Source organism: Patagioenas fasciata, chromosome Z (genome assembly GCF_037038585.1).
Source record: "Patagioenas fasciata isolate bPatFas1 chromosome Z, bPatFas1.hap1, whole genome shotgun sequence".
NCBI classification, from domain to species: domain Eukaryota; kingdom Metazoa; phylum Chordata; class Aves; order Columbiformes; family Columbidae; genus Patagioenas; species Patagioenas fasciata.
The window spans coordinates 28,559,021-28,703,199 of NC_092560.1; positions in this window are offsets into that span (position 1 = coordinate 28,559,021).

Consider the following 144,179-nt stretch of genomic DNA (forward strand, 5'->3'; position numbering starts at 1 on the left):
TAACTCAAAAACTCCAGTTCTCCACCTTGGATTGTGTAATTAGTGAAGTCACCTATTCACACTCAGAACATTATTTAGGCACCAAATCTCACAATAGGGAGAAAATAAATCAGTCAATATGAGATGAATTTGAATTGACTGATACTCTGTGAATGCTTTGGGAAGCAAGGACCTGGACCTGAATGGTTTCTCCAGCTCCTGCCTTTCTTGCTGCTGCTGTTTGCAATGGCCTTGCTTGGTCACCCAGCAGCTGCAGCATGACTGATCTGAAATGACACTCTGGAAAGGTGATAGAGGAATGGTTGCATTGCATTACTGTCATTATGGATTTTTTAAAAATTATATAACATTTCCCACTGTAGCCCCAGAGGGTCTGTAAATCTTCTTTGTACAACTATAGTACCTGTAAAAACAGAGTCGGATATCCAAACTCTGTTAATTTGCACTTTTTTTCCACCTTCTGAACTGCCTGACCTTCTTTGTCACATGCTCCCACCACTTTTCATACCTGAGAACTGGACCATACACAGCACGTTTTAGCATACCTCAGTTGTCTCTGACAGGAATAAAAACCTTTGCTCAAAGACAGACTCAGTTTACCCAACTTATTTCTCTCCTCACAGGCCACACTGCTTCTTTTTCTCTACTGAAAACCATGCACCAGAAGCAGCGGACTTCACCTGGTGAAGTTAAGCAGGTTACTGGAGTGGGGTAGCAGTCAGACCTGTATAGTGACTGTGTGCTCTGAACGTATCACCTAACTGTGTGCTCGCTTGTTATCAGATCATTCAGCAAAGCCTTGGATGCCCAGGAAATCACATATGAAGGGCAGGTAAAGATTTTAATTTGCTTAGCAAAGCTGGCATAATACTAATAATAGCAATAGCAGTAGTGCTAGTAATAATAATAATAACGATAATAGCTTCCTAAGAACTAACAACAGCACTATGTCTGGCTTGTGAACAGCTGACGAGGTGTTCTTCATGGTGCATGTTGTTCTCCTCAGAAGTTGCATTTGTTGTAAGGTTCTGTTACTTATATATATATATTTTTACTGTGTTATAATGATGGCCCAGAGGATAATCTCTTTTTGGGGAGTCAGTATAAGAGGTTTTTCATTTTGTGCTCAATCACTTGAAACTGGTCCCCATCCATATTTTAGGGAAGATGAAGGCTGACATGCATTGCTGCCCTGCAAAAATATTTCCTTTGAAGGATTACAGCAGCAGGAGGAACTAACAAGCACGGAAAGCTGTTTTCGAGTACGTCACACCTAGTGGGCTCGGGCAGTCAGCTGAGAAATTTCAGGGTGGCTGGGAGTTTGGGAGGTAGGACACATATCAGGGAAAGAAATGCCATGAGCAATTGGAGAAGCTGAAAGAGCAGAGGCACAGGGACAAATAAAAACCTGCTCTAATCTCCCTCACCTTTGAGGTGTTGCTGCTGTTTCTCTCCTGGCTGAAAGAGGCTTCTTCCCTGCCTTCCCCACAATGTTATGAAGGCAATGACTTATGTTTTGGATTCATGAACGCACTTTACTCATACCAAATCGTACTGCTGCTCTCTTCAGAAGCAAAAAGGCTGACAGCCTCCTTTATGCAGGTCCAGGTTAAATTTCTTATTATCATTTTTCCTTTTTAGCTAGAGAGAATGAGATGGGGAGAGGGACAGGGGGAGAAAGATTTTTTTTCCAGGGTAATTGGACCACCTGCCTGCAATCATCTCTGACCTTTGGATAAATAGAGGACACCACTTTGCTGTGCTCGCACGGTCCTTCAGTGCTCACGAGCACAAATAAGATTCATTTTAAAAAAGATAAATCCCTCTGTAAGGATAATTAAATGGTGATGAGGAGCCCTACCATAACAAAACTCCTTGAAGGAAAATGAACTTTACCTCCTTTATGCATGCGTGTGTGTGTGTGTGTGTGTGTGACTGTGGATAAGAATTCATCATACAAACACATTGACAAATGTAATCTTTCTTCACCTTTGTTCACTGTGATCCTTCACAGTAAGGCAGTACGATTGTCTTCCTGAAGCCCCAATATCCCTCTAGTCCACCCTTTTTCCCCCAGAAGGTCATTTTAAAATCTCTTTTGACAGTCCTAACTGATCTTATCATAAATCATCCAACACACACACACACAGGCACAGCACCTAATCAGGATGTTCCTGGCTAATTTAGCCCTGCTGATTTGATATAACTGAATAGAGTTTTATGATACCCTGTGACTGTAAACATGTCTGCTCTCATTCACAGCCTGGGAAGGTTGGAGGGCCATTACTTCTTAATTGGGTAATTTCTTTTTAAATCTCTGCAGTCTGGGTTGCTGCTTCCGCAGTGGCCAGGCCAGGGCATTGATCTCAGCCCTTGCCTGGCTCCAGAAAATTCTGGTAGTATGTCTTCCACCTTTTCCTGGCATTTTGATTTTTAAGGGTCCTAAAAGGCCACAACTGACTTCTTGACAATATACAGCGTGGCACTGGGGAAAACAGCCTGAAAGCACATGACACATTCATGTTTGGTTAGATGGGGCATGCAATTGTGCCTTGGGGGCCAAGGGATTGGGGTGGACCAAGCAGTCTAGGTGGAGAAATTCATGGAGAATACACACGCACCAGGGAAGATGATTTGAATTATCTTCATGTTTTCTCATTTCCAGACATTAGGAGAAGACTCAATTAATCTTTCTGTAGTGGAAGGATGATAATTAAGGACTTGTGTTCTTCTAAAGTAATAATATTGCCTTTAGAAAGATACATCAAAACAAAAAATCCAGTTATATATTAGTGTACATGCATACATGCACATGTATGCATACATTTTCATATGCATACTTTTACTTATTTTTTTGATGGATTTAAGAAATATTGGTCCAGAAAAAAAAAAATCAAACAAAAAAAAAAAACCACAGACACACACAAAAAAACCCAACTCAACCAACCAAAAAACAAAAACAATGACAACACAAAAACTAAAACAACAAAAACGCAAGGATTTATTGCAGTTGTCTTAGGTCACTGTAACAGAAAATGTTTTGCTGATAATTCTATGCTGAACACTGGCTCTGTAAGATTATTTTTTGCTCCATGTATGGCTTGGCAATGGTAAAAAGGCTTTGTACTACGTAGCATAGTTCTTTTAATCCATACATTTCCAGATTAAACCTGTGCCAAGCCAAAAGCAGCCACTCTCACTTGTTCAAGCAGGTTTTTTTGGTGATCTCAGTCCAGTTTCATTGAGCAGGGAAATGCTTTCCTCCAAAGCACAGCCATCACAGTTTGCACTTCAGACAAGAGGCAGCAGTAGTCTGACAAGCATCACTCTGTGATGTGGTGATGCCTCAGAGGGGAAGAGGTACACCAGTGGGTCAGGACTGGGCAAAATGCCATGAATCAACGTTATGGACAACAAGAAATCAGGCATCTCTCACTGACACCTGTCACTACAGTTAAACTCCTTTACATTGTTTTAATGTTGATTTGAACAAACAAAACCAACCAAACAAACCCCAAATCAAACCAAAATACAACCCCCTGCCCCCAAACTAAGCAAAACACACACACAAAAAAAATCCCAAATGTGTCATTATTAACTATTTTACACCACATGACAAAATCTAGCCTTCTGAATGCTTCGGGCTTCGTGGTGACAGTGCTGAAAGATGAGCTGGAGAATGCATGCAATGTTTTTGTAAGGAGAAAAAAGACCAGGGAGTGGGAAATCATGGGGTGTGATTCCCACAACCACTGAATCTACTCGGTAAATTATTTTTTTCTTTAAAAAGAGGCAGCAATCAGTGCTGATTGAAATACCTTTGAATGCAGCTATAATGAAATTCCATTTCTTGCCCATACCAGAGTTGCAGCCATTGTTGGTAATGGTCTCCTTCAGCGCAATACAGTCACTGCTGCCTTGTAAAGTACATCGAAAGCAAAGGCAGGTGATCCCTGAATGTAATTTAACCATAAGAGTTTGCTGTAGAGTTATGCCCAGGGCTTGTCTGCCTGCTTTCTGGATCTATTCTGAGCAAAGGAGAATTAGCTACCCATATTCTGTGGGAACAATGAAGAAACACCTGATAAAATGTATTTTTATTTCCAAAATGGCAATTGCAGTAATTGTACTTTGCCATCCAGATCTCTAGTATGATATTATGTACATGTAATGAACCATTGTTTCAGATATAGATTATGCTGGCTTGTAACTTATTTTGTGGCAGGTCAGATCAAACCTGGTTTTGTATGACATGGTATAACACAATGCTGTGGATGAATCAGAAATACTGCTCTTTTAGAGAAAAACTGAGTGAGAAGCAGATGTGCTGCTCTAATCACCCTAAATAATTTCTTTGCATTCAGTGCTGTGCTTGACCTGCAGTATGCAACAGGTGATTTTTGTTGATATTGGGTAGGATAAAAAAAATAAGGTCCTATCCTCATTTAGCTTCAGTTTAAAGGTTATTGCCTGTGAATAGGGTTTCTTAGTTTCCTATATGATTAGGAACACAAAAGAGCTTTGGATGACATAGTGAAAGGGTATATCTGGCTGTCATGTTTTCAGCCCTGATAATACGAAATGCTTCCTGCAGCAACTCTGAGGCTCACTCCTCTGTTATTTTCATAAAGAGGTTTATGTGAACCAGTGATCTTCTGTCTCCCTCCAAATACAGTTCCTAAAGAATGAAAATGTCCTGCAATACAGATCTCTTTTCCTAGTAGTTTTTTCTCAATGAGCAGTGCATGCATTTTGGCCTTGTAAAACGTTCTTCAAAATCTTCCTCTTTGCTTGAAAATGGGGCTCCTTGATGGACTCTGAAAGTACTGGAGCATCCCTCTCAGTCATAGGGACTTGGACCCCACAGTGGGCTGCTCTCGATCCTCGTGAGCTGTAGGGGAAGGGCTGGCGATCATGAAACTTGGAATATGATAAAAATCAACATCTATGTAACAGCCATAGGACACCTCATGAAACAAAGAGCCTTCTACCAGTCATGGATGCCTGACTGCTTTGTCTGCTACAGCGACCTAAACAGGCCAAATACTAGTAAGACTAGGGCAACTCTTAGCCAGCTATAGAGTAGATGCCCACAACCCAGAGAGTCATCCTTATGTAGTCAGTGGGAAGGAAAAAGTGTTTACTTGAGAAATCTCATTTTAGTGAAGGCTAAAATAGGTCAGAACAGTTGCTCCTTATATGTTCCACCTTCTCTACAGGAACTTCAGAGTCCAGAGTACTAGGCCTGGTGTATACACACACTTTGCAAACTTCTAGAGTTACTGAAATGAATTGACCAAGGTTTTTGCTGAGTGGTTTCAGCTAAAACCAACAGGAGTGACATGGCAGAAACTTACCTTGACAATCTAAGAGCTGTCAGAGCAAACTAGCAGTAGGAGAAAATATTTTGATAGCACGTTTCCTGTCTAAAATATTGTATGCCTTAAAAAACCACCACACCAAACAATCAAGGCCAAACAAAAACTCTTATACTGGTATTTGCCTATTTTAAACTAGTGCTGCTAGCAGATGATTTGACTGTACAAGTGTAAGTAATTCCAACAAAAAAGCCAAGCAAATGAAGAGTTTCCTGACCAACTCTGGAAAATCTCATGGCAGCACTCAAATATTGTAGTGGCATTTTGGTTTTCCATTTCAGTAGAAGGGGTGAAATCTGTTTAAATGACATGCATTAATGATTATGTCTTCATCCAGGACATTGATTGTCCCTTGTGCATTTCAGTAACCACACTTACAGAGACCTCCAAGGTCCTTTGTTTTTGTTTGTGAGATAATGTCATGCTTGGTCTTGGAGAAATGCAAAACAATAACTGATGGCTAGACTATGAAGCAATTTCAAACCAGAAAGAAATCACACATGTCTAATAGTGAAAGTGATTAATGCTTTTGCCAAAACACAAGTTATGCTTCAGTTAGAAGTAAATTAAAGGGCTCTATACATAGATAAATAGATGACATTTTAAAGTATGTGATATACAAGAGCTGAGATGAGATGATCTAGGAGTCCCTTCTGGCTGTATTTCCTCAGAGATGTAAAACTAACCATTGGGGCACAACCTCAGATAAAATTTTGTACTTCTTTCCTTGACCTCCTTTCCTTTCTGTCCACAGTATTGTACAAAGCAATGTCTCCCACATTTTATGGTAATGAATTCATCATCTGATTCTGCTCCCGAAGCAGCACAGCAGTTGGAAGCGGGTGACATTTACTTCCCATGTTCTTCCTTCAAGGATCCTGACACACGCCAGCCAGCCAGCCCTATTTCATGATCTTGCCAAATTGCCTGTTACCACTTGTTAGCTTTCATAATACTGAATCAGAGCTTCTAGAAGAAGCGCATTGTCTCTCAGCATGCATCACTTCCTGAAACACTTAGTCAACAAAGTTCAGGACATAAGTGGGTAGAAACCTATCGGCTGCTCCACTTTACTCTGTGATGTTTCATTAACCATGCAAAGATGACTGAGATCTTTGTGCCTTGCAATGTTCAACTCCTGAATTGTTTTCAAATCTAAGTGATCCAGAATTCAGGTGCCAGGGGTCAATTTCCTACAAAAAAAAGAAGAAATAATGGAGCTGCATAGCAGTGCATGGCATTTGATTTCTTTGTGCTGGGTGAGGAAAATAGCAGCTAGAATTGATCTCCTTCCTTCAAAAAAAAATTTCTGTGGCTCATTTATTGATGAAAAGTCTCCAAAGGCATAGTGGCCATCAGAATATGAGACTCTACCTCTTGCTCTCAGACTCAAACTGGGGAGATCATAAGAACAGCACTGAGAGACAGACTTGAGTAAAGGCACTTGAAAGTAAGAGGTTCTTGAGATATCCTGTTGATGGATTTTCTGTATGGGCTGTTTCAAGTCTTTGAAGAAGTCACCTTCTTTGCTTTGGAATTTTGAAAGAGATGTGAAGAGCTATTTGATTTGTAGTTGGCCTTAATGAAGGCCAGATCATATTTTCCCACAACAACCAAGAAAAGAAAGAAAGTCTGTGAGGTGTACTTTCTGGCATGAAGTCTTCCATCAAGACAGTAGGATCTGTGTGTGTGCTACTGACCATATTCAGGTGTCATGTATTGTCAAAAGATGAGGGCCATCTTCATGAAGAACTTTTTCTTCTCTAATGGCTTTGTGCTTTTTTTCCTCAGTTCTCCATATATAGGAAAGAAATTCCATGTCTACCTTGTCCTGTATTCCAGCCTGGAACTAGTCAAGACTGAAAAGGGAACCACAGTTCCCAATTTCTCATGGAGTCTGTCCTTCCTTACATATGGCTCCAGCCCAATGAAAACACTGCAGGAACGTGTGTGCTAGATGTCACAGAGCTGCCTATTTTGTTTGCCAGGAGCTAATTCTGTGTTTCCATAGGATCTTTCTCTGTGCAGATCTGAAGATGCAGTCTGGTCCTGAATCTCTAGCTAGTCAGAATACAATTCTTCAAATTAATTGATCTCATTTCCTGCCAGGCTTCTGTGATGCCAGCTGTAGTTCCTTAAGTACATCAGAAACAAAGGGCTATTATTTCTGGCTGAATTCCAATAGACTCATTACCTTCTGCTTCTTTTAAAATTCCCTCTGCAACTATACTGAATAAGATTTTTTATTTTTTCTTCCTTGTACTGTTTTTTGTATAAGTCTGCTCACGTGTCGTCTTCCATGCCAGAAGATGCTGCATTTCGGCAACAAAGCAAAGTAATCTCTCAGAATACAGTAATCTCTGTATTGTGTGTGGGACCTATAGTGTTTTTTAAAGAATTGTGAGATTTTCTGTTGATGTTAGGCAGAATTATTATCATTTATATATAATCAGTTTATAAGGTCTGCCCCGCATTTTGGACCACTGAGATGAAACGTGCTGTATAAATGTCAATAGATCGAAAAAGTGCTTCTGGAGGTGGATGTGTAAGATATGTAAAATAGTGAGCCTTTTAGATGAGAGTAGCAGGGAGTCTCTTACCTGACAAATTAATGTCTCTGACAAGAACTGGTGGTCAGTACAGTGTGTCTCAAGAGAATATGCTTCTCCCTTGCAATAGATGGATTTGTTTCCCCTATTAAAAGGTACTTTTAAGTAAAATATGATATAATGTCTGAATTAGATTTTACAAGAGTGAGACACACCGTAAGTAATCATATTGCTTCAGCCATGATGGATGCTTCTTTGTGCAACATTGTTTTCTTGAGCTTCATGGGCTGTGTACAGTCACACAATGTAATCTATAATTGAACTAAACCATGTGAAGGTGTTTGTTACAAGGCTAATATGGTAATGAGTATAATCTAGGAGTTTGCTGAAAAACAAACAAACAAAACCAAAGAAAAAGCACAAGCCAAACCAACACAACTAAACAAACAAACGAAAGCAAACAAAAAGCTCTCCCCCAAAACCCCACATGAATATATTTCTTGCAGTTTTGGTGGCTGGAGGGTAAAAAAGGGAGGGGAGAAATCCTTGTTAAATGTGGTTCTAAGCTGGATAGTTACCTCACCCTTTTCTCCAGGCAATTTCCATGCCTCCAGACTGCAGACTACAGTTGTGGTGCTGGAGATTGGACTGGCCGAAGCGAGTGTTCAGGTGACAGCAGAGGGCAGTGCAGAGCCGAGGCTGGCACGGAACCCTCAGCCCTGGCCGAAGATCTTCCTTGTTATTAAATAAAATCATAGGGCTAATTTAGCCTCAGAGGAAATTAAACTGCTAATTACATGTATATAAAACACTGAAAATGGGCCTGGTTTTGCACCAGGAAAAAAAAAAAAAAAAGGAAATCAAAATCACTCAACTTTGTTTGTCATATTTAAAATATGTAATTATGGTAACGGGCAGGACTTTGAGGAGATTTTGTAATGGTTTTATGCATATGCGTGCCTATATGTGTGTGTTGTGACTCTGTCTGTGTGTGTGTGTGTGTGTGTGCATGTGTGTGTTTATAAGATCGTGTGTCTGTATGAGAGGATAATCTAACCATTTCCACAGCCCATCTCCTGCTGAGTAAACAATAGTACTTTTTTCTCTTTCATTTTTCCAAGCCAATGTCTTTATAAATGCTGGATAATACGCCCTTGGGTAACATAAGAGCAAAGCTCTAATTGAATCAGGTCAAGACTCCACACATTATCTCTGATAGCACTTTTAAAAATGTAGCTTCCTCTGTCAGATCATCTGCCTCTGAATCACTATATTGGAGGTAATTCTGACATTAAGAAATTAGCATTGGGGATCTTATAAATACACAGTTGCAAGAATTATTGGTTGGTGATGTCAAGCTTGCACTGATCTGTTAATAATCCTGATAGGTGTTAGAAACCATCTCAGCAAGACCAGTGGATGTCTTATGACTTACAAATGCATCTAAGCTATAAAGAAGGATAAGTACCTAGCGTTTGAGATCACTTGGAAGTCTTTAGTACTATGAAATGCCTATTTCCTTGGTATACCTACTCTTTTAAGACAGTTAAAATCTGAACCCGAACCACAGTCCAAAGGACCAAACAGATAACATTTTCGTTGCATGCCACAGATTTAGCAGGCTGCATGGCTAAAAGGTTAGACATTAAAACATAATTGGGTACTCAAACTTGCATCTGCATTGTGAAGTTTTACTGATTGGAACCCGCTTCCTGAAAAAAAAAAAAAAAAAAAAAAATATATATATATATATATATATTGCAGGTATCCTGTCTTTACAGAAGTAGAAGGCTTCTGGCACCAAAGTTCCTGCATGTTCTCATTAATGTCTCTGATAGTTTCATGCCTGGAAAGATCTACAGTTTGTATCTACAGGCAGAACTGATAATCTTTAAAAGCATGAAAATATATTGCGTTTTGGTAGACCAACCAAGGCATTCCTTGGACAAGACACCTTGTGCGGTGCAGTCATACTAGAAACAAGAGATGAATCCCATCAGCACCATAAGATTGTCAGGGTTATTTCTTAGGTTAAAAGATTAACATTTAACACTCTTTTGCACCCAGGATGAGAAATTTTGTCATCTGAGAAAGCAAAAATTTGATGTATGCCCAGGCTAAATTATGAAGGTATATCTCTCACTTATATATATTTTTTCAGTTTATTCTTCTAAGTCTTCTAAAGGTTTCTTGAAAAGATAATAATGATCCATTTTACTTATCCATCAAGAGCTTTGAACTGAAGGCTTTTTTCCTGAGTATATAGTTAGAGCATTAAGGGCAGTATGGCTAGAACAGCCAATCAGAGTAATGAGTCTACACTGCTTGAGAAAGCGAGATTAATCTAAATCAAATACTTTCCACTATGGCAATTTTAACTAATTCCCTCATGAAAGTACAAGAGATATGTGAAACCCCTACAGTCAGCATAAACCTCCTGGTAGTGCTAGACAGGTAATACCTTTTAAGCTTGTTAATGTCTTATCATGCTGGTTTCTACAACTGACTCAAAGAATAGCTGAGTACTTCTCAACCTGTCATTACAGAGAAAAGCAACTTTCAGCATGGAGATGGAAAAGGTGATGCTGTGTTTTATATATCATGGTTTGATAATGCTGGTATGACTACTGCTGTTTTGACTGATGTAATTAATGCCCTTACTAGTTTTTTATTTGTAATACGTAGACAGAAATATTCAAGAAGGAAATTCTCTCAAAAAGAGAGGTTTATTTATTTATTCATCTGTCAGTCAAAGGTTTCTATTGCAGCTGCCTGGACTACATGTGGGAGATCTCTACACAACGGGGTCTATAAACATGCCTGGTCTATGGAGTAACAGGTGTTGCATGTGAAGAAAATGGAAGTGCTACCTTGCAAGATGGGCTAGTTCAGCTGTAGCTCCTTCTGTTTTTTCAAAGGGGCAATTTGTTTCTGGCTATTGAAATCCTTTGCAGTATCAAAGTGCATGTTTTGGCATTGTTTTCACAACCATAGTATTTTACAATCTCTGTACACCACAGTCTCAGTAGTTGTACAACAGCAACAGTGGAGTTAAACTGATCTACATCGTCTTAGAATCTGTCATTTTGCCCTCTAAAGTTCCTCCCAACAGCATTAAATAAGATTAGTGTAGAAAACCAGTATTATTAACACACTGAAAAACTTTTGCAAATCTGAACATTACAAGTGAAGGAACGGGGAGAAGAAAGGTTAAGAAAGACATTCAGAACCATGCAGCCAGAAAAATGAGAGCATATCTTTGATTTCATGATTTTCCCTATTCAAGACAAAATCAGTCAGGATGCCTGTCCAGAAGAAAAGCAACATAGGGCATCTGACAATCACAGAAGATGCTGCTTTCACTTAGGTAGAAATTTCACCCATTTCCCTTCTCATGTGTGATTGCTTCCTCAGTTTATCTCCATTGCTGCCACAACAGAACAACTGCCTTGTGGCCATGGCCCTTCTGATGGTGCTGCTGGGTCCCTCTACTGATAAAAACTGCTGGGGTAACATATACGACCATGAAGAAAGTGTGCAAATGCTTGCTTACATTTCATTTCTTTTTATTCTAGTTTAAGAGGGGGAAAAGTGTTTACCAAGAACTGAAATATTTGCTCTTATTAGCAATGAATGATGTTATCCCCAGGTTCTCTCTCTCTCTTTTTTTTTTTTTTTTAATACGGAAGTAATTAGAGTAGAGTATTATGGAATTGTTGTTGTTTTTCTTACTGCTTTTGTCAGAGACAATGTCTCATGTTCCAAAAGAAAGTGTTACAGACACTTTTATAATAATAGTACAGAACTTCAGTCCTAAAAGAAAACGTGTTATTAAGCACCTAGCAATTTAGCACAGTAAACTCTCAACTACTGGATATTGTATCAATGTTCTTGCAGAAAAGAGTATTTAGCCATCAAATTGTGAGAGATGTTTTTGTCTCTACCAAGTATCCTGATTCTGGCAAAGATGTAAAATAAATAGATCTTTGACTCTTGGGTGACTAGACAGCATATACAGTGCAAATAATTTTAAGACTTTAACCTATTGATATATATCTATTTCAGCCATATTACCAATTCATACCTTATCTCCCTCCTTACTGAGTGAAACTATACATAAATAGACTGTGAACATATAAGTGCTATTTAAATACGTGTGTACCACCAGTTTCTCCCTTTACCTTACAATGCTTCCAGGTATAGTCTGCTTAAAATGCAGCCACATTATAGTTTTGAAAAAAATTAAAAGCAGGAGTTAAAATCTATAGACAAGCTGCTTTACTTAGATCACAAAAGTCTGAGGTTTAAAGGAAAAGAAGGTTATAAATGACCGGGTTTTAAAAATCTTCATAATAGTAATCTGTTGTTTCCTTGAGTAACCTGTATTTTTGATGAACAAACTCCCTGGACCATCATATTAGTTTCTGTAAGTACCTTGTGTTCTAGTCTCAGAGGTCATCCAAGATCGAATTCTTCCACCTAACCTTTTGGTCACAGTCTACTATGAAATGCCTTGAATAACAATCAGTAACAAATCTTTCCTCCCAGCATCCTGGTATGCTGGCACATGAGTTTATTGCCATGGTTTTGCCTAGGGAGAGACAAGTCAGATGGAGCTACCATCTTCACTTCATACACCTCACCTATGTCGTGGTATCAGCTTCCTTCATCCCTCTCTGCCTAAATGAAGTGAACTATTATTTAGGAGCCCATAACATCTCATAAATGGCCCATTCAATAAAAGGCTGAAATATGTTCTTCCAAACAGCTATGGGCAAATCACTACACTGGAGAAAGAGACCAGGACAAATTTGTGTCTTTCATTTCAGTAGAAACACAGGAAAAAAATTAGGTGAATCCAAGTAGAAAAAGATAATTTAGTATAAGAGGATATCTCCTTCTACATGTCAGATGATATTGCAGGGTAAGAGAAACAAAGACCATAAAACCATACTCTGTTTTGTCTTTTTGCATAGGCACTGCTTATTTATGCTGTTAAACTTCAAGTAACTTTGCTAATGGAGAAAACTAGCTGAAGGAACTGCTTCATTGCAGAAGCTACAGAAACTAGTGCATATAAGGTCTATTGCTGAGAAAACAATTTCCATTTTTAATCACAGGATTCAGGACAAGTCAGAGAAAATGTAGGCAATATAGAAGGCTATTGGAAAAATTAGTTTAATAGAAATATTTCAAATATCTTATGAAAAGCCTACACTTAAGGAGAAAAAAGATATAACAGAAATATCGCAGACATCTTTTCTGCCAAAAGGAGTTTACAGGTTTACTAAAGTTGTGTTACTAACACAACTTAGAATATTCAAAAAATTATGGTATCAGTCACAATGATCAGCCAGTCCTACCTGTAACAAAGCATATAAAGGGGACATGAGTTTACTACTGGGTCCTCCAGATTATTCATTCTTCAGACAGTGTGGAAAGCTTTCTTTTAGGACATATGTCCACAGATTACCCAAACTGTATTAAAACTCTGTAGATTTTAACACCAATGCATGAGAAACAGTTTGCTAGAGTAAATATAAGTCTTCAACAAAATACGTTGTTTGTTGTGTTTTTTTTTTCTGTCTCTTACATCTGCCTATAAGATATTTCCAAGACATGATTACATCTTTGCCAGTTGGAAAACCCAAGAAGACAGATTTCTTTCTTTTTACATCTGTGCAAGCTCCTAAACTTTTTTGTGTCTATGATTTTTCTGAAGGTTTTACTATATCCAAGATGACAGAACAGTCGTAACCCAAAATGTTGTTGCTCACTGGACTCCCAATGTGAAATTTCCATCTTACTGTCTGTGCTTGAACTGCTAAGTTAAATCATTCCTAAGACTGTTCTTGACTCGTGAACCCTGGGCACACATGAAGATATTGGCCCTGGACTGTATATTCCCAAGCATACATTCTCTTGAAACTTCCTGAGGCTAGGTGACTCTTGGATCCTGCATTGTCTCTTCTGGACACTTTCATCCCTGCTAAAACAGGATAAAAGCTCATGGTTGCACCTTTGATTGCCTCAGCTCATAAAATTCACCCAAAGACCAAAAATGACACTTGAATATCTTGTTAACTACAGTTGGCCCATATGAGAACTAGAAAGCTGGTGTCCTCTTCTGAATCCTACCAAATGCACACAGATAAAGCCTTGTATATTCCAACAGTCATGTAGTAGTCATGGCTTTTGTCCCAAGGGACAACAAAACCAGCTGCCTTGGCTGGCACTCAACATAGAACAATGAGGACAGCTGTCTTCTGTGCCTGCCTCTGCATGAGGCTCACCTGGAGGCCACTGCTTGCCTGCTTCCTGAATGTCTGACTCCAGTTCCTATTCTCCAGTCACTCCCAAGGCACTAAGCCCCGATAACAGACATGTATGTCTCTGGCAGTCAAGCATAAAAATACCTTCCTGTTATCAAGCACAAGCAAAACATATCCGATTCAACGATGAATGGTTAGTGACAACGGGTAAGCCACCATGTGCCCAAAAGTACTAGACAGACTATTAAAACAACAGAAGAGAGGAGGAAACATATACATTTAGTCCAATGTTCATGATCTGTAACCTAGTCAAGTTAGGTTTAAACTAATGAAGATGAAAGGTAATTTTCTGATGTCTTGTTTACTGACAAACAGGGTAAAAAATCCACCCCCCCAAATATAATGGATCTTAATTACTATTCACAACATTGACATTGCCACCATATTTTACATTCTGTTAGGTCCTTTCTCTGCCCATCTTGATCTACTTCATGCCAACTGAACTATCTCATGTTGTCCACTGCTGAAATGGAGGGATTTTATAATTAATATCTCTCCAGACTTAGAAGCTGTAGACTACCTTGGTGGTGTCCATGCTATAACTAGGAGAGCTGCAGATGCTGTTTGTTTTGAAGTTCTTTAGGAGGCACATGTGGCACAAGTAATTCAATAAGCTTAGGGGATCCGTTCACTATATGTTGTGTAATTGTGGTACTCTAAGGCTGCTGCAGATGGACCTCTAAAGTTAATGAAGTCAAGAAAATCAAGGGTGGATATTGTAATTTTGAGGCAGTAACACACAGGATAAGCACAGAAGCAGTTCAATATCAGCCAAAACTGTTCAATGTGTACATAAATTCACTTCTAGTTGAAGTTAATGAAAAGTGGAAAATGCTAATGAAGTGGAAAAGCTAACTTTGGTAACAGCTTATCTTCTGAAACTATGGCAGTAGAGTAGTTTTTATTTCTGTCATATGCTTCGGATTAAACTTCCTGAATCACAGACTCTTGAAATTTAATATGAAGATAGATTATGACCTACATGGCACCAGGTTTGCTGGCATCATATGGGGTTCACTTTTCTCAAAGGAGGAAGAGGGTCTTTGCACATGAGCTAGTGGGCCTCATCGAGAGACCTTTGAACTACACAAGATGGGAGAGAGGGACAATATCAGGCTTGCCCGTGACAAGCTGTGGGATGAGATGCAAAGGATAGAGGGACGGGGTGCTAGCAAGGGACATCTGCTGGCAGTCCTGAGAAATGTTGGCCTCACTGGAGCACACCTGAAGTCTTATGGAGATGAACTAGGGTCTCCTGAGGTAATAGACACTAACAGGGAAACACCAGTGAAATACTTCAAAGAAATTAAGGGGTGTTCTTCTGAGGTGATGCAACCAACAGCCCAGCTGAAGTGTCTCTACACCAATGTCCACAGCATGGGCAAGAAACAGGAGGAGCTGGAAGCCACCATGCAGAAGATCATGACCTAGTGGCCATTACTGAAACTTGGTGGGATGGATCTCATGACTGTAGTGTAGCAATCAATGGCTACAGGCTGTTCAGAAGAGACAGTCAAAGAAGGAAGGGTGGAAGAGTTACCCTCTACATCAACAGGTAGAGAGAGTGTGAAGAGCTCTCTCTGAAGAATAGCCATGAGCAGGCTGAAAGCTTTTGAGTAAGAATCAGAGAGTGGGGCAACAAAGAAAACCTCGTGGTTGGTGACTACTAGAGTCTGCCCAATCAGAAAGAGACTGTTGATGAAGCCTTCTTACTCCAGCTACAAGAAGCATTGTGCTTGCAGGCTCTTGTCCTGCTGGGGAACTTCAACCACCCAACATCTCCTGGAAAAGTAGCGTGGTGAGCTGTAGGCAATCCGAGAGACTCCTGGAATACATTGAGGATAACTTCCTCAGTCAGCTAACAGACAGCCTCACTATGGGAGATGCAATACAGGTCCTGACGGTCACCAGTGGAAGTGAACAGTGACATCAAGAATGGAGGCAGGCTGGGTGCAGTGATCATGTGCTCATGGAGTTTGCAGTCCTGAGGGATGTGGCTCAGGCTATGAGTAAAGTCAGGACCCTGCATTTTAGGAAAGAAAAATTCTGGCTGTTCAAGGTGTTAGTCAATAGGACACACTGGGAAACTGCCTTTAGGGACAAGGGAGCAGAAGAGAGCTGGCTGATCTTTAAGGGCACATTCCATCGAACACAAGAGCTCTCAATCAGCAGGTGTAAGAAATTGGGTAAGAAGGGCAAGAGGCCAGCATGGCTGAGTTAAGACCTGCTGGTCAAACTGAAGGGCAAGAAGGAAATGCACAGGCAGTGGCAACAGGGAGAGGCATGCTGGGGAAAGTAAAGTAACACTGCCCAATTGTGCAGAGATGGAGTCAGGAAGGCCAAGGCACAACTGGAGCTGAACTTGGCAAGGGACGCAAAGAATAACAAGAAGGGCTTCTACAGGTATGTCAACCAGAAAAGGAAGGTCAAAGGAAGTGTAACCCACCTGATGAGAAAGACTGCTCAATTGGTAACAGTGGACAAGGAGAAGGCTGAGGTACTCAACAACTTTGCCTCAATCTTCACTGGCAATCTCTCTTCCCATACTTCTTTAGTGGATGAACTGGAAAGCAGGACTTGGGGGGGCAAGTCCCTCCTACTGAAAGTGAGGATATGGTTTGTGATAACTTACAGAACCTGAACATACGGAAGTCTATGGGACCTGAGGAGATGCATCCCAGAGTCCTGAGAGAACTGGCTGATGTAGTTCCCAAGCCACTCTCCACGATATTTGAGAAGTCATGGCAGTCAGGTGAAGTGCCTGGTGACTGGAAAAAGGGAAACATTGCATCCATATTTGAAAACAGTAAAAAGGAGAACTCTGGGAGCTACTAACCTGTCAGCCTCAGGTCTATGCCTGGGAAGATCATGGTACAGATCCTCCTAAAAGGTCCACTAAGGTACATGGAGACCAGGGAGGTGATTTGAGACAGCCAGCATGGCTTCAATAAGGGAAAGTGCTGCCTGACTAAAATAGTGGCCTTCTGCAACAGAGGAACTACGTCAGTGGACAAAGGAACAGCTGCAGAGATCATCTATCTGGACTTCTGTAAAGCCTTTAACATGGTCTTCAACAACATCCTTCTCTCTAAATTGGAGAGGTATGGATTTGATTGGTGGACTGTTCAGTGGATGAGGAACTGGCTGGATGGTCACACCCAGAGAGTAGTCGTTAATAACAATATGTCTGGATAGACACCAGTAACAAGTGGTGTCCTTCAGGGGTCCATACTGGGGCCAGTACTATTTAATATTTTCGTCAGTAACATAGACGGTTGGATTGAGTGTATCCTCAACAACTTCATGTTTGAAACCATGCTGAGCGGTACAGTTAGCATGCCCAAGGGACAGGATGTTATTCAGAGGGACCTGGACAAGCTCAAGAAGTGGGCCCATGTGAACCTCATGAGGTTTGACAAAGACAGGTGCAAGGTCCTGCACCTAGGTCAGGGTAACCCATGGTATCAGTACAGGCTGGGGCATGAAGGGATTGAGAGCAGCCCTGCAGAGAAGGACTTAAAGATACTGGTGGATGAAAGACTGAACGTGAGCCAGCAATGTGTGCTTGCAGCCCAGGAGGTCAATTGTATTTCAGGTTGCATCAAAAGCAGTGTGGCCAGCAGGTTGAGGGAGGTGATTCTGCTCCTCTACTCTGCTCTGGTGAGACCCAACGTGTGTCCAGCTCTGGAGCCCTCAGCATAGGAAAGACATGAACCTGTTGAAAAGGGGCCATAGGAGGCCATAAAAATGATCAGAGGGCTGGAACACCTAGCCTGTGAGAACAGACTGAGAGTTGGGGTCGTAGAGCCTGGAGAAGGCCCCAGGGAGACCTTATTCTGGCCTTTCAATACTTAAAAGCGGCCTATAAGAAAGTTGAGGACAGACTTTTTAGCTGGGCCTGTTGTGATAGGACAAGGGGTGGTGATTTTAAACCAAAAATGGAGGAGATTTGGGCTCAACATGAGGAAGATACTTTTTACAATGAGGGTAGTAAAACACTGGCACAGGTTTCCCAGAGAGGTGGTAGATGCCCCATCCCTGGAGACATGCAAGCCCAAGCTGGACAGGGCTCTGAGCAACCTGATCTAGTTGAGGATGCTCATACTCATTGCAGAAGGGTTGGACTAGATGACCTTTGAAGGTCCCTTCCAACTCCAACTATTCTGTAATCCTATGATGTTATGATTCTGTGAAAACTTACTGCAATGACTGGATACACCTGGTCAGCTGAAAAGAAATAAATTACATAAATTATAAAGGAGGGCAAGATTTTTTTTTCTTTTTCAAAAAAACAAATAAACATATATACTTCAGAGATTGCCTAACTGAGACATGAACTGACTAAATTAGAAGAAGATGAAAGTGGATGTTTCTTTATAGATTTTAGTCCGAAGCTCAAATTATTGGAGTAATCCACAATTTTGGGGGATTTGACATAGTTGGAAGAACTCCTGTTTTTTCATATTCTCAACAGGAGAAGAGAAAAAAATACCTGGCAACTGGACAAGTGGTACTATCTGGAGAAGGCGGAATGAATGTGAGATCAAGAAGATGAACATTTCATTCTGTATACTACATTGTCTTTTGTTCACAGATTTTTTTTTTTTTTCCCCTCAGCAAAAATGCCCTGTTTTGTCATGAAAAACCAAAGCATGGAATCAGTGTTCACAGGAGAAAATGTGTGAATTGTAGTTTGTGTTCTTTTACCATAACCTAGAAAAAGCCTGTTTTGAGGAATATTTTTGTTTTTATTTTCTATGACAAAGCATTACTCTTTAACTGTGGCTTTTCCAACTTTACCGTTTCTTATCTGTCTACAGAGATACCTACCTGAGAAAAATGGTGTTTTGTCTTTGGTTTTTAAATTACAGAAAACTTCTAGCTAACTTTTTTATTGTCAGAACTGTGGTTCAGAGAAATTAGTAACTTCTAAGTTACATGAGAAGCTTTTGTCAAAACTAGAAACTTAAATGACAGCTCCTGAGCATCTCAACCACAATACAATCGTTCCTGCCTCATATAGTACCTATTAAAGAGCTGTAATTAATTCCTGCAGTAGTTCCAATCTTACCAAAACCAATGAATAAATAAATAAATAAAATGCTTGTTTCCTGAAGGATTGAAATCCCACCTTTCAGTGACAGTGGGTAAATATGATGCACATCACCTTACTCCAAGTAGTTTTATCAGGCATGATTGATTTGATAATAGGTGGGTTTCATTTTAATATCAGTGACAATGGAGGGAGAGGGGAATGAGAAAGTGGTACTGTATCTCAGGTATTTAACAAAGACAGCCTGAAAATCAATAATAATCCTTCACTGGTAGCTGAAATTTTCAGACAACTTAAGCAGATGAATGGCCCATAATATCACTCAGTAGTATTAGTCTATTCATAGGCTCACTCTTCCAGTAAATGAGAACTGTTGTTGATTAAAAATCCATTCTAGGAATGCCCACCAACATATTAAGTAGTTCTCGTCTTCCCAGTGGAGTGAAAGTATTCCTCTTTTAATTTTTTTTTTTTTTAAGCCTTTATTCAACACTATTGATCTCTCAATACACCCTGCTTTATCTTTCTTATCTCCAGGGGTTACTCAGTGTGAAATTCTCCATGCTGTGTCCCATCGGTCCCATGGGGCGATCAGTCTTCACAGGAGGCCTATCATGGTGCCAACTCCTCCACCTGTCACAGGTGAGACAGCACCCTGAGACACTGTTTAGGGTATGTAGGTGGCCTCCATGATAGCATCTCATGTTCCTGAATGAAAGTTGTTACGTACGAGATCCAGTGAGGTAAAACCCAAACATTTTTGTCCCTTTATGTATGACAAATCAAGGCACAGAGCTGCAGTCGAACTAGTTCAAACACACCTGTGAAAACTGAGATGGAGCAGAAACTGAAACTGTAATCCCCTCTCTTAAACCAGTGCCGTGATCATTACATGGGTTATTACTCCTAAGAATCCGCTAAACCCTGAACACCAGAATTTCCAATGCCCTTTATTGGAAAAGAAAGAAAAGAAAAAAAAAAAATCACAAAAGAAAAAAAAATAAAGAGAAAGAAAAAAAATTTAGATGTCTTGCCAGCACACAGTACAAAGCTTCCAGAGCAATTGGAGCAAGATAGTATACTGGGGTAAAAAGTAGCTTCAACAACAGCACTTTCAAAGTGAACTGTATTCTTCACTTGACTACCATAGTCAGTTTTGAACTAGTAAATAAAGTGGCATATGGCAATGGGAAAGTTAGTCAGTATAGTTTGTGAGAAATCTTCTGTTTTCATGAGAAGTTTCAAAACCATATTAATTTATTTTAAAAATATTTGTTTTTCAAGGTATACTAAAGAAAAAAAAAGAAAATGAAACTCAAATAATTTTCTTTCAAATGAAATGTATGTACCTTTTTGCTAGGAGAAGCATTAATCTTAAATTTAAATTGGAGATATCAACCAGCTAATCTGTTTTCTTCTAATAATAATTCAAGGTTCTTGCTTTTTTTAAGCATAGTTTTTGTGTTTTTTGTTATTTTGTTTTTTAAATTGGAGTGTGATCATGCATTTCACAGAAGGAATTGCCAAATTTTGGTCAGCTTTACCGATTATGAACAAGCTCCTCACTTAGGTTCATGACATCTTGGAATTATGACAGCCATCAGCATTTTACAAGACAACATCCACTCCTGGAGAGATCATTAAGTCCTTTGTCTCTCAAGGGTATATAAACCCTGTGTATTTTCATTAGCTGTGTATAGTCCCTTTGATTTCAGTTAGATTGCTTGCATAAATGAAATTATACAGAGCTATGAGTTTTTGAAGATCAGGACCACTGGGGAAAAGACACAGCGTACAGAATGCAATGGGAAACTTAAAATTAGGTGGCACGTAATGACAATAGATGGTTATGTGCTCCAGTTATGGAAAAGTAGGCTGCAAGTTTCATTTTTCCTCCAATAAATAAGTAACCATTGATGATTTCATTCATGGTAGTCTGAGTATTATCATTCAGGAACTCAGTGAACACAGCAGATAGCCTCCAGAGCAGATTCTTGAGAGCTGCTGTACAAGTGAATCATAAAACTCCACAAAGGTAGATAAAGATACAGAAGAACCAAGTACTATGATGACGTCTGTAAATTGGAGTGAAAGCAGGGATTGGTTAATGTAATTTGGATTGCTTCATATTTAATTAACTAACAGTTGATTGAAAAATTCTGCCTGAGGTAAAATAGTACCAAGCATTCAACATCTCCAGTAGCCTGACTGCTTGTAGAATGTCCTTATCTGGCTGAAATTGGAAAAGAAAAAACCAATGCTTCTGTATTTTTTCTCCTGACAATGCTAGTTATTGATCACACTTCATTATGATTTTTTTCTATTGTTCACATTTGCTTGTCCACCTCCACTGCCGATTTGCCAGTTTCTCTTGTGATTTATCAATAGCAGCTGCCAGCCAGGAGGTTATTATAGTTCAAGTGAAATTAATGTGGCAAAGGAAGTCTATGGACTCAATGAACAGAAAGATAGGATTGACTTATTACCCAGGAGATGGTGGGCTCACCCCCAAGCAATGAATTCAGAATCCAGTTGCTCTGACAGCAAAAAGCCAGATTAGTGCTACCTCTATTTTTGCTATCAGCTCTAAACCCTTCACAAACAATACATTCAGTATTACTTACTCAGGGGGAAAATAAAAAAGAGGCTTCAGCTGTTCATTGACCTGATCTCATCACGTGTAGAACCGGGCAGGAAAAAGACACTTATAACAGCAGTATATTAAAAATGAAGTGTCCTGAAAGAAGTGTTGAAACAAGTCAGGTGTTTAGTGAAACATCATCTTCCCGTTTTCTAACTATGTTGGGAGGCAGGAGCAAAATCCAGATCGGTCATTACAAGAATTTTTAAATAAACACCACAGGTCAGGCTCTAGTAAATCAGCTTAAAAATTGCAAGAGGAATCGTGCATGGCCTAACTCAGTTTAATGTGGTTTGTAGCGATTTCCAAGTTCGAAGTGCAATAAAAAAGCAGGGGTGTTTTTCTGATAAGTGCTGGAGACCATGCACCAAAGAAAGACAAGAGACAGCAGAAAAAATGATCTGCAGTTTTTAGCATCTGCAAATGGAAGGAGGTACATGGCTCGTAATAATTTTAAACAGGGAGTTGCTCATAGGGGACCAAGTGGTATTCTCACCTCTTTACTAGGTGAGGTGAGAGGGGTACCGGTAATTTGTATACTGGAAAACCTGCATGACTGCATTTTCTGATTTGCACACAGGAGAGAGTCTTTTTGTCAGCTCATTGTCAATACCTTGCCTCTGAGCCTCAGCAAATCAGCTCCATGGTACTCAGTGAAATTAAGAGGTAGGAGGTGATTACTGATACTGATACTGAGTTAAATTCCTACCAAGTTTTTGTCCAAAACCAGTACATGGCAAAGGCAGCACCTACTGTAGCTACTTAGGATGTGTGTGTGCTGGCTACATGGCAAAATGGAAAGAGAAAAATCTTGCCTATGTTTCATCCTTTTGCTTAGGTGATTATAGGATCTTTCTCTCCATCCAGATGCCAATTTTTGTGACATCTGTAGGAACTTAAATGCCTTGAGACTCAGTCTTGTTGACCAGTTTCAATTATATTTGACAGAGGGTATAAAAGTTATTAGAAGAGGGCAACTAGACATGAGGACAGAGACTACAACAGAAAAATGTGGAAACTGAAAAATGTGGGATCCTAAAGCATGACATGATGCCTGCTGTAAGTACAAATGAATTTTCAGGGTAAAACAAAGCTATAAACTGATCGACAATAAATACTAAGATGGGATTTTTCTTTGGGAAATGATGAATTGATGAGGCAGTGTAAGGAATTCTATAACAACCAACCCTCCTCTTGTTTTGATCCTAAGAAAGAGATTATACTCCATTATGCAATTTCCAAAACATCACAAGCACAACAGTTTCCAAAACCCTCAAAAAGCAAGTTATAGACACATTTATTAGAAAGCAAAGGAAAATGGATGCAGATAAAAGTGGACTGACCATGATGGTGACATATGTCACAAGGCATACCACGATGACAAATAAAGGATGTGCTTATTTGCAAAATGTCTTCAAGAATTGTTGTACCAGACTAAAATAGAGATTATTGGATTAAGACTAGCAAAATTGTGGTATAACTTCAAACAAATTGAGGCGTATCTGCATAGAAGCTTCTCTGATGTCTTGATTTGGACAAGTGGTACTTGCAAGTGGCAGTAAGGTAATTGTTAAAAGAAAAAAATAGATAACAGACTTTTCGAACTGCACATCTCAAAAACAGCAGGACACTATCCTTTTCCTCAAGATGAGCAGAAAAGTAGTCCAAGATAGCGGAGGACTTCTATCTGACTGTTTTCACAAGGTTTAATTCATCACAATTGCATTTCTCACACCATACTTTCTCCAGCTGGCATGCTGCGGGGTCTGTTTACTAGATTCAGAAATCTCTTGTCTCATAATCCTCCAATCCTCATGTATAATCCTCTGCTCAACTAAAATGTTTCTTGATTGTTTCGAATGCTATCACGTCCTATTGACCACCTGTGTATGCAGGTATCTGCATACTTCTGTAATTAACAGCTTATTTGCTTCAATGGTTAATGGAGGTCAGGATGAGTGAGGGTTTTCTCATTTTGGTTTGAATGTATTTTTTTCTTCTTTAATATCAGTCTTTTAATTATTTCCAGATATTAGTAGGTATTAACAATTTTGTCATATTCATCTATATTTCAGGGTGCTTGATTTACATTACTTAGGGTTGTAACAGTTTCAATATGTATTTTCTTTTCATTTGGGAAGGTGCATAGAAGTTTTCAGCTCCTTTGGACATTTGTGATTTGCTAAGGAATGTTTTTTCTCTTTAGGATTTAATGGAAGATCTCAACTAAGTTTCTAATACTTCGAGAAGCTGTTATTTCTTCTTGTAGTTATCTTGAAGCAACCGATTTGTTATGCAAACTATACAATTTATGTTATCATGGTCTTCAGCTTTTGTTTGGGTAAACTTCTGCTGCCACTTTCAGAGTTTGCTGTCTCTTATAGAAAGATCTATTCAGCTCAGAATAGCACAGGTCTATTTTAGGGTAGTCTGGTTTTGCTACAGACAATTACACATTAATTGATGAGGCAATAATGGAACAGATCCTGAAGCACCTTCTGCTTTACCTGAAAAAAAAGAGATTATTTATATTTGAGTTCTGACTCTTTGGGAAATGATATGCCATATAATTCAAAATAGCTATGTGCTGTGAGAACTAGTATCAAAATTTTTCTTTCCTTTTATATATATAATTTTTTAAGAGAATAAAATTGTATTGGAACTTCTCAGAAATTATTCATTCATGATTCCAGACTTGAAATCTTATGAAAATCACCAAGTATTACAAGACAGACACTAAATCCACAAAGACTGGAAACACTGTGGAAACACAAAATGAGATTTCCATGCTCTATCATATTTTCTATGTTAATTCATTTCTGCACACCTATCAATATCATAGGCAGACAAAATGTTTTTCTTATTCACACAGGCCAGTCCTAACTAGTGTCTGTAGAAATGATAGAGTTAATACCAGCTCTATTATGTATTTGCAAACAAACCCTTCTGACCATTATCGGCATTTACTTAATTTTCTCAGTGTTTACAATAAAATCTTTGTAAAAACATGATCAAAAGTAGTTCCACTCTTATCTCCTGCAATAGGAATTTTAAGAGTGTCACAAGAGAATAAATCACATCAGAATAGATTGATTTTCTTTGCAAATATCCCTACAGAACATCAGGATGGGCCATAACGCTACTAGAATTAAACTCATTGACATCAGTGCCAAAAGGATCTTGTTCAAGAGGTTTTAAATATAATGATCATATTGTCAACCTTTATAATGTAAATTTCATGACAATTTGAGCTTTGCAGCAAATGCTGTCTTGTCAAATCCATTTCTTGAAATATATATTAAGGAAAGGCGTTTTTGTGTAGAAAGAGCATTCAATGAATTAGTGAAACTCTTCTTTCTCTGTTGCTTTTGATTTAAGAAACTAGAATTCATTGCTCTTGAATTGGTAACTGAAGAGCATACCGCAAGTAATGGCTAAACAGCACAAGCTGATATCATCCTGAAAACAACTCTGAACAATATGAAATTTAACTCAGGAAGGTAAGGCACTGACCTCATGACCTCATCCATCTTCAATGGGACAGATTCACAAATACCTTCTTCTGAATAAGCAAACACTAATCTATCTCTGGATCTCAAACCAGCTGCTGAAATGTAAACACATGACTTGTCATACGCTCATGAACTCCTCATATGTTCCATTCACTCCCAACTTCCAACTTTTTTTTTTTTTTTTCCCTGAGGCTGGAGGTGAATGCTTCCTTTTCCTAGGTCACTTGTGAAATATTGTCTCCTAGTCATGTTTGTGGGTTGACCTTTCTAGTTTGGCATGCTCCTTTCATCTTCTGTTTTTCTTCTTACAATTTTTTACTGATTTTGGCTACTTTGCTGCTAGACAATGATTGGTCACATGTGGAGATGTTGCGTTTTTTTGAGTGTAGAGTGTGTTTCAGTGACTCTCATTTTTATCTACGTGTCTTTCTCAGCCCATCTCTCTGGCTCTGCATGTACTCAGGAAATATTGGCTGCTATTACACCACTGCTTTCACATAGATGATTTTCTTTTCCTTGATATGTGCGAAAAGGAGACAGTAACCTGTGCTTAGATTTTTGGTCTGCTGACCATGTTGTGTACCAGCTTGCCTCTAGAGCTGGGCAGCTTTAGGAGCTCATCAGAGCAAGAATTAGCTCAGAGTTCATGGACCTCATAGCATGCAGTGCCAGAATATTGTTAAATCTCTAAAACATTATTTCTTGTTCTTTAATAAAAATACTCCCACAAGTGACTGAATATTCAAATTTGCTACAGTTTCAGGTCTTGAATATGCAGAGATTGAAGTAATAGCAACAATATATTGACTTTCCCTGAGCAAAATCATGCCCTTAGTACTGATATCATGGCTGGACAGGTTCTGTCAAAGGGTTAAGTAATTTGGAATTAACAGAGGATCAAATATAAAATGAAGGAGTAGCCTTCAGGTGCCCACAAGCAGTAGCCTCTCAGCTTTGTGGGCTGTGAAGCTAATACTTATTCTACTGTTATTCACAATGGGTGGCACCTGCTATATTCAGATATTAGTGTTTGTTCAAATTTGTACTACACCGTTCAGATACATTCTAGCTTTATTTTATTTGCTACTTAATAGTCTACGGTTCTTTCTTTTTAGTTCTTAGAATGTATTTAGGAGGCTAAGATAAATTTTCATAAGAGCAGAAATCTATGTATTTTTTAAATAATCCAGTACACAAACACTAATTAACTGAATTAAAGCTTTAATCTGATTGAACAAAGTACAGAAAACAGACCTGTGAGTGGTCCTATTTACTAAAACATGGTGACCTTCAAAGTTAAGTGCTGCTTTAAGACACCTCTTCTTCCAGCCTTCTTTTAATTTTCTTTCTTTCAAAATGCTCAAAAGAGTAATAACACCTTTTTACACTCACACCTTGTGCACTCACTGAGGAACAAAGGCATAAAATATGAACCAAAAACAGAACAAAGCACAGGTGAACTAGAAGTGGCTACTTGACTTCACAGGCCCATCATGAGTCCTTTGCTACATGTCATCCATAACCAGTATTTTGTTTATTCAGTGAGAAGTCATTTGGAACAAATTCCTACCTTCTTGAAGAAATTAAGTGTCTAATATATTGATACAAAATCAATAAATCCAGTATGATAATAGAAGTTTAAATGAAGTACTAAACTGCTGGTAAATGTCAATGTGACACCTAACACGTAACTTCCTATTTGGCTAATTCATTTTAGCCCCTGTAGGGGCCCGTTGATTTTTAAATGAACTGCGGTATTTTAAATAATCTGCGAGAAATCTGTTGTTATGAATGTTATCTTTTGTGTAACTAATCTTAAAAGCACATTTAATTTTAATGTTAGAGTGATTAAAAATGAGCCTAGATGTTCGAGACATGGAATGCATGGTGTGGATTTAGAACAAGACATCGGAAGTCCTTCTCTTCTGGTGATGTAAAAAAAAGTATAGTAGTGGTGAGACATCATAGGCAGTCAATTCATTCCAGCTGATACATGAGGTAGTATTAAAGTAACTGCTATTCACCAGCTCATTTTCCATTCGTAAATGTGGTGCATGGTTGGATTAGTAGAAAATGAATGGAATGATAAAGTGTGAAATCCTACATGACCTCTGAGATTTATTTGTATCTTAAAATTCTCTGATTGAGAAGCAACATATGCCACAACAAAATGATTCATTCTGGTCATTGAGGAATGGAATTTACTAAGACACGAAAATAGTATTTTGCAGTATTAAAATTAGTTGTCTTTGTAAAAGCTAACATTAATGTGTGAATGCTGAAAGTATTGTGTGCCTTTGTAAGTTCTGCTGAGCATCCACAGTTTGCCCTGGCTGCTTAACTGGATAAATTTTCTTTGATATTAGGTCCACAGTTATCAGTCTCTACCATTTTAACACGAAAATCTCATTGCCAATGGCAGCAAAATAATAGTTATGGCATTTCATAGTATACGTTTTACACCTTTGTTAGTAAATGTAAGAAGTGAGGAATGAAAAAGTGAACAAAGTCTTCAGAAATCATTAATGAAGGGCTTGGCATGCAGTATTTACTGACAAGTATAAGCATTTAATTTCTTGCCATAGTGGAGAACGTAAATCAATTAACAAGCCAAAGGTTTTTGCTATGGGTTCACTCATTTCAACATGTGCTGCCAATATCTCAGTTAATTCAAAGCACTGCTCACAATGCAGATGAATGATATTTTCATTAACATTAAGGAATAAAATATTAGAAAAGTTACACCTCCCACTTTTTATGGATTTTCGTCAAGTGTCACCATGTTCGTCACAAAATGATGGGAAGACCAGCTTCAATGAACTAAACAGGAAATGTGTGAGAAGTTTGCAAACTTCTGCAAAGAGCTATCCATGTTAAAAGGACATATTCTTCCTATGTTCATTTAACAAGTTTGAAGAAATCGTGCTGTATCTAATAGTTTAATGTCTTAACTGGAAAAAAATCACAATTAAGTCAGTAAGTCCTGAGTTCACAATACAGTGACATGCTGTAGCCATACCTGCACCAGTTTCAAAATAGTCACGCAGACTTCTCTTTAAGAGGAAAATATCATCATTCCCAGGCTGGAGAGCTATGATTCCTCTCCTCTGCCTATATGAACAGCCTTGCCTCATAATAACTGTGGCATCCTTGTCAATAGTAGAGATATTTGAATCACTTCAAGAAGAAGCAGTATTTGAGAAATCAGGTCATCTGACTGAACATAATTTGTATGGGAGCATAATGTGACCTCTTTCACCTATAGGTGTTATTTAACAGGACAGTCACCACAGCAGTATTTCTGGAGTCACTATTTTAGAGGCAAAAGAAAACCTATTGAATATGGACTTACTGGGAACATTCATTTTGAAGAACGCTCAGTTTGAAAATTCTGAGCAAGCTTCAGTATGGAGAAAGTGTCCCTATGTCCATGGCAAAAGCAGTTGCAAGTATACACAGAAGGACATTTGGAAATTTCCCTGTGGAAGACTTACGCACATGTAGTCTTTAATATTTTCAGGTAGGAGATAAGTTTTAAGGCACTAATTCCTGGATACCTACATTTAATCTAAATTCCATTTTACATATTAAAACCAATTTTGGATTATAGCTCTCTCATCTCTGCACTAAAGCCTTTTATTTCTAAAATGGGGATAAGTGTACTTTTTTTTTTTTTTTTTTTTTTTTTTTTTTTTTTTTTTGGTGAGGATGTGAGCATGGCTCATGAAATACAGTTGTTAATTGCCACACTGGGGGTTGTGTAGCTGCCTAAGTTCACTTGCATTTTTGCCTCCAGTTGACAGTGCACACAAAACTACAAGTGGTTTTAAAGTCTCAGATAAAAACAGAACTAAAGCTTTAGTGGACAAAGACATTTTTTGTGAATTTGAATAATGTTTTACTTTCAATTGACTTAGAAGTAGTGAGAAGAGCTTTATTTATAGTTCTTAAGATAACATTTCTTGTTTGTCTGCTAGTAGCTGGATAGCAGCATATTTACCTCAAATGGTGTTAATCTGAAAATAATTTCAGCATTTTTCTTTTTTTGTGATATTACTCAGTAGCTGTCCTGGCAGCCTCCTGCTCTCTAATCCTGTATGCTCATACCCAGTGCTGTAGAAAGACACATACATGTGGGAGGACAGAGGATGACCTCTCCTCTGACAGGAGCTGGCACATCATTCTGTAAGGTCACCAGGAAACTGACACTACAGAGTGGGGTATGTCTGTAACATCTGTAGGAGCTGCAGGGAAAGGAAAGATCATAGTCAGATATGACAAACAGGGCAGTTCATGGAGGTCACATCCTGGTACAGAAGGTGAGTGGCTCATGGTGAAGGGCCTTGAACAGGTTCTGCCAGTCCATGCTTCACATCTTTCAATGGTCAGTCCTAATCATGGAGGACTGCAGGGCAGTCCCAGGGCAACACAATGGCAAGACTGGGCTGTGCTTCAATTGTGACCTACAGCATACACAGCCAATGGAAGGAGAGAATCATAGAATAATTTCGGTTGGAAGAGACCCTCAAGATCACCAAGTCCAACCATTAACCTAACCTAACTAAACCATGTCCTTAAGAACATCATCTATACATCTTTTCAACACCTCCAGGGATGGTGACTCCACCACTTCACTGGGCAGCCTGTTCCAGTGCCTGACCACCCTTTCCATGAAGAAATTTTTCCTGATATCTAATCTGAACTTCTCCTGGTACAACTTGAGGCCATTTCCTCTTGTCCTATCACTTGCTATTTGGGATAAGAAATCAACACCTTCTTTTCAGATAGTTGTAGATAGTAATGAGGTCTCCCTTCAGCCTCCTTTTCTCCAGGCTAAACAGCTCCAGTTCCCTCAGCTCCTCCTCATAAGTCTTGTTCTCCAAATTCTTCACCATCTTTGTTGTCCTTAGCTGAACTCTTCCCAGCACCTCAATGTCTTTCTTGGAGTGAGGGGCCCAGAACTCAACACAGGATTTGAGATGCTGCCTCACCAGCACTGAATACAGGGGGATGGTAATTTCCTCAGTCCTGCCAGCCACATTATAGAATTAGAATTTCGGTTGGAAGAGACTCTTGAGATCACCGAGTCCAACCATAACCTAACTCTAGCACTAAACCATGTCCCTAAGAACGTCATCTATGTACCTTTTAAACACTGCCAGGGATGGTGACTCCACCATTTCCCTGGGCAGCCTGTTCCAGTGCTTCACAACCCTTTCTGTGAAGAATTTTTTCCTAATATCCAATCTAAACCTCTCCTGGCACAACTTGAGGCCATTTCCTCTTGTCCTATCGCTAGCTAATTGGGAGAAGAGACCAACATCCTCCACGCTACAACCTCCTTTCAGGTAGCTGTAGAAAGTGGTAAGGTCTCCCCTCAGTCTCCTTTTCTCCAGGCTAAACAGCCCCAGTTCCCTCAGCTGCTCCTCATCAGACTTTTGCTCCAGGCTATTTCTGATACAAGCCAGGATGCTATTGGACCTTTTGGCCATTGGCACATTGCTGGCTTATGTTCACCTGGCTGTCAACCAACACCAGGCACCCTTCCCTTCAGGGCTCTTAGGGGACAAGGAAGGCAGGTACCAATTCTACGGTTTCCGTGATGGTTCTTCTTACTGCATCACACATGTACAGGGCAGGAGATTGCCACAGCTGAAGCCTCATCAGCTTTGTCTCTGACAGCAGAAGAAAATTTCCCTGGACAACAGCTTTAAGGCAAAGACTGGCAGAAGGTGAGGCTGTACCTTTTTACACAGCCTATTGGTGTGTTCACAAGATGTCCATAGGGCAGATGAGTAAGCAATAAGATGCAGATATAGGCAAAGTTTGTATTTTAGCACATGATGGGATAGCCCTGGTCACAGGCTCTTGCTCATTTGAAACCCAGATGCAAAGTTTTACCTTAAGGCACTCTGATTTGAACACTAGAGATAACACTTAGTTCATGTGCAGTCCTTCCCAAGAATGAATAACCATCACTCCGTCTAATTTTGGTATCTGGCATGGAAATTTCTGACTTATAGCAGACATACCCTACTATTTGGTGATAGTTTTGCCCAGAAAATCCATAGTATTGTTTCTGAGGTGTTATCCCAGCAATTTTAGTTACTTTTAGCAGCTGTAGACAGAAGGTGAAACTGTAAAGTACAAAAAGAGGGTCTGACTATATAAATAAGCTTTATACACGCATGAACTGAAGCGAGACTGAAATTCTAATTCTTTATATATTGCATCCAGTAATTGGAGTTTTACACTATTTCTATCAAAAACAGTTTTTCTATTTTACTGTTTCATTGTAAAATATAAAATTTCATTTTCTCAGGCTTTAGATCCTTTTATAAAAAAGCAGAAGTATACCTCATGAAATCTCCATACACATTACATTCTATCCATAAAAACTGCATATGACAAACCCAGTAAATAATATGAACCCAGAAATAGCTCTGCATCATCCGTTTTCTCAGTGATTTCTCTAGGAGCTGCTGAGTAGCACTTTTAAATATCAAAGCAACTACTGAGGTGTCCAAACTAAAGGTTGTGGAGTCTTGCTATCTGGTATCCAGGTTTTAAAGCCTTGCTCAGACATTTTAGACATTTTAAAATTATATACAGTTAAGATTACTCATACTTAGCTGTTTTGGAGAATTCATTGCACAACTCAGAACGGTGTTCTTCTTCAGCTGAAATCACAAAATTCAGACTGCTTTAAAGAATTTAAAAGTAGCAAATCCAGTTTCTTCAATCTGGATTCTGGTCTACATGGATAAGTGGTCTACTGAAATCAAGTTGTAACTCCATGAATGCATTGATCAAGCTAAGCTGATGGTGCCTCTGAAATCCCATCTTCCTCCTCACTTAGCTACTTACTCTTGCCCTGACTGTGAGCAGAAAGCTAACCTAGTAAAAATCAAACCATTATTTTTCAACCAATGACCTGGCATACTACTCAGCAAGACAGGGATGAGAAGCCAAGAAAAGAGAGTGTCTTGGGCTACTTCTTTCAGCAGTAGTGGTGACTTGCATTATTTGTCATTCTATGGCCTACAGCTGCGGCTTGCCCTGAACTGATGCAGAGCTGGAGCACTTCATTAGGGACTTGGCTGCTTCTTCTCTACTTCAATGAAGAAACTCTGAACTCAAATGTTCATCCACTTCTCTCAGTGGTCTCATGTCAGATGTTTCACAGTTTTTGTTGGTGATAGCAAGAGAATGTACAGTTTCAAACTCTACGCAAATGTCAGGTTTTGAATTTCAGGCATCAAACCTGTGTATTTTTGCTCCATATTAAAAAAGAAAAGCAGTTATGATTTTAAATTAGAATGTGAATTAGTATTTTTCAACCACATTCAAGTAAAAAATAGCTAAATGGGGCTTTAAAAAGTACTTACTTTCAGACAGAGATAAAAAACTAAAAAATTGCAGGCCCCAAAAATAAATGTTCTGGGAAGTCTTGAATATGCAAAGACAAATAAATATCACAGAATCACAGAATCACAGAATCACAGAATGTTAGGGATTGGAAGGGACCTCGAGAGATCATCTAGTCCAATCCCCCTGTCGGAGCAGGAACACCTAGATGAGGTTATGCAGGAAGACGTTGTCGAGGGTTAAGATTGCGGGGTGACAATCAAACCCTGGCAGATGTATTGTTAACCTCCTCTCCCTCCCACTTTCCCCTTTTGCCCCTCCCTCTCCCCCCTTCCCACTCAGGACAGGCGATCGGGAGGGAAAGAAGGACAGAGAGAAGAGAGTTGAAAAAATTAAAGATGTTTTACTAATGCTACTAATAAGAATAGAGAAAATAATACAAAATATACAAAATCAATCTTGAAAGTCTCAGTAACTGCAGAGCCAGCACCCAAAGTCCTGGATTGGACTCTGCAGCCAACCGGAGCTGGATTCAGTCTGTCACTAGGCCTCAGTTCGCAGGGACGACCAGCAAGGTCCTCTCCTAATGTCGGCCATAAGCAGAAGGGAAAAGGGACGAGATCCTTGTGATCTCCCACTTTTATATGAAGTATTCACATGAATGGAATGTTATACACAGTTGGTCAGGTTCTTGGTCACCGGCTTCTCGTTGTCCCTCTCGCGAGATGTCCATCTGTGCTTATCAATAAGTTTGCATTCCATTGCTAGGTTTACCAAAACATGTGTCTGGTTCTCCAGGAAAATGCAGCTAATATGAAGGCTTTAGCTGATAGGCAAATTCACTAAAAAAGAAACTTGCTCTTTAACAAAACCAGGACAGGCATCCAGGCAGGTTTTGAATGTCTCCAGAGTAGGAGACTCCACAACCTCCCTGGGCAGTCTGTTCCAGTGCTCTGTCACCCTCACTGAGAAGAAGTTTCTTCTCATATTTAAGCAGATCATTCTGTGTTCCAGTTTGCACCCATAATCACATATATAAATAATATAATACAAACTGTTTTGCAATGTTAAATGTATCAGGTGCCACTCAGTCTTTCTATAATAATCTAAAAACATAGGTGCATGAAGAAGGGTATAACGTGTTTGGGTTTTTTTTTTTGAAAGATTAATGGCACTAATATTTGTGAAGAAAATTTCTGCATTACTGAGGTCTGCCATGCTCTTGAATACTCATTCGCATTTACCTTACCAGCTGCTGTCTATTCTCTGCTTTAACATCTGTCTTTCATACACTTGATAGTTGTGTGCAAAGTTTATTTTTATTGTTCTTCCTCCCTCCACCCACCTTATTTTTTTTTGGTATGTGATAGCACCCAAACTTTTTTTTTTTGTAATTTAATTTGCAATATTAAAACATGTTATTTCATAATTTTAAAGAGAAGCAAACACCAGATATTTTTCTCAATGAGAAATTTGGGGAAGTATAAAGTATTTTTTTTTCTATAACTGTTTTTACATAAGCAGTTGGTTCAGTTGAAGAATTTCTGTAGGAGAATTCCTCCTCTACAGAAGTATTCTTGTGCCAGCGAAGAGGTGGGACCAAATCTTTTCTCACAGGAAATGAGCTGCCAGTGTGGTCAGGAGGGCTGTCATCCCTGGTCTGTAAATAAATACTATGTAGATATCAGAAAGACATGATCACAAACCAAGGAAGAGCCTTTGTGTAGAAGAAGATCAGACCTGTGTTTCTTTTGGGAGGAAAAAAATGCCTTGGTGTAGAAAGGAAAGAGGTTAGCTATGCAAAATATACATCTGGAAGAGGCTGAGAACTGTTAGCAACCAGGTGGCCTAGTTCCATCTCTGAATGTGTCTGTCCCTTAAATGCAAGCTGGTCAGGAGAATTCTGTAGAGAGGCTGCTGTGCTGAAATGGTCAGAGTGGTTTGAGATGCTTCCTTAAAAAGGGATCTTTGCACTCGTATCTTTTTCATAGTAATTCAAAACCTGTCATTCAGCCCCTTGTTGTGTGGTGTTCAAATTTTCCTCTGGACTAGCTGAACTCATCTCTGGCTTCAGAACTTCTGTATTACTGCAGCTACTGCAGTTGCAGCTTATTCCATGAGTGAATTTGTTGGAACACAGGACTTCACAAGGCCTGAATTGGGTATTTGTAGATAGTGTAGGGAAAGAGATACTTTTTTCTTTCAGTACTTCCAGCCACTGTAGCACTGCTATTTCATCAAGTTAAATGGGAGCTGTCTATATTTGACTTACATAAAATGTATTTGAGGATCCAAGTTGATATGTTTCCTGTGCACAGATATAATAGTTGTTTAAATAATTACATCAATTGTATCATCAGTGCTTTGTTTAAGAAAAAGTTTTTAAAGAGACAAATCTAGACAATAACAAAAATCATCATTTTTACTTTCAATGTACTATACAACATATCTTCCTCTTCAGGAAAAACAAAGATAAAGCCCTATTCTGCTTCTGAGTCTGGTTTTCTTTCTGGACTTGAGTGTCGATGGCTGTCAATGCACTCCGGTGGGCTGCTTCATGCTGGTTTAGATGACCCAAGCTGAATTTTTGTTCCCTTAATGTTGATGGTGGCTCAGGCTTGACCTGGAACAGGACCCAGTGAGATACTGCAAAGACGTCAATGTCATTTAGTATCTACTAGTGAAGCAGCAATCAATGGCCTTGTCAAAGTCCACCCATGGTCACTACACTCTAAGCATGGCTGTCATTTTGGAAATGCTCTATCAGAAAGGCAAGGCTGATGTGAAGAGTTGTACTGCATTAGTATTTTCCTTCTTTTTACGCTGGAATAAGTTTTCCAGCAGAGGTATTTCCTTATAATAAAAAGAACGCAGAACATATGGAACATATGGTAAATCAACAGGATACTATTTAGGATTATATTTCTAATTAAATTTTAGCAGTGTTTGAGCCTAAATCTAGTTATTAGTTAACAGGATTTGCCAATTAAACTTACATACCTTGAAAATATTCCTTCCATTGTAAAATATAGTCTTTGTATATTTCTAATTTATTCTTATATCTTGAATTTTTTAGGGCGTGGAGCTAACCAACCATATTTTTAGCAGCATTGTAAATTCATGCATTAAATTTATTCAATTAATAGTTGTTTTAACGGGCTGGACAATTCTATAATTAACTTCAGTTTTCATTAATTTTTGGTTTTGTTCCATCATTAGACATTCTTTAAGAGGATTTCACTTGAGTTAAAATATTTAAATTACTGTGCAATAAATCTATTCCTTTAATGAGTTTATTCCTGTTTTAAGGTATTAATTGAAGCAGATTGTGGAAGAGATAGATACAGTAAATGGATAAAGTAGTGTCCAGGCAAAAGGTTAAGGATTTTCTGTCATTATACGAAATGAAGTTCTTTCTGGAGATACCTCATTAATGGAAAAACCTTCCTCTCTTACATGCACCAACAAGAAGTTCATTACTCAGTGAACCTCTGCTTATCAGGGATTATTAGTTCTTTTTTCTTTTAAGAGACACTTTGTCCTCTAGTAACTAGCACATCCATGTCTCTGGTATGAGCTTGGCTTAGCAGTGTGAAATAGTAATGGATTCAGGTTGTTTAGCCAAGAGATTTCTTCACTGGACAGAGTGGGAGGATAAAAAAGTAAAGGACAGCATCAGTGGAGAGACAGATGAACTTTCAAAGTGAAAAAAAATCTTGCAAATTTAATTCGCAGACTGGGAATGGAAATGTCATTGCCTCACTCAGAGGGTTAATCACTTTCTAATTTAAACTGGCAAATTTTATAATGACACTGTGAAATTAGCAGCATTTTATTGTTTAATTATCTGCAGGACACTACATCATTACTTCTAATAAATGTAAATGAGATTGCCTCTCCTAGGACAATATAGAAGCAAGGTGAATTTTTATTGGCTATACACTGGATTTGAGACAAATTGTTTCTTCCCCCCCATCATGTAAAAGCACATTCAATATGGTTTACTGCGCTGCCTTGTTTTCTGTGCATTTTAGTCAAGAAAGTATACAGAGGGATTTTAAAGATTGTAATAGCTCCTTGCTCATTTGAGCTATAATAATTTTCACTTGAGGCAAGGCTGATGGTAAAGATTGTGTCAACTGTATCAGAAGGAGGATGTAGGATTGTACAGTCTAAGTGTATCAATAATTAAACATTCAACTTTTTTTACAGACTCAAAATGCCTACTAGCATGTGCATTTGTCAAAACAGACAAGAGAACACTTTTCCAGGAGGCCTGTCACTCAGCATGGTTGATGCTTCAGTGTTAGGCAATGCAATGAATGACATAAGAGGCATTTCCAAAACTTTACTAAGAAGCAAGTGGGTGCAGTATTCTGCTTTAGTAGAAAAGTCTTTTCAGTCAAAGACACATTAAACTATCAGACAACAGAAAACATAGGTTCTGCAGCCATAATGTACAAAATTCACAAATGTGAAACTAGAGTCAAAATCTCTTTCTGTATATATATAGGTTAATTATGGTAGTTAGGGGATCTAGTATTCTTAAAAAAAAAAAAAAATCAACTATATCAAGATTCACACTCCTATCACACTCCTACTCTCTGTATGTAAGGACCGAGCTTGTCAAAGAAAAGGCTAATAATATTTTCCAATACAGTATTTACGAAGATGCTTTTGAACTTCTGAATGTTTATCTGATATTTCTGGCTACCACGAGTTTAATTTCTGTTGAGAATAGCTAGGGAAAATAAATACAATCAGAAACAAGATATCTACCAATCACAGAATGAATAAGTGCATTGATAGCACAGGCCCTAAAAGAGTTTGGTGTATTTCTGGACCAAAATCACTTCTCTCCAAATTGTTATCTTTTCATGATGACACTGAAACATGACTCCATATCCTTACTAGTTAGTAATCCTGCCGTGACACTCATTGCACTCTGAGCAAAGACACCTCCAAACATCATTACTAAACAGCCTAAGACTTGAATCTGCCATCTGCTAATGATACTCATGATTGCTTTATTGATTGCCTGTGATAATAATGGCTGGTTGTGAATCTTTTGTGATCTCTCTCTTTTTAGGTGCCATTACATAGGGAACCATTTCCCAAGTTGCCACGCTGTTTAGGGTGGCCTCCTTGCACCCATCCAGATTGGTCATAGCTCACTGTACCCAGTTCCCCAGGAATAACTGCCTTAAGCCTTTTCCCCTTGAAAGCATCTGTAAGGTCATGATTGTTCACTCGCAAGATCAATATACCATTAAATTGCGACAAAAAGCACTACCAGACTATTAAGTCCTCACTCATACCCTCAATAATCCTGATAAGATGATGAGCTGTCTTAACCTCACAGTGGCTGTTAAGAGTTGCTTGAAAACCCATTCCAGTAAGAAAGCATGCATATAAACTTTATGGAAATGCTGTCTTTCAGATAGTTTTTGCCCTAAACAATCCACTTTATTTGTTTTGCACTCTTGTCCGTATTGAATTAGAACCACACAACACCACTCAAAATCAAGGTTGAGCACAAGGTTCAACAGAAGACATTTTGATAACTTCTCCTAGCCCTGGGCTAGTTTCATGTTAGCTTGAGGCCCCCTGTAATTAAACTAGACTCTTCTTACTAGAGTGGTCAACTCCTGAAGGTCTCTTGGCATAAAGAGGTTTTTCAGGCGAAGAAGAGGCTGCTAAGGTGAAAAATGGCTTGGTCTGACTCACATGAGAAATCTCACAGTGGCTGACACAAAAGGAAATGCAAATAAGCTCCATTCATTACCCCTTCCCTTTACACTATACCAAAATGCAACATATTGGACAAGCCCACTAGAGAGCCCACTCTCAATGCAGCTGTATTAAATAAGTCCCTGAAAGAGAAAACAGACACCTGAAAACTTTCTGACATTCTGCAAACTGAGGAAAAGCCCACTCCCCGTCAGCTTTAGCCATCAGTCCTGCCTAGCCAGATTTCACTTAATATGTTAATAGCCTAAATGTAGGAAAAGATAGGAAACAACAAATCTTCAGGTCAATAAAAGCTTCCACTGGTGTAGTAGTGTATCATATGTAATGAAAGACCCTAAAATCTCCTGGCTGTATCCTAAATACTGTCTCAGACACTTTGATTAGGAAAAAAGACCCCGTTTTAACATTACTAATAACTTCATCTAATTTATCTCCAGGTTTTTTTAGAGGATAGAAAGACCATAATTTTATTTCATTTGCACTTCCCTGACATTCCTAGTATTTCAGGTCACCAGTCTTTTACCTCACTACAATGTTAAGGCTTCCTGGAGCACACAAACATTCCCTTTGGTTAGGGTACAGTTCCAGAGGAAGAGGGAAGAAGGAGGAAGTCTAAAGTGTCTTTTTGCAATTCAGTAAGCAGCTATACAACACTGAATTAAGAGGTGGAATAAATACACTTCCCACTAACGCAGAAGATAGTGTCATAAAAGGCGTTGGAACTGTCCACAAGCGTCCTGTGTAGTCATACCTTAGGGAAGAGATTGATAGAATTTGGTAGTCTGAATCTGAACCAACATTACAGCTTTCTTTCTTTGTTTAATACATAATGGCTCATCTAGCACTCAGATTGACAAATGAGGCCAGGATGAAGTAACACACGTGCCAAAAATTTAAACTATTTCTGGTAATTATTATGCACTGACATTTGGGTTGATACGTCTAATGTAACTGCTGGGGTCTGAATCCACCATACAAATCTTGTATTTAAAATTATTCAAATGTATAGAATAACTAATCCCACGGATGTTTTATTTCTGTCTGTATAATAGCCCCTATAACTCTCTTCTGGTATTCTAAGTTATGTTCCATTTTGCAAAGCCCTCTTGAAAGCTCTCAACAGGATCTTGAGTCAAATATCTGGCACTGGATTGTTTCTACAAGGAAAGCTTTGTCTACAAATATTAGCAACCAAATCACATAATAATTTACATGCATGCATGAAGTAGTTTTAAAAGACTTAATACTTGTTTACTTGTCCTTCCTTTCAATCAGTACAAGCAGCCAATTGTGAATGAGAACTTAAGAGTGTAAATTTATGCCATTCTCTATTTATATGAACAAGAGTATATTGAAACTTGCCTAAAAAGAGAGAAATATTTATGCTTATATTTGGAGAGCTGGCATACCAATTTAGCCAAACAAATTTTTTCATAAAGGAAACCAAGAAGTCCTAAATTCTGTCCTTTCTGTAGGTCACAAGTAATGGAAAATGCATTAAAAAAACCCCTCAATGTAATCTTAATATAAGTAGCGTTATTGACTAATGTAGGAAAAAATTACTGCTTTGCATTCCTTAAACTTAAGGCTTATTTTACAGGAAGCCTTATTGTACTAATACTTGTTAGTCAGGAAATGAAAATCTCCTGCTGTATCAGTAGTCTGTGAACACAGACAATGATACTACTTTGTACCATGGAGTCAAACCATAACACAATAAAGTTAGTACACTTAAGGCTGTATTGTCAGCACTAATTTTTCTTCAGTCACAGGTCCTCCCTCTAGTTGTCCCATGCTTTATTGTAGATTTGAATCTTGGTCTGAAAAAGATGACACTGGCCATTAGGGTCTAAATTAAGAATGAAGAAATGAAACTGAAAATGGTGATGTACATTTAACTTATAAGCAAAACCCTCTTTTGCTCACAATGCTTTTCTCCCACTGAGTTCAAACAATATTGTGTTATGACACAAATGTACTTTCGGTGCAAGAATTGCCCCTGAAGTACTGCAGTACTTTCCTCAGTACAGGAAAGACATGGACCTGAAGGAGAGGGTCCAGAAGAGGCCACAAATGTGACCAGAGGGCTGGAACAGCTCTGCTGTGAGGACAGAGGGACACAGTTGGGGTTGTTTAGCCTGGAGAAGAGAAGACTCTGGGGAGACCTTTTTGTGCCCTTTCAGTACTTAAAATTGGCCCAGAAGAAAGATGGGGAAGACTTCTTTGCAGGGCCTGTTACAAGACAAGGTGTAATGGTTTTAAACTAAAAGAGGATAAATTCAGGCTAGATATAAGAAAGAAATTCTTTACATTGAGGGTGGTGAGACTCTGGTGTTTCCGAGAGGTGGTAGATGTCCCATCCCCAGAAACATTCAAGGCCAGGCTGGACAGGGCTCTGAGGTACCTGATCTAGCTGAGGGTGCTCCTACTCATTGCAGAAGGGTGACCTTTGAAGATGACCTTTGAAGGTCCCTTCCAACCCAAACTATTCTATAATTCTATGTACAGTCTGCTAAAGCAGAATCAAATGATGCTTTGAATACATATTTTGTTAGATCCATTGTATCAAAGAACTCTGTGTATAGCCATGCAAACTAAACTTCATTTCCTCAAATAAGGGATCAGATGTTTGCATTATTTTTACTGGTTAGACTAAGAATTGCATTCTGGCTCTAGCGTAACAAGGCTACCTGAGCTGTATTATTTGCTTATTGTCTGTGAACTGGGATAAGGTCAACCATCTCTCAAAATGCAAAGCCCTATCCTGTCCAATGGTAACTTCTTTGCTGAAAGCACACCATCACCCCACCTTTTTTTTTTTTTTTCCTCTCCTCCTGTTTTTCTGTAGCTCCACGTCATAAGTAGTGAGCAAGAATATTTGCTGCTGGTTCCCTTTTCTTAGTGGAAGATGACAGGTCACCAACTTTGTTCCTGCTGTTCTGCAACAGACAGGTAAGGGTGCAGTGAGGATGCCTAATGTGCAATGGTTCTCCTCTACATCCTTTATCTTTTGTTCTAATGCAGGACAGGAGGACACATAAGCATGGCATCTTTATCCTCTCCCACAGAAAAAGTAGGCAGTAGCAACTGAGAAAAGTAGAGGAACATGAATTGCATAACAAACCTCATTTCTTTGTCAGCTTCTCACGTAGGTAAACAACCAGCTGGGAAGATAAAATGATACCACTGATGGACAACTGAATGGAAATAGGTAGAAGGGCTTTTAGACTATTTCTGTTAGATATGGTTTTATTCAATGGCTGAACAAATTCTCATTGAGCACCTTTTTAGCAGTAGGCAAACCTCGAAGCCTTCAGGATTTTGCAGTGCTCCTGAAAACCTTTGATGTATGAGTGTCATTCAAAGTAGAGTCAGAGAAAACACTACACTATTTTTTTTTGTTATTTGCCTTGTTTCAGAAGTCAGAGGCAGTTTGATTCCTTGTATTAGAATAGAAACTTCCATATGCTATCTTTCCAAAACCCGCAAAATCTGAAATTCTAGGTATACAGCATGTGTGTGCATATGTTTGCATGAACGGAAAAAAATAGGAAAAATCCAAGAAGATACTACATTTATTTGTTTTATCCAAACTTTCCCCCATTTAATTTCTCATTACATCAATTATCTCTTGATTTTATGTCAATTCTTTGCACAAGAAAAGGTGCATGGGAGAAAAAAAATTCCACTGTCATCAACTGAATATCACACTATGCTTGCTTTTTAACTTCAGGATAACAACAACAACAAAATCCCTTTTTTCAACTGCTTTTTTCAATGCAAAAAGAATTAACATTTTATCTAGCATCGTACTGCACCCATAAGTACAGCCTACTAAAGATGTGTCATTTCACAATCTCATCTGCATTGCTAAACAAAATTTGAATATTTGAATATTTGAAACAGAGCATAGTTCCCTTGATGTAAAATACTATCAATGTCCCCCCAAAGTGTAAGCAGTTTTTTTTTTTCTGAAAGATTAAAATCATTATTACAGTAACCTAAAAATCTGCTGAATCAGTACTTGATTTAAATGCTGATGGGATCACTAATGAGCTAAAAGTGCATCTTTGAAAATTGGCTATCTTTGAGGAAAGTAATTAGTGAAAAAGATGTAGCTTTACATACATTAGCTAAGTGCAGAACCATAACTGGATCGATGCTGCAACTGGGGAAATCTACTGTGTGACAGTATCACCATGCTGCTCTCTGTTTATTCAGAAATGCAGGGCCTGGGTACTGAAGTAGGGAGATATCATTGACAAGTGGCTGTGATCTATCTCCTAGAGGGCTTGTTCCTAGCCCTTCAAAAACTACAGTGCCACGTGGCAAAATCAACATGGTTAGAGCTCTCTACTCGGCAGAGTGCCAGATTGGAATAATAGTGATACATTAGAGGTCAGGTCCAAGATTCATTTACTGAACTGTGAAGGGAGGTTAGCCTGATGTCTGCTTTACCTTGTGGTTTTTTACGGGTGAGTTTGCTTCAGTTAAAGTAAGAAATGATCCAAATAATCACTCCTTCCTTCAAGCCAAACAACTAGCATCTGAAGAAACATCTCTGCCACAAAAGAGCAATTAATTCCTAGCTTGCTCCCTCTGGAAAGATAGCAGAGCTGCTGAGTGTGGGAATAATTTATTTTTTTTTAAAATGTACATAGTAGTCTATATGGAGCCTATGATCTTCCAGTTTATGCACTTTACATAGAAACCATGTTCCTTCTTTAAAAGGCAGTCATTTGGGGGCCTGAAAATAGTCCCAATGTTACAGTCCAATAGTTTATCTATTAAATCTCTTCTTTTTGCTCTAGTCACTTTTGCTGCACTTTTGTGAATCTTTCTTCTTTCTGCTATTTGCTATTGGAGACAAGGCAACCAGATGGAACACAGTTTTAAAAGTGAGACCATATTATCAGTTTGTATAACAGCATCATAATATTTTGCCTTTTTTTTTCTTTACTCATTTCTCAAAGCAGCCTAAAAGTTCATTGGCATTTTTTAAACTTTTTTTTTTTTCTAAGTGGTTACATTCAGTTTAGAACTGTTTGACATTTAGTGGCTCAGATTTTGTTTTCCCTTTCAGTATGTGTTGTCTTGTGAGTTTCTGTATCTACTGTTGCATTGACTAAACACATATGTCCAACCTAAATAAAAGGCAGAAAACTTAAAGTGTCTCCTTCAAGTTAGGCAGATGCCTTAAGCAAATGTTTTGGGAATGACTGTTAATCATCTACATGAGAAAATACGTGTGCATAAATGAAAGTGCTCATTATTTGTTTTTCACTGTTTTACTGTTTGCTCCATTGAGGTAGTACAAAAATATAAGCTCTAGACAACCAGTAAAATACCACAAATAACAGTCATATTGAAGTGTTTCCTTGAATCACTTAATAAACACAAAATAATTGATCCAAACTACATAAAAATACAAATATTTATTACAGCAGGCAAAACAAGGGTCTGATTTAAAGTTACTCATTAACTGGGACTTTTCTAAAATCACAAAAATGCTTCTGAAATAGATAGATGAGTTCTATTTTTCCCTTTATTCTTATTTGCTTCTTATTTCTCTCATTTTTAGTCTCAAATTTAAGCATTAAAAGGATAACAAATACAAATTTGCAGCTAGATGTTCCAAAATTAAGTGCTAATTCATAAACTTCTGTTTCTTAACTCAGTGAAACTGTGCTCTTAAGTTCTAAAAATCAGGTCTGATATGAATCACCTGAACACTACAGAAAACTTGAGCCCTTTCAACTTCATAACCTCAATACTGGAAGAAGTCTGACAGAATCTTGTGAGAAAAGGGTTAGTGTAATGAATACTAAAGATAAAAGGTTGCTTGATGTATCTCATTAATGAAAGTATTCCAACACATGTTGGTGAAAGTGAGTATTCAAACTGTATCATATGGAGGATTCCACGTGAACATCAAATTGTGAGAACACTTTTTCCTTTTCTGTATTAATCCTAGGAGAATGCAACCTCAGTTGTGACATGAGAATGCTAACTAGTACTATGAAGCACAGCTAAAGCGTGGCAAAGTCAAATATATGAGGTGTCTCCCTGAAATGTATAAAAGTGTGTTAAGCTCTGGCCATATATAAATGGTTTGTTAATAGGAAAAAGCAAGCAATGCTGATGCTAGTGAATGGTGTCATGATTAGAATAAGTCAGTCTAAAGAAATAGTATAAAAGTAGTAAAAGACATACAGGGAGGTGTGTGATGAGGTCAGTAGACAGGAATTTCAAAAGGCACAACATGGGAAGGGTATTAAACAGAAAAAAAAAAAAAAAAGACTACCAACTACTGAAATCAAAGTCTACCTTACAGAGGCCAAAATTAATCATATTTAATGGAAAAGCAACAGGGGTAGAAAACTGTAAGGAATAGGGATGTCAGGTAAGGAAAAATACTAGTGTGTCTGTATCTGGATTTCAGAAGAATGGCAAAGAAAATAACTATTGCTGGGAGAATAAGTTCAGAGAATATAGATAAAATTTCAAAATAAGTGTAGGAAAGTTTCACAGGGATGGAAACAAGGAACTGTTGAGTAACCACATTATTTTATTTATACAGCAACCTGCACTGCAGCTGCAGCTAAAGCATTCTTGACTTTCTTTTCCAAATCCATGTGCCTGTGTAAGTGCATATGAGCATGTGACTGCACAAATCGCTTAAATGCAGAAAGCAATGGAGCAGAACAGAGCAGCTGTTTAGAACTGCACAGCGACGAGACATGGCACTTTAGGACAGGAAGTAAAGGAGAATACGGTATCCAGCTGAAGCTGCAGAAGGGATTTTATGTCAACAGAATGCAATTACCAAAACTGGAGTATTTCCAGGACAATAGAACTAGCATAAGGGGATAATCATTATTGCCTGAAATTGAATATAATAAAGGAATTAGTTAGACAGAGATAACTTGTTCAGAAAAGGGAATGAGATGGCAAAAGAAATTGGAAAGGCTTGTAAAAGGCATGATCTCCTAACAATGAGAGATTGCAGATATAAGCCAGGTCATACTGAGTAAAGGATATGAATCAAGCAGTTCTACAGACGTTAAAATGATTTGATCTTTTGTACTCTAAAGAAAGGTAAGAATTAAGGCCAAACCTTTCTCTCCTCACTCATCCCATGAACTCTGGATGCACGAGAGAGAAAAACAGCATCTGGCTAATAAAAAAGATCTGATTCTTGCCATAACTATGAGTAATGCATGGATATGAGATAGCAGAATCAGAGGCAGGATCTCTGCAAAACAACCACAAGCTGATGAAGTTTGTCATTAGATCTGGAGACAACCCCTGCTCACATCCTGGATTTTCCTGTGCACATTTCAATGACAGAATACACTCACCAAAAAATGAAATTTAAGATTTAAAAGATTAAAATATTAAATAATGCTCTATTGTTTTTCTTTGCTACAGAGAAGCTAGGGCTGACAACTATAAAAGCGAGAACCAAATCTGAAATGTACAGCTCCCTCCTGTATCCCATAAATTAATTTCAATAGCTTTACCAATGGATAAAGCCAAGGTCCAGTTCCTCAGCTGCTGTGACTCTCTGTAGCATCTTCAGTGTTAATTTAATCCAGTTGAGGGACCAGGCAGGGCATTTAACTATGTGCTTCATTTTGCCTGTTCAGGCAGCATTGTAAATGCACCTTTCAGTGGAGTGTGTGATTAGAAAGGATTGATAATACATGCACACTGTTACCCTACAATACCAGAGAGTAAATGTGATAACATTTGCTAAAGTCGATGAGCTGTGGTCTTTCTGAATCACAATAGAAATCATCTTTTCCTAAGACATTCTGTGTTATTCTTTGAAATCTTAAGTAACTTTTATGTAATTCATCAGAAAAACAAGAGAAAAAAAATAATGAGGAAAACAACACAGAAGGTTCTTCATGACACATTTGACTTTATTAAACATAAATCAGCTTGAGCTCACACAATGTGGTCATGCTTAACATATCTGAAAGAACCACTTAAGTAAGTATCTGAAAGGTTTGGCAGAGGAAAAATGTACAGACATATTTTACCTGGATTTTAGCAAAAGCTTTTGGTACAATTCCATATAGTAATCAAATCCACCAGTCAATCACTAAATGTATTATGAGATGAGCTACTTGACTGGATTAACCTCTGGTGTGCAAGTCGATTTGCTTCAGGGTAGAAAGACTAGTGGAATTCAGAAAAAAAGCAGGTCCACTTGGTGACAGCAGTCCCTCTCTGTTCTTGTCCCTTGTATTGAGATTTAGGACAGGGACAAAAGTCAAATTAGGGTGAATTTTCAGCTTTCTGCTGGCATATCTGTATTTTTTCATGGAGGCATTAGAACAGTATCCTATAAGCAGAAATAATGAAAAAGCCTTGATTTTTTAGAAACCATGCTTTTGTTGTTTCCAGTAACAAAATGTCCCTGTATTGAAACAGCTGATACCTGCCTACAAAGTAATGGTTTCTAAAGTGGAAAAAATAACTAAAAAAAACCCCAGAAGTTAAAAAAATATTTTTTATTATTGTGATTGCTATAATTTATTTTTCTGCTACAGCGTTCCTTTTTAATTTTATTTTTTTTCCAGTGGATCTCTCACATACCACATTCAGTGCACACAGCTGCTCTAGGTAGTACAGCTGAGTTTTTACTCAGAAAAATATACATTAAACTATATGTCCAAAGCCATGAGTTTCCACTCTTGGAGCATTAATGCTTTCATTAAACCACTGGATATTCAAGGCAGGACTTTTCAGTTTCACAAGTATATACAGTCCTTCAAGCTTAGAGATATGAGATTCCTGTTGCATTATTCCTCCATCTTTTCAATACCTCCAAAGATCACCACATTTCTATAGCTTCCTCATCACTTTAATGTCAATAGACTGTCCTTCTCTTGATAATATTTGGAGACACATATGGCAAGCCTGGGTGTAATCAGCATGAATTTCCACGAATTGTCCAATGATTCAGTGAACTATTTGCACTCCTGCTTCTGTTAGATCTCCTCACTCCTTGACTAACCAGGTAACATTATGCTGCAGCAAGGCTCATGTGAAGGCTGAACTCCATCCCAGTCTCTTCTTTCTGACCAGATATGGGATGATTTTTACTTTCTACCTATATAATTCACATCCATCACTGGTGAAAATCAGAGGCATCTGAATGGGGTTAAAGTATTTTCTTTCATGTGTTAATCATATATTCCATGTTTCTCTGGGTTTGGATTCTACACAGTTTAACTAAGCAAAGTAGATCTCAGTGATAAGTCTGTGCTCAGTACCCATTTCCAGAAATCTATAGTGATTAATTGCATCATGTTTTGTCATCTCCTCAAAAGATGTTAATTCTTTACATTATCAGTGCAGTGGTTTTTTTTTTTGTGTGTGACGGAGAGACATATGGAAATGAAATAGATTGAAGTGTGTTACATGTTCACTGTGCTTTTACACATCAGGTGCTTATGGAAGTATAATAAAGAGAAAACAAAAATCAAAATTTTGAATTTTTCACAGTGTGTTTGAGGGTAGCAGTCAGATTGGATCAAAAATAAAAATCAACCTGGAATCCATTTCTGATAACCAACACTTCCCCCAATTTATTTGTCTTTAATAATATGTCACAGCTTCTTTGCATATTGCAGGATGTAGCTATCACTGAAAATTTTGTTCCTTCCAAAATCTAGATGTATTTGAAAGTTGCTGACACCAAAGCACTTTTTTTCCTGCTGTTCAGTTGCATTCATAGTGATAGGCCAGGAGAAAAAGCAAAGCATGCAAACTCTGAACAAACTAGTGTGGCTTACATCATGCTCTGCAACCCATTGAACGTGGTCGTCAACATTAACTCTGCAGGCATCAGACTCTATGTCTGGGGATACTGTCCTGCATAAGCTCAGACATGAATCCTGTAATGGTCCTTCTTATATGGTGGGATTTATTCTGTGCTTATGTGTTGTGAGCATAACTTCTTCAGGAGAAACACATTCTGATAGCAGGACTTGGCAGAAAAATCACCTCTCACTCACCTGTAGAATTATTAAACAAGTCCTCAGTCCTACTTATTTATTGCTGACACCCACAGTTCTTCCTATTTCTTGACTGGCAAATAGACCTTTCTACAGAACATGAGCCTTGCAATTCTTTTTAGTGTGGAAGCACATATGTTTTATTCAGTTCTTATATCTTTGCCAAGAGCACAAAGCAAGTCCTTAATAATTTAGTCTTACAGATGACTCAGAATCATCATATCCCAGGCTTACCCTTAAACCAAAGCTATTCATGGTCTGAACTTAGTATTATAGCTTTTAAATTCATGACTTTGGGAGCAGACAGTACTTATAAAAGCACATCGTATATATTTTTTGTGCTAAATGTCAAACTATTAAGGTTTATATTTCCTAACTTTTCCAAAGATTAGGGGAAATACAACTTAGTTGCTGTACTTCACAGAGCTGAAAAAGCCTGAGAACAGTTTTTTGTGATTTCAGCCTCTCTACTGTAGTCTTCGTAATGCTGCAAGAAAATGACTTCAAAGTACTCTTTTGACAGTCATTCTTGGATACACAGCAATTACTGTCATACATTTTGCGCAATCAACCTATAGTACTTGGGTGTATGTCCTTACTATGGGGCTCTGGGAGTCAGTCTCACAGTTTTGTCAGAAAAGATCACTCATGCTCTGCCAGAAAGATCTTTGAATAGATAATTGATTATCTTCTGGCATAAATCTCAAATTGTAGCCAATTCTAAAGACATTAGGGAAATGCATAAAAAACAAAGTGCTCCAAATATGCAACATTTTCAACTGAGTGCCATACTTCTCAATCGAGTGACATATGTTTTTCACCTGATCACAGGTAGTGATCAGTTTATGCATGAAGCCTGAATAATATTTTTCCTTTTCGGACCACATGTACATGCAGACGTTACTGTCATCACATGACCTTCTAAACATTTTTAGAAATATTCTGAAGTGTTCTCTTATTCTCCTCAGATTAATAATAATTAATAATTATAATTAATAATTCAACACTTTACAAATATTAACAAGTGAATGAGCTCTATAGGTCAGTAATGTATCTGATATAAAGTGGGAAAAATCCTATTAAAGAATACATAGTCAGTTTGACGGCAAATTCTAGAGGATTACGGGAATTGTTTCTAGCTTCTTCTTTATCTTGACAAGCCTTTTGGGTGAACCATAGCAAGATTACAATCATGATCATTCACCAAAACCTGAATCTTTGGTGAACAGCTAACTTTAGCTATATATGTTCATATTCCAGAGAAATCAATCCTGCTTAACCCTTCCATTGCATACTAACAAGTATTCTCAAGTTATGTTTTTATATAAATGCAAGTTCACAGGATCAAAACTAAATGAATTTTTAAAAAATTAAGATTTTTTTTTTTAAATTAAACTCCTGTTTATCTTGCCACTGTGTGAACTAAGGTGAATATTTACTCTACGTAACAGTGGGACATCCTGTGTAAACATAGCTGAAGTAAAGCAGAAATACAAAGAAAGAGGTTACTTTTTTTCAAACCATCTTCCTCTGTTTGCATATGTGTGAAACAATCATATTTGAATAGAAGCAACTAATATAAGGCTCTTATCAGCTAGGACAGCATTCATAAAATGTCTAATGGAAGCATGAAAGAACAGGCAGACACTGGAGTACGTGATTACAGCTGTGCATAAGACTGACACGGCTCAAACACCTGGGGCTCTCCAGAGCAAGCCTGGATTGTCTTTGCTTGAATGGTAATGACTGAACCCTGTTTTGTCAGTACACTTCTGCCCACAGTCTGGTAAAAGAGTCTTCAGAATGTGATGATGTCTTGTTCAACCACCAGAAGTTAAACTTTCCTCTTGTATAAGATTTTGTGTCAAAAAGTGATGAAGTGATTATTTTGTTTTGAAAGCAACGAACAATTTATTAGTTAAGTCTTGCACAGGATTTTGGTTCATAGCAGGAGGATTTGATTCTGCTTCAGTAGACGCCATGAATAATTAGAGCTTATATTCACACAGAGGGAAATCAACAAACCACAACAAGGCTACCTTCTCAACCAGGTCAGGCTGAGAGGCAAAGGGAGACTGAATGAACAAAACCAGAATCATCCAGTCCATTGTTCTTCAGTGAGGAAACAGTCACAGAAATGTCACAGGATTTGGCCTGCACTTGGCAGGTGATCTGAAGAACAGAACCAGAAAATATCCACTACTTGAATTAGCCAGGTTCTGCAGGTCTAAGCTGTGACAGCTGTGGTGTGGGAGACATAACTCAAGCTGATCAGTGGATCACTTAATGTACATATATTAAGGTGATCTTATAGATAAAAACCCAATGTGCACACACTGCTTTGCTAAGAGGCCACTAACTAAAATTTATTGCGAGGTGTCTTTAGGTGGTTTGGCCCAGCATTAATCTTACCTGACATTAGACAAATTCACTAGTAGGATCCTTGCAGAGCTGTCAGCACCTCAATGTGACAATCAGGGATGTGAAGTGCTGCCAGTGCTGTTTGTATTCATCCAAGCATGGAGGTGTGCAGTATGATAACCAGATATTACTCACACAAATACGCCATGCCATTCAAAGCCATTTTTTTGTTAAAGGTTGGTCTGATGAGTAAACGGTAACTAAGTACCTTGCAATGACTATACTTATTTCTCAGTTGCATGGAAATAACAAGAAGAAGTTATGTAGATCTTTTATTAAATCTTTGCTTATTGATCTCAAAGCAGCTCATAAAATTAGTTCTATTTTATTATCTCAGTCTCACATTAATAAAACACAGTTTCACACAACCCTGCTACTCATTGTGGTTGCTTGTGTAGTATCATGAGTGTCACTGTGTTTACTTCTTTACAAAAGGTGAACCTAAACTAGTATTATATTGTCTGAAGGTCTAATATATTTATTTTATTATTGCTGCTGTATCCATAGACTGCTTGCAAAGGTTTGCCCATTTTACTATGTATTGCATAACCATGAAGTAACAGAGGTCTGCTCTCCTGAAGATCTGAGGTTCAAAGACATGTTTATAAAACAAAACCAAGAATTGCTGGTGGGTACATAATGTCTTCCCTAAGCCAAGAAGCTAGACCAAATGTCTCCTTTCCTGTATACAGGGACATAAATATCTTTTGAGAGAATATAATTTTCAATGAGAATAAGATGTATGTATGTGTCTCAAAATGCAGTCAATCAAAATATATCTCGAGGTGATGCCAGCAGAAGACTGAGTGACAAAAAGCCTGATTTTTTTTCCTGTGGTGTTTCCAGAAGAAAGAACTTACAGGAATGTATTTAAATTAGTACGTCTCAGTTAGCATTTGTATTCATCACAATTTCTTACAGTAATTTCTTAGAAGATAGTTTATATTTTGAAAGCAAAGTGAAATATGCTTTCTATGTAGCAGATTAGAACTAGAATTAGCATACTTTTAGGTTATCCCTGGAAAGTTGAGATCAAACATTGACTGAGATCAAAAATAAAAGTGGGTTTGGTGGCAAAATTTAGAGTATGATCTAATGAGTTAATTTCAGATTAAGGCAACAGAATTCACCACTGTATAAGATTTCCTCTATAAGTCCTGACTGTTCAGGAAAGTGATCACTTTCTGTGACTTTTGGATCTCCTTCAGATGTTGGAAGTACAATTTAGCTGCCTAAGCAAAGGTATAGATATAGTAGGGTATTCTCACCTAGGATTTGATCCTTGTTCTTCATAACAAATAAATGCATGGTGTGCAGGAGTAAAAATAAGAGGTTGCACAAGTCTTGATTTCTGCAGATGAAACAGCAAAGAGAATGATACAATGACACAAAGCAGCTGGCTGCTTCTGCTACCTCTAGTTCAGGTCAGATCTGTGATCAGAGGAGTTCTCTCGTGAATACTAAACTCACCTTTGGAAGATGTAAAAACTGACTGAAACTCCCAAAGAGACAATTTTTCCTGCTAAATCTCACCCTTGTGCTTGCCAGGTGGACTTAGTTTTTTCAATTTATTTAGAGCAAAGGAGTGCTGCTCTTCATCACTGCATTTGTATTCTTTTTCTTTCCTCTTCCTTTTTTTTTTTTTTTTTTTTTGGAAGCTAAACAAATAACCTGGCACTTAAACAGGGAAAAAAAGATAAAAAGGACATTGCAATTAGCTATTATCTCCCTTCTTTCTTGGTTTTTAACAACCCAATGTATTGACTTATTTGTATGTTTTCTAGAACGTACGTTTTAACCACAGTCTGATGTTCTTTCATACATCAAAGGATACACCTACACATGCAGTCGGGGAAAACCTCACTGCCAACTGTGATATAATGTGTATGCTTGTGTATATGTGTACGTGTGTAGTTGAGACTTTTCAGAATTGTTTAGAGGTTTATAGCTATTATTGTATATTTACTTACACTTACCTACTTATTCTTACACCCAAACGGATGTATGGGTGATTAGATATGCACCTGCATACAATCACATAGTGACATCTGAATGAGATGGAGTGTCAAGTGGCATGTAAATGCAGAAATACAGCTGGTCTTTACAATATGTACCTGAAAAAAATCAGTTATATTGCTCAACAATTTTTTAGTCAATTTTTCCTCAAACCAATACAATTTTAAAGTATCTAAACATTAAGTATCTGAACACTTTTATTTAATTAAGCATGAAAGAAACCAGAGAATAATTGAATTCTGACACACCTTACATAATTATAGCCATTGCTTAAAAAAAGGATGGTTTAAACAAACAATCCTTTTTAGATGGTTTTGAAAACTTTCTCTTTCTTTCTTTCCTTCTTTCCTTCTTTCTTTCTTTCTTTCTTTCTTTCTTTCTTTCTTTCTTTCTTTCTTTCTTTCTTTCTTTCTTTCTTTCTTTCTTTCTTTCTTTCTTTCTTTCTTTCTTTCTTTCTCTTTCTTTCTTTCTTTCTTTCTTTCTTTCTTTCTTTCTTTCTTTCTTTCTTTCTTTCTTTCTTTCTTTCTTTCTTTCTTTCTTTCTTTCTTTCTTTCTTTCTTTCTTTCTTTCTTTCTTTCTTTCTTTCTTTCTTTCTTTCTTCTATTTCTTGGAATGTATTTCATCATCTGTCAGTTTTGCCCTATGATATGTCCTCTTAAATTGGATCTGTAAGCCCTTCATAAAGTTTAATAAATCTTCAGCATTTCACCCTAAGGAAATTATATTAAAAACCTTCAAATGTGAAGTTGGGCCCGCAGACACACAGCACTGGGAATTATATCACCATAATCAGCTTGTAATGAAAGCCTCTGTCGCTGTTCTCTCCCAATCATAATCTGCCTGTCTTTATGAAAAAAGGGGGGTTTGTCTGGGTTCATCTGCAAGCTTTAATTGGAAGATGTCTTCATTTCATTCCAGCCTACTGGGATAATAACTCAGCCCCATGTTTAAACACAGGCCCCTGCCGCTGATATTTTTTCATTTAGTAAAGCATGTCTCTTTAAATGATTTAGCAAATCACCATGAATGCCAAGGCAGGATGATTGGCAGCTCATTGCTGGTGCACCATTTGCATGACATTTGTTCTTCAGCCCGGAAAGCTGCGGCAGGTAAACAAGCAGGCCCTGTACTGACTCCCTGTGAGTACTTCCCTGTTTATTTTCTCATAATCAAATGACATTTATGGAGAGGCAAATGCAGCTGCACATATATGGAGAAAAAATGCAATCAGGCCAAACATGATGACTTCATTCAGGTGATATTTTGATTAGAGAAAGGACATTTTTATGGCACAGGGTTTCTTGCAAGTGAAGTCAGTCAAATTCCATTTTACAATACTTTTATATAAATGTTAGGTTCAAATAATTGATTACATCTAATGGCACTGTCAGAGTTTCAATGCATTATGTAGCAGTGCAAATTTCTTAAACTTGTAGGGATTCTATTCTGCACCCTTCTGAGTGTTTTTTTTTAAGTGACAAATCTCTATATATGTATAAATCTGTTCCATTGTGTCACTGCAGCTTTTTCCTAAAAGAGATTTCAGAGAGGAAGGTTATTTCTGAATTTAAACATTTTAAACTTATTTCCTAGCACATGATGGTGTCAAGAGACTTGGCAGAGAACAAATTGAAAGATTAAAAAATGTATATAATATACAACATATATATATTAAATCATACGGTGCTTGTACAGCAACTGATAGTATCCTGCTGCTATAGAAGTTTCACTTCTATTTCAAAGGCCCTTTGAAAACAGAAATAAAAAATGGCCATTACTGAGCATGGAAGGCGGATACTATGAGAGGGATGCAGCTGGCTTGAGTGGCCACGCTCCCTTTTTTAGTTCTTCTTAAGGAAATATATTCTCATCCATTTACTGAAGGATGCAGACCTCTGTGTTCGTCATGTTGTCTGAAGAAGATTTTAAGGGAGAGAAACCATGAAATTTGGAAGGGTCTTCAGTGGCTGTGTAAAAGAGGGAAAGCATAATCACATGGTCCCTACACAGCTTGACCCAGAAAAGTTGAGAGTAGAAGGCAGAATTCTTTTAGCCACCATTAAGCCAGTGTTTATTTAAGCGGTACTTAAATAGCAGAATGCATAGGCAGGTGTTCATGGAGGGAAGGATGAATAGGACCATAGCAAGCTCTCAATTTAATACTTTGTTAATTGTTTGAAAATCTACTCACAAGTGTCCCACAGGAGGCTGCTGGGGGCTCAGCATATTGTAAAAATTTGTCCATTTACTTTGGCAGAGAGGAGAGAAAATATGTTCCATAGAATTGTCTTCAACCTATCTTTTCCCAAAAGAAATTCTACTCATATATTTTTGTGCTGGCTCATTCTCCAGTTTTTTTGTTTTTTGTTTTTTGTTTTTTGTTTTTTTTTTGAGAAACACACTCTTGCAACTCTAAAACAACATGGTTGTACAGGGCTTCCCTTCCCTGGAGTAACTGCATCTGCCTCTAAGTAGGTACTAAGTAACCTGTAGTCAGTTGCTAATTGGGCTAATAGTTTTCAGTGTAACACTGCTCAGAGTCCTTACACAGAGCAGGGGACAACTGCTTAGGCACTTGCTGTCTTTTTGAACATCTCAGGCTTATGAGTTCCTGTACAGAACAACCGAGTTCGGTGTGAGAAAACACAATATACAGAGCACAGCCTGAACTTGAAAAGAATCACTAATGTGGCTCAAGAAATTGCTGGACCAGGTAACTGGTGGAGAGCTGAAATAACAATTGTGCTGAGGTAACTGGCCCTGCAATTGGAGCTGAGCTGAGAGAGAGGAATGGGAAATATTGCCTCTCCACTTCGTAGCTGGGAAATTGTGAGGGAAAGAGGCAGGGATATACAGAGAAGCAGATGTGACAATAAAACTGATGGATCAAGGAGTCATATGGAGAGTCCAGCTCTGTCCTACCCAGTGCTGAGAAGGTAATTCAGTCTCAGGGTTTGGGAAGGGTAAAGGTGATGAGACTCGCTGCTTGAAGGGGATGTGACTGGGGAGAGCAAATGTCATGCATCTGCAGTTGCTGCCAAAGGGAGACTGCAAAATCAGAGAATGGGGAAGGTCAGAAAATTACTTAGAATCACCAGTACTCACTAGCTATAGTAATTTGAAATCAGTGGAGGTAGCCTAATGAGTGGAACTTTCAGAGAGCTGAGAAAACAAGTACCTCTTTGCCTGCCTGCTTTTCCTCATTTATGCATTGACATAAGTTGCCATGTTTCCAAACGCACTAGATAACACGTTCTTTCAGAAATCTCTAAGTAGGAGTTGCTGCATCATTAGATTTTGAAGTAAAAATCTCACTCTTTGGGATCTTTTGGAAAACATAATGCAGCTGTCTATATTTCCTCTTTTTATCATTTTGATTTGAATTTTAGGCAGAAAATACCCCCTTGTCTTGTGTAGCTATTATCAAATTAAGGTAGAAGTTGTCTGATTTACTTCTTCTAGTTGCTTTACTAGGAGCTTTATGGCACAAATGATTTTAATTGCTAATACTTTCTTCCTTTTAAATTTATTACTCTAAGAAGAATCATGTGAATAGTTGTGAAAAGAGACTCATCTGAAACAAGCATAAGAGCCTACAAATTACTACCGCTTAAGGGTATTTTCAAGCTGTGGAAATCTGAAGGCACTTTGCAAAATTAGTAAGTTTAAAGACAAAAATTCCACCCCCACAGCCTCTTTATGCCACTTCACCCCATGCGAGTGCCAGGAAGAATAATTTCTGGAAAAATATGAATACAAGAAATCTATCTGGTAGTTGTCACATGTGATCTTTCATGACAGACTTCAGTACAGGGGTCAGAAAGACACTGCATACTACTTTTTCTTCTTAACCTAGACTGTGGAAAGCAGAAAAACCTTACAGGTAGTTGAGTAAGCATCAACCTGGTGCTTGACAAGGTTGACAAGACAGCGTCCACAAAGCTGTTTTACTAATGGCATGAATCTACTTCTGCTTCTTTGGTTGGAGTCTAGGAAGCATCAAAATATCATTATGATCTTTGTTTGCTGTGTGAATGAATGCTTTCTTCTCACAGGTATTGGGAGAATGGCTGCTGCCGGTAAGTATTTATCCATCCATATGTGGAAGATGTCTGTTATTTGCTATTTATTTTACATAAAAAGTACATTGCTTGGCCAAAGAAGAGAAAAATGCTTTTAAATTACAGGATAAACCCAGTGGCACTAACAAATAACCAGTAAAATAGTGTGCAAACACCTCATAGTTTTATTCCTTTTCATTCAGAAGACACAGTAAATAGACTTTCAGAAATCACTCACTAGCAAGAAAGTGGGAGCTAGATGTATGTTGCACAGTAACTGCTGGAAATGATTTGACCATCTCCTGGAGGAAGAATGCACATCTTGCGACACTGCCAAGTTGAAGTGTTTGTGATGTTGTATAGGCCTGTCCACATACAAGTTTGGATCAAATTCAAACACCTTCCAAAGATTAGGGATAATCAGATTAAAAAACCTGTTTTCAGTTCTCCTTAGATGGCAACAATGACGTTCAGACTTGGTCAAAACTTCTCCAGAACAGGAGGCAGGGGCAAGAGGTGGAAGCAAAGATCATCAGGAGGAAGGGATAAAGGAAGAGAAATAGGAGTGGGTAGGGGGAAAGGGAGAAGGAGGAAGGAGAAGCAAGGAGGATAATGCTATAGTGCAGAAAGAGTTCCTGGGGTCCAGTTTCAGCTGTAGTGCTTTGAATATTCTAGTTGGCTAAAAATCATGCTAAAATAAAAAAATATTCATAGTCTGCAAACAATTCATATCCTTTTGATAGAGATGCTAGATACATTTCAGGCATTCTACAGAGTACAAAGTCATATATCCTTTTTAACTTATCATGGTATAATTCGAACACAAGACAGAAAGTCGAGGAGATTGGTGATGGCACTGTCTGGTCTGATCTGTTCATAGCAAATAAAGCTGCTCAGGGATGTTTTATTGAAAACAAAAATTTTAATTGAAAAAAAAATCAGCTAAAGGATTCATCATTTTTCATGTATTTTTTAAGCAAACTCCGTCTGACATGTAAGAAATAGGCTTTGGCAGGATAATACTTCAAGAGCATACTACAGAATGTCTAGTAATGGCGTCACCTAAAATGCAGAAAATTCTGGTACCAGTTCCACATCCTAGACAGGTACTTTAAGCCGTTTCTTCTTCTGAGTCATGTTTCTCTCACCTTCTTATAACGGAGCTATTCCACTTGCCTAACTAAAGATTGAAAGAAGGGTCTTGTTTATTCTGTCATTTCTTCACCAATAGGCTTTACAGTCCATTTCACTTTTGCTCTCCCTCTCCACCCCATTTTGTTCCAATAGTTATTCATTTATACAACATGGCTTCGATAGAGGAGGCTGAGGACCCTCTTTTCCCTTTCACGCCGTATCCATAACACCAAGAGACTCATGTCTGGATCAGGCTGCTGAATTTGGGTAGCTGAAGACCTTGGATGGTCAGAGGCAAAAAAGAACCTGGGATCCAAGCCTCAGTGGTGACCTATGTGCTGATGGGTTGGTTCACTTCCTCTCATACCCTGAAGTGTCTGGGTTGCACTAGCTGATGAGCAAGAAAATGTTTGACACTTCTCCACTGTAGCAGTTTGGAATACATCAGTGATCTTTCTCCCTGGTGATCTGTGATTCACCCTCTCCTGTTACAAATCAAGACTTCTGTGAAATGCAATGCATAACCTTTGCTCATTCAATTATTTATTTATTCACTATAGTTTGAGACCCAGTTAGCTCATCCATTCTTTCATATTGATTCAGTATGAATACGTAGAAAGCAATATGTGCTTCACTAGAGGCTCACTTACTTTTATTGCTTATGTTTGAAACCGTAATGCAGATGTTGTACTGTCATTTGCCCGTCTCAACCATGACATTGTACTCTACATATATAGAGAGGAAAAATTAAATAGAGAAGCCTGGTCTGTGTTACCTCCTGAATAAGAAAACTGTGTTGGATTCACATTAAAGAGTCTCTGTCTCCATTTGAATCACCGTAACTATGTTCAGACAGAGAAGATAAACAGGGAAACACTGCTTATTGCCAGAACTGGGTTGAATAAACAAGTTAATTCAAAATATTGGCAATAAGCAAACAAAATCTACAACAAACCTTTATGTGGAAAAAGAGACCTTTGAATTCTGGAGCAAGAAGACAAAAAGGGCCTAAAAAAACCCAAAAAAAACCAAAACTTCTAAGAGGACGAAGGGCAACTTGTAGAAATTTAGATGTATTTGATTAGATGTCATACATATAGTTAGACAATTATTTATGAAATATCACAATTGCTCGTGACACCTCTGAGATAAACAGAAGATAATGGGTTTGATCTGCACTGAATTATATCAACAGCAAAACTTCGGTCTCAGAGATAACAGCAACTTCATTTTTATGTTTGTCTGAAAGAAGTTCACCATTAAATTTATTCATTAGTGTCAGAGGCTTGTTTTCTTATTCAGTTTTGGAGAGCTCAGGTCCAACCAAAAGAGCCCGGAGCAGCACTTGAGGACTGCATGGGCAGAATTTATCACCATGACCAAGGCAATGATCTTTAGGGTTTTTGAAGACAAAATTTATTAACTTATTTTAAGTACAGATAGCTGAGAATGATAATACAGCAATAAGAAATTGAGAAAAAAAAAAAAAAGGTCATAAGAACTCTTAGTGACTTTTAAAGGGGATTTAGTGTATATTATTATTCAACTCTGATTTTTTCACTCATTTGGAGAACAAAGTTTTAACTCTTCTGGGCATTACCTAGAAATGTAAGGTTACTAGACAGAAGAGTCTTTGTTATAAAACAGAAGTAATTCAAAGACTATTCAATTCAGCTTGTGAATAAATGGAGGTTAGGATCAAATAGTAAATATTTTCTCAGCAGAAATACAAAAGAGAGGACTACACCATCACAGACAAGTCATGCTCAAGCTGGGTGACATCTCTGGGTTCCCAAACTGCTTGTGGCCACCAACTTAAACAATTACCACCACACCACTGTGTTTGGCAGCCATAAGTACAGGTGCTGTTTGAACACCTGTGCCATGTAAACTATGACACATGGACCCTGGTAAAAATACCGCACCTACTCAGGGTCTTTGGCAATCTCCCCCAGAACACAGCAGCATGCACAAGTGCTGTCTGCCCCCAGCCATCCAGCTGACTGCCCTGGGCTAAACTTACCCAATGTCCTGGTCCCTTGTGTGCTGAGCAGGACACAGAGAGATTGAAGAACAGAAATGGGCAGGACGATGCCTGGAAAGGGCAGACAAAGCAACCGATTGAGAGGGAGAAAGGTAAAGGGTGCTGGAATGAATGGTAGGGAGGGAGATAGAAGAGGGGGGAGGACAAAGTTTGGAAAGGAATGTGTATGTGGCAGTTGTACCACCTGATCGCAATTAGGTACTGCTCTATGGTAAACGCATTGGTCTAAATACCTATGCATTTGCAGCCTCAATGATAATCTGTTGCTTCATGATGGTGATTGCTTATCCCCAGAGGCACCCATAGCGTGAAGCAGCTGGTCAGAAATGGCAACTTATCTCCATAAATTAGCAATCACTAGTGATGAAGAGGACCACTGATCAGATGGTATAAACTGCTCCTATATCCCCACAGCTGATGGATAGTGACAGCTTGCTCCAAGTAGTAATTAGTCACTGCCTTGAGCTAGACAACACTGATCCCGCCAACAGAAATTTGCTCCTGATGGTAAGAATGAAATACTTTTGCCTAAAATTTCCTGGAGTTCAATGCTTTTTGGATGCATCCTCCTTCCTGAGCACCCACCGACTGCCTCAGTAACACACTGATGCCATCGGCATTGATTTGCCTGGGATTTCTGGCTGCCTGGCAGAGCCATTTAAGCTAACCTGTGCAACTCTGCCGTGAAATGGACTGGAAGCATTCACGCAGTTAGTTACTAGGTAACAGCTGAGAGGAAGCAAGGGTCAGCTTCCCAAATTGTTTCCATATGTAAGTCTTCTGGGTGAAAGGTCTGGGCCATTCCCAAGAAAACTGATTTAAGTCTTGAGGTCTGAGTGCTGGTATACTTCATTGGCGACTGTAATTACCCTGTGCTCAAACTCCCAGTTATCATTTTAGTTTCAAGAGCATTTGCCGTGTGGATGCTTAGAGTAGTAAGCCTTAAATTTCAGCTTGCTGGCATATTGTGGCCATGCAAATATGCCTGAGCATTTGTCCTGAAATTCCCCATGCCGAGACCAATAACTCCTTTTAGTTTCAGCATTTTAATTCAACAGTTATGACAGCCCATCCCAGCTCCACCTCAGAGATAAAGCCACTTGCACATGCCATCTAAACTGTAAGTCCACAGACCACGTCTCCTTCCTTGCAATGTTTTTATCCTGATTGCCTTAATGACACAGACCATTGGTTCATACAGCTTTATTCCAACTCTATACAGTGTTAATTTATATTAGCAGAAAAAAGGTATGAGTTTTGTTAAATAAAAATTTGATTCTGTAAGCTTAGACCTTTTAGTCTGAAATTCATCTGCTCTTGAAAGAAGGATATGTTTCACTGATTTGCTTGTTTTATAGGAAAATGACATTATGCAACAGAATTAGCCCTGCAGGACAGGAAGAATTTTCAAGTGTCAAGGCTGTAACTTCCATATGGTAATTCCAGGGTGAAATTATGAGGAGCTTCTTTCAGCCATAACTTTGATATTGTTTTCTATTGATGAGAATATAAAATGAAAATAAATGATTGAGAAATTATTGAATTGACAACTCTTGTGCTGTTGATTCCAGACATAAGCAGATGATATAAAATGCAGTACTAATGAATCAATTTATTTATTAGTGCAGGATGAAGTGAAATTATTTGGAATTTACTAGTTGCCTCTTGAAAACGAAAAAGAGGTGAGGCATGACAGAATGTGACTTTAAATAGCTCAATCTCTATGTAGTTTTCATTATTTCCTCTATTCTTGCATCAGTGGTGGCCTCCTACTACCAGGTGTCTTTTTTGGTGTATTGTGAGATGCAGGTTTGTCAGGCTGCTGGAAAGAAGTTACATTCATTTCCAACATACTTAATGTCTACTGACAGACAGGGATATTACATCTCTACTTCCCTCTTCTTCTGCCAATGTGATGGTCCACTTCCATTTGGTTCTTGCCCAGAGAATAACTGAAAACTTGCTTGTTCCTGTTGAAGGAATTAGAGGGTGGTTTGATTATCCAGGGTAGAAACAGGAGTTCACCCTTCAGTTCACTGGCACAAAGTTGTGTCATGTAGGGTCATGTGTTGTTTTCTTCCAGAGGAGTGTGCTGGTGAATTCCTAAGGCTTCTGCTGTTCCTCATCAAGTGTTTTCCAACCTGCCAGCACTGATATCAGCGAAAATGTCTCAGTGACCTCCTTGACCCCATAATCACAGCTGAATCATCTTGGTTATGGTTAGATTAGGTTCAAGTATTTTTGACACACAGCATTGCTCAGTGGGCATGCAAGTTTCCTCTTGAATTCTGTTGGTCCTTAATTTTTATAGCAATCATATATATAGAAATGACACCTGGTTCAGTGTTAGGCTTCTTTCAATAAAATAATCCACAGTTTTTTACTTCTTGTGCAATATAATGTCCCAATTAATATTTTACCACTTCTTCTCTGCCTTGCTGCCTAGCCTTCATTTCTTATTCTCTCTGCATCTCATTTTACTGTAAACAGGACAAAATGCCTTGCCATTTAATGAAAATGTGAACAATTTTGACTGGAGGGAATTTTGGAGAAGTTTGAAGTTAGATAGTTATGTTCATTTTATAGAGCATCACTGTGCTCTCTTCTTTCAGAAAACCAAAGCAACTGGTGTGCTGGGGTGAACACAACCCTCTGTGCTGATAAACCCATTATCTGGAAAAAAATCAGTACCCACATGGCTCTTAAGCCAGTACTGTAGACATAACTTAGACGCATGCTGGATGTCAAGCAAGAAGGAATGTTGTTATGTTGACGTGAGTGCTTACTATGTCCACTTCAGTTTTTATCTGGTCTGCAGAAGTAATCTATGTCAATGGCTTGGCTAAATATTAGCACACTTCTGCAAGAAATGTACGAAACATGTTCTTAGCTTGAACAGCTGAATTGGGTTGGTTTTGCTATTATGGAGGTAAAGAGCTAGAGCAAGCTAGGTCATGAAAACATTTGGGTTGCTCTGTGAGATAGCAGTGGAGGTAGAAGTGCTAAGCTGCTTTACAGACAAAATAATTTAAAAGTTAGTCAAGCTACTGACATGTCTAACCCCAGTGTAACAAGCCCCAGTGTAAAAACACATTCCCAAAGAACACTCCTGTATGTGCTAAACACAGAAACTATTCCTACATAGATATGCCAAACAGCTTTTCAAGTTTCAAGCAGCGTTTATTTGCACCCATTTAGTGATATTTTGCAACTTCAGGCCACCCACGTCAGTTTATTTTCCAGTGTCTATTAGTATTTTTGTGTGCCCTGGCAGTGTTTTTCTCAGCCAGCTTTTCTAACTTTTTTGAGCAATTAGTTCTGAAGACTTTTTATATTGTGCTGATGCCTCCAGGCCTTTCTTATTTATTTATTTTTTAAAAAAATGTTATGCCCCGTTGTCTTTCTGTTTGTTAGTTTAAGTTGGTTTTGGCTAGGTTGAGTTTCTTTGCATTCTTGGAGATCATAATACATGTAATATAGCTTGCAAAAGGTGGTTTGCTTCCAGAAGGCACAGCGAGAAATTTTGAACAATATTTTTCCTTTTTTGGTTAGGTTTACATGGCATACAATAGGAATGAATGATGAACTGCTGCTCAAAGTGAGAGACTGATGTAGGTAAGCAACTGTCTTAGCTTTCTCATGACATATGATTTCAGGATTTCCCCAACATTTTTACTAAATCCAGTCAGTCTGGAGAAATAATACTCATCAGCTGGAAGGAGTGGGAGTCTTCTCATAAGACCACAAAGAGCTTTTTCCAGGCAAGTGCAGCAAACAGGGAATTTTTCATACTGAAAAAAAAAAAAAAAAGTCCACCCATTTCAATGCAAGATTGTGCATTTAAATGATCAGAGGACTTTCATCTTTCATCCAATCTTTTTTTTTCATTTTTTGCCTTAACTGTTCTTGCAGACTCCTTTCTGGACATCTGTTGGGTAATTAACATGAAACTGCTAATATCGTCTTTGCTGTCAGTTCATTTTCTACATGTGCTGTGTACCTCTATTGTTTAATCACAAGGTCAGGTTTTGTTTCCGTAATTTCAGTGAACAACTAACCCTCCATAATCAGCTTCATCTGATTAATTAAGTAGCAGAAATCCATGCTGAGTATCTAAATGTTTTACATGAGAGATCAGGGTGGTTTCATTTTAAGAATTCTTGGGAAATTGTGCTTCTATTTATCTATCTGTCTGTCTGTCTATCTATCTATCTATCTATCTATCTATCTATCTATCTATCTATCTTTTTTATTCTTATTGTTTATTTATTTGAATTCAGGAGATTGTTTTTAAAATTAACGCTACAACAATACATTTGAAAATTGACTTCTCAAAGGGTGGAAATGATTATAAAATTTCTTGCTTCCAGAATAATTGTGTGGGTATATATTCAGATGCGGTTTCAATTACATTATCATATAACACCTTTCTCTGGAGCAATGGCTCAGAAGCTAAGGATCACCACAGCTCTCTGTGTAGTTGTTTTCTTTGAAACAAGGTAAACTGGGCTGACCTTACTTCTGATACTCTGTAAAAAAGCCACAACAGATAAGAAGATTTCACTAAATCGAAGACTCTGTTGTATATTTAATTCTATGTCTATGGAGATACTGAAAGAATAAATCATATATTATTCTTCTACTGGAAGATACTCAGGAACCATACTAACAAGGCTGATATATGAACTTCTAGAGGATGGATGTGGAAACTAGATAATTTTTTCAAATCACAAGACTTTTGCGTTGATCATGACCATGTGGAACGATAAATTTTCCCATTAAGGAGCCGATGTTTTCCGTTGGTTGTTATATTCAGTATATTCTACTGAAGTTGTAAAACCAAATGTTCGGACTGTGAGACGTGCCAAAGCCAAAGTTAGCCAAATTAATTTTTCCTCTCAGAGGAGACCTGACTTATTTATTAGTGCTTCTGAGCATAACCCAGGCTTTTGTATGACAGATGACTTCATCTGAACGATGAATGACACAGAGTTTTGAAAGAAAAGATAAGTCATTGCTAAGCCACTCTCCATCATCTTTGCGAAGTCGTGGGGAACAGAAGAAGTGCCCGAGGACTGGAGGAAAGTAAATGTCACTCCAGTCTTCAAAAAGGGCAAGAAAGAGGACCTGGGTAACTATAGGCCGGTCAGTCTCACCTTCATCCCTGGAAAGGTGACAGAACAACTAATCCTTGCACTGTCACAAGACATATCAAGGATAAGAGGGTCATTAGGGGCAGTCAACGTGGTTTAACCAAGGGGAAGTCATGCTTGACCAACTTCATAGCCTTTTATGAGACATAACCAGGTGGACAGATGATGATAAAGCAGTGGATGTGGTCTATTTTGATTTTAGTAAAGCATTTGACACCATCTCCCACAATATCCTCACAGCTAGACTGAGTAAATGTGGTCTAGACAATCGTGTAGTGAGGTGGACTGGGAACTGACTGAAGGGAAGAAGCCAGAGAGTCATGATCAACGGGTAGAGTCTAGTTGGAGGCCTGTATCTAGTGGAGTCCCTCAAGGGTCAGTACCGGGATCAGTATTATTCAATATATTCATCAATGGTTTGGATGAGGGAATAGAGTGCACTGTCAGCAAGTTTGCTAAGGACACCTAGCCGGGAGGAGTGGCTGAAACACCAGAAGAGACCTGGACAGGCTGGAGAGTTGGCTGGGGAAAAATTTAATGATATATAACAAGGGCAAGTGTAGAGTCTTGCATCTGCACAGGAACAACCCAGGTTCCAGTGTAAGTTGGGGAATGATCTATTAGAGAGCAGTGTAGGGGAAAGACACCTGGGGTTCCTGGTGGACAGCAGGATGACCATGAGCCAGCACTGTGCCCTTGTGGCCAGGAGGACCAATGGCATCCTGGGGTGTATTAGAAGGGGAGTGGTTAGTAGGTTGAGAGAGGTTCTCCTTCCTCTCTACTCTGCCCTGGTGAGACCACATCTGGAATATTGTGTCCAGTTCTGAGCCCCTCAGTTCAAGAAGGGCAGGGAACTGCTAGAGAGTGTCTAGCACAGGGCAACAAAGTTGATTAAGGGAGTGGAGCATCTCCCTTATGGGGAAAGGCTGAGGGAGCTGGGTCTCTTTAGCTTGGAGAAGAGGAGACTGAGGGCTCACCTCATCAGTGTTTCTAAATATGTAAAGGGTGAGTGTCACGAGGACGGAGCCAGGCTCTTCTTGGTGACAACCAATGATAAGACAAGGGGCAATGGATATAAACTGGAACACAGGAAATTCCACTTAAATTTGAGAAGAAACTTCTTCTCAGTGAGGATGACAGAACACTGGAACAGGCTGTCCGAGGGGGTTGTGGAGCCTCCCTCTCTGGAGACATTCAAAACCCACCTCGATGCCTTCCTGTGTAACCTCATCTAGGTGTTCCTGCTCCAGTGGGGGGACTGGACTAGATGATCTTTCGAGGTCCCTTCCAACCCCTAACATTCTGTGATAAGATGACCCTGTAGAGGGAGATGACTGTCCTTCAAGGAACACCAAATTTACCTTTATCCCACTAAGTTTGCGTGTGGTACTGGGCAAGACAGTTCCTCCAAGGGGTTAATTGAGTATGTTCATCGTTTTCTGGTACCAATTTTAGATTCCTAGATCCTGATTCACAGAAATGCTGAGCTCTCACATCTGCAACTGAAATCGATGGAAACTGCATTTTGAAAAAGCTGTGCACTGTGGAAAAACAAATCATTCTGTTTCAAGTTGGTTACACCATAGTGATGGACACTTTGATAATTTTGCCTTTACTCTCCATGTATCTTGATTTTTCATTTGTAAAATCCATATGGTAATAATAACAACAGATTTGGAACTCTTTTAATATAATGAACTAATTATGTCAGAGTTTCAACAAGTTAAGGACCTAAAAACATAGGTCAAAAAATCTTAAAAGGCTTCTTTAGATGTTTCAGCTAGATTCTGAAACTTTAAATATACTGTATAATATTGGAGGAAATATTGAAAAAAATAATTTAAATAAGAGCTTACAATTTTTTTTTCTTTTTAAATATTGAAAACATTTTGTATTGAAAATATTTCTCTTAGTAAGATCAAAATAAAAATGCTAGATTTTTAAGAACTAGTGGGCTTTATTTTTAGATGTCTATTAGTGGAATGTTTGTGTTTCGAAATTTGAACTTTTACCAAAACTGCCAAATTTTGCCTAGCATGTTGTATGCTGTTTCAGCAATACAATGCTTCACATGAGTCTTGTGAAGTTTATCAGTGCTTACAAATCAAGGGAACTAGGCCTGAAAAGGTGTTTAGGACTTAATTTTATCTTAATTGTTCCTACTTTTTTGACTTTTTAAACAGCTACAGATGTGATCTGCTGTGTATTTCCATCACATAAACAAGGATGAGAGTGGCATGTTTTAATGTTTGCCCGTTTCAGACAGCAATGTTATTTTTAGTGATAAGTTTCCTGAAAAATCCTGTCAGTGACAAGGATGACTTAGCCAGCCTCCCGGTCTCCTCGCTGCCTCACTTGTGCTGGTACATTTCCTACCAGAATGGTGTCTCTAGCGAGGGAAATGATCAGTCAAACACCAGGCACTTCTCAGGGTTGTTTGAAACTGTGTTTTTGTCCCTTACACCAGACTGTGCAAACATTGTGTTGGGGAAACTGAGGGGGCACTGGACAGAGAATGGTAGCTGGAAAAAACAGATTGGTGGTGGAGAACGAACATGGACTGGCAAATGTTACCTTAAACAAATGCCCGTGAAACCTAGGCCTGGCTTAAACCAGAGCAAGTGATGTGTAGAGATAGTGTCTTTCTAGGAGTGAAGTTTGCCAGTTCTTTTAAATAATGGATTGCTTTAATGTTACTCAGGCAAAAGAATAAAAATAAAATAAGATACTGTTAGAGAACAGAGCTGTAAATACCCTGAGGCAGTTTCATATCGAGAAGGGAAACAAGAACAAAATGAGAAGTCATTGGCAATATGAACCTCTACTGATTAAATTTGATCTGATTAGTTCTGCTGGGAAACATACAAACACTACAAAGTAAACTTGCTTGAGAATAAGTCACAATGTTGAAGTTTACAACACTATGAATGGTCTTATTAAGAGAATGTAAAACAGCACTTTCAAGGAATGAAAATAGCATGCTTACTGTCTTTATTCCCATTACTAAACCAGCAAAAACTTAGGGCCCAACCACCCTCCATTTCCTTCTGTCTCAGTAAATATTAATGCCTTGTGTCACCTTGTAGGATTAGAGTTTACAGGGATTTTTTTTTCTTAGACACTAGACAAAAGTAACAATTAATTTTAGGTCTGAGGTATTAAACATTCTTAAAATGAATTCCTATCAATACAGATGCACAGTCCTTTTCTTTATTTCACGGACTATGCCATATCTGGCAGCACACGGCCGGAAGTTACACTTACTTGTACCAGAAAAACTTCCTGAGCCTCAGCAAAGAAAAATCTGTACAGAAAACATTGAACACCATGCATGTCACTCTGTAGAGTTTCTTCTTCTTCCATACAATCTTTCTCTGATAGAAAATGCCAAAAAAAGTTGCTGGACCAGTCATCTCTCAGGACATTTTTCATAGTCCCACCCCTTTCTGATGTTCCATGATGACATTTCCTTTTGTGACCCTGGAGATCTGAAAACCTTTGTGCTGCCACTAGGCTGCAGGAACCTTGAAGGTGTTCTAGGTCGTAGCCCTGGGGGCTCCTTGGCTCACCATCCACAGATCAATTTAAATATATATGTGTATATATATATATTTATATAATATATATAAATATATATATATATATTAAAAAGTTATTATTTTTGGTTATATAGAGTGAAAATATTAGTGATGTGTTAAAGGACCTTAAAAGGTGAGAAAGCAGTTGAAAATACCTCTGCATTTGTGCATGACTGTTATACTGCAGCTCTCATGCTGCATTGGTGCCATATACCCTAAGTAAGACCTAAAGAGTGCTGCAAGACTTCTGTGCAACCCAACTTTTTGGGTTATGTAAAGATTTTCTAAAATTCTCCAGCATCCTATACCTGCACCTGAATGAGAATAATGAAGACATATATTCTGCAAGGGTAGTCCAAAGGAAACATTTTCCCTGCAACTTCAATAGTCTTGTGCTTAATTCAGTTCAACCTAATCAAGTATCCCACTGGCTGGGATTTTATATCACTAGTCTAAAGTATCTGCTGCATTCAGAGGAAAGAAAGAAGATGGCTTCTTAAAATTGGATACTGTTGATAAAGTATGGAAAAGTTCTCTTCCTGAAAACAATAACCTACATCTAATGGCAAGAAATCACCAGCAAATTCCATTATGTTTGTGGGCTTGACATGTGGTGCTTATTAAATGTAGGAACAAAGCCACTTTATACATCATAATGTTCACATTACAAATTCACTGCTCATAATGGTGCTGCAAGTGTGTATGCAATTTTTCTGAACTTATGAAATATATTTCTGACACCTCAGGTATTGATGTATGCATGCGTGATATTGTCCCAGTGCAGTAAGGGAGACTTAACTGATGTCTGCAAGATTTGATTTATTACAAGTAAATATGATTGCCTTCATAATCTGATTTTATTATGTTCGGGGCTCTCGCAGGTAAACTTTTAGTAGAAGGAAGAAGACCAGTTTTATTAAACCAGTCTATTTTTGCAAACCAAATTGTTTCTTGGAAAAAAAAAAAAAAAGACGAAAAAAAAGACAAAAAAAGAAAAAAAAAAAAAGGAAAAAAGGAATCGTCGTGAAGAAGAAGGATAAAGGATAAATTTTTTACACCAAACCTCATTCCCTCACATGAACCTTCTGAAACAGTGGAAGTTGCTTTCTGTGTCTGCTAGACAGGAAGGCAGAGAACCAACCTGTCCACATCATTGAACCTCTGCAGGACTGAGGCAAATGCTGCTACTAGAACTTCTGTAGTTGCACCATTTCTTTGATATTGCCTCAGAAATCCTTGCTATAAAGTGTGACATCAGCTTCTAGAGTATTTGTCTTGCACTTTATGATACTAGAATGGTGCAAAAGATAATATTATATACATCTGTGTAGCATGTTGCTTTTTTTAATATATAAGAGGTGGCAAAATTGCAAAGCATGCTTCCTACTGCAGTGAGATATGGGATTACATTTATTGACCCTTCCATGACAAAAAAAAAAAAAAAAAAAAAAAGAAAGATTCACAGTAGTATTGGATGTCTTTCCATGCTGGTGAGCCAATTAGTACTTGGGTTATATGCAGTCTTATTCCCCTGTGCAATCTAAAAAGGTTTTCTTCATATTGCCCACAAATTTTCTGTTGAGCTAAACATGTTTTGTTCTCTTTTATGTTGTTGTAGATACTGAGCAATCCACTAAAGTCAGTATAGCTGTGGGCAACATATCATACGAGCAAAAGAGAAATCAGGCGACTAACTGAATGGGTTGTCTAGCCAGTGTTTCAGCAAGCTGGAAAACATTAATCCAGTACAAGCAGACAGCAATTTAAAAGTTGTTTCATCAAAGTAATTGTTTGATTTGAGAGGATCAGTGATGACATGTTAGTTACAGTGAGATACCCTTCCCTGGAAAGATTTTGAAATCTTGGATGTGTATCCTCCTATACAATGCTGTCCGGTTGCATGGTTTTTAAGGCTGCATATGCACTTTTTGGCTACAAGTGTTTAGATCTCAAAATTTAACATGCTCCTTCAACTTGAAAAACATTTTTTTGAAGACAACATGGAAAGGGATGTTTCAGAGAGCTTGCTTCCCTGTTGCTCTGCTTGTGTTTCAAGAGAAAAAAATAATATGGTAAAAACTGCAGTTTGGCTTCTTTGAACTGAACTGGACCTCCTATTCAACCTGATTATTTATCATTGGGCTGCTTTTCAACTGTAAAAATTGGCAAAAAAGCTTAGTTGAGATACTACCCGTATCCTCTAAAATCTACTTAGCCAAGCTAATGACACTTTGTAGCACTTCTTGGAATGGTTACTACCTTCTAAATGAAGTTAAGCACTCTATTTAAACGAAGAAAATCTGGGTTGTCACAGTAAACTCAGATAGGTATGTAGGCTTTAGAAATGGAAAAGGAGCTTCTGTTTTGCATTGTTGCTGATGTGGGTAGTAAGATGATTAATTTGAAAGGACAACAGCAAAAGATCAGACACTAGAGCTTTATGGTGATGCAGCCTGTTTTTTTTTTTCCCGTATCTCTATAAGCAACTTATTACATACTGCTATTCAACAACGTTATTTATAAGTGATTTTTTCTCAACTGTTCTGATTGCTAGTGTATTCATGACCATTGCTTGCCAGCCATAACATGTAAATCTGTTTCCAGCTGATGTGTCTGTCTCAGACTTGGCTTAATTAGCACTGTTACCTTTTCTGCCCTTTAAGTGTGAAAGAGGGTAACCAATGGCTCTACAGCTAAATCAGGGAGAAAGGCCTAAGCCTCTTTCATTGTAAGCTGATTGCATGAGTTGTTTTTCTGAGAGTTATTCTTACACAACAGCAAGTCCAGAATCACATTCAGAAAATGAAAGGATGTAAAATCCCAGATGTATAAATCTAAGGAGCAAAAATTCCATCATATCCAGGGGACAGATGAACTCATTCCAGTAGCTCTCAGAAATGGACTAAGAAAAACACCACATTATTAATGTGTGTGTATGTGTGTGTTTACTTGTATGAAATACATATTTAGACCCTGCCAGTGGGAAATAAAATCCAGCAATATATCTTTTTATTTCTTCAATGGTATTAATTTCTTCAGCAAAGGGTAACAAAAAGTTTAGTTACTCTGTAGACATAAGTCTCTGATATGGTATAAATATAATATGTGATGGTGGACAGTGTAATGGAATTTTATTTTCATCCAGTAGGGATGACTGTACAGAATCCATTAGTGGCTTTGCATTGCTCTGCCACCTGTGAGTTATGCAGTCATTCCTAACTCATGAAAATGAAGTATTCTGTCCTTCCTGCCATCAGAAACCCTATATTTATGAACACACACAATGCAGAATATATTAATGTGTATAGTACTGGCTTGTCTGTGGGCCTTCAGGTACGCATGAACCTATACAGTATGATCATGAATAGGTCTTAATGTGTGGCTCTATACCCAAAACTATACAGGTTTGAGGGCAGCAATTCTAGTAAATGAATGAATAATTTTAACTGAAGATATGCCAAAAGATGTGTTTTCACAGGGAACTCAGCCAGCAGGTACTTGCCAATACATGAACAAAGACAACACTTTCTGTTCTAAACACTCGAATTGAAAAATTCGGAATGTCACATAATGCAAATGACACACAGAGTCACAACACCACATTATTATCATTTATATTACTTCATTTCATGACACAATCACTGATAAATGGAAAGTAGAATGACAATAGCATCATGAAGCTTTCTTTTTTTCTTCTCTTTCTAATAGTTTTTGGTAAGTAGAAACCTGGCTAACATTTGAAAGAATTCATCATTTCCTCATTTGGTAATTTCTTGTGAATTAAAACACTGTGTGACAGGAGGTTTTCTAATACCCAAACCAAACTGAATAGAAATAAAACTGTTCTCTGTAAGATGCTTGTTTCCTGTCAATCCAGTACTTTTAATGTGCGTTAAATTCACTTTAAAGAGAAGAGTCCATGGGAATTACAACCGAGTTCTTGAGATGAATTGCTGTGCTTGTTTTTAAATTTTTCTGCAAAATATTAAGCCCTTTCAGGACAGCTGAACACAGCAGATATTTAATGGGATAGTCTTTAGGATTCTGTTACATGATCCAAATGCCATGTAGTATGTAGTACAGTATTCTGTAAATGTGTCAGTGTCCTGCATGTACTACAGAAAGCCCTGGTTTTTGTCAAAGATTTTAGTCTCAGGCCTTCACAGGTTACCATAAACTACATAAACATCTATCAGCTAAGGAAGAGTGCAGTACCAATAACTAAGGGAATGAATATTCTTAGCAAATTCTCACCACTTGCACATAAAAGCAAGAGAGGTATCCTAGCTTTCAATGGCAATTTAGTTCAGTCGTATAAATCTCGGCACCTTGTGATGTCTTGTGTTTGAGAAGCTTGTGGTAGGCTATGTGACAGAGGAGGTGGTAAGTGTACCCAACGATACTGCAATGGGCTCACTGCAGCATTTTGCTTATCATTCATTGATATTTTGTAGAATTTGACAGAAAGGGGGGATTTTGTGTTGACTGCTCTGTTTACAACAGCAACATTAGTGCAGAGATTGGGACTTAAGAATTCAGAAAAATGGGAAACAAAGGATGACTTTTTCAATCAAGGGGAATTTACTCTCCCTTTGCTTACATAAGATTCCCCTAAGCAATGTAAGACTCTCTTGTCTCAGCTTTAGGAAAGTCAAGAAGAGAAATGGGATCAAACAAAATAATTTGCTTTCTATCTTCTTGCCCTGGCTGTTCCTCCATCCTGCCTAATAATTTCCCTCTCTTCATTGGTTTGCTTGAATGCTTTTTGGATTACATGTTTTAGTGTTCTTATAACAGGTCTCTCAAACCACCATGGTCTCTGTCTATAACTAGGCTTGAAAATAAAAATTGAGTAATGTTGAGAAAACAACAGTAAAATTTTCAAAATGTCTGTAAGAATATAATGCTTTGAATATCATATGACTGTAAGTATGGTAAAGATCTTTAATATAAAGGGCTGACAACACTGTAGGCTTTTGTTCATCCCACACCCTCAACACAGACTCCAAAACTAAAAGGGAAATTTTAAAAACTTGCATTACTTTGCTGTAAGATAATTTATGTCTCCTTCAGACAACTTTATTCATTCTCTGTAAGTGTAATATACAGAAAACCTTAAAAACAGACAGGAGTGGTATCTCTGTAAGCAGTAAAATCACCCATTTTCCTTTGTATTTGAAGACTTGCAAGATCATGTATCTTAAATAGAAACAAGGTACAAATTCCACAGTTCTGCATGTTCTGATATATTGCCTTTGGAAATGATTGATCAGAAAATGATCATCAATTGCTATAAAATGCCATTATTTGATAACTTTTACCATTTCTACAATAACTTAAATGAAATTGGAGAGCACAGCAAGAACATATGATCATGGACCCAGTGAATTTCCTGGCTTAATCGAAGAGACATCTATCTTTTATGCCCTAAATTGTTACTGGGCAGCTATGTGTGGTATGTATATGCATGTGAATTGCTGACACTGGTCAAGTGGGCTATTAAATGCTCAGTTTCTTAGTCTTTATCTACTGAAGTTTGTGAGCAGATGACATAGAAGATATCACCCAAAGAATATGAGCTAAAGCCAGTGGTGGTCACCCTTGTTTCCAAACTCATATCCAGATACAATAATCTTTTCATAGAATCATAGAATGTCCTGAGCTGGAAGGGACCCACAACAATCATCAAGTCCAACTCCTGCCCCTACATAGGGCAACCCCACAGTTCACACCATGTGTCTGAGGGTGTTGTCCAGTCTCTTCTTGAACATTGTCAGGCTTGGGGCTATGACACCTCCCTGGGGACCCTATTCCAGTGCTCCACCACCCTCTGGGGGAAGAACCATTTCCTAATGTCCAACCTAAACCTCCTCTGGCACATCTTCCTGCCATTCCCTCAGGTTCTGTCACTGGTTTCTAGATAGAAGAGTTTGGCACCTGCCCCTCCTCCTCCCCTTGCGAGGAAGCTGTAGCCACCATGAGGTCTCCTCTCAGGCTCCTCTTCTTCAGGCTGAACAAACCAGGTGACTTTAGCCATTCTTCATACGGCTTCCTCTCCAAACCCTTCACCAACTTCATACCCCTCTTCTGGACACTCTCCAGTAGCTTTATATCTTTGTTATACTGTGTTGCCCAGAACTGCACACAGTGCTCCAGGTGAGGCTGCAGCAGTAAGTGGGACAATCACCTTCGCCTCAAAGATCTGGAAAGGAATCTGCTTTTCCACACTGATGTTTCAACTGAAATGTGACTGGAAATATCTGCCTTGCTGTCAATTGAGGTAATTTCTGTAAGAATTGCCTTGCTTTGGAATGGAAGAACTTCTGAGCTGACTGGGGAGTCATGCATTGTGAAACTGGTGAATAGCTCATAAAGTACCGTGAAAACGTTTATTTGTGTGACCATTCTGGGATGAGACTATATGTTAAATACAATTTTATTTTGGCTTAATTTACTTTGTATTTTTCCCTCCTTTAAGGTAACAGTATAAGGCTAAGTCTACATGGTCTGTTTCTGGAAGATACGGGCTTGTCCTGCACAATCTCTGAATTAACTGGAAATTTTGTGCATGGGTTAGCTCAGGATTGAACCCAAGCTAATGAAAGGTGCCTCTGATTCCTGCATATTAGACTGGGCTTTTGGCAATGCTGAGGTATTATCAGGGGTTTCCATTCATACTGGTTTATGTCTGGTCAAGGAGAGCATGGGCAGACCAAGCCTGCTAAATACTTCAAACTCTGGCTTTCTTGGTCACAGTGTTTCTTATGTGCTGTATCTATGAATGATTTAAATATACAAAACTTAAGTCTGTCCTAACTAATGCTGTTCCCATTGCTTTTTGTAAGATTGGACAAAGTAAGAAGGCACAGCTCTATGTTCCCAAAAAATGTACTGAAGTTTGTATAGCAAACCCTCTAGACCTCACCATCTCTTACTGTATTTTCCATAGACACTTCTGTTCAGTTAAATAAACTTCTGTTCAGTTAAAAAAAGAAAAGTGGTAAGCGACTGAAAGCAGGGACTCATAATGGAAAATGTCAGACAACTTTAACTGGGGGCAGCTTTATGAGTACTGTCTTGGAAAAAAGCTGAGGATGTGCTGTTCATTCTTTTTAGTTCAGAGGAGCATGTGGTCATGGGGTAGAATTACTGCAGGATTGTTTGACATAGACAGTAGTGAAACAGTATTTTCTTTTTTGCTGTCTGTACACAGGTGCTGAGGCAAGGGACTGTGGCAAATTATTAAAACCTCAAAGCACATTCTAAGATCTGGATGCTTTGGCTCTGTACACAGAGGGATGCAGAATATATTTGATACAATTTAATCCAAAATAGTATTCATTTTCTCTACTGCAAAGTGCAAAACTAAATTCAAACAAAAATATAGTATTTACTACATGCAACAGTAATCTTCTTTCCAGTGGAGCAAACAGCATTTCCTGAAGCTGACTGATGTCCAACACAATGAATCATAACTTGAAGCAGCTATATGTAAGTTAGTGGGACATAACCAAGCAAAACAGAAAATTATCTCAGCCTTTTTAATACAGTACCTTTGCCAGCTAAAGAGAGAAACTGTAGGGTGGTTTTCAAAAGACGAATGACTTTGAAGGTGCTATTGATCTCACAAAGGTGAGACTGAAGTACAAAGATGCTTTCTTCAAAATGGAAGACGTGCATCCTCAGGTTCCCATAGGCAAGGCTTGACATTAAATAGGTCTGAGGAAAATCCTGCATAGTCCTTCAGGGAGGGAAAGAAATTACCTCACAATATGTAGCATCCTGCCACAATGGGAATCAAGAACAGTGGGGGAGGAAGTTGAAAGATCAATCCTAACCACATTGTGAAGACCTCTTTCAAGAGTAAGCTGTATTTCTATATTGGATGCTAATCCTCAGGTACATTTCAATGTCTGTTTTGGGCCTGATGCTCCATATAATGTCTTTTGAAACAGACTTTTAGCATCAGTCAACGCGTGGATAGATCATCTGGCCAACAAATTTAAGTGTAATTACTGAGATGAGGAAAGGCAGTGGAAGGGGCAGGAGTATGCAAAAACATATACATGAAGACAACAAAAAGAAATTACATATTGTGCTTCTAGGGGAAGAATAAAGCTTGTTGATTTTTCTATCCCTGATTATAACAGACTTTTGCTTCTTACAAACCTATCCTGCTGAAATAAACGGAACAAAAACAAAAACAAACAAAAAAAAAACCCTAACAAACAGAAAAACCACAAAAATTATTTTCCATCTTTCTTTGACAGTATTTTTCCTTCTTCCTTTTCTCTTGTGAAAAGGAGGTTTTCTGGATCCTGGTTTTAATCTGTTATTCCTGTTTGTACGGATGTGGGTGTTTTCAGGACATCCCTGGACAGTTATTAAACCGCTGACCGGTGGAGGCTTTGCTACAGACAGATTTCATTCAAGACTGGTGCTATTATATTAATGGCTTTAATTTAAACAGGACTAGCCTTGCTAGCCAAATTACTGCCATTTAAATCAATTGGCTTAGGGGAAAAAACAGCCTGACCATAGCCATTAGAGTTCAATTTATTACTGTAGCAGTTTTTAAACTGGATAAGGCATATTGCTTGGTGTCTGTCCTCCTGTCCTTTGGTACTGCTTCCCCTCCCCGCTGTTTCCCCCAGTAATAAAAGACCCACAGGAAAGAAAAAAAAACCAAAAAAACAAAAAAAAAAGAAACAAAAAAACCCTGAAACATCACATTCATTTAAAGTCTATGTTTTGTGAGCAAAGACCAGGTATCTTGTGAAAGAGACTCTCCATAGGATCCAATACTTGCCTTTGATGTCACCTCATTAAATTGAGATTCAAATGATCTAAAAGATGTATTAGTTTAAAAAGACATTTTACTACATTTTTTTTAAGAAATAAAGAAGTTGCAGTACCTTTTTTTTTTTTTTTTAACATATTTCAACCTGATTCAAATAGAAAAGCAAAAGGGAAGAAAATGCTTTAGATGTGCTCTTTTGATTTTTTCCAATCTTGCCTGAATAAAATGGAATGGGAGATCAAGAACACTCAATTAATTTCAACACTGGATGTCAGATGGAAAAGAAGAGGGAGGAGGGGGGAGATATTATAGATGCACAACACTTAACAAATGCATAGATTGAAAGAAGGAAATATGGGGGGGGGGGAGATAAAAAACCATGTCTGTATTTTATTGCACTCAGTAAGCTTTTCGCTTGTATTTATAGCTGCAATTATATCTCAATGAGGTTTGTCTACAGTGTTGGCTTCACGCTAATTTTCCCCCTCACTGCATTCTTGGAATAGGCTTGGACTGTTTATGAACCAGACATATTGACCTCATTTACAGCTAGCAGTTTAAATCCATAATTTTTCCACCCACAATCCCTCTTTGACATTCCGGTGATGCGGCCGGCTCACTGAGACTGAACTAAAAGTCTCACACTTCATTGAACACCATTATGCGGCTTTATGCTTATAAGCCTGTTTCCCTCGGCTGCCTTTCAGCTTTGCTGGAGATCCGTTTGGCCACAGGCCGGCAGTGATTAACTGGAAGAATCCAATAAATCAGCCTGTCAGGCAGCAGGCTCTCCTCACTGTGTCTACAAATCGACATTTGGATTTGCACTCTCCTTTTTTCCACCCCCTCCGCTCTCCCTCCCTCCTTCTGCCTGCCTCTCTGCTTCTTTCCCTTCTGCCCCCACCCTCATTCTCCACCCCTCCATCACCTGCTCTCCCCGGGGGGCTGCAGGGCCCCTCTTTTCTTGGTAAACTTGAAGGAAGGCTATTGTTGGCACGGCTGGACCTTGATAACAGTCCTTTGGTGATACAAGGTGCTTTTGATTTGTGTGCTGTGCCAGTCTCCCTCTCTTTTTGCTTTTCATTTTAATTCCCCTCCATTAACTCTTGCAGTTCCTCCCTCATCAGCAGCCAAAGACAGACTAACGTGACTGAGAGGGAGGGAAGATGGATTCTCTTAGGCTGCCCTTCCCCTCTGCCATTAAAACAAAGGGAATATAGGGAGCACAATCCCAGGAAAACTATGATGCCAGTCACTGAATGTGAGTAGTGGCTCTGCAGGCTTCTCATGACCTGACCCTTACTGCCACTTTTATATTAGAGAACTGTAATTATGTCCTTTGCTTGTTGGTTTCTGCCCTTTCTTTTTCCTTTTATTTCAGGGTTTTGCTAAGCAGTATGCCCACAGCAAGTGTGCTCCCGCATGGGCATGCTTGCAGACATGGTGCTGGTAGCTCTGCCTGACTGCTGCTGTTTTGCAGGGACCTTTGATTGCCCCTCCTTACTTCCTCCTCCTTTGGTTGCCGCTCCAAGAGAAGGAAATCCCTAGCACAAGTGCCTGCTGCCTCCTAGCTCTGGATGTCCAGATGGGGTCCTTCCCTCCTCTAGCATGCTCCTGAGCTTCATTTCAGGGCAGTGCCAGAGTCTCTCCCACATTGGCATTCCTACTGTGGCCATCTTCTTTGCAGGATTACTTCTGCTCTGTGAGCACAAGCATTTGCTTGACATCCAGAGGTCAAACAAAACATTCAGGCCTGGTGAGCGCCTGGTGGGAAGAAGACCATGGCCTTTAAAACCTCCTTGGCAGCACTGCTGGGGACAGCAAAGGCAAACTCACCACCACATTTGTCTGGAATATGTGTGGTGCAGAGGAAACAGACTTGGGCTGAAGATGAGCAGTTGCCTTCTGTCAGCCAAGTAGTCATTGGGTGTGGCTGGTGGTGACACTCTAGGTATGTCCACCACCCCTCCAAATGCACCCAGAAAACAGAGACAAAGCTGGACAGGCATGGCAGTCTCAACTTTTGATGAAATTGAAAAATTACACTCCAAATGTTTTAGTTTCGTAGCTTGAATTCACACTAATAGATCTGGAAACCTCACCGGTTTATTTCTTCCCTCCGCTTGGTTGGGCACATTTGCCCTCTCCTGCCCTATGTTGGGGTCCAAGGGTATGCCATTGGCCCTATGCCCAAAGACAGGGAGGGAGGGGGAGGCAGTAGCTCTGCCTGTCCGCGTGGTGCACAGGCTAGTGTTTGCTGGCCATCAACTCCATTTCCCTGGTCCTTTTACTCCCAGCATGACTTTTGATTAAATCTGTTGTTTATGAGAATGGATTATGCTGTGACAGTAAAATTAACTGGGACATGGACATAGGAATTGTGTGCAGGTCCAGCAGTAACAGATTTAAGGGAAGTGGGAGGGACTGGTAGCTCCTAATTAGGCACCGCATACAAAGAGAGTACGGCTCCTTGTTGTGGCAGATGAGAGCTGCACTATCTCCCACAGGCACATGGGTAGAACTACCATACGGGTTTTAACTGTTGGATCCTTCTCATCTCTTATGTCCTCAGATGGTAACTAGAAAAACTTATTCAGCAAGAACCACTACTGTCATAATTTTCTCCTCCTCTCCAGAATTTCACAGGAACAGTGACTGACTCCGTCCTTCATTTACGTTGCATTGCTTCATTTAAAATGGCTGAAAAGACATGTGAAATGTCTTGCTTTGGGTCAGAAGATGAATTTATTTTGATCTCAAGAAAACAAAATATATAAAAGGAAAAAAATGGCATTTTTATTGAACTTTGGTGCATCGATGTTTCCCTCTTTGCACGAAAATCTGTACACTCTTTGGCAATAATCCATGTAAAGTGAAAAAAATGTAATCCTGAAATTTACATGTACCTTAATAAAAATACATTTATACTCCATACAACTTCTGGCTATTCTTATTAAACATGTGAGTAACCAAGCTCAAGACCTTGATGAGCTACTGTGGTGATATATTCAACAATTTAATTACAGACTGAAGTTCTAAAATTTGGTTGCTTTCAGTTTCCACCTGCTCTCATGCTATTTGGAAGAACAAAATCAGTGCTGATGATTTACTTTCCCTAAATTGTTCTATGTGCCTCTGACTTCATCTTCAATGAACTAACTAATCTCGTTCTGCTTTGATGTAGAGGCTTCTCCCTGATTCTATTTTTATTCTTCAGTGTCTTCTACTTTAAGCTTGTTTCTCTCACAAGAAAATACGGTTGGCCCAATTTGTAGGCTCTGAAAATGGTTTTCAATAAGTTTCTGCTATGGTGTGAACTTTTTGAAATGGTTGTCGTATATGAGCTTTCCTACTTCATAAAAGTTGCACCAATAAATTACATATAAAAATTATTTGCTAGCAAAACTTCTATAAATGTAAACTTTCGTACAATTCTTAACGTAGAACGCAGTAATAAGTGTCAGGTTTTGAGCACTGAAAATTGAAAACATCTAAAATCTACATTTTGTTTTCTCTGATATATCTCAAATAAGTTTTCACTTTTCAACAAGTCTTAATTTTAAAACATTTCTGGATTTGTGTGCAAAGATATGGAATTTCTGATTGGCTCTACATTCTAACTGACTTCTTTTGGTTTGCATGCTAATGTGTTTAATTCCTGTTCTCTTATTTTTAGTATTTCTCACTCTTTACTCTTAACTCCAGTTTATATTCAGTTCGATATGAAGATGAAATTTCCAGCTGGATGCTCTGAGTTAGAAATAAAATTAATTATTTTCTATTTAATCGAAACATTCAGACACTTCTTAGAGAGTGAGGAATTGCAGTTATGATAACAAATTGTGTGTGAGCAGGACAGCTCTCTTTGAACAGCCACAGTAGGGCACTGGTAACTTCAGTGTCTTGCTACCTGTATTTCACCTCCCAGTGCAGGAGATATGTGTAATACCTATAGAGAATATATGAGTTTTTTTCTCTGTGTAAGTATATATTTTCACCTTGTTAGTTGGAGACTTGAGAAAAGCAATTCCAAGAGATTTCTTGGCTAGGCTGGAGGAAATGAAACAGAAGATTGATTGTTTAGATTGTAGTTGAGAAATGCAAGCTGCCCTCCCAGAGCAAGAGCACAGCAGAAAAACCAAACGTATGGAAATCCTGAATAGTCGGGGCCTGGGATTCCTCCCCTGTCATTCTGTTGATGTATGAGTTGATCCTTAGCGGGGATCAGATCTGGTCAAAGTCCACTTGCTTTGGCTGGGCAGCCCCAAGGGCTGCACATAGCTGGGGCCAGCCAGGTGTGTGTTGGAGGAAATTAAGCAGCTGCATCAGTGGCAGAGGTGAGCAGAAGAAGCTGTGGGTTATATATTCCCTGCAACAGATGGGAAAATGCTGTTTTGCCTCTTCTGGCAGGGAAGTTAGGGTTGCTCAGGAATAACCATGCCTCCAACACTTCTGCTGTTTGCAGTGTTATTTAGTGCTGCTTGCCCTGGGACCAGGCAGCAGGCAGGAAGAGGTCAAGCTACCAGAAACCTGTCCCTGCCAAAAATGAAGACTTGTCTCCGTATCCCCATACTGTGCTCCCAATCTGGCTGCTGCTTAAATAGGATATAAGAAGATATTTCTGAATATTGGGAAATAAGTATCTGTGCAGTTTTAAACAGATCAAAACCTGATAACATTGATTAACTAGTAGCAGTCAGTTTGCATTACTGAGCCTGAAAACATCTGCCTTCTAGTGTCCACTACTTTGCTGTCTAGGAAGAGGAGTCCCCTAGTCGAAAGGACATTTATACAATTAAAATAATGAAATTCAGTCTGATTCATGACCACCTTCTTGTTTTTAAAGCTAGATGTCATTATCCCAAATAGTGATATGCTATTTCTTTTCTTCTAGTGACTTTTATTATTGATTGCCTTTGTTGACTCAGTCAACAAATGTGTTTTCATCCTGGGTGGCCTTTCAAGCCAGATCTGGTGGACCTAGCTTGCATCTGAAAACATGCTTAAGGAAGGAACTGACTGCCTTTTAACTATGCAACTGGCAAACCTTATTATTTCTGTTTAGCATCAAATTAAACTGTTTCCAGCAGCTGCTACTAAATTTGCAAGGCCTTAGAAGCAGCTACACAGCCTACTCTAGTTTGAATAGAAAGTTAAACCATCGTGTTTGTTGTTGTTGTTGCCTTCAAGTTATCTCATTAAGTCTGTATTTCCCAGCTATGTTGTTGCCACTTCCCTCCAGGCCCCAATATCTTTGATCAGAGATCCATGCTGAGAAATGGAGGTTGGAGGCTGAGTCTCAGGGATGCTCAATAACCTGTGTTCTTGGTCCCTTTTCCTGAGGCAGTGTTATGTAGCTAACTAGGCTTTTCTCTGATGCAGGAGGAAATGTCCTTTTTTTCTGCCTCCCCACTACCACTTCAATTCAGACTTGCTGCTCTGCCTCCTCCACTTGCGCCTGGCCACATAGTGGCTGTCTCAGCAAGAACCGTGGTGCAAGAGAGAGGCAGCATCTCAGACGTTCCTCTGGCAGCTGTGCCAACAAGGGAGGAGCTGCAGGTTCACAGCAGTGGGAGCAATAGCTGGAAACACACAGCACAGCCTGTAAACAGGGGAGGGCACACCCCACGCGCCCTCATGTCTCATTAGATGGTTGGTGACTGCTTGGAAAACAAGAAGCCTCCTGCTTTCCCTCTGCTTGTGCCTCCTAAGTGATGTGTATTCAAGCCTGTATCTATCTGACAAAATGAGTACAAACTTTCACGTCCTGATTTTCTAAGCATGTAATTTTGGATATCAGACAGGCTGCTGGGAAACCCCTGGTTGTCTTGTAACTTTGATACCTCTCAAGTAACCTGATTGGAGCACACGTGAAGTCTGAATACAGAGGCACGTATGGCACTTTTTCTAATTGCTAGAGTGAAGCACTTTCAATTCCTGGTGAAGAGGCTTTGGCTGCTGACATTAAAAGCAGTGATATGCCTATATTGCAACCGCTTAATTATATATATATATAGGTGTAATCACATAATGTGTCACTTTTCTGTAATAAAATTTCTGCCTGTTAAACTTGTACAGAGATACCCACAGAGATATCAACAGTGCTGCATTCTCCCAAATGTAATTTTCGGAAGTGGCTGGTAAATCATAGCTTCCTTCCCGTGGGAACTACCTCGTATCTCAAAACTAGTTTTGTTTTGAGCTGAGTTAGTGGCAGCAGAACATCAAGGAACTTCCTAGCACAGAATATTATCTAGGAAATATCAGCAATTAATGTAATAAGATGTTTTAATTTTGATTGATGTGAAATGTTGTCTCCTCCCACACTGTTCAACAGAATAGCCAAAACCCTCAGGAAATAATTGTATGTTTTCTAATGAAAAAAGACTGATTTGGCACAATATTGCTTTGTCATTTGAAAATTAACTTGAATTTAAAAAGAAGTGAGATGCTTACAGTTTGCTTTTCTATTTCCATTTGTACTCAGACGTTCCATAAATAAATAGAACGATGTTCTTATTTTTGTAGTATAAAAATCAATCCAATAGATCAGATGGTAAGCTGTTTGAAAACCATTAAGTTATTATTTTTTAAGGCACCTATGCCTCTTTTAGTGTCACCTAACGGGAAAGTAGGTTGTTTTGGTAAGTGTTATGAGGAAAAGTATTTTCATTTTGTGTACAAAAAATTGCATCCTCTTTGACCTTTATGAAGGGGCAGGCTAGGATTTGAGTGATACAATCTAGTCCAGACAAGGAATGCAGACAATTAAACAATACTTCATGCTTAGGAGGTCACATCAAATACTATTATCAGCTTCAAAAATAATATTACCTGTGCTGGCACCTGATTTATTTATCTATTTCTGTTTGTGCACAATTTCAGGAGGCAAGAAGGCTAGCCACATGTGGGTGTAAGCCCCACTGAAATGGACTGAGGAAATCTGATAGATGTCTTATCATCATTGTATATGTAGTATTCCTTCAGAGGGAAAGAAGAAATGGGAAAGAAGATGAAGAAAGCTTTCTGTTGGGATCACCTCTGGTGTTTCTTCTGTCATTCAACAACCCCATTAGTAAGATCTCCTTGAAAGAATGGTCAAGGGTCATGTTGGTCAGAATTTTAGTTGCCCATGCCATGATATATGTACTCACATCAAAATATGCATAAACAGAAGTAAAATAATTAGTAATTCTAAGCATCGTAGTGATGATAAGACACCTGCAGGATAATCATTCAAATCAAATATTTATCTCGGCTTCTTCAGATGATCTGTATCTTCCTGCAGGCGTTGAATGGCAGCAGAGCAGAATGTCTGCTGAAAAGCAAGTGTGCCAGCTTGACAAAGACAGGAATCCTCCTCTTGTATGGCACAACAGAACCCTCCTTCCCCACCACTGTCATGCTTTGCCCTCAGTACCAGCCTATATATTCAAGGGAATTGGCAATCTTCCACTGTGTGAAAAAAGAGAATCTAATTTACTCCAGGCTTGCACACAAAAACTTCCGCATTGATACATTCACACAGCTGACAAATAGGTAGAAATTCTTTTTCTTGATCTGTACAGTACTTTATGTAAAAGATGTTGGCTTCCTAAGGCTCTAGGGGCATATTGATACGTGATATTTCTCATCAGATAGAGAACTTTTTCTCATCTGGAACCCTGCTTAGTATTTTTAAAAGTTTAATCAAGGGAAGACCAGCTTGAAGATAGGCCAAACATAGAACATTGTGTTTCTTTTTCTCAGACATCTGGGGAAATAATGAAGTTGCACTTTTTTTTTCCTCCTCAGTTGCTGAAAGAGCATATTCATTGTCTGGGAGTTTCAGCTGGGTCTAGGTTGGCTGGAGAGATATTTTCTGGAAATTAGGGGAAATATTAGATGGTCTTGAAATCAGACATCTGAAGAATGTTTCCAAGTGTAGCTTCAAGTGCTGCCCTCTGCATCAGAGCCATGGACATATAAGGTAAAAATACTAAATGAAATTTATTATTTTTCTACAAAAAAAGTAGAATTGGCACCATTCTGTGTTGACAAGTGTTGCCACACAGGAGGAAACATTTACATTTAACTGTGGAGAATGCTTTCAAAATCCATTTGGGGTTCACAGGAACGCCTGCTCTCAGATGCTGCCAAGAAAAGTTGGTGAATCAATATCTAAATGTTTCTTTTCTGCTTGCACAGCTTTGGACAACTTCTATGGTTGCAATGGCCATCCTTCAATTTCTTGGTGCAGACTTGGTGAGACTGTCAGGGGTCACTGAATTTTCTGGGTCAGAAATAATGAGCGGAAGCGTGCCTAGGTTTTAGAGACACTAATACATCCCACAGCAAGTGCCTGCTTTTTTAACTTCCTGAGAAGAAACATATCCTGAAGTTACATCACACATGTGGGCTAGAGTTTTCAAAAACTTTTAGATTTTTGAATAATCACATAGGACTCAGCTGACCAAAAAAGTGAGTAGTAAGTTACTGCAGTTTTATCAATGGCAGTGTCTCACCTGGAATCTCCAAGTTCAACTTATTCTTGTAACTTTGAGACTTAATGCCTGTATCACTACTTCACTTGTGGACAGCAATACCAAGACATTCTGGGTTCATGGTTAGAGATTCATGTGGGTAAAATTTAGGCGCTCTGAAATACAAAAAGTAGGTTTTTCATCTTGTCACTCCGCCTTCTTGTATTTCTTGCTTCTCATATGACTTAGCTGAAGACTGTGAGAAGAAAACCTGAACATAACAAAACTGCATTCTTTCTCTCCCTCCCTCCCTGCCTCCTCACTCTCTCTTCTTTTTTGAATCCAGAAAATCATAGATACTTCTCTCTCTCTCTATATATATATATATATCTATAGATGTATCTAGAGATATCTATATCTGTATATAGATATATGCATATTTTGCTGATATTTTAGATTAAGTGTCAGGAGATGGATGGATAATTCAAGTAACTGCTTCAAAAATTCTACTGTTCTGACTGACCCTTGTCCCCACAATTTTTGAGGTTCAAACAGTGGCAAATCCTGCACAACCTTTTATTTTTCATTTTTAGCCATTGATTTAATGTGTATGTTAGGAACTTCATTCACTTCACACAAAGGAGAGGGCAGAGCTGAGCCCTTTCTGGAGAACTGTGAGATTTCCCTAAATTTAGAAATATTTTCCATTTGACGGGATATACATACCACGTGAAGTATTTTCCATCAGATACTAGTAAGCTGTAATTATATAATACAGAATGAGCTTGAGGAATGATTTTTTCTTCAAGTTGTCTGATGTACCTTCCTAAAACTCTAGTATCATACTATGAAATTGTATGTGATTTGCCACTGAGAAAATGTGTGTATAAACAGCCTAGTTAAGCCAAATTGTTCCAATTTCATATACCTCATTCAAAGTGAAGTGAAAATAAATGGACTTGACAAAATGAAGCCATGGTCATGCTAATATTTAGCTTATTCAGAAGTCTGGTTACCTATTGATAACACATTGCTAACCCTAGGGAACGGGGTGGGGATGGTTTGCAATAGCTTTTCAAATTCCTCTGCAGGTAAACACCTCACTCATATAACCTATATATGACATGGATTACAAATGGCTTCTTCCTTCCTGCCTCCTCCCCCCAGCCCCGAAACTGATGAAGTAGAGACATAAATTTCTTTTACAGACTCTTTCTTCTTCTTTAGCTATAAAGCTGGTAAAAAACTAAAATCTGTATTTTTTTTTCCCTTGCACATCATGAGCCTAAAGATAGATCAGAAGACATTATGAATATGAGTTAGAGTGAATGTGACAACAGCCTGAAGCCATACTTCCTTGGGCTGTAATCTTGTTAAATCTTGCTAGCTAAGCAGTCAGACGTTTTCTTATCCTTAAATGGAAGAACTGAGGTATATTTGGTAGGAGTGACTGTGTTGAATTTGCTTGTTGATATGGAGTGAATGGGTCACTGCTGATGGCATTCTCTCTCAGTCTGTGGCTTCTAAAGGTACTAATAGAAGAATGTGTCAAACTGAATTGTGAACTTTAAATGGGAAATCTCATTGCATAAGAAGCACTTTAAATGTCACGTCTCAACATAACTTTAGCAGTAAATTCACCTGGATTGATTATTCAATGGAATAGTTTATATTTTGTCCCCCTTTTTATGCCACACTAACATTTTTAAAGGGAAGTCTGCCTCTGTTCATGAGAGCAGTGGTTTGAGATTCAAGAATGCACTTTTTTCATTGAGTCATAGTAAAGTACCTATCTCTCATCTTTGTTTTCCAGACACAGAACAGGAGAATTCAAATATGGTAATAAAGTAGATAATGAGAAAAAATATGCGTATGTAGACAGGAACTAAGAGAATTAAGAAAATTAATTTTACATGAGATCTGTAAATGAAATCTCATTGCTTAATACTGATCAGTGTCTGCTTTGGAATTCTAATGTGTCATATCCCCAAGTTCGAAAGCTCTTCCCTCATTTTCCTCACGTTCTTTCCCCTGGAATGTGAAAAACTGATTTTTAAAGAAATCCAGAAAAAATTTCACTCAGTTCTTAAGCCTGGTTACTATTTAATCAGTGATTTTTCTAAAAAGACAATATAGCTGTCTGGATATATTCCCCTCCCCTACCAGTGTTTTGTTTTGTTTTGTTTTGTTTTTTTTCTTCATGCTTTCTGATCATGTCAAGAACTTTTCACTGGGGACCTGACTGCTAGAAAGCCCGGGGATGGCTTACACTGCAAATTATTACACAACATATTGTAGTAGTCTATGAAATGCCAATGTTGAAGAACTTCGCTGCAGGTGATAAGATGATGCACACTCAAGTTGATAGATTTAAACTACCTTTAAAGATGTAGACACTTAATGAAAATGTAATCTGAAGATCAACTAGGGTATCATCTTTATCGCTATGTGCAGAACAACAGTAACAACGAAGCTTTGTAATAATTGATTCTAATCCTTGAGTATCCTGAGGCCAGGGTGAATTATTTACAAATGTACTGTATATAAGCATTTCTAATAAACTTACATTTGTGACCACTGATGACATGTGACATTGATGTATGTACATTAGATTATAATAGTCTTCAAGCTGAATTGTCTTAATTATTTTTGACTTTTAAAATTCTTAAAATTTTAATTCTCCCAACTTTTATTACATGACAGCTAGTATATAAATCACTGGTCACAATGTCTCTGTCAAATATTTATTTAACTACACCATTTCACTTCACAGAATAACTCATGTTTGAATTTCAGGCAAGACAGATCCCTTTCGTCAGTTTCTTGTTTCGTTAATTTTATGACCAGCAGATTTAGTCTCCTGAAGACTACAGTTTAGAAAAGAATGGATTAAAGAGCTTAGAAGCTAGAGTAGATGAGCTTTTTACAGTCTCCACCAGATCCTGGGGTTTTTCAGCTTGATGGGAACGCATGACAATGTAGTTTAGAAGACAGGTTAACTACCTTAATTTTGTGTCTCAGGTTCCATTTGAGGTCAGGCATTTGAGCAATCTTTCTTGTAGTTTTGGGCAGGTTCAGGTAGCCCATACCTTGGTAATCTATAGAAAAAAAACACATTAGGCATGTTCATAACCCACTCCTCAGTTAGTACCCTGTTTTTGCTAAGTGTTTCATATTGAATAAGCCCAAATTGCACATTCAGTTATTCTCAGTATGCTAAAATGATTGCTTTTTTTTCACTTCTATCGTGTCATATAGATATAGAAATAAGTGAAAAAATAGTTTATTTGAGGAAGCAAACTTTTCCTGATTTAGAATGAAAAAAAAAAAAACGAAAACCAACAAACCAACAAATAAATTTAGAAGATGTAAGGCAAGGTGAAACTTCAATGATTTAGCATTATTACTTCTAACTCCAAAGCTGGAAATAGTCTAAGTTAGTACAGTACAGAGATCTGGACGTATTTTTAAGTTGAATTCAGCCACAGGCAAGAAAGCTGTTTTTCCCTTGATTGTAGGTACCAGACTGCTGCATAATAGCTGAAGCAACCCAGTGATCTGTTCATCCATTTGACTGAACTTTCTAAAACTAGCTAGGAGCATTTTTCCCCTATACTTCTCCCTGCATAATCTTCAAAATTTGAAAAGCTTGTAAAAGAAGGATATCTTTTTACTGGCAGTCCTTTGCTGACAGCTCTGTACCACAAATCAGGTATGTTCACCCTTCTTCCCTCTCCACTGTCATATTGAATGTTTTTTCTGAGCATTCCTAGTTGGCAGCATTCAGCCTGGTTTTTTTTAAGGGTCAGAGACAACGGCACTGTTCTGGCAGTTGCTGACAAAAAAGAAAAAAAAAAAAAAATAAAATCAAAATATTCATGTTTCTCTGAACAAAAGATATTTTATTCTCCAATACAATTCTTTAGAAAAAAAACATAGAAATCTTTAATGAATGGCTTTAGAACTTTTGAAACCAAAATCTTCAGGAATTGTTAAAGCACTTGAAACAAGATGGGTGGCCTGTAGCTGTAGCTCTGTAAAGGCTGTCTGGGAATGCTATTAAGCGTTGTGCAGAACAAATACTCTAAGAGTTCTTCAGAGAGTACTCAGTGTGACAGGAAAGGAGGAACAATATATGGAGAGCCTGCAATGACACATTCTTCAAAAGCGTCTGTCATGAACCTCAGAGTCACGTCTGTGCAGAGCTGTGTGAACCCAAGAAAACTGGCTTGGTGAACAAGCTTAATTCCTCCCTGCCCTCCTACTGTCTGTAACGCGTCTTGAGCATAGTTCAAGAACTGGTAGGGACAGATAAACCAAGAATCAGTCGCCTCCAAGACAGAAGAGATACAGCTAGAGACATTTTGTGAAAACATGGGTTGAAAATCACTTGTAAAAGATAATGATGAAGATGAAGATATTAATCGTTTCTCCTCTGTGGATTTGGATTCTTTCCTTAGGCTAGCCTATGAATGGAAATTAATATAGTGATCTCTCCCAAGGGCTTTACCCACAGCTGAGTAGGACTGTCTGTATTGACCTCAGTGACAACCTGCCTTGGATTCTTAGTCTCAATTGAACTGTTTCATGTTTCAAAACTGTGATATAATTTGCTTTATTTGAAAATTACTGTATTATAGCCATTCAGGAATAGAATTATGAGGAGAAAGGGATTTCAGGATCTGAAAACATGAAAAGCATTACAGTAGTGTTTATACAGCACTAGAGAAATTAAACACTTCTTTTATAATTCCTTTCTAATTTGTTCTGCTGAATATCGTATAAAGAGTGGGTTTGTGTCATAAGTCTTCTAATGAACACAAATTAGAAAATGAGTTTAGATTTACTCTCTTTAAACTTTGAATCTTCATCATTTATTTGAAGAATCAAGTGCATCAAATAGACGGAAGCATAAAAAACAAATAAAATAACTTATATACAAACAAATATATTGATACAAACACATAACTGGCTCTTCTAATGTACATGTTTCCCTGCAAACTTCCTAGAAATAAGCACAAGCCTGCATGGTGCTGAGCTCCACCAGTTTCCACAAAAGTGTTTGAACTTTCCCATGTTGTAGGTCAACCCCAAGGATTCACAATGAGCCAAAATGATCAGTAGCACACTTCACTCCTGCAGTCTTTTCTTCACTGTTATGCTAATGGTGCTGTAGTTCCTCTACATCATCCTAATGTCTATGTATTTTTTTATCTCAAATTGCAAGGTCTTTCTCCTCTTCCAGCTCACATACTGATCTTTTTAAGGTTCTTGTGAAACTTTACTCCCGTGCTCTGGGTCAAGTTTTTCTGTTTTCTGTATAACATATCTCCACACATAAGCAAGACAAAGTTTACCTTCAATTAAAAGAAATAACACTTAGCCATAAGCTTTAGTCTCACAAGAGCTTAGCTTTTCATTTAGGGAAGAATAAAATAAAGACTTCTGGGGGTGGAGTAAAGCACTTAGAGATTCTTCAGCTGCTTTTCTTTCTTTTTCCCCCATCCTTGTGCTCAAAATGCAAAGTCTTTATCTTCTCTCCTTGACTGATCACAGAGAAATGGGTAGGTGGGAGTGGAAAGGCAACGAAAGGGTTTTCTTTAGAAAAGCATGGATCTTTCCCCAGAATTGGAAGCATCCCAGAATGACAATGAGGGTCATCCAGCCTAGGCAGAGAGAGCAGCAGCAAGCCAAGTCAGTGCCTGTCCCTGTTTCTCCTTTCCTGCCCTGTTTCTACCCCTGAGAAAGGTTAAGCTGCATGTCAAGCAGAAAGAGGGTTTGGAGGGTCTATCCAATCAATCCTTTCCCTTCTGCAGCTCTGGGAGTGGGGGTAGGCGGGAACAATTAGGCTGAACTAGCTTTAAATCACTATAACTGCTTTTTTCTTCTTTTCTCAATGGTTAGCATTAATAAGAATGACAATAAAAATGCTCCTACTCTGAAGTGTTTTTGGTGCTTGATTCGTGCTCTCTCTTCTCTTAGTTTCATAGATGCTTAAGAGGCTTAAAAGCCCTTAAAAGCAATGTTTAAGGACCTGAGTTATTCTCTTTCTTTCCCCCCTTCTCTTCTTTCCGGCCCTCCAAAGATATTTCAAAAACAAAGCTCTCCAGATAGTTTTGTTTCTCAGATTGTGTTGCACCCTCTTCACGTTTTCCTCTCTGTGTGTCTGACTCACTCGTCTATACCAGCAGTACCCCAGCTGACTGTAGCTCTGTTATTTCAAAACTTGCAGCTGGCCTGAATTTCCTAGTAGAAATTCAGAGTAATGAGGTATTTCCATTGCATTTTCAGGATTTCTTCATGACTTTTGTCAGCCTCACTGCCACTTGTAGGTTTTTGTTGAAGAGACTGCTTACTGAAGGTCTTGTGACAGTGGGAAAATGTCACTTCAGTATGGTTTGTCTCAATATACAAGTTGTGCTGAGAAGTGACTGGGCAGGAACACAGCTGAGGAGTGGTAGCTCCACATGGGTGTCCAAGGGAGAGGGTCCTGGAGTTGCCAGGAGATGCATTACCTCCTCTTGATGGGCAGAAGCTGAAAACAGTGAATGCCTTGGAGGCTGCAGCCTGGTTCTCAGCAACAACAGACTCTCCAGCTGTCTCTTCCCTGGATAAAAGCTTCTTGCTATATGCAAGTCAATCCCCTAACTCCATCTTTGCTCATCACCTTCTCACAATATAACAGACCAGCCAGCATGCCCAGGGGATAGTTTCCCAATGAACAGTTTTCATCTGGGTGTTGGAGAGATAGGGGAGTGTCCTGAAAGGGAGAGAAGGGCTTATTCAGAGAAGGTTTCAGAATCTACCCTTCTGAATAACTTGTTGGTCATGCCTCCTCCAGGCAAGACAAAAGGTACAATTCTACCCTTACTTCATAGTGCTCATGAAGCCGTAGTGGCTTATATCATTATAATGTATGCTTACGTTTCCTCCTCTACATAAACTATTAATTAACATCCAAACAATTGTATTCACTGTATTGGTACAAACATCCTAATGATGTCAGACTATAGATCAATTAAATCTGTGAATAGCTGTCTGAGTTCATGGAGCAGACATTGAGGAAATGAACACCCGGAGAGATAACAAACTAAAAGGTAGGATTACTGTTTAAGGGATAAGAGAATACCATACAAGCCTCAGGTATATCTCATGGACAAGATAAGCATCAGTGACTGACAGGGAATAGTTGAGAACTACAGATCAAGCATTTTATTTATCCCTGGGTATATAAGATCTCAAAGCACACTTCTGGACAGTGAAAAATGTTGCGATTATTTCATATCTTACTTGCCTCAACTAACAAAGATTGAGGTTGGTTTATGCACAAGCAACTTTTCAGACGTATTCTGAAATGTAAAAAGGAAAATCCGAAACTACTTATGTTTGCTGTTCCTTGTGCTTTTCAGCACAATCACTTAGAACGAAAATTTACTATTAGTAGAAGACCTATCAGTATGTGAGCTTGGGCTAGCCTGGTGACTGACAAAATGTGACTACTGATCACTAAGATAATCTAGTCTCATGTGATAGACAGAGTCCAGGATAATGTCTAACATTATTCTACACCCTGAAAAGCTCAGAGTCATGGTAGGCTTTCTGAAGTTTGCTTTTGAATTATGCTCTCATAATAATTATTAAAATTTCAGATGAAACAGGGGAAAGAAAGAAATTCCATGCACGATACTTTTCTGCTATTTGCTCATAAATTTTTCTCAGACTACTGAGTGAATTACAGTTATTTACAATCTAGAAGTTTTTGGTTTTTTTTTTTCCCCATAAAATACCCTTAGGAGTTTCTTTGATTGTCTTTAAAAATAACATTCTTACCTTTAGCAGGCTCAAAATGCTTACTACAGCCACAGAAAAAATGGTCTTGAGGCTTTCTGATCTGAGTGAAATTGTAAAAACTGTTTATGGAAATGAGAATTTCTTTTAGAAATTTCTCATCAAAGTTCATTTTTAATCTAAAAAATAACCTTGTTGGTGGACAATATTGTGGTCTAGTTTATTTTTTTTTCTTTCTCTTTGTCATATACAAGGAGATGAAAGTGGATCCAAATGTCAAGATCAAGAACAGCTAATTTGTAAAGTGTAAGAATTAGATGCATATGCTCATGCAGTGCTTTCCAAATTCTTCATAAGCTGGTTATCAGACTAAATTAATTGTCAAATACCTCTGGAATGTCATGGAATGCTATGATGATGTCCTTAAACCATTGGCTTGTTACAGGTAGAAAGAGACTTGAAGGCTTCTGCCTCCCTCAATATGATGATAACTTGTGGAAGTGCTGGGATAAGTACAGAATTTCAGAATATTTTCCTTACTCCTGAAGGTCATGTTGCTTTCCAGAATATGGATTTGGGAAAGAAAATGAGAAATAATAACTTTTGAGTCCTTATACCTGCATTCATTTTTCAGTTTTGAATACTGAATCGTAGACTCACCTTCCAGCCTTGTGGGTTTTATTTTGTTTTCTTTTTTTGATGAAACGACGTTTGAATTAAGATCTTTAAATGCGACTTTAACAACTCAGGTGCTTGCTTATATTAATTTATTGCACAGGCTGGGCATTAGTAATTCACAGAGGTTAATGTGCATACTACTAATACTGATACATTTTTCTTGTATGTCTTTTATTATTTGGTTGCTACAGCCAGTTCTTCAGCATTTGTAGATGGAGTATCTGAGAAATTCAACTGTGGGTCAAAGATGCTTGGTTGGCTCTGTGTAAGCCACTCTGGCAAGAAGAATATAGTCTTGTTCAGTCAATCTGTCCTGTGTACTCATCTGTTTGCATGGCTACTAGCTGAGGAGTCTGTGCTCCACAGTTGGCTGTCACCAATTTTATTTTATCCTTTACCTCTTCCTTATCCTTTCTTCTGATTTATATGTATTTCATATGTCATATTTCTGTTTTATCCAGACACTTCTCAAATCTGCTGTCGGGCTGCTTATTCAGGATAACAGATAATTGGCAATATGGAGGTGAAAAACCTCTTGTGTTTTAAAAAGCACTGCTTCTCCACATTCACCTAATCAGGGCACCCTTGTCCCTGAGTGATTAAGAATTTGTCCACAGAACAATTTTCACATTCATCTACCAGATGGCCTCAGCAGTTAACTAAATAGGAGAGTCTATGTTTTATTTTGAACTGTTGCCTTGGGATATAAAAATCAGACACTACAGTTACCATTCAATTATCTTCTCCCTCCTTTCAGAAGGATCTATTTTTACAACATTTTTAAGGATTAAAAAAAAAAAAAAAAAAAAAGGGTGAGGGAAGTGGGAAGAAAAGAACAGTTCCCTAGCATCTCTTTATTCTGGCCACTGTAATTTTCTGTAGTCAGCACTGGACATCTCACACCCTTGCCTCTGCATCACTTCTGAAAGGACTGCAGCCCAGCATCACATCATGCAGGTATTACATAATCCTCACTGTTCTTCATCTCCATTGCCTCTGGAGGCATCTCTGCCTTGTAATGGACATCTCCATCACATATGTCTGAATAGTGCTGTTTTGAGTAATAAATAACTGCTAAAAGCACCTCAGTAAATAGAGGAGGAAGTGGCTTCTAGAAAAGGAAGTAAACCTAAAGCAAGAAGACCTGAAGTAAAGATCTCCTGGAATCCATTTAATGTTACTTTGGGGAAAAAAGTTACTATAAAACCTAGTATCTACTGTTTATTTGTTGAAATGGGTAAGCATTTTCACATCCTTTGCTGAGTGTAAATCAACAAGTGTAAATGGTGACAATCTTTAGTAAATTTCACAAACATTATCCACATTTGTGGTGCTGAGTTTAGGACAGGGCTTATGGGATTTTTGTCACATCTTACTTTATGATGAAAGGAGTCTTGAACTGATTTTATTGAATATTTGCTGTACTACTTCTATAGAGACATGTACTTCCTTCTCCATCCAACCAAATGGGCAAAAACGCAATAGGGAGGAAATGGATTTGTAAATAAGAATGACAGTTGTTTGGCTCAGAGCTCCTTAAATACAAACAACATCACAGAAGAACTGGACCTAAAAGGGAAAACTTGTCCTGCTCATCCCTGAGAGTACAAGCTTGCCCTGACAGTTTAATTCAGAACATCCTTTACAGCTTAGCAGACCAAATGAAAGCCATAACTAACAAGACCTTTTGTAGTTCTAATTCCAGGTGGCAGTTGGCACTTTTATTATTTCTAAAGTAGCTTGTTAGATGCTCAGCATCTGATCTACAAGGTTTTATATGTCTCTTGGTCAAGCTCTGATGAAATTTCTTATTTTCAGCTATTTTATCATAGAAATTATACACAAAATGCAGGTCAGATTTCCATATCAGTGATGGAAGGGTTAAATCTGCAGTAATGTCTATGATTTATTCTTAATGTACTCTAGCTCTAAGAAAACAGAAATCACACTCAAACTCCCATCCCTATTCAAACTCATTATACCAATTATGTGATGGCAGCATTTGTCAGTGTTATTTGTTCGTTACTTCAAAGAAGAATTACTAGGTACATGGTGATGCAGTTGTCATATATGTTAGGCAGCAAGGAATAAGTTAATAATGATGCATTTACTCTATTCCTTAGCTCATAAGCAGAGCATTTTCTGAATATTTACGTCCCTGAAAAACTTCATATGGGTGTAGGCAACGTATGTGTCTCTTTGTGCATTTTGAATAACTGAATGTGGTTGTATGTTTTGTCACATGTTGAAACACTGCAGGGTTTTTTCTTCATTATATTTGGGAACTAGTGGTAACTTTTTGTGTTCACAAGTATTAATCATCCATGGTGTTGGACACCAAGGGCCCTATCTTCACTGCCATTTATCACAGCGTAGGCTTCTTTTGTGTCCTGCAGATGCACTCACCCTTACCCTCGAGAGCACACCCTTTCTGCAGGATGAAAGGCAAATGAACCATTGCTCTGCTTTGAGGTTTTCCTGTAATTATGATCCATTGGTCTCATATATATAAAGAGATGAGTATGGCAGTTTATATGGCAGCTGCCTAACTTCTGAGATGACTTGGAGAAGAACGAATCAGGGGAATGTCATGATTTTGGAGAACATTTTTCCTGTGACACTGTTCAAACAAACTAAGTTTTGTAAACATATAGAAGATGGTATAGTTCAGCTAACTGACATAATATTAGTCCAGCTAGCATTTTCTATCTGTATCAGTCCACCTCTTTTTTTGTATGCTTCTTGTGTGAGTGGGGAGCTGGGTTTTGGTTTGGTGCCTTTTTTTTTTTTCTGGGCCTGATTACTAGCAAAAAAGAAATTAAGGCAGATATATTTACAAAGCATAATTCATCACCATTATCTCAAACGAAAGACTACTCTGAAACTTAAAGGAATAGCTGACATTACTTCTGCTTGTGAGGAAAGCTGCCATTGGGACTGGCTGCCCCAGCTAGATTCCTGTAAGTCGATGGGGCCTGATGGGATTCATCCAAGGGTGCTTAAACAGCTGGGTGATGTCTGAGTGAGACATCTGGAGAGATCCCAGTTGACTGGAAGCTGGCAAACATTGCCTGAATCTTCAAGAAGAACAACAGGGTTGACCCTGGCAACTACAGGCCTGTCAGTCTCACTTCTGTGCCTGGCAAAATTATGAAGAAGATTTTCCTAGGACTTTTTGAAAAGCACCTGGAAGACAACACAGTCATTGATCCCAGCCACCACAGGTTCATGAGGGGAAAGTCTTGCTTGACCAGCCTAATTTCCTTCTACATCAAAGTTAACCACCTTATTGACCAAGTGAAGCATCAAGATTGGAGGCAGCCTGGGCTGCAGTGATCACACACTCATGGAGTTTGCAGTCGTGAGGGATGTGGGTCAGGCTATGAGTAAAGTCAGGACCTTGAAATTTTAGGAAGGCAAACTTCCGCCTCTTCCAGGAGTTAGTCAACAGGATGCCCTGGGAAAGTGCCTGGAGGGGAATGAAGAACAAACTGAATCCTTACAGGTAAAAATTAAGGGACAGGCCAACAAGGAGGACACTGTTGTGAATGTTTAATACAGGCAATCTGATCAGGAGGAGCAAGCTGTTGAGGCTTTCTACAGACAGCTGGAAGTAGCCTCACAATCACATGCCCTGGTTCTCATGGGAGACTTCAATCACCCTGACAACTGCTGGGTAGGCAACACAGCTGCATACGCACAGTCCAGGAGGTTCCTACAGATTATTGATGACAACTTCTTGGCACAAGTGGTGGAGGAACCAATAAGGTGTGCTGCTGGACCTTGTCCTAACAAAGCAAGAAGAACTGTTTGGTTTGTGAGCTTTGGGGGCAGCCTCAGCTGAAGCAGTCATGAGATGGTGAAGGTTAGGATCCTGCATGAAGGAAACACTGCAATAAATAGGACTAAAACTATGTATTTCAGTAAGGAAAACCTTGGCCTCTTCAAGGTAGAATACCATGGCTTGGGGATCTAGAAGTAGGGGGGTCCAAGAGATGAGATTAACATTCAAATATCACTTACTGCAAATTCAAGACTGATGCATCGCTATGAGCAAGAAATCAAGTAAAGGGAGTAAGAGGACAGCATGGATGAGTAAGGAGCTCCTGTCAAAACTCAGGTGGAAGAAGGAAGTTTATGTAATATGAAAAAGGGGACAGACCACCTGGGAGGAATATAAGCTGCCTATTAGAGTATTCAGGGATGTGGGGAGAAATTAAATCTGGCAAGAGATGTCAAGGACAACAAGAAGGGATTCTTCAAGCATGTCAACAGCAAAAGGAAGGTTAGGGAAAATGTAGGTCTGCTGCTGAGTGAGGTGGGTACCCTGGTGGTGGGTGATAAAGAGAAGGCAGAGTTACTGAATGCCTCCTTTGCTTCTGTCTTTACTGCTAAAACCAGTCTTCAGGAATTCCAGACCCTGGAGGAAGGAGAGAAAGTCTGGTGGAAGGAAAACTTTCCTTCAGTTAAGGAGGATCAGGTTAGAGATTGTTTAGGCAAACTGGACATCCACAAATCCATGGGCCATGATGGGATGCACCCACAAATGCTGAGAGAGTTGACAGAAGTTATTGATAAGCCACTCTTCATCATTTTTGAAAGGTCATGGAGAACAGGTGAGGTGCCTGAGGACTGGAAGAAAGCCAGTGTCACTCCAGTCTTCAAAAAGGGCAAGAAGGATGACCCAGGAAACTACAGGTCAGTCAGCCTCACCTCCATCACTGGAAAGGTGATGGGACAACTCATTCTGGATGTCATCTCCAAGCATGTGGAGGAAAAGAACGTGATCAGGAGTAGTCAGCATGGATTCACCAAGGGGAAATCATATTTGATCAACCTGATAACCTTCTATGATGGTATGACTGTCTGGGTAGGTGAGGGTAGAGCAGTGGGTGTTGTGTACCTTGACTACAACAAGGTTTTTTACACCCTCTCTCACAACATCCTCACAGGCAAACTCAGGAAGCATTGGTTGGATGAGTACACAGTGAGATGGATCGAGAACTGGCTGGATGGCAGAGCTCAGAGAGTTGTAATCAATGGTACAAAGTTTAATTAGAGCCCTGTAGTTAGTGGGGTTCCCCAGGGGTCAGTATTAGGTCTTATCCTGTTCAACCTGTTCATCAATGACCTGAATGAAGAGACTGAGTGCACCCTCAGCAAGTTTGCTGATGATACCAAACTGGGAGGAAGGGCTGACACACCAGAAGGTGGTGCTGCCATTCAGTGAGACCTGGACAGGCTGGAGGACTGGGCAGAGGAGAACCTGAGGAAACTCAACAAAGACAAGTGTGGGTCCCTGCACCTGGGGAGAAATAGCCCCAGGCACTATTACTGGTTAGGGGTTGAGCTACTGGAAAACAACATTGCAGAGAGGGACCTGGGAGTTCTGGTGGACAACAGGGTGATCATGAGTCAGCAGTGTGCCCTTGTGGCCAAGAAGGCCAATGGTATCCTGGGGTGCATTAGGAAAAGTGTGACCAGCAGGCTGAGGGAGGTTATCCTTTCCCTTTATTCTGCCCTGGTGAGGCCACGTCTGGAGTACTGCATCCAGTTCTGGGCTACCCAGTTTAAGAATGATAAATTACTGAAGAGAATGCAGCAGAGGGCTACAAAGAGGATTGGGTGTCTGGAGCATCTTTCTTATGAGGAAAGACAGAGAGAACTGAGTCTGTTCAGCCTGGAGAAGGCAGAGAGAGTATCTAGTCCATGTTTATAAATATCTCCAGGGTGGATGTCAAGAGAATGGGACCAGACTCCCTTCAGTGGTGCCCAACGATAGCAAGAGGGACAATGGACACAGGCCAAAACACAGGACATTCCATCTGAATATGAGGAAAAACTACTTTACTTTGAGGGTAACAGGGGACTGGAACAGGCTGCTTCGGAGAGGTTGTGGAGTCTCCTTCTCTGGAGACATTCAAAACCCACCTGGATGCATTCCTTTGGAATTTGCTCTGGGTGTGCCTACTTTAGCAGGTGGGCTGGACCAGATGGTCTCCAGAGGTCCCTTACAACCCTAAACATTCTGTGATTCTGTGAACTTTAAAGATGTTTTTCATAGAGCATAAGAGGTCTCAATCCCCAGGTGCAAGAAATCAGGTAAGGAAGGTAAGAGGCCAGCATGGCTGAGTGAAGACTTGCTGGTCAAACTAAAGGGCAAGAAGGAAACTCAAAGCCAGTGGAATCAGGGACAGGTATCCTGGGAAGAGTATAGGGACACTGCCTGATTGTGCAGAGTTGGAGTCAAGAAGGCCAAGTTGCAGCTGGAGCTGAAGTTGGCAAGGGACACAAAGAATAACAAGAGAGGCTTATACAGGTTGGTCAACTAGAAAAGGAAGATCAGAGTGCCAGGGTTAGGTTATGCTTGGACTCAACGATCTTGAAGGTGTCTTCCAACCAGAATGATTCAATGATTCTTTGAAAGAAAACATAACCCCTCTTATGATTAAGACTGGCAGACTGTTAACAATGGATGAGGAAAAGGCTGAGGTACTCACAACCATTTTTGTCTCAGCCTTCATGGGCAAGCTCACTTCCCACCCCTCTTGAGTGTGTGTGCCTCAAGGCAGGGACTGGGGGAGAGAAGTCTCACCCACTATAAGAGATGATCACATTCCAGACCAGCTGAAAAACTTGAACATACATAGGTCTATAGGACCTGATGAGATGCATCCCCAAGTCCTGAGGGAACTGGCTGAGGTAGTTGCCAAGCCACCCTTCATGATACTTCAGAAGTCATGGCAGTCAGATGAAGTCCTTGGTGACTGGAAAAAGGGAAACAATGCACCTGTTTTTAAAAAGGTAGAAAGTAGGACCTCGGGAACTAACAAACTACTGTCACCCTAACCTCTGTGCCAAGGAACATCATGGAACAGATCCTCCTAGAAGCTATGCTAAGGCACATGAGGCACATGCTGGCAATTAGAGACAGATAGCATGGCCTCTCTAAGGGTACGTCCTGCCTGACCAACCTAGTGTCCTTCTGTGATGGAAAGACTAGAACAGTGCAAAAGGGAAAAGTCATGTCATCTATCTGGAATTTTGCAAGGCCTTTGACATGGTCCCCTTCTCTCTAAATTGGAGAGATATGGATTTGATGGATGGACTGTTCAGTGAACAAGGAATTGGCTGGGTGGTTGAATCTAGAGGGTGATTGTCAACAGTGCTATGTCCAGATGCAGATCAGTGATGAGTGGTTTCCCTCAGGGGTCTGTATTAGGACCAATACTCTTTAATATCTTCATCAATGAGCATTGACAGTGAGATTGAGTGCACCCTCAGCAAGTTTGCAGATGACACCAAGCTGAGTGGTCTGTTTGATATGCCTGAGAGATATGATACCATCCTGAGGGATCTGAACAAGCTCAAAAAGTGAGCCCATGCGAATCCCATGAGGTTCAACAAGGTCAAGTGCAAGGTCCTGAATCTGGTTCAGGGTAACCCATGGTATTAATGCAGGCTGAGGGATGAAGGGATTGAGAGCAGCTTTGCCAAGAATGACTTGCAGATACTCATGAGTTAAGAGCTGTACAAGAGTCGGCAATGTGTCCTTGCACACCAGAAAGCCAATGATATCCTGAGCTGCACCAAAAGGAGTGTGGCCAGCAGGTCATGGGAGGTGATTCCACCCCTCTGCTCTGCTCTGGTGAGACCTCACCTGGAGTACTGCATTCAGCTTTGGAGTCCTTAGTACAGGAAAGACATGGACCTATTGGACAGGGTCCAGAGAAGGCCATGAAAATGGTCAGTGAGACAGAACACCTCTCCTGTGAGGAAAAGCTGAGACAGTTGACGTTGTTCAGCCTGGAGAAGAGAAGGCTTACTACAGCCTTTCAATATATAGACAGGGCTTATAAGAAAGATGGGGGCTACATGACCTTGAAAGACCTCCTCCAACCCAGACTATTCTATGATTCATTAGTTTCCTGTTAAAGATATGAACTATGTTTATTCCTTGGGATATAAATTCCAGTCCTATGTCACTTTGTACATATTAGCAAAATAAACCTGTCAGCTACATCCCAATATGAAATCTCCAAATCTCACCCAAATTCCAGAAATCTTCTTAGAAAGTGGACTCTGATATTTTTGTCAAAAACAAACATGAGAACAGTTAAAAAAAAAAAGCATGAGTTTCTAGAAGAATTAGAGACAAAATTTTGTAACTATTTCTGTAAATTAATTTAGTTTACTCAATTTAAGTCTCAAAAGGCAATAGAAGGATAAAGAAATAAACTTGTTGGACTGAATTTATCAGATTGCATTTACAGACTGCGGCATTCTTTTTGCAGTCTTAGTAAGCATATTGTTCTTCTTACCCAATGCTTCTGAGGAACTACAAACAATATTGGCCTTAATGCATCAGATGAATTAATCTTTATGGAAGATTCCTGAAAGGGCCAGTTGGATTTTTCTTTTGCTGATGAACATTCACAGCATTCTTCATTTAAGAATGCAGACAGGGAATTAGGATTAAAGAAGTAAATTTACTTTGAAATATCTGTCACCAGACCCTGAGTATCAGGCTGGACAGAGTTCTTATTTTGAGCTGAGATTTGAAATGTTGTTAATAAAAAATGCTGTCCTCTATTTCATTTCAAAAAAGAACCTGAGCTTTGGTTAGTTCTCCTTGGCATACCTGACTTCAGAATGTGGGTCCTAAGTTTTTGTACAGCCATAATGCAACCCTGGAAACAGCATTCATTCTTCTCAGGGATTTTCTGCCAACTCTCTTACATGTTTCTCCCGTAGTTGCCCAAGACTCTGAAAACCTGGTAATGCTAAGCACCTGAGTGTGTACTTCACTGCACTGTTCCACCTGTTCCACTTAAAAGGACTTATCCTACAGATATTCTTAGTATATTTTCACCAGGTCAGGCCTATGACAACATACAGGCAACTAGAGCTCTGACCTGATGCCCAAGGTTATCTAATACTTGGACCGTTAGTGGGTATTTTAAAACTTTTACTGGGAGATCACCCTGGACATGAGACTCAAGGATACAGTGTTGTTTTGTCCTCTATGATCTTCTCTGGAGCAAATAATTTCTCACCAGGAGGAGAGAGAGTGTGTCTTTATATCATTATGTGTAGCACTTCTATGTGGGAGGAAGAAGTTAGGGATTCCAGTTTCTTCTCTAAAAAGCACATAACACTTAAACCAGACTACTTAAAACAGCCAAGTACAAAGCCTTTGTCTTCTTCTTTTTTTCCTTTTTTTTTTCTTTCTATTTCTTTCTGTGAATTTATATTCAAGTTTACTTCTTTTGCTTTACAGCATTCATTAATTCCAAGTGATGAGTGAAGTTAACAAGAAATTTTCATCCCACTGTGGTGCAGATTCAATGCTTGCTTAACAACACAGAGAGTCTCTCATATTGACAACAAAGAAAATGCACAGGCTCTTCCAAAGGTAGGGGTTATAAAAATGAGTTGTCAGCATCTTCACCACTGTGTGCTTCTCAGGGGCTGAGCTGCAACCAGTATATTATGCATGTTGTTTTTTTAAAGCCACTAATTCTTTTACATTATGTTTATTAAGCCCTCCAAATCATTGTTGTTCACCAGCTACCCAATTTCCTCAAGTGTAAGGAAAAGAAATAAAGGCCATCCCTGGCTTTGACGTGCTTTTGATGAATATGGCCTGTATAACATTTACCATAACTCAGGACAGAAACCATTATTTCAGCAAAGCCTGTTATTGTTCATTAGTACAAAGAGTGTGTAATAAATAAAATGAAAGATTGCTTGGTTTACTATATCTTTGTCATCTAAAGCAGTTCCATGAATAACTACGGGGATTTGTCTTTGAATGACTTATTTGCTTCCTGCCCAATAAATAACATGTAATTATGGTAATATATTGTTTCCTAGTTATGCAAGCAATGTAGTAGAGGAAAATAAAAGAATAATTTCAGATATAAAAGAATAGTAGATAATTTTAACACTATCCCTTAAAGTACTTGGACTCATTATGTATGGCTTAAACTCCTGGGAGGTCCATGTGTAAAGGAAAAGCAGGAAATAGGTTTAATGAGTTCTTTATTACTCAGGTCATGAATTATTACACAGGTAGTATAAAACTGCAGCAACTGTTCTGCATGCAAAATTACTCTCTGTTTGAATAAGGCACTCATGGTGACCTGACGCTGGTGAATGAAAATCAGCCATTCTAGTACAAAATTTGGGATGTTTTACTCTGCCTATTAACATTTTTTTCAGGAGCTAGTTCAGTGCATTTCAGGATCAACAGGGAGTGGGTTCCTTCTCATCAGCTAGATGCACTTGCAATAAACGTTTGATGGTGTGTCTCAAAAAGACCTTATGGCACTCAGGGGAGATGTTTGCTTTACTGTGTGAAAGTTGAACAGGGTGTATGCTGGGATGTGTAAGAGCAGAGACAAAAAAAAAAAAAGCAGATAGCAAAAAGTTTTCATTAGATTTTTACTAGGGAAAGAATTAATTTGAATTCTCTAGTGACATTTTCATGATAAAAAACTTGTTCAGTTATATGCTTACATACTATTATACCATCTTACGTAACAAGGTTCCAATATAAGTTGGGGAACAACCTGTTAGAGAGCAGTGTAGCGGAAAGACACCTGGGGTTCCTGATGGACAGCAGGATGACCATGAGCCAGCACTGTGCTCTTGTGGCCAGGAAGGCCAATGGCATCCTGGGGTGTATTAGAAAGGGTGTGGTTAGTAGGTCGAGAGAGATTCTCCTCCCCTTCCTCCTTGGTGAGACCACATCTGGGATATTGTGTCCAGTTCTGGGCCCCTCAGTTCAAGAAGGACAGGGAACTGCTGGAGAGAGTCCAGTGCAGAGCAACAAAGATGATTAAGGGAGTGGAGCATCTCCCTTATGAGGAAAGGCTGAGGGAGCTGGGTCTCTTTAGTTTGGAGGAGACTGAGGGGTGACCTCATTAATGTTTATAAATATATAAAGGGTGAGTGCCATGAGGATGGAGTCAGGCTCTTCTCAGTGACAACCAATGATAGGACAAGGGGTAATGGGTACAAAATGGAACACAAAAGGTTCCGCTTATATTTGAGAAGAAACTTCCTAATGGTGAGGGTGACAGAGCACTGGAATGGGCTGCCCAGGGAGGTTGTGGAGTCTCCTACTCTGGAGGCATTCAAGACCTGCCTGGATGCCTTCCTGTGTAACCTCATCTAGGTGTTCCTGCTCCAGCAGGGGGATTGGACTAGATGACCTTTCGAGGTCCCTTCCAATCCCGAACATTCTGTGATTCTGAGAAGAGTGAATACCGGAAACTTAGGGATGCTTTTCAGGATTTTGAGACAGTATAGGTGTTCCTTACACCAATTTTAGAATTATCTCAAACTCCCAATTCTAAATCATCCACTTCTGCAGAATTTCCTTAGTTATGTGCAATTTTTATTTTCTAGTGCAAATATCTTATTTATTCCCTATGTCTCAAGCTGAATGAAATGATTATTCTTTCTACTTCCAAACAGGGTTAAATACAGAGAAAGATCAAATTCAATCATGATTTGCAGTCAAAAACATAGGCAAATAGTATCTCAAAATCTCTTTGTACTGCCAAATGAATTACAGATGAGGTTTAAGTGACAAAAGTACAGAACTTCTACTGCTTTACTCCAGTAGTATCTTCGCAGTTCATGTTTGCTAAGTCTGTTTATAAAAGATATGATAGATTTAATCCTTGGTCTTAAGCAGACTGCAAATACTTACCTGTGGAATCCACAACCTCATATGACAAACACTGTTCCTGACCTGTACTTCTGGGGCAGCATGGCCTCGGCTGTTGGCAAGGGAGGCCAGAAGACAGGGTGATGTTGAGATAATCAGTGCAGGCTGCCAAGGATGTTTACTTTCTTTGATACTGCAGCTGAAAATGGAAGCAGCTATATCAACTGGCTGGTGATGGACTGGATTTGTCCGAGCAGATGTTGGTTCTTATAATCTGTTGCAGTGTCTGCCCCAAGAACAGTGGCTGACTTGATTGAAAGAGGCTTCATTGGTGGGTTTCGGCTCTCTTGCCTTCTGTGATGGATCTGGCTGGGATGGAGTTAATTTTCTTCATGGCAGCCCACAGTGTATTTTGGGTTTGTGGTTAAAACAATGTTGACACACCAGTGTTTTGGCCATTGCTGAAAAGCACTTGCACAGCTTCAAGGCCTTCTATTTTTCACTCTCTGTCCACAAAGTGATCAGGCTTGGAGTGGGTAAGAAACTGAGAGGAAACACAACTATGACATCCGACCCAAACGGACCAAAGGAATATCCTATGCCATAGGATGTCATTCTCAGCAACAAAAGTTCAAGGAAAATGAGAAAAAAAAGGGATATTTATGGTTTTGGTTTTTGTCTTCCCAGCTAGCTCCTACAATATGCTGGAGCCCTTCTTTCCAGGGAGAGGCTGGACATGTGTCTGTGCATGGAAAGTAGTAAATAAATTGCTTATTTTGCTTTTCTTGTGTATACAGCTTTTGCTTCATCTGTTAAACTGTCTTTATCTTGATCCACGGGCTTTCTCACTTTCCTTTTATTTTCTCCCTATCATGCGGCTTGTGGTTGTTTGGCTGCTGGCTAGGGTCAACCCACCACAGTCTCCTTTTAAGGCTGGGACAGGTAATGTGCATTTTTAGAAAAACATATCATAATTCCATCTGGAGTCCTAAGATTTTGCACATGTAATCTATTCCAGCAATTTGAAAACCAACTTGCATTCCTGAAGAGTGGCTATAGGCAACTGACTCCGCACACACTGCTTTAAACGTCTAGCCCTAAGGCTCTGATAAAAGGAGTAAGGCAGGAATTTTAGAGATAAGATTGTTCCTTTTGTCCTTAATTCACCCCATTAGATTTACCAGCAACTATTAGTGGTGGTCTGTATCACAAACTGTTCTCCCAGCCCTACACAATGCCAGAGGCACAATAGGATGAAATAGGGAAAGGCGATCAACTCACGGTTTGAAGTGAAATGGTAGGTCTGCTCTTCCATGGGCTCAGAATAGGCCAGAGTAGAAAAATGTGGCTTTGCTGTGCAAGGTGTGATATGTTTTGAAATGTGCAGTGTATTTGAGTTGAGAAGTGAGGCCTATATTAATCCTTAATTGCAGGCTTTCCAGCACTCTTCAGTCATTTTCCCATGGACTAGCCTGCTTAATAATATTATTTAAAGCTGTGGGTTATTTTGAGTAAAGTCTGATCTTCACCAGGTGTGAACTGTAATTAATTAATGTATCATGAATATATCATATAGTGGAAATGACCCCTTATTTTTTGTCCAACTGTAAATTGACCCTCCACATCTTTATCTACTGTCAATTGTGTTTTAAGACTCATTTATTTAAATCCTCTAGTCAATTGTCTGTTATAGATTTCACATGATCAGCTGTCTGCATGATCAAATTTGAAATATATGGCTGTGCACACAAACACATACATGCCTAGCTGTGCAAGGCAGAATTTATAGAAAAAAAAAAGTTTGCAAATCTGACTTTTAAATCCCTTTCATTACCCTCAATCTTCCCTTTATATTTTTGCACACAATGGAAAGGACCAAGATGACCCCCTCTCCAGTGTTTAAGGATTCCCAATGCCAGTTCACAGGAGCAAGTACCAGAGAATTGCTGAAGCAAAATGAACCAGAATAGGAGAGAAACATTTGCTTACATGTTTTGCTAAATGTACTTTAATGCAGTGCTTATATTAGTGCTTGTGTTAACTCTCTATCTATTAACTGCAATTCAACAAGGTGATCAAATAAGAGCATAATGTGACACTATGTACAATCCCCTGACTTCATCAGCAATAGCTCTTAAGCTTGAAGTTAAACATGTGTTTAATTACCTTACTAGATTGCCTTGTTAGTGGATATATTTTATTTAAGGTTATCTGGAGTTCTAATTTGGTTTTGTTGTTTTTTGGGTTGTTTGTTTTTCTCTCCACCCTTTCTCCATTCCTCCCGTTCAAAGATCAGGGCATGCTGCATCAAAAGTCATTTTCAAAGCTAAGGATTTTCCCTTCCCTCCAGTTCACAATGAGATCATATCTTCTGTTTGCTACAGTCCATGAAATAACTAATCAAGGAGGAAAAACAATGTATCTTCTAATTATCACAGACAATGTAAACAGAACAAAGATGCTCCTTAGTGCAATAAGACAGCTAAGTGTTTCCTCTTCACTAGTGTGGGCAAGACAACTACAGAGATAGGGAGGAAAGCTTTCTCCATTGCACTGGTGGGGATATGCACAATTTATCAGGCTGGCTGCTCTGTCATATCAGCGGAAGGACCCTGGAGAGCCCTGACCATGAGATTGAAGGTTGGTACCAATTTACTGCAACACAAATGCATTGAACAGGAAAGAGAGAGCTCCTAATATCTTCAATTTTCTTACATTATCCTGAAGGCTAGGGAATTAAATGAAACAGTAGCTGGTGACAACTTTAGAGGGTCCTGAATGCATGACAGAAAAAGTATTAAAATAGCTCAATAGTTTTATTTTATATGTGCGTGCTAATCTTATGCTTGCATAAGGAACCAGGTTAGAAATGGCTGCCTCTTGGATATGTGTCTCCTCAAGAGAGGTAGAGAAGTCTGTGGAGTTCAGTATCTGCCTGGTTCAAACTGGGAAGCAAGATTTTAAGAACATATATAAAATGTATTTTCAAAAACAAACAAAGCATATTCAGGGGTCTTGTAATTTTCTGTTTGTTCACTAACTTTGGAAAACTTGCATTGCACCTTTGATCTTTAGTAGTGCCAGTCTCTGCAAAATCTTAAAAACAGGAGAATATTTTGTGCTGCTCAGCCCTCTTGCCCATGTCCTCCAGAGCCCTCGCATCAGTCTTTCCAGAAAAGGCTGAAAGAGATCCATCCACACACCACACCAATGGGAGGTAATCAAGATCTTGTTGAAACGCTTTAGCTGGAGAGGGCTTTAAACATTAAACATCCAACTTTATTTCTCAGTTAGCCAATTCTCAGTTTACATTAACTATTGCAATACTGGGTGTTTATATAAAAGTCCATCTGCTCATTAAATCTTGCTTGTTTCTGATATTGCTGAATGCTGCATTGAATCCTCCACTCTTGAGAGACTGCAATATTAGTTCATGAAAATATTAAAAGAAAGCATTTATACAGCATCATCTCCTGTACACATTTAATACGTGTTCAAAACACATAACACCTTCCTTTACAAGGCTACCCATAGGAGCAGCTGCATTCCAAATGCCACTAGCAAGATATAAATAATAATACTACTACATGGTTATATATAACCAGGAATAGACTTAAGGCTTCCCTATACCTTCAATTTAAAGGACTGCTAAAGGCCATCATTTCCCATTTCCTAGTGGGTTATGGGAGAGGTGAGTCACACAATAAAAGGACATACACAATTATTATAGTATTACCATTTGCAATCCTGGAGTTAAAGGTCAATGTGGTTTGCTACTGTAACATTTCCAGGGATTTATAACTTGCCTGCATAAAAATTTGCTCCAGGTTAATATTTTTTACAGCGAGTGTTAGTCCGGATATGATTTTTCTTTCTTTCTTTCTTTTTTTTTTTTTGAATTTTTGTGTGCAGGATTAAAAAGAAAGAAAGAAAAATGCCTTACTATACATACAGTTCCAGTCCTGAGTTGTTTTAAATTTATGCTCTCTTGTAAACACACACAGTTGAGACTTTTAAACACTGCTTTAGGAAGCAAGGTAGGGAAGCTCTGCAGTGGAGAATTATGATGCTGAAGCTAAAAACTGCTTTTCTTACATTTGCTAAATTATTTCCACTTTGTGAGGAGACTTCTGCTTTGTGAAAGCTTGTTAAATCCCTTGTCTAGGCATTTCTTCTGTCCTTAAAAGGTAAGTGGCCTTGTGGCATTTTTTTTACTTTCCTCATCAGAGGGATTTTCTTCTCAAGTGTTTTGTATTAATCATTACCCACATTGTAAGATCTAATCCTAAGAAGCTTCTGAAAATGACAGAAGCTTTTAAAATGCTATCTTTTTGAGCACAAATGCTAAAAGAATATATTTTAATGTGAGTGCACTTCCTCATATCCTCAGCTGTGGTGCCCTTTTAGGTAAGAAATATCATGACATTTGATCTACTGTCGTGGAGGCATCTGTGCAGTCTAATTCAGGATGGGTGAGAGAGATGATAAAATACTTCTTTTATTAGGAAGGATAAGAATTAAATTGCTTTCTACAGAAAATGAAATAATGATAAATGAAGTAATTAGCCACTCAGCTTTTATGTTTTGGGGTGTTGAATATTTGGGTACTGCTCACAAGAAACAGCAGAGAGAAATTTCCCTAAGGCTCTGGTCTTGCAGGGACTGACCACTCCTGTTTTCCATGCTTTTTTTTTTTTTTCTTTCTTGGGGCATCTGTAATGCTGATATCTGGAGGTTGTATTTTTTATTGTTGTAGAGCAGTAGCTGGAGGAAGGATATATTCACAAACTTTTTGGAAAACCTGGAACTCTCTGTTAAAGAATGCAGTCTTGTTACTTATGATGAACCTCTACTAGGAAAGGGGATGTAGATGTTTTGGCCTTGGTGCATACCCGCACACAGACAGGTTTGTGGTAGGTTGTTACAAGCTGGGTGAGGTGACAGCAAGTGGTAATGTGTTAGAGATCCATGAAAACTTCTTGATTTATTTAACAGATCCTTTCTAAGCAGTGTGACATTTGCAGATTTAACATGCCATCAGTCTGACTAATTAGGCAGGGCAAAGTGCTGGGCTGAGACCTGTGACGGGCTTCTAGTGCCCCATCTTTGTGTCTCATGGCACTGTGCCTGGACAGCAGATCTGTTGGGTCATGTACCCCATTGGAGGTCACCAGAACATGCCCATTTCCCTGCATAGCACAGAGCTTCATTGTGATGCTGCTGTAGCCTTCATGAGCCACCACAGTGGTCCCACAGGCTCCAGGGACCTCGGGTTATTTCAGCTGCCATGGGAAGAAGATAGGTTCATAGGAGGTCATGGGCCCCTTTGTCACTGAGTCTGTTTGCTTGCTACTGCTGGTGGCCTTGTCCTCTCCTTGTCCACATCCAATCTCTGTAGGAACCAGCAGGCAATGGCCACTCAATCAGCACGCTCAGCTTTCTGGTGATTTTTTGTAGCCTCTCATAACACTTTCAAGAGTAGTCTTTAGGGTCTGAGATTTTGGGGCAGAAGGCAGGCAGGTGCATTAGGAAATCTGAGTCAGAAATTACAACTACACACGACATAAGCATGTGGACAAACTGCAGGAGGGTATGTGAGAAACCACATTGCAGTCTGAATGTGCTCCTAGTTAATGATCCTTAACAGGTGTTATGAGAAAGCTGGCTTAAAAGCACATAGGGCTTTTCCTTACACAAATTAGTTCAAATGTTTCTGCTGTGATTTATTTCTTTTGTAAAGGCATAATGGTAACAAGAGGTGCACTGGAAAGCAAGACACTTAACAGCCACTAAATTAGTAGCTATGTTGTGGTTTGCAGAACAAAGTCTTTTGTTTATTCAAATTAACCTACAAGTACATAATTTCACAAAATAAAAGCCAGCAGCTTTGGTAGGATCAGAAGGAGAGAAGGGGACTCTTATGCACTAACGAAACAGCCTTGTTACTTACTCTGAGGCTTGATAATTTTAAAAAATGTGACAGCTAAAACCCACTGGCACATGCTGCAAAGAAGGATGTGATAAAATAATGCTCCTCATCTTCAAGGCTGTCAGTTCAGCAATCAGTACTTCTATTCATCTCCGCGGCCTGCTAACTCAGTGCTACCATGCGATAGATAAACCCTAATCCAAGTGACAGCGTTCAAATCAGAACTGATTTGATTGTTCACATATGATACCACAAGACACCAGAAGCCTAAAGAGTTTATAAAAATGCCTGGATGTGTCTTGTAGGTACACTTCCCCTCAGAATCTCTTCCTATGTAGGATATACCAGCTCTTAAACCTGGGTTAATTTGTAGGTCATGAAAATGCTTTGGTGGCACAGTCAGTTCTTATCATAGTCTAACTCTACCTGGAGCAGGGAACGCTCAAAAATAAAATGTGTTTCAGACCTTTTAAAACCTACCTGTTCTGCTTTCAAGTCTCTCTTACAGGAAGTGAAATCCTTTTCTTTCTCTGCAGAGGTGAGACTTGCTCTTGAAGAGATCAAACATTAACACATTGTTTCCATACATAAAGCACAGTACGTGGGAGAGTGGTTTTCTGGCACATATGTCGATATCTCGAAAGTCATCCTTGCTTCTCAGGGTGCAACAGAGGTGCTTTCAACAACAGTCACAACAGAGCCGCTATTCAAACCTGAGGCAGTAATTGGGATTTTGCAGGTGTTCAGTGGGAGTATTATATTTAGGTTTTGAAACCTAATTCTGAACAAGACTCTGATGATACTTGTACTTTGTGGAGATTTCGAAGTTTAGTATGCCTTTCTTTTCTTATTTTTCACTAGCATATCCTGAAGTTTAGAGTAATGCTTAGGAGAATAATCGCTTAAGTAGTTCAAGAAGACAATGGCAATGGAGTAATTGAAAGCAGAATGTGACCTGTAGCTGTTCAAGATCAAGAAGGAAAACTGAATGACTTTTCAAGGAAATTGTCAAAGTGTCTCAATACAGAGTGAAATTATGGGACTTCTAGAGGCAATAGCTTTTCCTCTTATGTCGGGGTCATTTCACAAAACAAAGGAGAAAGTTCTCTTTGTAGTCTTATGTTAAGGAGAACAGATGTCTTGGTTTAACAAGGTACTTAGATCTGTGTCTAGTTTTGAGCTTATGAGATATTCTTTAGTTCTGTGCTTTAAATACTCAGTGGAACTAGGACATTGAAGTGAAGTGTTTTTCTGCAGTCAAACTTTGCACAAATTATATGGACACATATATCACTATATATATATCTACATGTATTTATTTGTTTATTTATTCACAGGACTGTGTGGTTCTTTTCTTTTTCAAAGGACATGAGTGAAAAAGAAATGCTTTTCTTGTACATGTTTTTGCCAAAAATGGATTGTTGCTCTCCTAGCACTACTATGTAGTTTCTATTTCTTCTTATCATATTTGTTAAAATACATAATTTTTTTTTTTTTTGTAAGTGTGGATTTATGTGTACATTGAATAATATTTTTCTAATATCATCATCGAGAGAACCCTAATCTAAACTTGTCTCAACTACAGGGTGCTTCTTTTTTTGGTGCTCCGTTTATTCTGTCTTTGGTTTTGTTTTTGTTAGTTCGTGGTTGCAAGGTGGATGCTAATAGGGAACAGAGAGAAGTCGTGGTGAATTCTAATCAGTATACTGAAATATCGGACTTATATTGAAAAACAAGAAAACAATGCTATGTGCCTATGTACAGACTTCCCTGTAACTTCAGTGGAATTTCAGCACTTGTTGAAATTCACAAGACAATTGCATCAGCTTCAGGCACTTCAAAGACCTTTAAATTTTGTATTTTGTTTTTGTTATAGGAGGGGTTTTTTTGGTACTTTAGACCACTACTGCTATCTCTATATAACCTGTAGGGTGAACCTACAGATTACAGATCAAATTGTGAATTTACATTGTGGTCAGAAGCGCAAATCTCATTTGTGAAGTTAGCTTGTGTTTGTGTCATTCTCCTCATCATATTCAACATGCATTTAACAGCTGTGGTCTTGTCAAGGTAGAGTGGCTTGTCACAAACAGAATCACAGAATCACAGAACAGGAGAATGTTAGGGGTCAGAAGGGACCTTGAAAGATCTAGAACAATTCCTCTGCTGGAGTAGGAACACTTAAATGAGGTTACACAGAAAGGCGTCCAGGCAGGTCTTGAATGCCTCCAGAGAAGGAGACTCCACAATCTCCCTGGGCAGCCTGTTCCAGTGTGCTGTCACCGTCACTGAGAAGAAGTTTCTTCTCATATTTAAGTGGAACCTCCTGTGTTCCATTTTGTACCCATTGCCCCTTGTCCTATCATTGGTTGTCACAGAGAAGAGCCTGGCTCCATCCTCATGACAATCACCCTTTACATATTTAGAAACATTGATGAGCTCACTCCTGAGTCTCCTCTTCTCCAAGCTAAAGAGACCCAGCTCCCTCAGCCTTTCCTCATAAGGGAGATGCTCCACTCCCTTAATCATCTTTGTTGCTCTGCACTGGACTCTCTCAAGCAGTTCCCTGTCCTTCTTGAACTGAGGGGCCCAGAACTGGACACAATATTCCAGATGTGGTCTCACCAAGGGGGAGGGGGAGGAGAACCTCTCTCAACCTACTAACCACACCCTTTCTAATACACCCCAGGATGCCATTGGCTTTCCTGGCCACAAGGGCACAGTGCTGGCTTATGGTCATCCTGCTGTCCACCAGGAACCCCAGGTGTCTTTCCCCTACACTGCTCTCTAATAGGTCATTCCCTGACTTACACTGGAACCTGGGGTTGTTCCTGCCCAGGTGCAATACTCTACACTTGTCCTTGTTATATTTCATTAATTTTTTCCTCGCTTAACTCTCCAGCCTGTCCAGGTCTTGCTGGATGGTGGCTCAGCCTTCTGGCGTGTCAGCCACTCCTCCCAGCTTGGTGTCACTAGAAAACTTGCTGACAGTGCACTCTATTCCCTCAGCCACATCATTGATGAATATATTGAATAATACTGGTCCCAGTACTGACCCTTGAGGGACTCCACTAGACACAGGCCTTCAACTAGACTCTACCCGTTGATCATGACTCTCTGGCTTCTTCCCTTCAGTCAGTTCCCAGTCCACCTCATTACGCGATTGTCTAGACCACATTTACTCAGTCTAGCTGCGAGGATATCGTGGGAGACAGTGTCAAATGCTTTACTGAAATCAAAATAGACCACATCCACTGCTTTGCCATCATCTGTCCACCTGGTTATGTCCTCATAAAAGGCTATGAGGTTGGTCAAGCACAACTTCTCCTTGGTGAAGCCACGTTGACTGCCCCTAATGATTCTCTTATCTTTGATATGCCTTGAGATCGCACCAAGGATAAGCTGTTCCATCATTTTTCCAGGGATGGAGGTGAGGCTGATGGGTCTATAGTTACCTGGGTTCTTCTTCTTGCCCTTTTTGAAGACTGGAGTGACATTTGCTTTCCTCCAATCCTCAGACACCTCTCCCATTTCCCAAGACTTAGCAAAGACGATGGAGAGTGTCCTAGTAATAACTTCAGACAGCTCCCTCAGCACCCGGGGGTCCATCCCATCTGGACCCATGGATTTATGGATGTCCAGATTGCTTAATTACTCCCTAACCCAGTCCTCATCAACCAAGGCAAACTCCTTCATTGTCCTGACTTCCTCTGGGGCATGTTCCCCTTTCTCCCTCTGTATGAAAAATTTTCCAGCCACTTCCACAGGTTCCAATCTTGCCCCCAGTTTTGATCTGCCTGCTTCTGAGTTACTAACGCTTCACTATTTAGCTCAGTGAAGATTTCCCATGCTTATTAAGGGCATAATGTACTCAGGCCTGGGGACTGAAACACAGACAGAGCCTCCAAATCTGCACAGAGACTGACCCTGCCTATGCCAAATGATTATTGCTTATTGTAGCAGTGCCCACTGACTGGTACCACTGTGCAGATACACTCAACAGGCCAGAAATGTTAAATCTTGCCCTCACAGTGCTACCATACCTGAGTATATAACACCTGTTGTAGTGAGTGGTTGCTTCATCACTAGTGAAAGCATCAGAAACTTCCCTCACAAGTACAATTTTCTGATTTTAAAATCTGTTAGCATTAATAAACAAAAATGAACTGTGGCTATTTCTTATTTTTGTTTTATATAAAAAGGTTAAAAATAGCATTAGAGTTTGGATAGTTTTTCTTTATTGTTTTATTTGATAGTAAGAAAAGTTATAACCTTGCTGAGAGGGTGACAAATTCAGTTACAGACAACCAGTACTTGACAGGTTCTATCAGAAAACCAAACAAGGGGAGAGTATGTATGCCCGCTACCAGCTGTCACAGTATTGAACAATGAATGTTTGATGAACCTGACCTACAAACACACACATTCCTGTGAAAGTCAGCTTTAAGTAGTGTCTGGGCTGACAAAATTCACAAGAAGAGGCCTTGGTGGATAATATATATAAACATGTATTAAATACTTACTTATTTAAGTCTCTCTTGTTGGAATCACATCAGTTAAATTTGACGTATAACTGCATTTTTCCTAAATGAGATGTGATGGAAAATTCTTCTGTGATCTAAGGACAGTTAGCACTGCTGAGTCTGATGGAGCTGTGTCCTTTTACAGTAGAGATTAACTTGGACCATGCTGTTCATACCATGAAAATCTCTTCTATTCTCATAAAAATTCACAATGAATCTTGTAGATATGTACAATCTGGTGAAACTCTGAAGATCTTTTATTTGTTTTTTTTGTTTTTATAGATTTATCTGACTTTTTGCTACAGAAAAATAACACAACAAAGAGAAGGAAAACACAGTTAGAATTTTCCAACTTCAGAAAATAATTTATACACCCGAAAGGTAGTAACCCTTCAGCTCAGCAAACTTTTATCATTGCAGTGAAAACCTTCTTGTGAAGACAGCTTCCTCTAAGCAGCAGATCCTGGGGTGCATTATACTATCTCATTATGGTCAAGCGAGGTTCCTTGCTTTCTCTTCTTACACTGCTGCTTTTACCTGCTTGGTGAAGGTCCTTATAAGGCTCTGTCCTCAATATTAGAATGCAGGTCCTAACAATGTTCTTAAAACTGGAGATGCTGACAGGGGACAGAGTGTATGACACAGATGACTTCTTGACCTAATCACATTCCTGGGCAACAACCCTTTGAATTCATTATTTTATTTTTCATAGCTACAGCCATCATATAAAACATTTGAATGTACCAATGAGGAGTAGCACACACACACACGCCCCCCCCTACAAAAGTTTAGCTGTTCTAACTCTTCTCCACTGTTTCTGTTTTCATTAGGAGCTGAGAGTTTGGACCAGATATCTTAGTTATTCTCTAGGGCCTTGTCCCTCATACTAGTATTGAAACAAGCTTTATTTTGTCTGGAAAATACAACTAGGGACTGGATCCTAAGTAGCCCTAAAAGCAGGAGAGAGAGGAAGGTGTTCGTGCCCTAATTCAGTGAAATCAATACTTATCAATCAATGTATTTTTGCCTTTATTCCCTCCTCTCTGACTCTTTTCTCTGTTTGCCAAAGGAAATAAATTTAGACTCCCGGTGTTTAAATTACAAGTGACAGTAGGTAAAGTTTGTAGGAGAACTTTTGTATTTCATTAGAGTGGCTGATGTAGTCAGAAATAACAGATGAGCCCTTTTGGAAGACAGATCTGCAGCTGGTCTGCTTTTTTTTCTTCCAAACATGTCAGTTAGTCTACATAACAGATATGATCTTTCCTTACAGAACTTGTCATGTTAATAATATTCTCATACTGTTACAACTATAACTGTACTAAATCAGTACTAGAGATGATAACAGCCTATCTGATGTAGAAAAATAAAAAAAGAAATAATTCCATTAAATGAGATGTGTGATCTCTTGGCTGTAAAAAAAAAAAAATATTTAAAATAAGAACAAACAAGACCCACAGATTCACATGCTTTGTTGCACTTGAGTAAAAGTGCAATCTGAGAAAATCTTTAAGATCTTATTTTTCAGAGCTTCTCTGACTATCAGAAATGCCCATCCAATGTTGTATCATGTGATTCAAAACATACAGTTCTGTCTTGGGAAAGGCAGTAGTCAAGGACTACTATCTTGAGTTGTGTTTCAAAATCTGAAGGATATTAATATGAATGACTTGGTTTGGTACTGTCATCTACATGTCATTGTCCTGTGAGACCTTTCCTCAGCTGCTGATGCCAACATGCAAGTGAGCTGTTTGGAGCAAATCCACTGAAGTCAATGGTGGTACACTCCCCCCACTTACGATGTGATTATTAAATACATTATCTGATGAGATGCCTCTTTCTTTTACTTCATCTATTTCTCATGCAAAAGCTATTTTTTTTCCCTGTGGTGACAATGAGAAGTTACATATATGCATGAGCATCTGGTTTGTCACTGATAGAGAAAAAAATTTCTCCCATAACCTGTTCCCGTGTAAACATGAAAGTATTTCAGTGCCGAGTGTCAGGGAGGAACTTGGAGTCAAAATTGCTTTACATCAATGCTTTTTTTCTATATCATAATGAAGGGATAATAAACTGCAATAATAAACTTCAGGGGCTTTGATAATACAGCCTGCAGGTGGCTAGTAAGGATAAGTGAACTGGCCCACTGCCTGGTCTGGCATTTGCTTCAATAGTTCGGTTTTTGGCAGCTTTTCCCAATCTGAGATTAGCGTCTTCCCCTTCCCACCTCTGATTTAACCTTTAAATAAATGTATGCCAGTGAAACACCAGATATTTGAGTATTTGAGTTGGTTTTTTTTTTGTTTTTTTTTTTTTTGGTAATAGGACCATTCCCAGGTTACCCCTTGCCCTATGATTCCTAGTGCTCAGCAGTACTACTTACCTCTGGCTGCAGGATCAGGTAAGTGTATTTTAAAAAAACTGTTTAATTGTATAGTAATTTTATAAATTATATCATACCAGGAACAATATGTTTTGGGTCTGTTGTTTAAAACTCTGTCTCCCTGGTACGTTGGGGAACATCACACTGATATAAGTAAGTGCCCGTTTTGAGGTATTATATATATACTGGACTGTTTAGACAGTATTACAAGGAGACAACCTTGAAGCACTCCCTGTTTGTGTGAAGCAGAGTGTAGGTCTGGTTGGGTGATGCACTCTCACATGGCTTGCTTTGTAATTCTTTGTGTTGAGACCATGCTTCCCTCCTCTGCAGAAAACCAGAGAGGTACCCGAACTCTAATTAACACACAGCCATTCTCACAGTAGAAACAATATAGGTGACTTCTGATAGAAGAGGCCTGATGCTGGTCTGTCTTGCATTGATAAAATTCCATCAAGTCAGTCTGACTCACCTGTGTTTCACCACTATACAAGTGAGTTATGAATCTGACAAACAAATTTATTATCATCATTGTCATTATCATTATTATTATTATTATTATTATTATTAACAGCATCTATGAAATAAGTGAGTTAATATATATGATTAAGTATAGTTAAAATAATTGCAATTGTAATTAGCAATTAGTAACAGCTCTGAAGCTATCTTACTAAGAAATGTAACATTTAGGTGAATGGAGGATTTTGGAAGGAAATACGTCTGACTTCGCTGCAATGTTTTTCCATCTTCTCTCTTACCTTTGGCTTGACTCTCATATATTCTTCAGTATCCCTTGAGTAAGACGCTGTGATTTCACAGTGTAAGCATATACAGGCTTACATTACTTTCTAAAATCTGTCATCTAGCACTTAAACCTTTCTTCTCCGACCCTGACACCATCTCATTACTAGTGTTTTTACATTTCTCATGCTTTTCATGATTTTTCCCATTTACCCTGCATCTTCTCTGTTCTGTTTCACTTCTTTCACCTATTCCTTCTGTCCCTGCTTCTGTCAGTCCTCTTAACCAAGCCCTTTCCTCTCCTATGTGTCCCTGCCCTCCCTTGCTCTCCCAGAGGCCAGACACTGCATGCAAGCTTGGTGCTGTCTGTGTGACTCCACAAGACATTTGAAGCTTATATCTTTTTGTCCAGCTTGGCAATTTACGTTTTGGATAAATTCAGCAATGCTTTAGAGCTGGAACCAGCAGTTGGGTGAATGTCTGTGCATCAGCTGGGCATGCTGGCTTAGAATGCTGCCAAGTCTCTGGCCTCAGAGGCTTTGCCCTGCTCCATCAAAGTGATCGGATGTTCACTGCTCACGCCTCAGTGCCTCATGGTGAGCAGGACAAGCTGCTTCCCACTGGGATAATAGCTGGAGCTCTCCTGGGACTCCAGCATGCCTCAGTCACTCAGGTTAAGTCACACTCTGTCCCCTTCACTCGGCCAAAGTCCCATCTGAGTTTCATGCTACCTCCTGTTCAACACAAAACTGCCATCCACTCCTCCCCCAGTAAGACTGATACTTTTGTGACCACATTACTCACTCCTCTCTTCCCTCTGGGGCCTGACACAGTGAAAGACTTGTCTGTGGCAATGGTCAAGGGTGTTCCATGGTGGAGCTGGGCTTGGTTGCTTGTGAATCTGGGTCCTGCATTCTGGGTTTCGATGCAGCTCAACACAATGAAGAGAGGAACTCAGGGAACTCAGCTTTGGAAATCCCAACATCCTGGAAGTGGCAAGTAAAGGCTATTGACAACTGCACTGGAAAAAGAACAGTGCCTGTTGAGAAACGGTTTAAGAAGGTAGTTCAAGAGAGACTGAGACGACCGTAACACACAAAGAGATCCCTGTGAGATGTCACGTTTGTTCTGTACGTGAAATGCACTGTTGCTTACGTGGCTTTGAAGTACTCATGTTGGGCAAAGCACTATGCAAACATGAAACAAAGCTGGACCCTTCCTGTAAAAGCTAAACATTCTGATATTGTCCTTGCATAATGGAAAAACAATATCCTTTACCTCCAGGTTGAATACACCTTTCAGGTCAGAGTCTTTTATTGACAGTTGCATTGTTTACTTCTACCTTTACAGACTCCTGGATCAATGCTTTTATTTTACAATGGATTTTTTTTCTTTTTTACTTGATGGACACTGCCTCTTGCAATATTGACACCACTGCTCTGAGCAGTGGAAATAGGAGGCAACATCTTGTTCTCTGCCAAAAATTCTCCTCCTTCAATCAGCCTCTGTCAGTGACAATAACATTGGCAGCTTTCACTTTGGAAAGCCTGAGGTATAATGTGATTTCAGGCTATTCATACTTTGCAGGTTGAATAGTTTATTTTTTTCCTCTTCTTTCTTTCTTTCTTTCTTTCTTTCTTTCTTCTTCCACCATTCTCTCCCCTCCCGCCTCCCTCCCTTTTTTTGAAAGAGAATCTGTACTCATTTAATTATTATTTCTTTGACTGAATTGCTATCAGTTCTCATGTCACAAAAATCTTGCAGAAAACAGAGAAGACATGAGCTCTTGTGCCACAGCTTTGGCTTACGTTCAGCATGTCCACAGAGCACTTCAGTACAAGTGGTACCTTTGTAGATGACATTTTTCTGTCTATGTCTGGTTTTTGATCCTGCATATACAGCCAGCAGGACAGAAACAGTATATACTGCACACAACTAGGAGTTAGGACATTCAAATTTGGCATGCAGATTGTGGTTTAGATACAATTTTCTGTATTACCCTGAGTTCTCCATGGCATTTTTCATGATAACTGCAGTACTGTCACACTGCCTTGTTCTGGTAGGTGGTACTAATCTTTTCTGGCAAGAGAAGTATTGGGTGGAGAATGATGTAGAAAATATCACAATGCCAGGATGCAAATTTCTGGGGTGCAGTAACTAATGTGAGTCACCCTACCTCTGGATCAATCTGTCAAGGAGAAAAACTTCAGAGATGGCTAAAGAGAACAAAAACATCAGCCTAAAGAAAACTGTCCATAAGAAAATGGACTGAAAATAATTAGCCTTGTTTACCATAAAAATGAGACAAACAGAAAGATACATAGAAGAATGGAAAAAAGAGTGGATGTCAACAAAAGAGCAGAATGACATTCGGAAGAAAAATAATGTGTGGGCTTATTAGTGTGGGAGGCTTGCTGTCACAACCATTAGCTGGGTGTCTGGTGGGACTCTTTCCAAAATACATGTACACACACACACACGTATGAGTTCTGAATGAGAGGAAAAACTCAGTGCATATGCCAGTGGTAAAGACAGAAATGCCTGTGTACAAGTTATCTTAGAATTTTAGATTTTTAAAAATGTTCCCATAAAGCAACTTTGAAGCACTGTCTAGTTTTGAACTTAAACAGGCCATAGTAATTATCATGTTGGCTCAGACAAACATCTTGGTAGTAAAGTACATTTTTGACAATGTGTTTTAAACCAAAGTTAGTAAATAACTCTATTTTGAGCAAATTGAGTAGAAAATGTATGGTATATTTTCATCTTCCTTTTTCAAATTTGGGGCATTTTAATCAGAAAACAAGAAATGTAACCTTCTACAGGCTTTCTCTGATTTTTTTTTTTGTTACCTATATTACATGGTATATGCTGTGTCTTGGGGCAGCAGGCGAAGAGTGACTCCACCACTTCCCTGGGCAGCCTGTTCCAACATCTGACAACACTTTCCATGAATATCCAATCTAAACCTCCTGTGGAGCAACTTGAGGCCATTTTCTCTCATCCTATCACTTGCTACCTGGGAGAAGAGACCAACACCCTTCATGTTACAACCTCCTTTCAGGTAGTTGTAGAGAAGGATAAGGTCTCCCCTCACCCTCCTTTTCTCCAGGATAAATGGAGTATTTGATGAAATTAAAAACAAGAATGTGATAAACCTATTTCTTAGGGGGTAAAATTAAGAAACTGAAGGATAAAAGAAAGGAAATTTTAGCAAAATTAAATTAGCAATGTAAACTTAAAGCCAACTCCCACACATAGCAGATAATAACATTGACAGCCCTTGGGAAAACAAACACACACAGCACAAAATACAAAACAAAACAACCACACAATTACAAAACACCACACTTTATTTTTTTTAGAATTTAGAGTGAAAAATACATAGCATATTTGTCTGAATATTATTTCCCTTTAAAGAAGGGGGGTTGGTTAGTAGGTTGAGAGAGGTTCTCCTTGCCCTCTACTCTGCCCTGGTGAGACCACATCTGGAATATTGTGTCCAGTTCTGGGCCCATCAGTTCAAGAAGGGCAGGGAACTGTTGGAGAGGGTCCAGTTCAGAGCAACAAAGATGCTGAAGGGAGTGGAGCATCTCCCTTATGAGGAAAGGCTGAGGGAGCTGGGACTCTAACTTGGAGAAGAGGAGACTGAGGGGTGAGCTCATTAATGTGTACAGATATATAAAGGGTGAGCATCACGAGGATGGAGCCAGGCTCCTCTCGGTGACAACTAATGATAGGACAAGAGGTAATGGGTTCAAATTGGAACACAAAAGGTTCCATTTAAATTTGAGAAGAAACAACTTCTCGGTGAGAGTGACAGCACACTGGAACAGGCTGCCCAGGGAGGTTGTGGAGTCTCCTACTCTGGAGGCATTCAAGACCTGCCTGGATGCCTTCCTGTGTAACCTCATCTAGGTGTTCCTGTTCTGGCAGGGGGATTGGACTAAATGATCTTTTGAGGTCCCTTCCAATCCCTAACATTCTGTGATTCTGTGTGATTCTGTGAAGAGCTGTTTTGAGCAAGTCCTGATTTTTCTTAAAAGCACTTGTAGTTTGAAATTATTAGATTTGTGTCTGTTCCTTGGTAAGTAGTTAACCACCCAAGCAGTAACTTCTGTCGCAATTGGATTATTCATAGAAATAATTGTATGTGAGAGTGACAAAAATCACAAACTTTTTCCTTTGCCATTTCTGTGAATAACTTTTTTTTTTTTTTTAATTGACTGTAAGTGAAAGCATCTCTCTTTCATGCTACAGTTCCCTTCTTAGCTGCCCCAAGGACTGGACAGATAACATAGATAACATTGGCACACTCAAGATGATACCATCAGCAGCAGTCTAACTTGTTTCTCTGGTGAAGCCTGTCAGCCTTGCAGTGGATGTTATCACCGAAACAGCAGATATGTGTACCTGCTGGTCATATTAGTACAAGCTCAAGTTTGCGGTCCATTTGAAGTTAATATACTGGATCTTGAGCAGAGGTAGGTTTGCTACAAGCATGTATTGTACTCTTTCAAATGTACATGGAAGCAAAAATGTCTGGCTGTGTGACAGAGCAGCCAGCACCAGTGTTGAGCTCTTTCTATTAGAATTGCCATATTAGTACGGTACGAGCTCTAGACACTTTGTGCATGGAGGGCAGGTTGCCAGCACTCCTGACATATTTGTATCCTATCTGGGTAACAGCAGTGATTTAATTGAATGTGTTATGGGGAAAAAATGTAGCATCTAAAGTCAGTTCTCTGCAAATTGTGACTTCTCTTGATCAGTCTGTGACCCGTGGATCACAGTTTGGGAGTTACTGCTACAGCCTTGTCTCAACAAGATTGCTATAAATGGTTTTCAGCTATGATTAGTTAGTTAGTTGTGAGAATAGTTATGTCGAGTGCCAGTGACATATTTTTTGTTAATAGAATAAGAACAACGCTGTAGTGACTACTTGGTATTCACTTAAACCAGCATTATCACCAAACAGCAGTTCAATCCCATCCCTTCTCCCTGCGACTTGTTCACCATGTACCCTTCTCCTGTATTGTGCCAGCACAAATGCATGGCCTTTGTAGCAAACCTCATTGAGAAACAGATCAGCTAAAAGTGCCTCATCCCCTCTGTGTAGCTGTGTTTTCACTTGGGTCGAGCTCCCAGCCTTGTTACTTTACAAACGCTTTACCAGCACAATGTAGAGATTAGTGTAAGAGCAGCAGCAAGGCAGCAGCAGAATAGGAGTGAGATGGACTGTGGGGAGTGGAATAGATAGGGACTTTGTTTGGAGGGAGAATCAAACTACGGCCCTAAAATCAGCCTTCTAGTTCAAACACATTCAGAACTGTTTTTCCAGGGACATTGTTGAGTTTTCATTTAATTTACTGTTTTCCACCAACTTTGCCACCAGCAAACATTGCTACATTTCTTTCTAAACAGAAAACAGCAAAAAGGAACAAAGACAACAGAGTTTTTTATAATATGTTAGCATTTGTCCACTTTTTAAATAGCGCCCAGATTTCTGCAGCTCTAATCAGTTCTGTAGAATGATAGCTGATATTGACTTTCCTGAGTATAGAATTTGAAAAAACCCAAAACAAAACAAAAACAAACCAACAAACACAACAACAACACAAATATTTTTTCCTTCATATTTTTGTCACTGTTCCACTGGGCTGAATAATAATTCTTCACTGGTGAAACAACTATACCTTCTTGTTTCAAGGGGAGGAAATGAACTGGTCATTAGGAACAAATTGAAGTAACCACTTTGTATCAAAGTCAATATGTTGCTATTGTAAAACTCTGGTAATCTATCTGTGTTTAAAAGCCATGTCAAAATAGTAGTTTTACACCTCCTTTTGGCTACTTTATCAACAATGTCTGAAACATGATGCAGTTCTTAATTCCTGAAAATTTTGCTAGACAACATGGCAATTTATAAGAACAGAATAATCATGTTTAACCTATTAGGCCACCATCTCCATATTTTTCACAAAGTTTTTAAAGTGTTACAGTAGCATACTTTCCTAGATTAAGTGATTTACAGAAAAAGTAGGGATAATAAAATGCTGTATTAAGTCTACAGAAAGATTCCTGTATTTCTAGACTGGGACTTCACCCAAGAGATCTGAAATAGTTTTAGAATATAGAATGCTTCTCTACTTTGAAATCGAAGTATCTATACAGACACATACATCAGACCAGATTAGCAGATAATGTAAATCAGTGTAATTCCATTAAGTCAGTTATTTATTGCAGATGAGGTTCCAGCCATATGCTAGTACATATGCATATATACTCACAACACATACACACACACACGTGTATATGTACATGTGTGTGACAAAGAAAATCACTTGTGCGTGTAACTATGTGATCACGTACAACTGCTCTCTTTTGCCAGCAATTTTTCCATTAGACTGGAAAAATGGAAAGCTGTCATGTACTTTAGAGATTAATTATTTGTGGTTATGAAGCACACAGTGCTTCACAGCCCTCCTGTTTTTAGGGGTGTCCCTTGCTGAGAGAGCAACAAGGTTATTTGTTTGAAAGTCATCAATGATACAAATAAAAGACTTGAGAGAAGGAGGGAAGTTTCATTTCACTGAATTTGTCCATGGAGAATGCATTCAGTTAATATTATGACTTTTAAAACGTGGGATGCTATTGAAAAACTGCTCACAGAGGTTTGAAATATATACATGCTTCCTGGTATATAAAATCTTCAGTTCTGTGGTTTGGATCAAGGAAAGTGAACTCCATTTTGCAACAATGAGAAGGGTCTTGGGCTCCTTTTCCTACATCAGCCACCATTTCAAGATACTGATGGGGAGAAAACATTTGAGCAACCTTACAAGGAAGGTAGTTTGTACCAATTGTAAAACCCTTTGCAAGGAAAACAACTATTCATAAAATATCAGGAGCAATGGATTAAAAGATAGAAGGGATGATCAGAGCTCATATCTCAGGAAGCAGATCTTCTGATCTTTTGTGTATGTACCCAAACTACGGCTTTTTCAGATAGCTGTTTCCACTCTTGAACGTTTTATTTCCTGTATTTTTTTTTTTTAAGCATGTTTGTTTTTATCCTTTTTAAATATACAATGAATAACTTCCAAGTGGACAACAAGCCTAATTCTTTTCTCAGCTACACCTTCATAAAACCAATACAATTCTGTCAAAACAAATGAATAGAAGAGTACTATTAGTTTGCAGACTGCTAAAAACAGCCCGGTTCATACAAAGGAAGGATATCTGTTGTTCTTTGAGTTTCCTATTATCTATATTAAGCCTCTAGGCTACTTTTTACTTCAATTATGATTGCTAATGCTTGTTCCTCTTTAGCACTGGGATTCTCTGTCGGATAGTCTAGGCATAGTTTCTGTCTTGGTGTTTGTCCTGGGTTTGTCTGGGATAAAGTTATTTTCACAGGAAGCTGGGAGGGAACACAGCCAGGACAGCTGACTCAAACTAGCCAAAGGGATTTTCAATACCCTGTGATGTCATGCTCAGTATATAAACTGGGGAGCTCATCAAGGGACAGAGTTGCTGCTTTGAAGTGAGCCAGGCATCAGTTTTCTGAGTGCTGAACAGTCGTGTTGTGTATGACTTGCCTTGTATATTCTTCTACTGTTATTATTGTTATTGTTTATTTCTTCCCTTTGCTGCCCTGTTAAACTGTTTATATCCCAAATGACAAATTCCACCTTTTTTTTTTTTTTTCCCCCAGTTCTCCTCCCCATTCCACTGGGGGCAAGGGAGCAGTAAGGGACTGGTCCAGGTACTTAATTGCTGGCTGGAACTGAACCACAACAGCCCTTTCTGGTGCTCAACATGGGATATAGAAGTTTGGGATAACAACAGATCCGACCAGAGTGTGTTAAAAGAAATTTATTATTATACACATTTATTATATTAGTTAAATAGTTGCTGGTCGCAATGCTGTTTTGTTCTTCCACATGGTTATGTTATGTAAATTCTTACATGCTTTATGCATTCCCTGCAGTGCTGTTTATCACCTCTGCGAGAAGGATCAGGATTATCATGTTGCTGTCCTGTGTAATATTGACTTATGATATGATAACATCATTGGTCATGAGGTTAAGCTGGTATTTGTATGCAGCACTGCTGTCATGTCCATACCTAGGGAACTGTCTCTTGGAATTTATCAGCAATTGTACCTAATCTATAGGGAAGATGGTGAAGATACTTCTCCCTACTCCTTCACCTTCCCCTTCTACTTCAGGCTACATACAACAGTTTTTGGGAATTTTGAACATTCCTGGGATGTCCAAGCTAGCATACTCTTATTGTCATGTCTCCTGAATGTGTTTCAGATCTTGTTCATGGTTACAGAAAGATTTTCAAGAACACCACCCAGAGATCTGCCCCGAGCCTGGATAGTCATGGGTGGCATGGCATGCAGGAGAATACGGGCAAGTATCTAGAGAACTTCTCACCTCCAGCAATTTGAAACTTCAATCTCAAACAACTACAGGACCCTGATGAAGTGATAGAATATTCAAAAGGAAAATGCTCTGGCTATTCCAAAGAGGCACAATTTACTACATTGTGCAGGGACATGGTCAGTATCTACCAAACACTGCTTGATATTATACAGTGCTCTCAGGGGAAAGAGATGGAAAACAGATGAACAGGCACTGCGGCTATTCCCACTCTTATGCCAAGCACTGCAGCTTCTCCAGCCCCAGCAACAGGCACTGTGGCTGCTCAAACCCAGGCAACAGACACTGCAGCTGAATCAGAGAACCAACCTTTGCTGCTATCAGCAACCTCTGTCCACAAGAAGAAATGTTGCAAAAATACAGTTTACTTAGTGAGGAATGGTGAACCAGGGTCATCACAAGAATAAAAGGAAGAGGCAGAACCAGAGATAATCACCCGATCCTTATTCCTGAGTGATCTGCAAGATATGTGAAAAGAGTTTAGCTGCCATCCAGGCAAGCACGTTTTTGCATGGCTGCTCTGATGCTGGTGTAAAAGGGTCAGTAGCTTGTGATTAGAAACTAGGAACCGTGTCCACTGACAAGACAACTGAGAAAAAGACACAAGCCCTCAGCTTCTAGATACGACTTCTGTCAAGTGTGAAAGAAAGGTACCCTTTCAAGGAAGATGTTACCTGTCACTGAGGCAAGTGGACCACCACAGAGAGAGGTATCCAGTACCTGTGGGATTTAGCTGTGCTGGAGGTGATTTATAACTATCTAGATAACGAGGACTTATCCACAGGTCCCAATTAAGCCCAATGCACACAACCCATGTGGCAGAAGTTTCCATAGAGTGCATATATTAATATATGCACCATTGTCATATGCCAACTCATTGGCAGTAATGACTTGGAAAGAAGGTGAGGGACAAATGGTGGATGAATTGGGTGGTCAACTCTGGCAATATGACAGAAGTTCCTCTTCCTCTTTATTTTCCTGCATCTTGGCTGTGAAGAAACTGTCAGACATGCCAGCTGAGGGAATGTCCTGAAAGTTCCAACGATTCCAGGGTAACTTCCCCTCCCCACCTGTATGGACCAGTATCTCAGCTAGTAGGAGTAAGTGTTCCTCAGCAGACGAGAGAGGATATAGAAGGTAAACACCATGAGGCACCCTGTGGTTTTACCTGTGTGAGGACGGAAACAACATGAGGAAGTGGGATGGAAAATCTACGTCAACCCAAGCGGTACAGGTACACGAGTTTCTAGGAAAAGCAATCACAAAAGGGGATTCTTCTAGGAAAAATGCCACTCCAGTTTCCAGTGGGCAGTTCCCCAGACAGATTAGAAGGGCTTCGCTTACCTCTGATCGTCTTGAAGTGATTTCTGATTCGTTTTTAAAGAAGCAAGTAATAAATACTATGATCAGGACTAGAGGGGCCCTACCTCCAGCCAGGTAGAGAAGAGGGACAACTGGATTTAGTGGACTATGTGGGTTCAATAGCCTAGCATGTCAGACTCACAGCAGTGGTGCCCAGTGTAGTGTAAGGCCATCAAGAGGGGCAGAACCCATCTCTATTTCTGGAGTAACAGGGAGATCCCAACAGCTAACTGTATTGGAGGCCAAAATGAGCCTAACTGGGAATGAGCGGTGGAAGCACCCCCATTGTGACTGGCCCAAATGATCTGTGCATCCATGGAACAGCCCATCTCAAGAGAGGGTAATTCAAAGACCTAAAAGGGCACTGTGGGCTTTTGGTATAGCTGCCTTGGAGAGAGAAGAAATTAGACAGTTGTCTACCTTATCTGGTCCTTGGAGGAAACTTCAGCTGTGAGACTGCTGAAGGTTGAAGAACAACATGTGCCAATCTCTATGACAACAGCGCATCAGTGGCAATATTGCACCAACCAAGACTCTGTCATTCTCATCCATGAACTGGGGCTAAACCACAACAGCGTTAATTGCTGGTAAAATGCAACCAAATTTTGTACCTTCTGACAACCACAAGCGACATAGAAGGAGATGATTTATTAACAGAAACTGCTTTAATGAACCTGTCTAGCTTCACCGAGTACTTGCTTTTCACATGTGATCCACATATTAAAATATAATCCTGAAATGTACCAGTGAACAATAAACTGTAAAACCTAAAGAAAAAAAGGAAGGCCAGGACAAAGACTGATCTCAAGGCTGATTCAGACCCAAAACTTGTTTCCAACTCAGAATCAACTCCTCTCTTTCTGTGCTTGCTACTACTCCTACCTCCTATATCTTGACTTTTTCGGTACTGTGTTTCAGGACCGCCCAGCACTTTCTTTACTCTCTCCTTGATGTACATTTTATACACTTATAAGAGTTCTGTCAACATCATAACTTCCCACAGAACTTTATTTCCTTTTCCTTCTCCTCCCATCTTCCTCCGACTTACTCACCATGTGTTCCTCCAGTCCTGCTTTTACTTCTGTGCCTCACCATTTCCAGCAGCTGATCTCCTTATTGTTGAGATGCTCTTGGTGTAAAATCAAGCACCACTGCGATGTGATGCTGCAGGGCCACAGAAGGGAGGCTGAGTTTTATAGATCTTTTCAAACATTTTGCTTCTGGAAGGGTAGAGGTGTAAGAAATAAGGCCTAGAGGAAAACTACATGGACGGAGGATGAAATTGAGGCACTTCCTTAAGATTTTAGGGGAACAGAGAAGATTCAGATTTTGTTTGTCATTACAGTCTACACTAGGTAACTCATATTGAAGTAGTTACATGGTTTTTTCCTACCACAGGATGCATTCTTCTGAGGAGGGTGTCATTTACAGGAAGAAAATATGTGGAAAAAATGAGGATGAGCCTAAGCAAAGTGCATTTTTGAAATACACCTCCTGTCAATAGAACTTATTACACTCAAAAATCTTACGAAAAGTCAAGAATGTCTGCTATAGCAAGACTCAAAAAATATGTGTTCAAAACAACTGCAACGGTCTAGGTTTTGACTAGAGACTTAATTATTTCACATTTTGGTAGCTGCAAGTAAAAATTACAAATAGCATTGGCTCTAGGAATTCATATATTCAGAGACTATCTGAAGAATTTACAAGCTAAGCACCAAGGAGCAAATATAGATAATCACATGTTGAATGGAACAGTTCATATGGATAGTACATTGCAAGTTCAAATGAACAGCTAAGATTGTTAGAGAGAGAAAATGTCATTTTACCCTCTTTACAAATTGGTTAATGAGGTGCCATTGGATTAACTAACTTCCCAAAGGTCACATAAGTCTGTGGCAAAATGATGAACTGAAATTGGCTCTCCAGTTTGCACAGTTTGACAGTGAAACACTGTCTTTATTTCCATTTCCACAGTAGTGCCTGTATTTAATCTCTGCTAGCATTGGTTAAAGTTTCCTTCTAAATCCAGAGAATATTAAAAAATACTTAAAAAAACCAAATCTCTTAAATAGCCCTCCCAACCTTTTTGCTGAATGCTTTCCTGTCCCTTGGGTTACAGAAGCAAATTGTGTTATAAACATGTTAAATTGTGTAGGCTCTATTCTCATCAAAGAAAGCAAACCTTCACGTTAGGAAACCTGAGGGAAAAATATTTAAAAGGAAAGAAGACATATTTCATATTGGAAAGATTTGCATGTGTTCAGCATTAGATAGAGAGCTTTAGAGAAAGCTCATAAGAGTCTGAGCACTCAGGCTTTTCTGGGTTCCCCACTGGGGACGTGATACTGCACTTGGTTAATATGTTATAAACACAAACTGGCTGGTACTTGCTGTATTTACATTGCTCATTAGAGGTTTGAGTTTCCATAGGGAATTCAGAATTCTTTCTCTTATGGAACTGCTTCTTTTTGGAGAGATATAACAAGCTACGACCATGATCAGCAACAGCACAGAAACAAGAAAAGAGAGCAGCAGCAGAAAGATTATTTGCTCCACTCATTTAAGCCACAAGCTCTGACTCTAGTCTCCAGCCTTCTATGTATAAGATTGTTCATTATAGATTGCAAATCTTTCTTATGAGATCTGTAAGAAAGACCTTGTGAAAAAAAGACAAAATTTGTCCTCTGCTATGCAAAGTATGTTTTCTTACTGAAAACACAAAATGTTATCAATTTGTCCTGTTTCATCAATACAAGATTTGAATAATAAAACTCTTTCATGTTTCTATTTCTTACTGGTAGCTTTGTTGATAGACTGGCGCTTTTGACATCTCTTTTAGGAAGCAGAGCATAATTATGTTGTCCTAAACCACATTTTACAGCTGAGGAGAAAATATTTTTGTTGTACGTGAAGCTATGTAAACCAGATTTAAAAAGAGCACAATTAGAATGGAAGTGTGAGGGTGAGTATTTCCATCCCTAAATCCTATAGAACAACCCTGACAACTGTTGCTCTGCTGTTGCCTAGCACTCCTCACACTCCCTTTTCAGATGGTCCCCATCTTGTAGGTTCTGTCCACTGCCAGGCATCTCATCTGCTGTGCCCGTTGGGATTTCACTGCACCTGGGCACTTGCAGGGTCTCTTAGTGCTCACCAGTGAGCCCTGTGCCGGACACCTCAGTCAAGCTGGCAGAAGTTATGTGATGTAGTATCTAAAATCTAAGCCAAGGTTTTCTCATGGCCCTTGACTCACGGCTGTAACAGGGTTAGCAGCACATGACATGGCCTTCACCACACATCACAGCAAAAATCTAGCCCGACTTTACTAAAGTCAGAAAACTTGGGCTTATTTATGTCTACGGTGAGTTTCACCCCTCATCTCTAATTCACTGATTTGTAAAGCTCCTTAAAATAGCTCAGCTGTCAAAGTCGATGTATGAACCCCCCGTCACTATACTAACGTAAATTATTACTTATCTAAAATTTTTAAAGGTGCAAATATATGGCATTGCAAAATGGCATTTGACAGCAAAGTGTGACTGCACTGAGTGATGTGAGCTTTCAGTCTGCTGTGCTCCTAGAAACAAATTGGAGCACTTTCGCACATCTCCCGTCTCGAGGTCTGTTTGCGGTTACTACAGTGACTTCTCTTTGTTCTGTGTTCAAGTGCTGTAAGAGTCAAGGGCTCATCTGTCATGTGCTATAGATAATCTCAAAAACACCTTAGCAGACAAGGTACAAACCTCAGGGCTGTTTATATTCATGAAAACATTTCCCCCCACAGAGGTCACATTGAGTAAGATAAACCAGTGTCATCAAATATGCAGCATACATTGCATCAGGGGTCTGGCACTGCAGGCATAACACCTTTTGTGAGTTGCATCAAGGAGGACTGTTTTTGTCCTTAGCTTGATCATCAGTTTCAAACGCCCAGTGCTCTTGTAGTTCACATGTAAATAAGAACACAGGTTACAAATATCCTCATTTCTCATTACTGAGATGACAAAATGCATTTTCTCCTACCTGACTGCCTGATAGCCATGGGGAAACTGATATACAGATACTGTGGCTGTAATATGTAGATAATAAAAGAGGCCTAATAAAATAGAAGAGCTGCCTGACAGCAGTGCTGTAGAAGACTGCCTTTCCGTAGTTGCAGGCTGCAATACGTGCCTGGTGCAGAATCAGGTCACAGGTTGTATTTTTATCCACAGCAGTAACGATCCTCTATAAAACCCACAAAATAATTATTTTTTTCCTGAGCATTTTATGCCTTGATCAGGGAATGCAACTAGAAGCCATTGTATGTTTCCTGTATGTTACTGCTATTTACAAAATTTAGCAGTTTCACGCGAAGATAAGAATCAGGTGTATGTGGATATTTGCAGCACTCTCCTACACATCCCATGAGCAGTTTTCCACTGACTTCAGTGAGTTTTGGATTAGATCTTTTGTTATTTAAAACCAGTTTTGAAGGTTGATCCAGTATACACTCTTCACAAATACATATATTAATATTTCTGTTTTGTTTTATACTCACTCTAAACAACCTAACAGCTATTACTGATGGCCTCTATTTCATTTTTAAATAGTTGAAATCCAAAATGTAACTATACACTAATTTTCTAACAAACATTAAGAAAAAAGCATCTGGTTAAAACTTGTTAGAATAATAATTACAACAAATAATTTTGTGTATATGCTTTGCCTCTACACTTGCTTCATTTTGCTAAGTAGCCTATGTGGAATACAATTTACTTTAAAAAAAAAAAAAATCCCTGTTCCATTCTGTTTTGGTTTGTGGGGTTCTGTTGTCAGTTTATCCTAAAGTACTGTTTCCTCACATTTGCATCTACCAGCCTTTTTAATGTGATATTCCATTTAAACTGCCTTTTAATTGTATGTGCTGCCTTGGCAGAACATGACTGATGTACCAGCGTTAATTAGGGCTCCAGTCAGCAGCCTATGCCAGCTGGAAACTGAGAAACAAGCGTAAATTATTCTGTCATCAATCAGCTTGAAAATGTTTGAATCACTAATTAGTTTGCAATTTGGGTGACAGTTTATCTGACGCAGGCGGTGTCAGAAACTTCAGATCTTAGATGAATAATTTGCCAGCAACAAGCACATATTCCCTGCTTTTAAATACATGAAGGTTTATCTGCATGTTGAAAGGTGGCTCAGCAGTCTTCATTAACTTCCAACTGGGACTATGTAAATCAGGAATCAGTGTGAGGCACTTCAGTCTGTGGTGGCTTAGCAGATGATATTTAGAGAAAGAAAGCCTCTTTTCTCTCTTTTTTTATTAATAATTCATAAACTGATAGACGAGAATGTTTGGGCTTTAACAGCTTAAAAAAAATCACAATGGGTAAAAAAAAAAAAAAAAAGGCAATCACCCCCTTTTACATGAAAATTAGTTGTGCTGCATCTTGCTGTTTAACTCATTTATTCTCCTCCACTGTCATGTGTCTGGAATGTTAAGCAGCAAGTGATTAGCCCTTGTCCTTTAAAGCAGGATCATTATTGGGGTTTTATTAAATGGCAGACTTGTCTTTCCATTTAAAGGATAAGGGGGGGAAACAAGAAATTGCTAACAGGAAGTAGCAAAGGTTATCCGTGTCACAAAAGGAGAAACTGTTCAACATTATAAATGCAGTCAAGAGGTTCTTAACATCTGTGTTATTCTTATCTATGAGAGAGATAAGTTTGATATCTTGCAACACATCCAGCCGTTGTGTGGCCTATAGATAAAACACAATTGTAGAAACAATTTAGGACAACAGTATATTACTGGCTAGAGAGACACCAATGTGTCTTCTATCTATGTGTCCATCCTTCTAGATCTGAAAGATGTGTGGTTGGTATGGAAAGGTGCAATTACAGGAGCACGGAGGAGAGATGTTAGCTGACCTCACTGCTAAGTACCAAAGTCAGGTGAGGGTGTGATTTTCGAGTTCTCTGTGCCTGGTGAACGATTTGTTCTCTGCACTCAGAGCCTTGGCAAGGTGAGAGAAGTGGGGGAAATTACATTGTGTAATTATGATTAGCTGGTGCCAGTCTGTAAGCACATCACAGCAGTAGCATAGGAGTGCAGCTGCTTAATATGTGTGCATGAAAGGATTTGAAGTAACAAATCAATGACAGTTTGGTGACAGCCCTTTTCCCTTCTGTCCTACACACCCCTGCTCTCAACTCCTATTTATTATAGCCAGAATGAATCTTTCCCTGGAATGTCCTGTCTTAGGACCTCGCATGCATTAGTTTAAAACTTTACCAAACTTCATCTGTTTCAGTACATTTTTTCATATATTATGTAGGCAAAATAATTTTGTTTTCAGAAATTTCTAGTAAAACTGATTTTGCTGCTTCAGGAAGGGAAAAAAAAAACCACAAAACTGACAATGCATTATTTTGTACATGCTGAAAATTGTGATTCTTAAGCTGCTTCACTGTGATCCTGTAGTGCTTACAGGCAGAAACTTTTTAAGTTAAGCAAAATAGATAGTCCGTATGACAGAGCAGTGTTTTGCATCTTTTTCATGGAAAAAAAAAAAAAAGGCAAGGTTGGTCAAATCACAAGATCCTTACACAATTTCACTTCACCAAAGGTCAGGAGGGATTAGACAGACATATGGTAGGTGTAGTCTTCAGAAGTCCCCTGGCAAGGGGAACACAACAAGGCTTCGTACATCACTGCAAATGAGCTATGCCCTGAGAAAGAATCAATATAGTACAGGAAAGGAAGCTGCAGAAGGATGTCCTCAGGGCATAAGGGGTAACCAGCCCTTTAAACTGGTGACCGCCACTGTGTCCCTTGTCCAGGCTAAGTACCTTCCACGGATGGTCCTTAGTTGTGCTCCTTATTTGCTGGGTGCCCAAAGCAGGTGGTCTGATTTGGGAAGTCCTGACTACTGACTGTTCCGTCCACTATCAGGATCACAAATGGCACTTCTGGCTTTAATCTCTCTGTCTCAACTCTGTCGGCACAATACAAGAAAGATAAATTCCTGTTTGTCAAGCACTTTCATGAACTATGTAAAAGGCACATGAAGAAAATAATGCTTCTGGCTTTAGAGTAAAGTTTGAATAGTGGAACAAACAAAGCTTCGAACCGCACGCTGCAGAATAGAGATAAAGCAAAACAGTGAGTAGCTGCTTACTCTGTAAGCCCTCCTCTAAACCTTGAGCAAGACTGGTCAGTGTAGGATTGAAAAAAAAAAAAAAAAAGAAAAGAGAGCTACATGGGAATTTCTTTCGAAAAAAACTTTTGACGTGTTACTTTGTTTGATCAGAAAATACCAGTTTCTCAAAACTGCAGCTTTTTTATGGAAACAGATTGATCTGAATGATGTTTTTGTCAGAAGGACTTCCATGGCCCAAAGGAGAATTTCTTGTCAAAAGCTAAGTCAGAGAGCAATAAACCCACAGAGGCAGACCCACTCCAGAGCAGCCACCAGCTTTGTTGTTAGGCAACACTAAATGCAGTGCTGCTGTAGGAGAGTGCAGCTGTCTTGCAGGAGCAGATGATGACTGGAGGTCACGCATCTGGCAACAGCCCTCCTCCTTCTGCATCACTTACCTCTCTTGTTATGTCCTATTTATTACAGGCAGAGCTGATGCTACCTGTGCACTTTCTTGACACTTCTCATCCTGCTTTCCCCATCCCAGAGGAGACCTGAGATCATTCAAGCACTGGAAATCTGCTCTTATGCTTTCTCTTCCTGTTTTTATTTCAAAAGGTCTAGTTTTTGTTCTTAAATGGAATTTAAAACTAGCAGTGTTTTATTAGTAAATACCACTACTGGACCCTGGAAATCTTTCTGAGGATCACATAAATACCGTAATGCTAATGAACACAGGGGCAACAAATGACACAGCCTTAATTCTGGCATTTTCTCACTTTTGACTAATTCTTCAACTTTAATAAGGAAAACACACACACACTTGCTTACCCTGTAAACACTGGCAGAGTGAGAAACTGTGAACTCTATGATATGTCTAAGGAAAAAAAAAATATCAGTGAGTCAATTTAAGCTAGTGCATATGGACTAAATATTTAAATAGCACAGTAGTGACAAAAGACTTCAAAAAATAGTTATATACAAAATATATACAGAATCCTGGTTCTCAAAACCATGCAAACTAAATAAATCTAACAGATGAATGATGAGAAGAGAAACTGTTTCTTCTTCAGAAAGAAAAATGACAGCTAACGCTTAGAGAAAGAGACACATAAAGTTGCACTGAAAGCCTTTGACAACGTTGTCAGCTGAGCAGCAATACACTGAGTCCTGGTTTAAAGCCTTAACCTCTTCATAGTTGTTTTTCTTTTTATTTGCATGAGGTGCAGACAACTTCTACACCATCACATTAGCTCTCTCTTTAGATGAGAAGAGACCTTTTATATGTCGGAGTTCAGCTTTCCTGAATTTAACTTACCCTAGAGAAGAATGATGTTGCCTTTGTTAAGAATCACCTTGGGATCAAGATGTGAGGTTTTTGTCTTTAAATGTTCAAATTTAGCTCTAGAAAAATAAGAACTGGGGGAGAGTTGTTTTAATTTAACCATATTGTTTTAATTTGTAAGATGAGGTCAGAAATTCCAGAATTCTGCTGTTGTCAGAAGCTGTCCTCAGACAAGTCACCCTTCAATCAAAGGAAAGGGCTGAGCACCAGTTCTATGTGGTTCAGCTGGAAGGAATTCAATCGCAGATACTACTCTGTTATCTCAGCACCTGTTGCTGAACAAAACTGTGATGACATCAGGGGAGAAGGATGGGTTAAAATAAGAAAAAATTGCTTGTTTGGTATCACAGAGCTCAAACTTCTACCATAACATTTCTCTATACCTCCTTGGTAGTTTCTTCAACTATTGTGAAGTATTTTCAAACTTCTTCATTTTTGTTTTTTGTTTTTTGTTTTTTGTTTTTTTTTCTGTTTGCTATGTTCTTTGTTTGTTTGTTTGTGGTTTTGTTTATTTTGGTTTTTTTTGTTTTGTTTGGCTTGTTTTTTTGTTGTTTTTTTGTTTGTGGGTTTTTGTTTGTGGGGTTGTTTTGTTTTGTTTTGTTTTCAATTCAATGTGATTATCCTTTTCATATGTTGATATTGTGAAAGGGTGGAGTCTCTGCTGTTGTACATCAGCTGGCATGCTTTGTCACTGGTGAGGGAGACATGTGCTGGTAAAAGGGTTGACATTTGTTTACCCATTGCCAACACTGAGATGACTTGCAAAGATAACATCTCACATGGCTTTTGAAACTATTCTTCCAGAATGAGGTCAGGTTTATTTAAATTGATCACATTTTAAATGGAATACAGAATAAGAACTTTTCTCTCCTAGTTTGTTCTCTTGATTCCTGCCACTTCGTACATCTTAACAGACAAAATGAATCAGGAAGAAATATGGGGAAGTGGACATCCTTAATCTCAACTGAATATCCTTAAAGGAAGTAAGTTCAGAGAGAATAATCTGAACCTCATCACAGAAAGGCAGCTGAGACACCAACTAATTTAAGGTTAAAACCATAGTAATCCTCGATAGAGTGCTACCAATGAAAGACCAGTGAAGACTGAAAAGTGGATATAGATCTGGATGAACTGTTGCTTAGTTTTAGTCATTCAAACTGAATGCTTTGCGTAGGAGCCTGTGTGCAAAGGATGTCCTCAGTAATCAGTGGGAAAAGATAAGCATCTACAGCATGTGGTAAGTGGCTGAATTGTGCATATCCTCCTACTGATTACAGGATCCTTTGCTTTGTGAAAGCAAAGACTTGTTGGACAGTTGCATCTCTCTGCTTCTTGTTCTGTTCCTGTCGATGGGTAAAAAAGGTACTCAAGGCTACTTCCCTTTCCATCCCAAACACCTCTTACCCTACAGGACAGGCTGGAGTACATGCTAATCACAGAATTAGTCTGGAAAAGGACGTCAGTGTCCTGTTCCTTCAGACAAGCTTGTATCACTGCTATGAAGTTCCTACAGCTGTCTGGTGGTCCTGGACCAATGACTACCTTTTCACTTTTCTTCACCTTTCTTAGGATGGGAGGAACTGTTCTGTACCTGTGCCTAGTGATCGCTTCTTCCTGGTGAAGGCTGCCTGACTTGTAACTAGTCTGTACCTGGTTCCTTGGGGTTAATGTGGAGCATTTCCATTTCAAGGAAACCTTGAGATATCATAAAGCACTTGTGAGCTAAAAAACACAGTGGTAGGGCATAGTTGGTTTTCTTTAGGGGATACACTGTATTTTAGAAAACATTTTCTATGTCTCACACATTCTGGCTTTCTTAAATTGGACTTTTATTAGCTATAATTGTTACATAATTCACTGACACTTAACGAAATGTATTCTTGGAAAACCTTCTCATCAACTGCCAGCACTTTAGGAATGGAAGCAATCAGGAGTGAGTGTGTTCAGAGGCTTGTTTTTTCAAGCAGCAGTGAGGGAATCAGTCATCTAATTAAACTGAATGGGAATAAGACATTTGTATTTTTCAGACCAGCTCCAAAAATCCCAGCCTTGTTTTCTCATGGGCTCAGCTGCAAATGCTCTTATCTAATTCTGGATGCTTTCCATTTTCTCTAATTCGGGTGCCCAGGAAGGGTCAATCTTTATGCCTGGAGTTCTTGAAGTCTTTATCACCTCTCTATCATCACTCATTCAACACATTTTCTAATGGATTTTCCTCACTTACCCTTATGCTCTTTGTTGAGATCATTTAAGGCCATGGGGGTGACTGGATCTTTGCAAGTGTGCTCCTTCACTGCCCTGTTTAAATTTTAATGCACTTCCATTGGATCCTGCTCAGGGAGCTGAGTATTATTGATTGTGTGATCTTATAATGAACTTTATGTAAAAAAAAAAAAAAACCTCTGTCTTAAGTTCTCCCTCCGTCCCTGCTGGTTTGAAGTAATTGTAAGTTATTAAATGGGAAATGGAGTTTCTCTGAACTAGAGAGAGATTTCCAGTACTTCGATGTTACTGGTTCTTTAGAACAAAGTCTTATTTTATAAGCATGGTTATGAAAAACAGCTTCTCTCAATACTTCTGATGCAGCAGAAATCGTGGTGAGATTTGGAGTTAGGCATTTATTTACTGTAGACAATGAGAGGAGCTTATGACTTTGTGATATACCAAGAATAAACCCAGGACACTTAATATTAAGAACTTAGATCCAATGTGTTTTTGTTTGTTTGTTTGTGGTTTGTTTTTTTTTTTTTGGTCAGGAAAATACATATTATTTCAACTTCTGTCCTCTGTACTTAGAAAGATACAAACCTGAAAAATGTAGGTTAGTACTTCTCAGGAACTCCTTGATGTATTTCAGGACTGGACCTTTCCTTGAGTTACTGTGACAATTACAAACAATCCTCTTTTTCTGTAATACTGAGATGGTATCAATGCTGATGACACTCTCCCTTCTCTGCCTACTGTGATATCTGCCAGGAGATGAAGTGAGATTGTCTGAAACTCAAATGTTTAAAAACTCTGATGGTTCTCTATCCTCTGGAGTTGTATCTCATCAGCGGGTAATGAAATCTATATTCTTCCTCCCACCCACTTCTACCTCCTCTGATTGTTCAAACTCAATGTGGACCATTTTCAAAACTTTATAACAATGTTATGCTCCTATGGGCCCTACCTACAGTGCCTTGTTGTACATGGTCTAAAGCATAACTAGGAATTAGTTTTCTACTAGTTTTTGCAAGGCTTTGGCATAATTACATATGTTACTTCTGGTGACAGTCTGATTTGCTATAGCTCCTTGAAAGTACTTGGTGTTGGATGCAAATTCTCCATTATATGGACTCAATATTCTTATTTATTTTAATACTGCTTTTATCCTTTTGATTCCAACAACTAAAGCACCATTCTGGAATAGGACTATTTCTAACTGCATAGTTTATACATTTATACCATACTGGATGCTGTGTGGTAGCCTGTTGGCAAGGTTTCCATAAGGCTCAACTGAGCAACTGATGGCAAAGCATTTTTAGCTTATTTAATCAGGAAGTCAAGAATGAAGTCAAATGTGCTCTATTCTAGTGTTTTTGTTAAATGCGTCTTTGATCATTAAACTGATGATCAATGCCTTCAGAAAAATTTATGCGTTTTAGACCTATATGTACAATTTGGACAGTACTTTTGTTCTTGCATTCTCTTCAGAAGGTAGTAAAAATAAATGCAAAAATGAAGGATTCATCTTATCTTCTAGCATCAGATTGTCATTAAGTGCAACTTAGCCCCCTTAATATTAAATTAGACACCATGTGAGGATCTGGTCTTCCTTTTAATCATGTTTGAAGACCATCATGGTGGAAAGAGGTAGTTAAAAGTAGGTTGGCCCAGTCAGTCAAATAAGCTATTCAGCAGCAAAGTTCAGACTAATGAAATTGAAAAACATAATAAAGGAATGAAACTTTTGTGAACAATGCCTCTTTCCATGGAGTGAGAAAGTAGGTGGAAATAGTTGAAGTTACGAAAACATATCTCGAAAGTCTCATGTGAGCATTGCGTATATTGAGGCATTCTAGAGAACCCAGAGAAGTGTAAGAAAACTAGTCAAGCCAGGGAAACTGATAATAATCCAGACTGAAATTCTTAAAGCAGTACTATGCATTTTAAAAAATGGATTTGGGAAGAATTTTAATGGCGCTTCAGTGGATAAACTCCCTGCAGTGTTTGAAAATTTTAATAAAATTTTCTGAAGTAAGTTGGATAAACAATGACCAGAATAAGATATAAGAATAGCATATATTCTAACATACAATGATAAATAATAGATGGAAACATCAAGATAGACTAAATCCATAATGAGGACTAAGATGATAACATTCAAAACAGAAAAAAAAGGAGTTTTATTATTTTTTTATTTAGACAATGAGATATACCTCAGCCATAAAACCTTGTTACCCTCTCCAATGGAGATTCAACCATTTATCATAGGATTTTTAAAACTAGTTAGGACTAAATACTAGAAAATATACTGCAGACATATTTTCTGCATTAAGGACAGAGTAAATAGTGACTTCTTCACCCTTTGTAGTAGCTGAAACCTCATTTGCGTATCTAGGTGTTCTTTCAAATACTGTGACTTTGACAATTTCTCTAATAGTAATAAAAATGAGAAAAGTAATTTATTGCTATTTTAGTATCCTATTTAATTTGCAGTAACAGTAAACCCATACTAATCTTTCCTTCAGCACTGGACGAGATGGTAAACACCTTTAGCCTTATTCCCTCTATAGTAAGCCATTAAAATCTGTTGATGGATCTCACTGAAATGGAAGAGAGTTCAAATGTGTCTTGGTAGGTTCATGTAGTTCGAGTCAAAGGCACCAGTAGAAGAAACTGGATCTTGAGTTAAAATAAATATCTAAGGAAAGCCATAGTAAGATATTCAGGTCCTTAGGGCATCATTTCCTCCCCTATTGTAGGTGGGGTTGTAAACACACCAGAGTATAACCATACTTTCTCCTTTTTTCTCCACTGTCTCTATATTTCTACCTTCTCTGGAGGCAACTGTGTTAAGGCTTCACAAATATATTTGCCCCACTGTAGCAGACTTTCTCACCTCTTCTTCCTGCAGCTCTGCCTGGATATTTGACTACAGGCAATAGCATAATAAGTACCAGAGAACATCTCCTGAATTTCAGAAACACACTCAAGTACTTTGCAGAGAAAATGTCTCTGCTGGGTTATGGGTTACGAAGAGTTGCAGCAACTTTTTTTGTTAAAGCTAGAAAGAGGTTTTTATAAAACAAACTTTTTTTTAAAAAAGCTCTATCATGAGTATTTACAGACAAATCACTATACGAAAACTACTGTGTCCCACTGAAATCCATAATGAAGTTATCAGTGAAAAACAGTGGTTGTTTGGCCATACTGATGATTATTTGTAGTGTGATCAGGTGAGGCTTACTTATGCAGAGCTGTATGCAAGCATCTGATTCAGTTATTGAACACAAAATCTACTAGAAATAGTGGAGGTAGGTGTTGCTATTAGTCCTAGTTCTTGAAGCTATTAATATGTTGATGTACTGGTCAGACGGGCAGTTTCAGTACTGCATTATTGTTAAGAAGAGAATGCCTGAATGTGTTTTTCCTCTAGTGTTATCATTAATGCAGGTATGCGGCTCAGCCATTACTCGAAAGTATAAAGGAACTCATTCTAAGAGTAGTATATTTTGACTTAATAAAACTAAAGTAGTAAAATTCAGATTGGGGTATATGGTACAAAAACCTTGTTGTCTTTTTCTAAGAGAAAAAATAATTGAAGAAATGAAGACATTTGTAGGTAGCTTACAACTAAATCCTGCTTACAGGTAGAATTAACTGGCAGAAGACTTTATG